Source organism: Haliotis cracherodii, unplaced genomic scaffold (assembly GCF_022045235.1).
Source record: "Haliotis cracherodii isolate W230 unplaced genomic scaffold, xgHalCrac1.p SCAF_7, whole genome shotgun sequence".
Classification (NCBI taxonomy): Eukaryota; Metazoa; Mollusca; class Gastropoda; order Lepetellida; family Haliotidae; genus Haliotis; species Haliotis cracherodii.
The window spans coordinates 54,780,387-54,924,565 of record NW_027266330.1 but is presented as its reverse complement, the minus strand read 5'-3'; the positions used below and the strand labels follow the sequence as shown (position 1 = coordinate 54,924,565).

Here is a 144,179-nt window from a genome sequence, read left to right as displayed (position 1 = left end):
ACACACACCTTTCATTCCCCCTCACCTGCGACGCGCTGTTTATGCATGAGTCATCCTATCCGATCACGTGGCTTGGATCAGCCAATCACCTTCCCTATTTTCCCTCAACCGCCCTCAACCAAAACTACCTTCTGCTCACTTAGACTATACTACTTTCATCGCCTTTTACTCACTGTTCAATATGACACGGGGGAATACGGATCGACATATTTAAAATTGTGTGATCTTTTGAGATTTGAGACAACACATACAAATATACATATAAACTACAAAGCATGAAATTCTTTTTAAATCTACATTTCAATATCTCCTTAAGTCACGTACCTCAAAATAGTTAAACTATATTTTATAGAAAAGGTACTTTGAAAAAAAACCGTCACGGGCTTTGGAACGCAAAATGGCGGACCCTTCGCAACCGACGCCTGGTCTTTGTCTTTTGGAGTTGGAATCCAGCATATGGTTTGGAGGAATTCGGTTGCACTTCAGGAACATCATGTGTTCGGTTGCACAAGATGAAGATGCAACCAATGCTGCCCGTAAGAGGCAACTAGATGGATCGGGTGGCCAGGCACTGTGACCTCAGACCCCGAGGCTAAGAGGGTATGTAAGTTCCATATCATTCGAAGTATATTTATGCATGCCAGACTTTTAAAACGTAGTAGTTTTGTCATTTTCATCTTTGGCTTAACTGGTAATCTATCGCCAGTGACTGAAGGGATGATATAAATCCTGCTGGGGTCCATGCAGGAAGCAAAGGCACTCTAAGTCCCCGTGGTCCCTAGTATGGTGATCAGGGCGGTCGGGTAGCCTAGTGGTTAAAGCGTTCGCTCCTCACGCCGAAGACCCTGGTTCGATTCCCGACATGGGTACAATGTGTGAAGCCCATTTCTGGTGTCCCCCGTCGTGATATTGCTGGAATATTGCTAAAAGCGGCGTAAAACCATACTCTCTCACTAGTATGGCGATCTCCCTATACTTACTGAAGATCACTAGCCCATTTTTATATTGTGTTGTTAAATCTTTCTGCTTTTAAATGTTCCTCAACTAGTTTTAAATCGACTCTGTGATATTCTAATAATGTACTGCCCTTCAATGACATGTTTTTATAAAGTCTACAAATATGTGTTATCAATTTATTACTTCTGTTCAAGATATGGTTGAAATGTTGCCGATGTGACGTTAAATATTACCTCACTCACTCACTCAGTCGTACCCATACGCCTTGGGACATTTCACATAATATCAATCACTGATTTGTCTTGTACATATTCGAATATTTATAGACCGTCGGCATATAGCTGAGGTATTGTTTGTGTGTTGTTTAACGCCGCACATATGGACCAGACAGTCCAGAGATTGACATCATGAGCATCAACCACAAATGGACATTTTGATTTCCTTGTTTCCCCTAGTTATTACACGCAACCCAATCTTTACGGCTCCACTGTACTTAATAAAATACAGAATTTAAAAATATATGTTTTACGAAAAAAACTTGCTATGTGGCTTTTATGTTGAGAATCTTACAATCAATACAATATATCATTGGTGGGGAATATGAGTATCTCAAGCTTGAGAAATGTTTTTTTATTTCTTAATGTGTGCTTAAAGTTTACACCTCTGTATGATGGTGGCTAAAATGAACTAAAAACAAGAAGTGGTTATTCGATGATGGTGCTTCAATACAGGTACAGTAAACTACATTTATAACGAACACGCTTATAACGAACTGAAGGATATAACGAACTTACTCTTTTGTCTCGACTGTTTGCTGTAGTTATGCTGTAGCTATGCTTATAACGAACTACGGTTATAACGAACTAAAATTAGTGGTCCCGTTGAGTTTGTTATAATCGTAGTTTACTGTATCAGAGTTATGTTTTGAACCTTAATTTTGGCTGCTGTTTTCAGCCTCATGACCTTTTGATAACGTTTGTAATTTCTTTGTCCAATCCAATTCTTAAGTGCCAACTTTCCTTTGCCAGTCAGTTCAGTTTATATTGGACGCTGATGTTGGCCATTGCTTGCGAAATAACAGTCCTTCAAAACGTCAATGCCAGTGATGTATGCACGTAGATAATGATAATGTAGAATACCATGCTTGAACATATAAAACTACATACTATGTTCCTTGATTCAAATCGACATCCGTCCCAAAACAAATAAGGCCATGCCACTTATCTTCTTTGCTTACATCAAAGAGTTCACATCAAGTTGTATGAGTAGAAAGGAAATAAATATAATGTACGCGAGATACCCAATACAATTCAAAGCTGTAAACTCTACAGGTGACATGGCTCTACATTGTAAGGACAATATGTTTATTGCCTTGTTTTCTCGTTGGCTGAAATTTTCTCCGCACATCACCTAAGTTCATTTAAAATATACCTGGTTGGCAGGAATGATTTCGATCTATTACAATATAAGAAAAGGTATAAAACGGGCCTTAGAGAAATTAACGTGATCCGAAATAGTGAAGTATAAATGTGTAATGCACCAATAAACGGGCACCTGCGTGGATTAGCTACGCTATGCAACGTACCTGCGAATATGTAGACGCCATAATAGACCTTGGATATTTGGAAGACATATCCTGGAAGATAGAAAGCAGGGTGTGATATAACTGGTGCGTGAATTTAGGAACGATGTTCCCCCTGTTTAAATATACAACGTCAACAGCAGAGGACTATCAGTCTCGATTATCTGCCAAAACAGATTCCACTGGGCGTAAACAGTATAAATTTGATCACTAAACAGTGATGACACCAGGTGTTCGCCAAAACAACAGCGCTATCATGTTCAATTGTCCAAAGTACAGCCCAGTTGCAAGTACACATGTACTTAACATTTCAAACTTTATTTTATAATTGCACTGATGTTTATCTACTATGTGCATGTTTTACATGACGTAAATGGAAGGTTTCACTGTTGCAATCATTGACATGACAGGGCAAATTACAGAGGGCGTGGCTGATTGTGTGTTATTGTGTCCGTATGATGCATATTGTTGCATATGCAATCAAGCACTGATTTACCGTACCAGATTCGATTATAAAATAAATAAATTTACACCACGATATAGCTGAAATATTGCTGACAGTGCATTAAAACAACACTCGTTCCTTCTTTGAAAGGCATTTAGAAGTTGGAGTACTAAGTAAGGATAAGAATTTATGGATGAACAACTTCTTTATTACAATTAGGTCACTAGCTTGATAACGGTGTTAGAACCTACACCGAAACCTCGCTCTTAATTGTAATAAAGACGTTGTTCATCCATAAATTCTTATCCTTACTTAACTCATTCCTCATTTATCAACTGGCTCGCAACCAATACCTGCTAAAGGCGGACCAATGAGAAATCCGAAGCCACAAGATCCCATTACAGCTCCAAAACCGGTTGCCACGTGATCCATTCCAAGAATTTCATATGTGATGGGATTAAACAGTGCCCAGCTGCTACCGGTGTAGAGTCCAAGGAAGAAGCCGTACACACACACTGTTGCTGAGGTTGATGTGAATAAGGGGATGAGGAACGATAACACCCCCATGAGGCCGTTCAGGGAAGCAAATATCAGTCCACTGCCAATGTTTGGATCTTGTGCTGCAAATCCCGTGAGAACACGCGAGACTACACCGCCTACACCCGAAGTTGCAACGCTGAAAGATGCTGCTTGAAGAGATATCCCTTGTTTCCGTAGAAAGTCTGGGAGGTACAGATAGATAGCTGATGAGCCCATGCCGAATGTACAACTACACATAAGAAAGAACAGAAACGATTTGTTCCTGAAAACTTTAGCATAACCAGAACAATCTCCACACAACGTCTTGACCAGCGTCAGACGTGTTGGTCTTCCACTGAATACCTTGGCGCGACGTTCTCTCTCGAATCTGGTCGGTTTCATGAGCATCCCACAGACACATGAATGGAATGCTATTGCTCCCACGATGAGGAATGCTTGGTGAAGCCCAAATGTATCTATGAGGAACTGGCATAATGGTGGATGGGCAAACAAACCAACAGCCATCCCACACACGACGATGCCGCAAGCCAGACTCATATTGTCTGAAAAATGGTATCCGAGGACAACTATGGCACCCGTGTGAGCCAGGCTGGTTCCAACTCCTGAAAAAACAACAACATATGCTTCAGGTCCTATATAAAATACATAATATAATATTTAACTGTAATGAGAGCTTTGCGACCAAAACAATTGTAACTCAATGAGGGAGTGAGTGAGTGAGTATGGTTTTACGCCGTTTTTAGCAATATTCCAGCAATATCACGGCGGGGGACACCAGAAATGGGCTTCACACATTGTACCCATGTCGGGAATCGAACCCGGATCTTCGGCGTTACGAGCGAAAGCTTTAACCACTAGGCTACCCGACCGCCCAGTAACTCAATGACTGTTCTGTTGATGTCGAGATACACGAGGTAATTCCAATGGGTCATCTTTCAAAGAAAGATTATTTCAGAACATTGTACTCTCGCTAAACGACAGCCTCAATGGTCCAGTGGTAGAGCGTCCGCCCGGAGAGCGGAAGGTCCGGGGTTCGATCCACGGGCGCATCATACCAAAATACGTTAAAAGGTTGTACTTGTTGTTACCCTGTATGGCGCTCGACATTAAGAGGTTAAAACAAGGCCTTGTCGGCTCGGAGTCAGTATACTATGTCTGATAGGGTTTTCATGTTACTGTGGCATTGTATCTCAGTGGACCGGCACTTTAAAATTCGCAATAGTCCGGTCCAGTACAAGTAGACACACACACTCACCCTCACACACACGTGCATACACATCGTCACCTAAGTGCAATGATATTGGACGCAAGGTTAAACCTCACCTCACCTCACGCTGAACCAACCTGCAAGAAGGGCATATGTTATGAATAGCCACTTGATATCGTCTACAAATAAATTAGCAGAGAAACCCACAAGGCCGAGGACTCCGGATATCACGACACAGGTGCGACAGTCTGTTACGTTGATGATGAAACTTGCAAGTGGACCTTTATAAACCAATAAATAAACATAAGAAAATAGAACATGTATCAAATGTTACAATCTCTCTCTCTCTCTCTCTCTCTCTCTCTCTCTCTCTCTCTCTCTCTCTCTCTCTCTCTCTCTCTCTCTCTCTCTCTCTCTCACAGTTTTTGTTGGTTTGTAAATCTTGATACACACAACCATCGTCATGCTCTGAATGTTCCGTCTATCCTGTAGTATGATATCGCATATGATTAGGGCTTCATGTTTCTATAATGAGCATTGTCAATGTTCTCATTGTTCAGTCATGGTTGAAAGATCACTGATAGTTGAGTTTAATCAGTCATGATTGTACCACTAATAGAAATAGATATCCAAAATTATGTCTGTAAATGTAAAAAATCAATTAAACATCTGCAACATCAAATGATTACCTCTGTTATGTAAATGCTAGAACGAACATTAGGCTTTGGTGCAATCACTCGCAGGGCACACACTGTTTATGCGCATACACACACGCGCACGCTCAAACGCACACATATACACACACACTCCGAGAGTATTAGTGAGTGAGTTTGGTTTAAGGCCGCTTTGAACAGTGTCCCTTGGGGGAGAAAAGCTCGAAGTGATGAAGGTCTCAGATGTTCACGGCTTTGGTGAAACCTCACGATCTGACAAACCAAAGACATAATCAGGGCGAACCTGGATTCGAACCCACAATCACAGGTTTCTGGCTTGCACAACGAATTGCAGCGCCGTAGACTAGGTCACCCGTTGCTTGTCGTGAGAGGCGTCTAACGGGATAGAGTGGTCCGACTGGCTGACTTTGTTGATGCATGTTATCGTATCCCAATTGCGTAGAGCGATGGTCATGGTGTCATCCACTGAACTGTCTCTTTCCGGCTCGATTATATACAGACCACCTTCATGTAGCTGGAATGTTATTGAGTGCGATGTTGACCGACAAATAAACAAACAAACAAATAACAGACAAACCTGCAAGACATGACATGCTAAAGAATAGAGACCCGAGCCAGACTGTCACATCAACGTCAGCGTGGTACGTCTCCAGTAACGCCACATGGAGCACACCCGAGGCGTAACTTAAACTTGCGTTGAAGAACAGCGTCAGGAACGACACTGTAATGACGATGACGAAATGCCAGTCATTTTTATGCACTTCAGCGTCCACCATCTTGAACACAACGCTCCCACCTGAAACATCAAACTGTCAAGTTGTGTATCAAAAGTATAAGACTAGATTACAATATGATCCAAACACTCTATTGAGTGTTGTAAAAAGGCAACAACATTGTCGTTCAGGGAAGGTGAAATGGTTGATTAAGTGTCATCCTTCTCTCTGCTTTTACTATACGCCGCCATGAACGTGTTGTTTGCAGTATACAACTCGCCACACTGAGTTCACTTGCCATGCAACTCTCCACATTGTATTAACTACACTCTGCTCGCCATTCCTCTCTTCATTCGCAAATAGAGTCTCCGTGGTGCCTTGACATCAGTGTATTCACCAAACAGCTCTCCGTGGTGCCCTCACATCAATTTATTCACCATTCAACTCTCCGTGGTGCCTTCACATCAATGTGTTCACCATTCAACTCTCCGTGGTGCCTTCACATCAAGTAATTCACCATACAGCTCTCCGTGGTGCCTTCACATCATTGTATTCACCATACAGCTCTCCGTGGTGCCTTCATATGAATGTATTCACCATACAGCTCTCCGTGGTGCCTTCACATGATTTTATTGGACAAACAGTGTAATTTCCTTGTTTTCTTAGCCCTGCAAACTCATAAAGTGTGTATAACTGTAGTCGCGATAGACTAACTCGTGGCGGGACAGCTATGTTACACACAGTGATGTGATGTATGGTAGCAAAGAGTTGTATTGTAACACAGTGAGATATTGTAACATTGTGAGATATTGTAACAAAGCGATGTATTATGACACAGTGATATATTGTGACAATGTGATGTATGGTTGCAAAGAGTTGTATTGTAACACAGTGATGTATTCCAACATTGTTAGATATTGAAACAAAGAGATGTATTGTGACACAGTGAACTCTTGCCACATAGTGAGATATTGTAACACGGTGATATATTGCAACATTGTTATATATTGAAACAAAGTGATGTATTGTGACACAGTGATATATTGTGACAATGTGATGTATGGTTGCAAAGAGTTGTATTGTAACACAATGATGTATTCCAACATTGTTAGATATTGAAACAAAGTGATGTATTGTGACACAGTGATATACAGTAAACTACGGTTAAAGCGAACTCAAAGGGACTACTAAGTTTAGTTCGTTATAACCGTAGTTCGTTATAAGTACATATACAGCATGACTACAGCAAGTAGTCGGGAACAAAAAGCAAGTTCGTAGTTTACTGTATTGTGGTTGGTTGGTTGGTTTGTTGTTTTACGCCGCACTCAGCAATACCCCAGCTACATGACGGCGGTCTGTAAATAAACGAATCTGGACCACACTATCCATGTTTAATATCATGAGCATCGATCCACGTAATTGGGATCGATGACATGCATCAACCAAGTCAGAGAGCCTGACCATCCGATCCCGTTAATCGCCTCTTACGACAAGCATAGTCGCCTTTTACGGGAAGCATGGGTTGCTGAAGACTTATTCCACCCCGGATCTTCACGGGTCTGATACATTGTGACACAGTGAGATATTGTAACAGTGATGTATTGTAACAGTATAAGATACCTATAGCAAAGTGATGTTTTGTAACACAGTGAGATATTGTGACAAAGCCATGCACTGTAACACGGTGTGGTGTTGTAACAAAGTGAGATATTGTCACACAGATACGTACGGGGGGCGTTCAATAAATTTTGCAACTTCAACATAAGACCAAATCGCAGAATATCTGTTGCACTTTTATTTTTCGATATAATCTCCAGTCACCTCAATATACTTATTCCATTTGTCCGTCAAGCTTTTATAGATATCCGCAGATTGGCTCTCTAACCTCGGGTCTCGGGCAGCCTTTATGTCCTCGTCATCCTGGAACAGGAAATAGTCACTGAGGGTTGTGGGCTGTAGGGTGGGTAATTTAACTGTTCGAATCCACATTCACATATGGCGGCCTGTTCAATTCTCGACTTGTGAACCGGAGTGTTGTCATGCAAAAGTAGAATACCACGTGTTAACATCCCCCGGCGTTTCTGGCGAATAGATTTCCGCAATTCTTTCATTACATTAGCATAATACTGTCAATTGATTGTAGGTTTTGGTGGCATGTGATCAATCAGTTATATGCCTCTTGCATCCCAACATATGGTGGTCTTTACCTTGCCAGCTGATGGTTGAGTCAGAAACTTCCTCGGAGGCGGAGAATTGGGGTGCTTCAATCGCACGGATATCAATTTATTTTCTGGGTCCCAGTGGTTGATCCATGTTTCATCACCTGTCACTAGACGAGAGAGAAATCCGGCTTCATCAGCAGTAAAGAGATCCAGGAGGTCTCGACAACTTTCAGTTCTCTAATGGCGATCTTGAGCTCTGAGGTTTCTAGGTACCAACAGTTCCAACTAATGTTTGGAATTCCCTAGAAAGTTCAGATACTTTCACTCGTCGGCCAGACAAAATTCTTCTTTCTGTAGCAGCAATGGTTTCCGGTTGGGTGGCATCTGCAGGCCTGCCTGACCTTGGGTCATCGTCTATGGACTCCTACCCCTTTTAAACTGCAGAGACCAACGGCAAACTGTGGAATAGTCAGGAGCATCCTTACCCATCACTTTACACATGCGATCATGCATTTCTTTTGCTTTGCATCCCTCCTTGGTAAGGAACTTATTACAGCGCATTGTTCATGTTGAGAAAATCCATGATTGTGACCACCCTTAGGTGAATGAAGCCATCACATCTAACGTATTGTTGTGTCTGGTACTTGTTATGACTAGTGTCACACCTGCCACAAGTTGACTTTGTTTGTGTAAAATACAAATGCCCAAGTTGCAAAACTTATTGAACGGCCATCGTATTATAACAAAGTGAGATATTATGACACAGTGAGGTATTGTACACACTGAGATAATGTAACACTGTGTAAATACCTGTATGAAGATGTTGCGGTTGTGATCGGTGTTGCTGGTCGCTGTTACTATAGGCTATTCTATATGAAGGTGACGACAGCTTGCACGCCGACCTTTGTAGCCGTTCATATCGAAAGCAGCGTCCTTGAAACAAACAGGTATCTCATGCGACTGTCTGCCTGCAAAATCTTCTTGATGTCGTTCAGAATAATGCTCGTATGTGGCGGCTAAAAACATAATGTAAGCAATAGTGCAGTTCCATACCGTGGATGTTCAAATGATAAGGATCAACCCACTAATGTATCAGTTGGCGATATGCATGTTCCACATCGGAAATCTATTAAATATGCAGGTGTATATATATCCTACTACAGATGAATAATCACTTTAAAGTACAAAATCTGCATGTGAACAATTACTTGACGCATCAACAGTAATCCTAATAGTGGACTGTTTTTTAGGTGGTCTGAATCCTATATCTGCAGCACGTATCTGGTAGGTGGTAATCGTATGATGTCGCATCTATGGATGTAGCGTATGGGGTACTCTTTCCCTTAATGAGTATGAACTCCTTGGAGCAGTACAACCCCAATTTTGTGAAAAGGGACAACTCTTGTGCACTATTTGATGCTATTGGTGTCATGCCACCACAGTATCACATAGATTGAAGAGCACTCTACTTCTTAGAAATGTTATGTAATGCAAAGTTTAACTGTTTTTAAAGTAATGTTTCAAGTTCGCCTGGGTCAATTTATGTTTCACTATGTCATCACTTGCTTGATAAAGGTGTTAGGATCTGTTTGGTTTGGTTTGTTGTTTTACGCCGCACTCAGCAATATTCCAGCTATATGACGGGGGTTTGTAAATAATCGAATCTGGACCAGACTATCCAGTGATTGACATCATGAGCATCGATCAGTGCAAATGGGATCGATGACATGCATCAACCAAGTCAGCGAGCCTGACCACCCGATCCCGTTAGTCGCCTTTTATGACAAGCATAGTCGCCTTTTACGGCAAGCATGGGTTGCTGAAGACCTATTCTAACACGGATCTTCACGGGTTCAATTTATGTGTACAGATAGTTTTACATGCAACACTTTGAGAAGACAGAAAATCTTCGAAATATGATATTCTGCAACGTGTACAGAAGTATAACCTAAATGATACACTTGTAAACTCTGTCAATTATTGTCGAATTATTATTAAGAAGTAGTCCAAGGCCGTAAATGATATTTTAAAATCTCATCCAGATGAGGTATTTTATGTCCATCGTAATTCAAAACTTAGTCTGCCAAGATATACTAAACATCAAGTCAACGTGATGCTGCAAGACAATTTTTACGTCCACAGAAACACCAGTTGGTGTTTATGGCAACGTTGGCAACAGACGAATGCAGTCAGAGACCATCCTCGGAGTGGCAGGACACGCGTAACCAATCATCGACAAGACAACTGGATTCGAACAACTCATCTACGAAATCAATTCCAGCCAGCAACAGTGACTGCAAGAAGCATCCCTGGCCTTCGACGAATATCTTCACAAACCGTACGTCGTCGCCTCAGATGTGCAGGGATTGTCACCAGAAGACCCGCCAGACGTCCCATTTTGACAGGAAACCTCCGTCAAGCACGCCTACAGCGGCGCAGACAGCGTCTACACTGAACGGCCATGCAGTGGGGACAAGTTCTATGCTCTGACAAGTCTCGTTTTCACCTCAGCCACAGCGATGGACGGATTCGAGTGTAACGACGTCGAGGTGAACGTTACGTCAATCATTGTGTCATTGAAGAAGACCGGTTCAGTGGCGGCAGCGTTATGGTATGGGGTGGTATTACAGCAAGACAGAGGACCCGTTTCATAGTGGTAGAGGGAAATCTCAATGGACAGCGCTACCGCGACGAGATCATCGCCCTGTTGTTCGACCGTTTTTGCGTCGTCATGGCCCAGGCATTACCTTTCAACATGACAACGCCCGGCCTCATATTGCTCGGCTTGTTCAGGATTCTCTTCAACAAAACAACGTGAATGTCATCCCCTGACCGGCTCGCTCCTCTGATTTCTCACCAATCGAGCACATGTGGGATGAGATGGATCGTCGCCTTCGACGTCAACCTCGTGCTCCACAGACACTCCAGGAACTTCGAAACATGCTCCAGCAGGATTTTGTCCGACGCCTGGTCCATTCCAGGAGATGAAGATGTGTTGCTTTCATCGCAACCAGAGGTGGACACACACGCTATTGATTTGTAAATTGACATTTTGGCATGTTCATGTGTTGTTTTTTTATGAAATCACGCATTTTCTGAAGTCAGTATGGCAAATTAAACCATTTGAACACTTACAGGAGTCTTTGATCTTTTGCAACCCGAAATAGTTTCAGATTTGGTAAAAAACATAACTTTGCATTAAATCTTATTCAGTGTCACAGGAACTTTTGTTGTTCAGTACATATAGTATAAGGTCAATGAACACTATATCTGGAATCTAGCCGTGGAGAAGTATGACTAGTCAACTAATATTGCTAGACTTGTGTTCTCTGGTTTAGCTGAAATTGTTTCTAGATACTGGTATTGTAAAACTGTTGCCAGTGATATTGTAAAACACATGTATATGTTTTGTACAAAAAATAAATGACCGAAATTTACTCTTCAACACCATATGTGATGTTCTGGATGTAAACATGTTTGTTAATATCTGGGAGAAAGATGATTACCCATTGGATGTCCAAAAGAATGTACTATGGAACTAGAAAGAGATATGTTGGCAGAAGTAATCATTAATGCAAGCCACAAACAAAATTGTATGTTTATGTACATGATTGAATATGCCACCAATTCATATTAAAAGTGTTACTTAATTACCTCTAGATATTGCCCTCTTTGTTCATTTAGAGAAAATACAGAATATCTATCTATCTCTATCTATAGATGTAATGACAGCTGGTACACCATATGTTTAGTAATCTACATAACGAATTAAAACGATATTTATTCGAATAATTGAATTTCAAAAATAGCATAATATTGATAACGGTTAGATATTTATGTATTTCATCAAATCACCATTAATAATTCTAAAACTTCGTTGACAAGCTTAGAATCGTTTACAATGTTTGGGAAAATACGCAATAGTGTACTTTCCGCCATATTGGATATAGTGTTAACAAAATCACATTTAACGTATGCCGGTTATGAGACGTCTTTTACGCTATTACGTCGGGTATATTTCAAACGTCAAACTCAGCTGCGATACATACATCCCTGAATTCTTCATACATTCTAGATTTTGGTTTGGTTTGGTTTGTTGTTTTACGCCGTACTCAGCAATATTCCAGCTATATGACGGGGGTCTGTAAATAATCGAGTCTGGATCAGACAATCCAGTGATTAATATCATGAGCATCAATCAACGCCATTTGGATCGATGACATGCATCAACCAAGTCAGCGAGCCTGACCACCCGATCCCGTTAGTCGCCTTTTAGTCCAGGCAAAATAAGGTTTCACTTGGAACAAATTGCAACAGAATTTATTTTACCTCAATGCATTTCTATAAGGTCCCAAGAACAACATACTAAAAGTCCCAAGCAATCCTAGTGTTGGAAATATGTCTATTTTGTATAATCCATAATAACCCCCAAATACCAAACAATCTTCCATTATTCAAAAGAGCTTCAATCTATTGATGAAACACGACTGTGTTTCATTGCAAAATAGCAATACTATGTTTCTAAAAAGATATTCAGCTATTTATACCCTACTAAATGTTTGACCTCTGCTGGTCGTATGAATTGTCTGATATGGATCGGGTAGTTCTGCTCGGTGAATTGGTTGATTGTGTGTCTTCACATCCAATCAGCGTGGGTCTTTGCTCATAATATTAACGAGTATCCACCGACCGCCGTAACAAAGCTTAAATATTGATTGTGGGGAAATAACAAGCAACATATATACAGTGTGGTATATGTAGTTTAAATTATCAATTACATAATTGATTTGCATTGTTTCATTGTGTTTTTTGACAAAATCAACTTTAGTTAAAAGTCGGAAGGGACAGACAGAATAATTTGACGTAAATACATACATGTATATTTGAACATTTAGTTTGTGCAAACAGTAAGCACATTTGTTCAAAAGTCATTGGTCAGTGTTTTTTTCGGAAATTTAATTTTTACTAAATTGGTTTCTTTTCTTGGCTAAATTTTAGAGGAAAATAGCACGACTCACTTTATCAAAAGCAAATTGTGAGGTAGTTTGACTTTTTTCTGGAAAAGGACATTTTTTAATTACTGTTAAATAAATGTTAGTTTGTTTGTGTAACGAAATACATTTCACGTACACTTTGCACAAATGACAACACATTAAATCGCAACACTACAAATATAAGGAGTAAGAAGAACTGATTTGATAGCCACAGTGTATCATATAGGGCGTAAAAACAACTGCTGAAACAGCCATGGTGAGACGCGAACATGTATATTGATTGAAATGACTCACTTCGCTGACTCTTGTGAATTATGTTTGTATGAGAAGAGCCCTCAGTACGCCTGGCCCGTCATTGCGACCAGTGTGTTGCCAACAGCTGCCAGGACATGCGGGTTAACGGTGTGTGACGAGAGCTGACCTATATCCCCGCAATGTGTATCACAACGAGTGTGCCACCGAATCTGTATCTGACCAGGGTAGGAGGACTTCTATGAGGGATGTGGAATATAGTATACCCAAATATACACCTCTGCAGACACTTCCATATTTTTTTTTTTTTTTTTTTTTTTCAAAACAGTTCCTGGTTTGATCGAGTAACAGAAGCTAGTAATGTATAGAAACGGTTGCCCATGGCGACGGAAACATCACCTCTTGAGGAATGCTTAACCCAGTTGCATACGAGCGTCGGGGCAAAGGTCGTCGCTCTTAATAATCCCACTCCCCCCCATCCCAAACATATACACACACCACCTTTGTGATTAGACACAGTTGGCAACCAGCCGTGCTTGACGCAGATCTTGTGATGGGAACTATTTATACTTCCACTATCTGACGTCCACAGTACACTGTATTGATTTACTTCCGCAAAACAAAACATATCTTTTGTGCGATGTTTTGATGATGATGTTTGTGTATGTAGGATTACTTTATGTATGGAGGGAAAAGTCTAGAAAAGAGAGAGATTTATTCCCACACTGTACTGTCTTTTAAATGTCAATATTTACCAAACGGACATGTCTATTGATGTGAATAACAGCGACAAAGCCGTTTCCATATTCAAACGACATGTCTGCCATTAGCAGAATCGATTCTATGATTCCGACACATGAACATGTGTTATGCAGCACTATCAAACTATTATACGCTGGTATTGTAATCTATCTAAAAAGGACACACCAAGAGGGGTATGTTTAACCACGTGACATGAATAATCCAGTTAACATTTTCTAAAAATTGTCAAAACTGTTTGAACGTCAAAACTCAAAGCAAATGCAAAATTGCTCTTTCTCATTTTTGTTTAAGTTGTCATGACCTGGAAATTGAGTGTGGGCGTCCCTTCAGTATACCTAGAAATTTAAGAAGATGTAAACTTTGTAACTTGAACGTTGAAAATGAATTCCAGTTTCTTTGAGTGTGTCCAGCATACTAGTCTGTCTTACAGACCCTGATACAAATATATCAAATACAGCCCATGCAAGTCTATAACGTTTGGCAAGTCCAGATTTCTCAGTATCTGAAAATGAAGAGAATCTCTGGGCTCCTTTTTATTACATTTTTATAAAGATAATTTAACAACTATTTTTTTCTGTACGATATGTTCATTTCAGAGACTAGGTGTTAGTCTACCAGCATACGTACAGTTTAGACAACTATACATTATCTTCATCCTAACATTCATAAATTGAACATGTTGATGTCATCCCCAAACTCGAACATCGTTACATATCTCGCAAAACATTTGTACATTGCACATATGGAAAGAAATGTACGGTGAACTGCAATTCCGCCTGTACCATAAGGTTCACAGACAAAGGCCTAAGGCCTAAAAGTACATACAATAACTGATTGATTGAACATGTCAGTGTGAACCTGTTAATCCAGAAACCTCTTCTGGGCTATTACTACGGTCATTATAAAGAAGGACATTAATCCGTACGCATTGATCTAGATATATGATAATTCTGACTCTGAAGATTAACGGCATTACTATTTGTCAAGGCTACAACGTAACATAAAAGAATCAAATATTATATCATAAAGGTAACCTCTCCTGTATACAATGGCGGTGTTACTTAAATAGTTGCAGCTCTTGATCAATTTAAAATATGAAGATAATTCAGTCATGTTTGAAATTATGGCGATACGAAAACATAAAATACCGATTCTGATTTCATTGAGATTTCGTAAACATACATCACGCCTGGCCTACTTTATTTGATTCCTCACGGGAAAGATGAAAGACATATTATTGAAAATTATTCATGTCATATTTTCGGAAGACAGGAGAGTATTGTGTTAGTTACCATCAGGAAATTCCACAAGAAGACCAGGAAGAAAGAATAGTTAACGTTAATATTCACCATCGAATAGATGATGGAGGTACGTCCTATATTTAGCACGAGCGAAGGAATTGATCACAAATAGAACTCCACGAGTGTAGGTCACAATGGCTCCATCAATCGGTAAGCTCTAGATCGCTACAGTACATACATGCGGGATCGAGGCAATGTTTAATGTTTTAAATCAGGTAGAAGAATGCCCACATAGCCTATCTACTCTTGTAAACAGGTGTGAGTACAGGTCACAGCATCAATTATCGAGAAACAATTGACTTCACCGGACCTATGCTGTTGCCATAGTAGCAAACGCGTCTTCTTCATTGCTATGATATATGTCACTCACATCTTCCATTCAGAAACTGACTCGCTTACCTTGAGCGCAGCTTTAAATCCACTGGCACGCTTCACATCGGAATGGATATGTCACGTGGTCACTATGAGTGAACGCTAATGTAGCGTGTCCCGTTCGCATCAGTGAATGAGGTGAGGGGAAGTTAGGTTTAGCGTCTCGTCCAAGGTTATTGTACTTATATAGTGACGTGCATGCACGTGTGTGTGTGTGTGTGTGTGGTGTGTGTGTGGGTGTGTGTGTTAGTGGCTTTTACTAGTCCGGACTGATGCCGGTTTGGTTTATAGTGCTAGCTCACTGAGATACCATGCCGCAGTTTAACACTAATACCCCACTCAGACACACTATACTGACTCCGAGCCGACCAGTCCTTGTTTTGGCCCCTTAATGCCGAGCGCCAGACATGGTAAGAACAAGTACCATCTTTTAACGTCTTTTGGAATGACGCGGCCGGGGATCGAACCCCGGACCTTCTGCTCTCCGGGCGGACGCTCTACCACTAGACCACGGAGACGGTCGAATGGGAAAGAACAATCAAGTTATGATTAACAACTTTAGCTACTGTATACAACTGTAGACACTGTTATGTGCGATACATCTACACATTGTAGGATCTATACACATTTAACTGTATTTACATTTGAGTCAAAGGTTTAGTTATAGTTGCCATGTTTGTTCAGGTGAACATTTGACTTGCCTTTGCGTGTGTTTGTGATTGATGCCACCAGTGGGGCAGAATACGTTCACTGTTTCGCGGACACCCGGTATCATCACTCTTTGATAGTGATTCATAAAAGATTGCCTATGATGCAGTCGGGTTTGTCCTAATTGGGTAAGGGTTTTGTCGCTTTTAAGTATATATACAGCAACCCATGCTTGTAAGAGGCGACTATGCTTGTCGTAAGAGGTGACTAACGGGATCGGGTGGTCAGGCTCGCTGACTTGGTTGATGCATGTCATCGATATCCAATAGCGTGGATCGATGCTCATGCTATTAATCACTGGGTTGTCTGGTCCAGACTCGATTATTTCGAGACCGCCGTCATATAGCTGGAATATTGCTGAGTGCGGCGTTAAACAACAAACAAACATCATCAAAGACAAGGTATGAACGCTTTTTAGCCAATGGGATATGCATAATTTAAGAAATGAGAAATTCATTTATAATGAATGTTTATCAGATGTGATCATGGGAATAAAAATTGGACTATTTCCCAAGGTGATAAGGTGTAGATGAAGTCAGTGAAAACATATGGCAAATAAATCGTCATGAATCGCGGATTCTATTTATATGTTCTCATTTAATGATGTATTTGATCATATCTAACACTTGCAAGTGTAAGGGGAATATAAGAATAGTTGTCAGCCAGTTCAGAATGTGACATTGCGAGTGGCCCACTCGTATCATCCTTCGAGTCAGACAATGGAGTAGACTGTGACTGTCCTTCCGTATTTGTAGGACAGTTCTTCTTTTGTGTGTACACACTTATCGCTGCATGTGACAATAAATTCAGCGCACGTTACATTTATATTTTTCTGTTTTCTCTGTCTATTTGTATTTATTTTAAACCAAAGACAATCAAGAAATCCATTCACGGACTGATGTCTGTGTGGTAAGTCACCGAGGTACGTACCATGCCTCAGTTTAACATGAAACCAAACTGATGCAGTATACTGATTCCGCTCAGACCAGTTCTCGCCCCCTTTTAGCCGAGCTCCAGGCAGGGCAAGAACGTGATCAATCTTTTAAGGTATGTTGGTATTACACGGCCGGGTTCGAAATAAAAATCAGTGATGACACAGGTGTTCGCCAACAATGTTTTTTTCTGTGTTTAAAGAACATGTACGGGTACTTAACACTGAGCAAAGTGTGGAAGCGGGAAGGAGCATCGTTGATGCTGGTACGATATACGACATTTCACCATATAAGATATTATCTTCTCCGGTTTTCTTTACATGGTTCACTACTTTTGCAATGCCAAGGAGTAGCGAGACCTATTTTAGTGTTCGCGATCACCTGGTGACTTTCATTGATCCATTCAAGAACATGGCGTTTTATATTTTATGAAGGGGTCAAAATAATGTATACTAGTGAGTGAGTTAGTTTGGTTTAACGCCGCTTTTAACAGTATTCCAGTTATATCGCGGCGTGTCAGCTAAATGTGGGAGGAAAGCCCGAAGTGATGCAGGTCTCAGACGTTTACCACTTCGGTGAAACCCACAAACACGGGTATGGTGCTGACAAACCTAGAAACATAATCAGGGCGAACCGGGATTCAAACCCACACTCATAGATGTCTGGCCTTCCCAAAGTACGCAACTCTGCACAGCGAATCGCGGCGCCTTAGACGACTGGGCCACCCGTGCCCCCTAATTTAATCTAAGTGGAGCCAACATCATAAAGTTCAGATGAAGTGTTATGAGACTGAATGTATGTAATCCCCATGTAAAGTAACTCTTAATCTTAACACCAGAACTTCAAATGAATGACAATAAAATCAAGAACGTTCAATCCAGCAAACATTTAGGAATTATTCTCAAACACGATTGCACTTCGAGTGAGCCACTGGTGAAGACGTTGACAAAGTTAGTCCTATGGTAAACTGTCTCAGAAGTTTTAAATATCATTTAAAGAGGAAAACATTGGAAGCTCAAGGTTAGAAACTAACAGTTTTTTGTCCACCAGTCCTTATAATAACATATAGCAAAACCCTTAAAATGGGCCAATTTCTACTGGTCCTTAGGATACCTTTGGTTTGGGCAGTTTGGTAAGGACTACAGGACTAGTGCCAATTTCTAACGCTGAAGCTATGTCCACATCGTTTGAACACTGCCACATGTTGACAACTGCTTCTTGAAAAACTAAATTTAGATACTCTTAGGCCTGTATGTAGGACAATCAGTGGCACTAATCACTGTCTAATATACACAGAAACAACTCTATGCCTCTTAGCGAAAGAGGGGCGGTCGGGTAGCCTAGTGGTAAAATCGTTCGCTCGTCACGCCGAAGACCCCGGTTCGATTCCCGACATGGGTACAATGTGTGAAGCCCATTTCTGGTGTCCCCCGCCGTGATATTGCTGGAATATTGCTAAAAGCGGCGTAAAACCATACTCACTCACTCACTCAACATTTGCGCCACTCACTTAGCGAAAGAAGACAATGAAACCAAATACCAAACTATTTTTTACAAAATATTCAAGAACCTTACACCTAGCTATCTCTCTGATCTCGTCCCGCCGGTGTCACGAAATATATTCGCCCCCAGAATAAACTCTCCCCCCGGCGAATTTATACCGGTACAGTTCCGCCCCTCTCGAAATAAACTCTCCCCCACCCTACGAAATAAAATCTCCCCCCAGAATATTTCCTCCCCCGGTCGTTTTATAAATGCTTGCCATGCAGTTCAATAGTTGATATTATTTTGGGTTAGGTAATGTAATCGATTTTTAGCCATTGATTCCATTACTTTGCATAAGTTTGAAGTTAGGGATATTGGTCTATATGAGTTAGCTTGATTAGCTGTTTTTTTAGGTTTAGGGATTGGTATGACCAGGTCCTGTTTCCAGGGAGTAGGAACCTGGCCGTTTAGGTAGATGAGATTGTATAGTTTGAGTAGTGCCTGGAGTGGGTTTTAGCGGGAGATTTTTAATTATTTGGTTAGAAGTTAGGTCAAATCCTGGGGCTGTGCCCTTTTTCCAGTTTAGGATTACGTAGAGGAGCTCCTCCATTGTGAAGGGTTGGTTTATTTCTAGATTGTTATTGTTTGGTTCTTTTGTGGGTTTGTTTTTTGTTTTAAGTTTATCTTGGAATTTTTGGCTGAAGTTGGTGTTACTGCTAACGGCTGAAAAGTGGTTGGCGAGATTATTTGCTTTTTGGGCGGGGTTGGTTGAGTTGTTAATGTTAGGGTTTTTTAAGTCGTTTTAAGCCTCTAATGGCATGGATTTTGCGCCAGACCGTTCTGGCATCTGTACGGTTATTTATACCTTCGCAGAATTTTTTCCAGTCTCTACTTTTGGCTAGTTGGACTAGTTTTTTAACCTGGTGGTTTAGTTCGTGGGCTATGTTTAGATGTTTGTTGTCGCGTTTTGCTTTATTGAAGGCTGATTTACGTTTTCGTCTAGTCTGTTCTATTTCCTCATTCCACCATGGTACCGTGGGTTTGCCTAGCCTGTCTTAGATGTTTTGAAGGGGATGGAGGTTTTGGCTGCGTGTATTATATAGTCTGTCTACAATAGGTTTCTGGATCATTTCTATTTCGTTTAAGTTAGCTTCGTTGCAGATATCTTGGAATTGGTCCCAGTTAGCTTTATTGTAATGGAATTTTGGTTCTTGGTTTTCTGTTTGGATTGGTACGTTTGTATTTCCTATGGTTATGTTTATGGGGGAAGTGGTCACTACCTAGCGGGACGTCGTGCACTTCCCATTGAGTACTTTGAGCTAGATCTGCGGTGCATATGGTTAGGTAGATAGCCGAAATTTTTTGGTGTATCTTATCGTACCTCGTGGGTTGGTTGTTATTTAGGAGTACTAGGTTTTTTGTTTCTATCCATTCGGAAATTAAGTTGCCATGATTATCTATTTTATCATCTATGCTCCATGTAGGATGGTGAGCGTTAAAGTCTCCTAGGAATATAGTAGATTTATCGCTTATTTTGAGTAGTTTGTTTAGATCCTCAGGTCCGACTTTTTATTCCGCCCAGTGGTATATATTTATGATGTTTATGTTTCGGTTATTTAATGTGATTTTAATGCCGTTGGCTTCTAGGTTTGGCGTGTCTATTTTTATTTCTACGTAATTTATATCTTCCCTGATAAATATGATTAGTCCTCCTGCGGCTCTTCTTGTTTTTGGTTTAGCTCTGTGAGTTCTAACTGAGTTGTAGTTAGGTAGTGTTAATTTGGATTTTTTTGAGAATTGGGTTTCCTTTTAGAAATATTCCATCAATATCACGGCGGGGGACACCAGAAATGGGCTTCACACATTGTACCCATGTCGGGAATCGAACCCGGGTCTTCGGCTGACTGACTAACTGACTGGTATAGAAGATTTAACGTGCGCTTTCCGACTGTAGCTTATTTCGCACACGGGCCTGGCCAGACCATTTAGTGTATTCCGAAAAGGGTGAAAGTGGTGTGTGCAACCCAAGAGGGGGCTTTTAGGGGTTGCTTAATTATATTGAATTTTTGGAATTTTTAAATTTGGAATAAATGCCGAGGTGGGTGGAGGAGGGAACTAAGGGAGCCGGGTGAGGTGGGTGTTTGTATGTTTATTGGATTTTGGATTGGTAGATTAATTAGTTTTTAGATGCGCTTAATTAGGTCTGTTTTGATTAGGAATACGCCTAGGGCCTTGAAGTTTTCTAGTTTATTTTGAGGGTTTAGTATTTCATCTAGAGTAGGAACCTTATTTAGATTGAGGGCGGTTTGTAGTGTGGTTCTGTGTGTTTGGTAGTGGGTGCAGTGGATGAGTGCGTGTTCTGTGGTTTCGAGTTGTTTGCAGTGGGGGCAGTTGCCTGTGGTGTGCCTTTTAAGTTTTTTTAGGTGGTTATTTAGGTTAGTGTGTCCTGTTTAGAGTTTTGTAATTAATCTGTCAACTTGTTTTGAGGGGTGTAGGATTTTAGGTTTGGCTAGTGGTTTTCTGAGCACTTTTTTGATTTGGCTATTTGAGTTTTGATATTGATTATGCCATTTTTTGGTTATTTTTTGTTTGTTTACACTTTTAATTTCTGATTTTGAGATGGGTAGGTTTAGGCTTATTTCTGGTATTTTGAGAGATAATTTAGCTGCTTTATCGGCGCTTTCGTTGCCGTAAATTCCTACGTGGGCGGGGATCCACAAGAAGGTTATTTGTTTGCCTGCTTGGAGCGTCTTCGGCGTGACGAGCGAACGCTTTAACCACTAGGCTACCCGACCGCCCCAGGACAGTTATTAACACGTGTCGTGTCAGCCCTATGGCATTCGCGATTGTCCACTTCCAGAAAACATCCTGTGTTGGTTTAACATGAATTAGTAAAGGTTAATTAGGGATGTCCAACACGTTAATTAATGTCAAAACACTGTCGTTTCCTGCCCAGGATATCACACCCCTACACGCTAAGGTCGGTGAGAAACATTCTCATCAAAGAAAACACACAGTCAAGACTGTAGATTCCCGTCGTCTAGCTACAAATCCTGTGATGTATTAAAGGTTGAAGAATTTTGAACTGAACTGTCCGAAAGTTTATATCTAAAATTTTGGAATTGGCTACAGTGATAAAGTCTTATATCAATATGTAGACTCATAAATATTGGTTTTATGTTTTAACGGAGATATGATGTTTTCTTATGAAATATCGCGTATAAGTGTAATTTGCATGCTTTACCATTCATTGTACCATTCTAAACCATGTGAATGTTGTAAGAGCCAATCGGGTGGGAAAACAGCCCAATCCTCGCTCTATAAAGGGGTATGTCAATCATTTTGCAAGTTTAAATGACCCCTGATACTTTATGAATACTTAATGACAGTTTATGGAGTCAAAATCAATGTTGATTATTCATAAACTTAATGCTTCGTACTATAGACCTGTGGCCTCTTCAGTGCTGAATAAAGATTGAAAATACATCAGTCAATCAAAGATGACGGTAACTTTATACATCAGGGTTCTTGAGAATTAGTTCATGTTTTGTTCTTAGACTTACATTTCAACCATCGATTGTGTTCACATGTAGACTCAAACTGGTATATTAAAAAAATGTATACAGACAACAAAAACTGTATTAGAAACAACAAACTCTGTAAACTTTTAAGCATAGTTTTTATATAGCCTGGTTTGTTTGCATTAAAATCAAAACAAAGGAATCTGTTATTAAAATGTGTAAGGTGAAAAAGCTTTTACATAAAAGAGCAAAATACATGGGGGAGAGTAAATATATAATTCTATATAACTTTTCTTGAATGGAGCACATTTCCTTTCGTTTTTCATAATCATATTTTTTTAAAGTTGTATATAACGTATGAATCCCTTCTCAGATTCACCGCCAGTCCGATTGTAACAATTACATGATCACTTTGCTTTGTCGATGCCGGTTGATGTTGTTCAATACAGGCTGATAGTGGGTGTTTTTGAATCTATTCTACATGCTAATCATTTCGGGAAGATGATACACATTTCTCTATACTTTGGGTTACTTTGCTTATATAATTTCCGATTATCATTCTTAGTTTTACTTTTTCTCTTCTGCTGCGGTGATTTAAAGATTATATATCTAAACGTACGCAGTCTTAAAGACAAAGTAGATTTTATCAGTGCTGAATTAGATAGTTATGATGTTGTATGTTTAACAGAAACCTGCTTGCACCATGATATTCTAGCCACTGATATTACACTGATACCATTTTCATATCGTAGCCGGTAATAAGAAATATATTTAGATCTAAAATCAGAGTATAACGGACAGGCTGAGCTGGAGGCGCGCGTGGATATATTGACAGTTTTTACGTAGTTTACGAATGTTTGCGAGGATTAATACGATTTCTGAATTCTGTTACAACAGTAACCGTACATGTATTTGTAACATTAAGTCATTTCATTCAAATTTGTTTGGTATGATTATGTCTTATAATTATTTTAGGATGGAAGGTACAATGTACTGTTACCAAATAAAATATGCTGAAATATCAATTCATTATGACCATATTTCATAATCTATTTTTTAAAGTAACCCTCCTTACATTAAAGATAACTATTTAAAGAATATAGTACTTAAAGACATTGCAACAAACCGAATAATCAGGGGGGAGACTTTATACTGAGGGGGGCGCGAAACATATCCGTCCGGGGGAGATTTTATTTCAGAACAGATTCTCCGGGGGAGAATCTGTACCGGTATAAAATTTCCGGGGGGAGAATTTGTACGGGGGAGAGTTCATACCGGGACACCGGCCTACCTCCAGAATACAGTATTACAAACTTTTCAAACACGTGACAATACCCTATGATGTAATTTGTAGTATTTTGTTGCCAGTCACACCGTCGAAACAAACAGGAGCTGAACGTACTGTGTTTTCAGTGTAGAGCTAGGTTACTTGCAGATTTAACCGCAGCTTAATTGAATTTGGAACCGAACGCGCGGCCTGGAGCAGTTTTCAGTTCACGCCATATCGGCTCATTCCTCGGATTGCGGAGTTGGACGAGTGTGCCAAATTGCATCGGGATCATTAGGCTAAAGTCGCGAGACACCATGCCTACCCGTAACCTTCGTGAGAGTCCGTCACCTATTCGACCCTTTTCGTTCAGTTCCGTAACGTCACAGGCATGACTAGGTCAATTTGCACATAGTTTCAAAGTGTAGACGGAGCTCAGTCGGTAAGCTGTCGGTCTAACAATACAAAGGTCGCGAGTTCGCGTCCGACGGAATCTCACACAAACTGGTTGCATGTCTGACATGTAACAGGGGCTGAGATCGTCATCACGAGAAGTTTTGGTACAGTAGTCTAAAGGTTCTCCTGTTTTAAAATAAATTCCGGGCGTGTAGATCAATATCTGGTGTCAAATCCTTCACAAGACGCTTGCTTTCAGGTGGGTTGTATAGAGCCCGTTTTTCATGGTAGATTTGCGTTCCTGTTAATGTGATAAGATGCTCGTGTCTGGTTGTCGTTTCCGTAGGCCTGCCACGCCCAGGTTTCATTGCAACCCCACCCGTTTGACGGTACTTGCCTCACCTTCCTCTATCGTACCCGTTCGATCTCCGGCCGCGTCATACCAAAAGATGGCACTTGTTGTTACCCTGTCTGGCGCTCGGCATTAAGGGGTTAAAACAAGGACTGGTCGGCTCGGAATCAGTATACTGTGTCTGAGTAGGGTATTCATGTTAAATTGCGTCATGGTATCTCAGTGGGCTAGCACTATAAATCGGTATCAGTCCGGACAAGTACAAGCAGCCACACAGACACACACACAGACACACACAGACACAGACACACACACACACACACACACACACACACACACACACATGTCGCTATGTTCATGCATGACGTGAAACTTGCAAAATTGATGTGTATTGTTACGACGATAGCTTCATTGTAATAATTAGTTCCCATATATTGGTCGTTTCTGTATACTAAAATCTGTTCAACATTTTATATCAACCTTTGGCAGATTTCCGACTTCTTTCGAATGCAAATTATCGTTTAAACTCTCATGCATTCAAAATTAGTATTACCCACCCTTGACTAGACATCCAAAGTGACCACATTGTATGACAACTCGAGCGGTAATAATTAAGAATTGACTTTCACTTTGTGTGTGTTTATTGGAGTATGAACCTTCACAGAGAGAGGGACAAACTGTATGAGTGAGTGAGTGAGTGAGTTGGGTTTAACGCCGCTTTTAGCAGTATTCCAGTTATATCACGGCGTGTCAGCTAAATGTGAAACCCACGAGCACGGGTATGGTGCTGACAAACCTAGAAACATAATCGGGGCGAACCGGGATTCGAAGCCACAATCATAGGTTTCTGGCGTGCCCAAGGGACGCAACTCTGCACAGCAAATCGCCGTGCCATACACGACTGGGCCACCCAAGAGAGACGACATGAACGTATGCATGCACACTTTGCTCTTCAGAAACATCTGACACAACACATGTATTTAAATAATATCACCAGTACATGAACAAGTTATGTTAAGAGTGAGCGAGTATGGTTTTACGCCGCTTTTAGCAATATTTCAGCAATATCACAGCGGTGGACACCAGAAATGGGCTTCACACAATGCACCCATGTCGGGAATTGAACCCGGGTCTTCAGCATGACGAGGGAACGCTTTAACCACTAGGCTACCCGACCGCACCGTATGCTAAGAACTACCCCAGTAATCCAGTCACAATGAAAGCGCGTCGTAATACATTAACATCAAGAACAAGACGTCAAAATGGCTGACACGGCACGTGACGGGAGAGATTTCCGAAGTTGTTAATGAACCTGCGGCGGTAACATGTTTTAGTCACCCTTGATGATCAATTGGCCCATCATTGGAAGGTGATTAAAGATGTGTCAAATACACACTAAGGTAAATTCATAAATTGATGTTGACTGTAATTGTCAGCCGAGACACGGGTCGGGTCGATACTACGATAGTTTGGTTGTGCATTTCTTCGTTTTGTTCACATCATGGGTCGCAGTGAGAATATTCGTGTACGATCATGCTGTCGAACTCTCTGACGTTTCTCAATGTATACTAGTGAGTGAGTTAGTTGGGTTTTAACGCCGCTTTTAACGGTATTCCAGTTATATCGTGGCGTGTCAGTTTAATGTGGGAGGAAAGTCCGAAGTGATGCAGGTCCCAGATGTTTACCACTAAGGTGAAACCCACGAGCACGGGTATGGTGCTGACAAACCTAGAAACATAATCGGGGCGAACCTGGATTCGAACCCACAATCATAGGTTTCTGGCGTGCCCCAGGGACGCAACTCTGCACAGCGAATCGCGGCGCCTTAGACGACTGGGCCACCCGTGCCCCCATATGTACACCAAAACGCTGAGTACAAGATTAAAGGGTTTAAAGGATCAGATCACTTCTGTATTCCAACGAGTTGCCCCCGTATGAACGTGAAACTGTGTCGTTCATGCACTTATGAACGTCACTTTTGCGGTCATGTGAGTGACCTCTCGTCCAATGGGAAAACCGTCTATCATGTGAACTTCAAATTAAAAAAATGTAATAAGTCTGTAATTGTTTACCCATCCAGGTTCACATATTCACATATTTTGTGAAGTAAATATGTTATCAAACATATCAAAGTTCAGATAACGTCCATACAAAATTGACATGCACTCATTTATTCTAAAAAATAAACACTATCACAATGATATTAATTCTAAAATGCACTTCATGCACTTTATAAAATTATGTTGAATATGCTCTAACAATAAATATGTAAATACATATTTCTCGATCTAAAATAAATTAATTTAACTGTGTATGGGGTTTATAAGCACTGACAGGTGAAACAATGGAAATAGCAAGGGGCAAATTAAAGCCAGCTAGGTAATAATCCCGACAAAGATCAAAACAATAAGTCATTCACCCGATGAAGAAGTAAGCATATACTCCGAAACCTTGTGTTCCTCATAATTAAGAAGTTGACATCCATATATTCTCTTCTTTATGTGTATCACTTCTAAATGCCTTTCAAAGACCTAAACCATAAGTTGTTATCCATAAAGTTGTACGATTTCTGCAGTCTTAAGAAGAAGAGAGGTACTGGGCTCCTTTTTGTAATATTTTATTAAGATAATTTAAGAACTGTTTTTTCTATGCAATGTTTCATTTCAGAGAATAGAAGTTAGTCTAGTAGCACAGGTCACTCGCTCAATGTGCATGCAAAAGTAAATATGTGTTGCCTGACGACGCTCATCAGTACTCAACAAACGATTAAAAGTTTATAAAAAATGTCGTTTCATTCGGCGGCCATTATGTACTCGTCACGCAGCTGCGCTCATTAAACTAGAACCTAGCAATAATTGAAAACGTGGTAACAGTTTTATGACTATTAGCTAGAGGTAACAATAGACGATAATATACTAGTATATGATCCAAAACCCAATTACCACTGATAATATTATTACTTAAACCAGAACAAATATACAAGCATACATTCATTTAGCTTAGCTATTGTATGACATAATAAAAAAATATCACTGTACAAGCAAACACAGCTGTCTCCATGACTGGCTAAGGACATGAAACTAAAGATACACGGTGCAGCAATATTAATGCCTCTCTGTAACTAGGGAATGTCAGTCGGTGTGATCTGAGATAGTACACATACACACACACACACACACACACACACAGACACGCACACACACAAACACACACACACAAACACACACACACACACATACTGACACACTCCCACACACATACACAAACACAGACACAAACACACACACAGACACACATACTGACACACGCCCACACACATACACAAACACAAACACACACACAGACACACATACTGACACACGCCCACACACATACACAAACACAGACACAAACACACACACATACTGACACACGCCCACACACATACACTCCCACACACATACACACACCCACTCTCTCTCATGCACTCTCTCTCTCTCACTCACACATACACACCCTCACACACATACATACACACACTCTCTCTCTCTCACACAGACACGCAGCCCGCCCCACACACACTGACATACTCTCACACACATACACACACTCTTTCGCTCACACACGCAGCCCCCCCCGCCCCCCCCACACACACACACACTCTCTCACACAGACACATACACACACGCTCTCTCTCTCACACCCACACACCCACTCTCTCTCTCTCACACACTCTCTCACTCACACATACATACCCTCACACACACGCACCCCCCCCCCCCCCCCCCCACACACACACACACACACTCTATCACACAGACACATACACACACAGACACACGCTTTCTCTCTCACACACACGTACTCTCTCTCTCTCTCTCTCTCTCTCTCTCTCTCTCACACTAACACACTAACACACACACACACTAACACTAACACACACACACTAAAGTGGGATGTGTAAAGCACATGAGTTCACGTACCTCATAAAGTGGGAACACTTCGTTGACTGTGGCCTCACACAAGGTCTCATATAAGTTAGGTGTCATGCATGGCGTATTGACAATAATATGTGAACGATAGTGTAAAGGCGTGTTCGCCTGTCCAAGTGACTAAGTTAACGAACAACAGCATACGACACGTTGAATATCATATTGCACGTAGAAATAACGACTTCTCTGCCTTTAATAGAAAATGGGCTTTGTTTACTCAAACTGCAAAATAACTTATTCACTTGATGCTCGCAACATAATTTGATGTACCATAAATACTGCATCTTCTTAATTGTGTACATAAATATGGCTTCATCTGTACCATGATGTGGATTATGCCATAGGCCTCCTCTGTACCACATCTTTTTGAGAAGTACCTGTATTCATAAAGCTGTACTATTTTTCGAGTGCATATGTATCCTGTGTATATGACTGAATAAAAAGTTATAAAAAAAACAAAACAACAGCATTCGATTGTTCTCATGCAGATTAACTCTGTATAAATTAGCTTAAATCGTAACATACCTTCAGCGACAAGTAGCCAACACGTTGATGTCTTCAGTGGGTTTTAAAACCTTCACCTTGATTACGTTATTAAGCGCGTGGATAATTATTGCTTTGGGGCTCGAAAACAGGTGAGCTCGAAAACATGTGACGCGGGGATACAGAGACGGACACATACATATGGAGATGCACAGGCGCATACACATATAGAGACATACAGAGACATGCACAGGCGCATACACATATAGAGACATACACAGAGATGCACTGGCACATACACAAATAGAGAGATACAGAGACATGCATAGGCACATACAACTTTGCCTTCGAACTCAAGAACACTCCGACTTTAAGAGTCAACTCGTAACTCACCTTTTCACCTCACCTCACCAGACACATACACGGACACACACAGACACATACACAGATACACATACATACACACACACACACACACACACACACACACACACACACACACACACACACACACACACACACACACACACACACATACAAACATTCACAAACACGTGCACAAACACATAAAAAAACGCAGACACACACAGACACATACATATTCACATATACATGTACACATACAAATACATATATACACACACATACACAGACACAAAAGGACACATACACAGACACATACATAGACACAGACAGAGACACAGACAGAGACACATACACAGGTACATACACAAACACAGAAACAGATACATACACATACACAGATACATACACAGACACAGAAACAGAAACAGAAACAGATACATACACATACACAGATACATACACATACAAAGACACATACACAGGTACATACACAGACATAGAAACAGAAACATACACGGACCCAAACAGACGCAGAAGCAGATACATACACAGACACATAAACATAAACAAACACAGAGAAACAGAAACATAAACGGGTACAGACATAAACAAACACAGCAAAAGAGACATACACAGATACATACACAGATACATACACAGAAACAGAAACAGAAGCAGACACAGATACATAAAGAGACACATACAAGCACACATACACAGACACTTACGCAGACACATACACAGACACAAACATAGACACATACAAAGACACATACACATACACAGACACTAACGCAGACACAGATACATAAACATAAACAGAAACAGAAGCAGAAGCAGATACATAAAGAGACACATACAAGCACACATACACAGACACTTACGCAGACACATACACAGACACAAACATAGACACATACAAAGACACATACACATACACAGACACTAACGCAGACACATACACAGACACTTACGCAGACACATACACAGACACAAACATAGACACATACAAAGACACATACACATACACAGACACTAACGCAGACACAGATACATACACATATACAGATACATACACTGACACTTACGCAAACACATGCACAGACACAGACATAGACATATACACCGACATATACGCAGACACATACACAGACACATACCTGGACACAAATACAAACAAGGACACATACACAGACACAGATACATACGCATATAGAATAAGCGGGAAAAGAAAGTATAGGTTGGCAATTTGTAATTTTCCTAAAAACAGCGATAACTAGTGGAAAGTGGATATTGGGAATATGACTGCCCAGGAACAGGTACAAAAAACACCTCACCCGAACGCGCCACCTTTGACGGCGCTCGTGCGGTGACAAAAAATGGCGAAACAGGTTTCCAGGTATAAATGCGTTTGTCTTCAGGGTATAACCACACGTGATGAAAGCACACAAAAGAAATGGCACGACTGTCACAGGAGCAGAGAGAGAGAGCCATCGGTATGGCCGAAATGGGGGCAACACGGGTCCAAATTGCCAGAAGATTTGGTTCTAAACCATTGGCAATAGCCAGGCTGATTCAACGGTACAAGCAGACAGGGAGGACACAGGACAGGCCTAGAACCGGACGACCCCGAGTGGCATCACCACTGGAAGACGGTCAGATACCGCTCATTCACCTGCGAAACAGATTCGTAACGGCGACGGCGAAGGCAGCAACAGCGTTGGGACATCCCATTAGCCAACGTACAGTACTATGACGACTTCGTGCTGCTGAAGTCTGGGCGTATCGTCCTTTCCGAGGAATGGTACTGACTGCTCAACATCGACGCCTGAGACCGCGATGGCGAGGCAGGTTTTGCCCTGGTCTGCCCACTCACCCGATATGAATCCTATTGAACATCTGTGGGACATCTTGACAGACAGATTAGACCACGCCATCAGCCTCCCGTCAACAGGCAAGAATTGCAGGAGGCCCTGAGAGACGAGTGGCAACGGATTCCAGTCCACGTCATCAAATGACTGACGTCATCGATGAGGCGGCGTATCACAGCATGCATTGAGGCAGCTGGAGGTCATACTCGCTATTGAAGGCAACTGTGTCGACAACGAACTTGTGGTGTGTCTGTCAATTTTTTGGTGACATTTCAGACAACTTTTGAAAATGAAATTTCTTACCCCACCATTGTTTGCCTTGAGCTTACATTACCTGTGATTGCACAATTTCATTCAAACTATGGTTGACAGTCACAGACACAGAAGCAGATACTTACACAGACACATACACAGACACAGTTACATGCTCATATTCATACACAGCAACATTCACAGACACATAGATAGATACATACACAAACACTTACGCAGACACAGACACAGACATAGACACAGATATTGACACATACATGGGCACATACACATACACGAAGCCATATACGGACACATACACAGACAGACACAGATAATACGCACATACATACACAAACACATACACATTGTGGATGGCGGTAATCGAACCCACAACCTCCCGATAAGTTGTCACATCCGGCTGTATAACCAGTAGATTTGATTGTTTGCTGTTTAACACCGCACTCAGCAATATTCCAGCTATATGACGGCGGTCTGTAAAATAATCGAGTCTGGACCAGACAATCCAGTGATTGACATCACGAGCATCGATCCACGCAATTGCGATCGATGACATGCATCAACCAAGTCAGCGAGCCTGACCACCCGATCCCGTTAGTCGCCTTTTACGGCAAGCATGGGTTGCTGAAGACTTATTTTACCCCGGATCTTCAAGGGTCGTATAACCATTAGACCACAGAACTGGTTGAAAAGGTGGGTAAAAACCAACGTTCCATGTTTATCGTATAGCCAGATATATTTTACGAGCGATTCTTTTGACTGGTGTAACACATTTTGTACACAATACTAAATAAATATTGATAGATTTAACCACACCCATCTACTAGTATTCCCCACCGACCACCACTGGAGATATATCGGTCAATCCACACTACCCACCCATACCACACCTACCTATGCACCACCGTCCCACACAATCCTCAACCACCTCTGTCGATATATCGCATTTGAAAGCCGCTCTAAACATGAAACACTTAGAGGTGAGGTGAGGTGAGGTGAAATGGGGTTTAACGTCGCGTCCAACATTATTGCACTTATAAAGCGACGTACATGCACCTGTGTGTTTTGAATTAAGGTGAGGTGAGGTGAAATTGGGTTTAACATCGCGTCCAAGATTATTGCACTTATATAGCGACGTGCATGCACGTGTATGTGTGTGTGGGGCTGCTTGTACTAGTCCGGACTGATGCCGATTTATAGTGCTAGCTCACTGAGATATCATGCCGCAGTTTAACACGAATACCCCACTCAGACACAGTATACTGACTCCGAGCCGACCAGTCCTTGTTTTAGCCCCTTAATGCCGAGGGCCAGACAGGGTAACAACAAGTACAATCTTTTAACGTCTTTTTGTATGACGCGGCCCGGGATCGAACCCTGGACCTTCCGCTCTCCGGGCGGACGCTCTACCACAAGACCACGGAGGCTTTGAATTAAGAATGTTAAGAGAAAGAAAAACAGACATTCCTCCCTTTATGAATATTATTGAATAAAATGTTGTGTTTCATTGAATTGATTGTTCAAATATAAAAATTCACTTGTGTATCCTATCCAAAGATAAATAAAACTAGCAATAAGTTAAATTATTCTAGTGTTATTTATGTTGATACTTGCCTTTTCATCATGTTTGGTTGGGGCGTGGGTCAAATTCACTAGGGAGTATCATCCCGACACCTGAGAATTTCATCCCCGGGATAAAAAATAGGGTAGGGTAATATTCACTCTTACACATGCACATGGCTATATAAGTGCAATAATGTTGGACGCGACGTTAAACCCCATTTCGCCTCACCACCAGTTGGTTGTATAAACAGACAACATCAGTGTCCATGACAAACATTCCGCTGTTCTGCTGAATCTCCCAGTGTGTTGTGTCAATTTTTGCCACGTGAATTTCGTGCAGCACGTGCACTACAGTCGCTCCGACTCACGGCGGACGAGAAGCCTGTGTTGTAGCGGCCTTGGCCTGGTTATAAGACTTAAACTAACTGTAGACAGGTGCTTCAGTCTGAGGTGGGTAAAACTGTCAAAAGCAACACACATATAGGTTGTCGGAGGCAACGGTGTGTCAATTTTCCAATATGATTGCGTCGCTATATGGCCGATTTTTGTTTGTTTGTTGTTTAACGCCGCACCAGCTGAACCAGCTATATAGGTAATTTTGTGTAAAACTGGAGTAAGAAATGAATGTGACCAATATGACCCAATATGACCCCAACCCTACCAAGTTTAAAATGTAAATGTTGTTCCGAAAATATAAAATTTATGGATTTTCAAAGATGTCGAAGATGTCCATTGGCAGATGTGTATTGTGGGGTAAAGAAGTCTTTGGTAACAACTTTAAATCAAATCATATTTTAAAATATAAAATCATGTAGAAGTATTCTTTGTGTGCTGACTAAGCACCCTTACAGTTTATTTCTTATGTAATATAGCTAACTTAAGATATTTTCAACTGGAAATCAACATGATACAATCAACTGAGAGGTAAAGTTTCTCAGTTTAGCAGAGAAAACTTGTCATGAACAACTGATTGCTAACTGAATGCAGGCTCGCTGATTTGGTTGATGCGTGTCATCGTGTCCCAATTTCGTGGACCGAAGCTCATGATATCGATCACTGGATTGTCTTGTCAGAATATTTACAGACCGCCGTCATATAGTTGGAATATTTCTGAATGCGGCGTTTAACAAAACAAATATGACAAACATGACTTAGTGAATGAACTGTTATCGAAAGACATAACTTTGTACAGTATAAATAGTAGAACTATTAAATGTATGTGTTGTGTTCTTGTGTCTGTAGGGGCGGGTGGTTAAAGCGTTCGCTCGTCACGCCGAAGACCCGGGTTCGATTCCCGACATGGGTACATTGTGTGAAGCCCATTTCTGCTGTCCCCCGCCGTATTTTTGCTGGAATATTGCAAAAACCTCACTCCCTCACTCACTCACATCTGCCTCAATACACAACGCTTGCCTCAATACAAAACGCTTGCCTCAATACAATACGCTTGCCTCACTATCATGGAAACCCTCACCTCACTACTAAATACCCGTCGCCTCAGGCTTGGGTGTAGTGATTTGAACGCTGACAAGATTCATAGACATATATGGAAACACTGTTCCTGGAAGTTCTTCACATATTGACATGGAAACACTATTCCTGGAAATTCTTCACATGTTGATATGGAAACACGGTACCTGCAAGTTCTTCACATGTTGATATGGTAACAATGTCCCTGAAAGTAATTCAAAATGTTGACATGGAAACACTGTTCCTGGAAGTTCTTCACATGGGCATATGGAAACACTGTTCCTGGAAGTTCTTCACATGTTGATAATAGTACAAAGAACAAGCCATAATAAAATGTGTTTATATTCTAGCCAAAAGAAGAACCAGGCTGCTTCTTCAATAAAAGCGACAGAGAGAAACTTCTTCACAAAGCAGACCATTATAAGAATTCGGTGAGGTGAGGTGAAATTGGGTTTAACGTCGAGTCCAAGATTATTGCACTTATATAGCGACGTGCATGCACGTGTGTCTGTGTGTGTGTGTGGCTGCTTGAACTAGTCCGGACTGATGCCGATTTATAGTGCTAGCCCAATGAGATACCATGCCGCAGTTTAACATGAATACCCCACTCAGACACAGTATACTGACTCCGAGCCGACCAGTCCTTGTTTTCGCCCCTTAATGCCGAGCGCCAGACAGGATCACAAGTACCATCTTTTAAAATCTTTTGGTATGACGCGGCCGGGGATCGAACCCCGGACGCTCTACCACAAGACCACGGAAGCAGTTTATAAGAATTTGACATAGGTTAACAAATTACTTACTTAAAATACATACATTCCTTTGAATTTGACAGTCACAAAGGAATTTTGTAGAGGACAGCCTAATATATTTTCTTGTGAAACCTCTGTGTGTTAGTTAGTTTTTATATTTGTTTATTTTCTCACGGCTCCCTCACTCACTCACTCCAGTTGTGTGATGGCGACCTGTAAACAATCGAGCCTCAACCAGACAAACCAGTGACTGAGCAACGCCTCACATCGTCAGGTTAGGGTGACATGTCAACGAACCTGACCACCCGATAACTGTGGTACACTTAATAGTTGGCAAGTGCATTATGCATACCTTATATATATAAGACAGGTAGGTTCAAAACCCAGGTTCGCACCACTCATGATCGTGGATCTGTCAGCACCACCTCTATGCCTGTGACCTCCCCCCTACACTGCGGCGAAACCCCGTCCATTAACTGCAACATTCTGATATTAATGCAATACTCTGATAAAAATGTTTGGATTATGTTACGTGTCGATTCCTTAATTGAAACAATATGTTAACCCAGGAATGTACGTAACAGTCCTTCGTGTGAAACCAACTAACAACCAACAACTGGTATACACCTAACAACTGTATTTCCCAATTTAACAAGGTTTACAAATCAATACCAATTACTGCACGACAATTGCTATGGCAGTACACAATAAAGTGGTAGTACACAATCCAATGGCAATATATGATGTCATTGTAGTGGTCAGTATCAAATACACAAATCCAGTGGTGATAGCAAAAGTCAGCGATAATAGTATATTCACTCAACTGCGACAGTGGTCAAACTTCCGAGATTGGGATAGGCGGGGAATCAGGGGTGATCTTCACACGAAAGCTGGTCTTTGATGTATTTTTAGATGTAAATGAGTGATGAAATGTTTGACTAGCTTCCAGAACTTTCTATACAGTGCTGTAAGGCTCCAAACAATGCTGGACGAGTCTCGAAGTTTCCACAAGTATCTACACCATACTAGCATCTAAATATAGTAACTTCCTGACGACTGCTTACATTAAGTAGTACTACATTCCTGACAACTAATCATTGTCCAAGTACAATGCAATCAGCGTCTACCGAATCTCAACATTTCAATCATTGTTCAACAATAAAGTAAACTGCCATATAACAAATGCAATACCTCGATATAACTGCATTAATCAGAAATAACTGCAATATCCTGAGATAATTGCATGAATCCTAAATAATCGCAATATCCTGCGGTATATGCAATAACCTTATACAACTATAGTAATTCTACATTTCCACTGATATGACTGCGATACTTTTCAAAGCTGCGTTCACCAAACCGGACAAAACAAATGTAAATGAATGCTTCCTCTCGTCGTCAGCTAGGAATACCCAAATAGTCATTAATAGTCCACCTGGAAAAAACAAATTAGCCTATCCACTTCAAAGCGGGGGACAATATGCGACCTTACACAATTTCTCAACAACAACGCTACAAATAAAGGCATAGTCATTTCACAGCGGAGTTGGAATGAATTACACTCGGGTCGGGTAGCCTAGTGGTTAAAGCGTTCGCTCGTAACTCCGAAGGCCCGGGTTCGATTCCCGACGTGGGTACAATGTGTGAAGCCCATTTCTGGTGTCCCCCGCCGTGATATTGCTGGAATAGTGCTTAATGCGGCGTAAAACCATACTCACTCACTCACTCACCATAAGTGCTGGCCCCTTGCTTGACGCAAGGTCTGCGCATTGTCATCACGTTTAAAACTATTTTGCTCGGCCACCCATCCATTCAAGTCTGTCAAAGTGCTCTCGGGTGCACCTTGCCTGCATACAGTCATGATGTGTTAATCTGCTTTTATAGAAGATATGGCTTTTGTTGGCGAAGGTTACATGTATGTGTGATTACTCGAGGAGCTGGGGACACGGGTGGCCCAGTCGTCTAAGGCGCCGCGATTCGCTGTGTAGAGTTGCGTCCCTTGGGCACGCCAGAAACCTATGATTGTGGGTTCGAATCCCGGTTCGCCCCGATTATGTTTCTAGGTTTGTCAGCACCATACCCATGCTCGTGGGTTTCACCGAAATGCTAAACGTCTGAGACCTGCATCACTTCGGGCTTTCCTCTCACATTAAGCTGACACGCTGTGATATAACTGGAATAATGTTAAAGGCGGCGTTAAACCCAACTCACTCACTCACTCACTCATTCATTCGAGGAGCTACCCTTTCATTAATGTGTTGATCTCGAGTAAAAAACAACGCCATTGTCAAAGAATAGAGGCCAGGTTAGGGCGTAGGTTTTTCAAAATTTCATTCTGCTCCGAGGAAACAGTGAGCTCTTCCTGATATGGAAACACATAACTTTCCCTTGTTCTGCTTTCATCGAAGGTCGAACGGCTATTTGGTTCGTTTCCAAAAAACAAGCGTCTCTTCCTTTTGTAGTCCTGACGCCATGCATAACTTCGTCTGTTAATGGGTTATCGTGCATATGTCATGAGCGCACACAGCAGCATACGGATGTAACAACAAAAGGTCCTACTTATGACCTTATGTCTATTTTTAGACTTGCATATGCAACAACACGTCCGGCCACATCTCGGTGAGGCGTCAAACAGGCAAGGGAGAGACACGTGTCAGCAATGGCACAGGTCGGAGACCAGCTCCTTGGCGAACACCCTACAGAACAAAAACAGGAACTGACTCTTAACCCTGGAGAACGGTTGACGGAAGCTGCCCACCAAGACAACGAGGATGTTCCCCAGTCCCCCGAGGGAGGGTGGGGCTGGGTGTGTGTCACCGCACGGGCTGTCATGATGGGCATCGTGTTCGGCATCATGTATGGGTTCGGAGTCGTCTATGTGGAGCTGGTAGATGTGTTTGAGACCTCCAGGACCGAGGCTGCGTGGGTGGGGTCTGTCGCTACCGGAGCTTTGCATTTTACAGGTAATTAACTCTTTGTATGCGGCGGCCATATTGGAAACCCTTACTTTGCAAGTATGTTGCTTCATTATAACAAAATGAATGAGTGAATTAAAATTAACGTCGAATCGTTGACTGCTACGTTATAAAGGATTGAGTGAGTGAGTATGGTTTTATGCCGCTTTTAGCAATATTCCAGCAATATCACGGCGGGGGACACTAGAAGTGGGCTTCACACATTGTACCCATGTCGGGAATAGAACCCGGGTCTTCGGCGTGGCTTGCGAACGCTTTAACCACTAGGCTACCCGACCGCCCCCGTTATAAAGGAAGCGAGAAGATACGTGGTACAGGGGTTGAAAAATACCATTGCACGACGCCCGTGCCAAGTAAGGTTTAAATGTCGGGCGAGTAATATACGTTTTCTAGCATGCCCGTGGACAAGTAGAGCATACAAAATGAACTGGATCAAGTTTCACAAGAATTTAATCATGTGATCATGTTACGATATTATATTGGCTAATATTTTACTAGTGTCACAAAATGGCAATCTAATTTGCATTCAGTTACACCAGTCAACCAATGGGATTAATACACTTCGATGTCAGGCAGGTCAACAACATGAGAACCAGGCTTGTTTCATTGATAAATCGTAGTAATACTTCCATATATGGCACATGCTTCTTGGAAATTGAATGATGGACAGTTGACTACATTACTAGGAATTTGTAATGCGAGGTAGGTCTAGTGCCGACTTTAGAAGAATCGCTCGGCCTAGCTTTGGTGAAATATTTTACAATGATCCCTCGCTACAAAGCTACCTTCGGGGTCCAAATAATTGATGAGCGTTATAGATGATCAACGGCTTAACGGAAGTCGAGTCGGAGGTGGTAGATGAAAATCAAAACAGTATGCATGCTCTGCCTACCTAACACGGTCTACGTTTAAAAAAAGATTAGAATAGGAGTTGTTTATGATTCAAAGTGTAAAAAAAGATTTATCGGGTATTAATATGCGCTTTCACAAAAACACATCGTATCCATGTTTTCTCGTAAACAAAGCCGGAAATACCAGTCAGCTGTGCACGCGTTTCCTCCCAATCTACCGGTGATTCAGTTAAAAAGTACCCAATGATACAACTTCAAAGAATTTTAATGCAATGGTCGGAAGAAATTGTATCTGGAATTATTATTTTTATCAGAAATTATATATTCATATGTCGTATTATTTTAGTTGCAGTTTCCAGTATATATATATATATATATATACTTAAAATTATAACATTCATAAGCTTAGCACTTTGGTACAGGTGGTATGAAGGATATTTTTTTACGTATGGAACAATTTGACCAGTCACCGTAGGGACTTCTTGCGCTACATGTATTTCGATTGGGAAAGCGTCATGTTGACATTGGATAGTCCAACTGCCTCAAATATGACTTTTATCGTGTCAGGGTACGGCATATGTGATATGTGTGTCCTTTCTCTTGCAACTAAAGTTCGTTTCAAGACGTCATTAGCGGTAAACTGACTGTGGTTACTGTAAATAATGAGTTGTGCGATCTACACTTCGCATACGATTTCGCCGAAATTATTGTAAACATTATTATAATTATTGAATTAAATTTTGAAAATAATTAATAAAACATATTGAAATCATTAGTCCAGATAAACAATGAACAATTTCTTTATGAACAGATTTGTATCATAAGAGATTTGTTGACTGGTATTTCCGGTGTTACGTGATAGCGGTGACCCGCTGATTATGTTTTCTGAGATGGGGGGAAAACATGGCGTCACTGGAAAACTTGAGTTTATTATAAATGTCAGTAAATTTTGGGCGCCATGCTTTGCCGCGCGCTATAACCGAGTTGGCGCTATATAGAGGAGCACAATAGTGAGGGAACACACAAGTCACGATCGTTCTCGATCGGGAAAACTTTGTTGACACCTACATGGATATATGTATCCATTCTCTGGCAACTTAAGTTCGTTTCAAGGCATAAAAGTGGATAATCTGACCGTTGTTGCTGTAAATGTGAGTATTGCGTGGCTTGCTCGAGGTGATCAGCTGATAATGTTTTTTTTGGTTGGGGGACAACATCATGTCAGTGTAAAACTTATGTTTATTAAATGTGCAAGTAAATTTTGGGAGCCATGCGCTGTAAGCGAGATAACGCTATATTGCGGGGCGCAATCTGTTATTCTCAGTTCTGTTGATGTAGAATTTTACTGAATTTTGGGCAAGTACATTTTAAAATATTTTTTGACGTTTACACGATATACGGTTTTTCCGTTGGACAAGGGGTCGGTCCATTAACCGCGAAATTGACGTTCACAAGTGTATGAACGACACAATTTGACGTTGATACGTTTTTCACGAGACCGTGTTCTTGAAATGACGTAAATACTGACGGACTACTTTCACATTCCTGGGAAAACCTCTGGGAATTCCCTAGCACGAAAACATACATAAGCATTATTTCTGATCATTTAGAACCTTTAATCTTGGTCTCAGCATTTCAGTATACATTGAGAAACGTAAGACAGCTTGACTGCATGATTGTTCACGAATTTCCTCGCTACGGCCCATCCTAATGAACAAACGAAAAAATGCACATCCAAACTATCGTCAGTATCGACTCGTTCTGTGTCTAGGCTGACAGTGACCATCTCCAGCAATCTATTAATTTACCTTGGTGTCTGTTTGACGCATCTTTAATCACCTTCAATAATCGGTCAGTTGATTAATAATGACTAACACATGTAACCACCACATGTTCATTAACAACTTCGGAAATCCTCCCGTCACGTTTATCGTGTCGGCCATTTTGACGTCTTGTACTTGATGTAAATGTATTACGACGCGCTACATTGTGACTGACTTACTGAGGTAGTTCTTTACAGACCTTTCTCATCTAATGGATATATTATTTGAACACACGTGTTGCGTAAGATGTTTCTGAAGAGCAAGTTGTTCATCCATACGCTCATGTCACCTCTCCTTTTGGGGAACTACTTTACTCCGCGATATAGCTGTTGTTGTTTGGCTGTCAGTGTAAACATGAAGTCACACGTACTAAATAAAATTGGTTTAGATCTTGGCCTACATCCTTTGAGGTAAGAAATTGTGATAAAAAATTATATGAAATGACTTTCACTTTGTGTGGGTTCATTGGAGTATGAACCTTCATAGAGTGAGGGCCAAACTGTATGAATTTTCATACCCCAATGAACTCACACAAAGTGGAGGTCAATTCTTAAATAAGGCAAGTAAGCTGTTGGTCATACTTGTCCTTGGTCAAGTAACATTTTTCATCATTTTTCAACCCCTGTTGGTATCTGCTTGGTGTGTTTGTTGACTGACATAAAAAGACTGTTTCTAACCCTGAATCCCCACGTGGTCTGCCTTTAAACCATGGTTTGACATCTCAAACTGTATTATATCAGCTATCGGTGATTTCAAGTTTGACCAAAGTATCATTATCGGTATCACAGGTTGTATATTTACTGATAGCAATTCCGTTGAATAGTATCAAGGTCAAGCTTTGATAATAAGTTTTTTTATTCCAATTCGTAACAAACACAAGGCTTGTCCATGGCATGTCCATTCTTGTACTTGATTCCGAACCTCCATAAAATCCGTACAAAGAAAAATAGATGTGTCCAGCAAATCCCTGTCTCACTGACTTGCAATAATCTTTGATACAATCAAAGATGGTTGTCATATATTCGCAAAAGTATACAAATGGGATTTATACCGTGTGGATCCTCAAAAACTCAAATGATTGGCTTTCATTTTCTATAATCCTGCAATAAGAGACCAGTGAAGATCCGGGGTAGAATAGGTCTTCAGCAATCCATGCTTGCCGTAAAAGGTGACTATACTTGTCGTAAGAGGCGACTAACAGGATTGGGTGGTCAGGCTCACTGATTTGGTTGATGCATGTCATTGTATCCCAATTGCGTGGATCGATACTCAAGATGTCATTCACTGAATTGTCTGGTCCAGACTCGATTATTTACAGACCGCTGAAATATTGCTGAGTGTGGCATTAAACAACAAACAAACAAACAAACATCCTGCAACAAACAAACGAGAACAGAATGTGGCGTTATTTTGGTCACTGATGCGTACAATTTGGAAATGTCCTCAACATGACTACCATGATACGTTTTGAATGATTTGTGGTAAGTTATTGTTGTTGGATCGACGTCTAACAATGCAAGACGACAGACTAAACATACATTCATTCATAACATGTTATTCAATATGGATAATATTTGTTTAATGTCTTTCACTCTAAGAAATTAAATGTTATTTCATTAAATGTTCCGGTTCGGTCGGGTAGCCAGGTGGTTAAAGCGTTCGCTCGTCACGCCGAAGACCCGGGTTCGATTCCCGACATGGGTACAATGTGTGAAGCCCATTTGTGGTGTCCCCCGCCGGGATATTTCTGGAATATTGCTGAAAGCGGCGTAAAACCCCACTCACTCATTAATGTTTTTCATTTGTTTTTTAATAATATTTTGTTCTTCTACATGCATATCATGTTACTCGTTATGTGTGTAATGGATGCCCTATCGTCAGGTGTTGGCCCGTGGGCTCATCAACGAATAATGTCAAAGTCATGTTTTTTTATAACAGAATGAAACGTTCAATGAATTCTAGACCACAACCATCCACTTCTACTCACATGGTCCACATCCATAGGTGCCTGTAGCTTTTTTCTATCTCTGTGTTTCCACATGTGGACCGCTATCCAGCCTGCTGATTGGTCGCTACGGCTGCCGTGTGACGTCGATCATCGCAGGGTGTGTGGCTTCGATTGGTTTCTTTGCCAGCTCCTTTGCTCCGAACTTGCACTTCCTCTACCTCAGTTTCGGGCTGGTGGGAGGTACGAGCTGTTTTCATACTTTAACGTTTTTGGATGAATGTTGTTTGTGACTGTACTTATATGATACTTGAGCCGTACGTTAATTTACTCACTGGAAACCAATGAAAATAATTCTTATATATACAGTATACTACGGTTATAACGAACTCATTAGGGGCTACTAATTGTAGTTCGTTGTAAGGATATTTATGAAGCAAATAGTCGTTAAAAAAACAACTGCGCCTCTCACGGTTTATTCTCCCTGCACGGGTGGCCCAGTCGTCTAAGGCGCCGCAATTCGCTGTGCAGAGTTGCGTCCCTTAGGCACGCCAGAAACCTATGATTGTGGGTTCGAATTCCGGTTCGCCCCAATTATGTTTCTAGGTTTGTCAGCACCATACCCGTGCTCATGGGTTTCACCAAAGAGGTAAACGTCAAAGACCTGCATCACTTCGGGCTTTCCTCCCACACTAAGCTGACACGCCGTGATATGACTGGAATACTGTTAAATGCGGTGTTAAACACAACTCACTCCCTATGCTCCCTGCAATGTTTTGTTGTACGATAAACAACTCCTGCTCCTCCATATTGTTTCTTAAATATCAGAGATGAAAAAACGTGTTGTGACTCTGTTATTGCAGGCACTGGTCTCGGTCTGGCCATGGTACCTGCCGTGGTGGCTGTGTCCAGCTACTTCCGGAAGAGGAGGGGGTTCGCCCTGTCCCTCTCCTCGGTTGGTGCTGGGGTGGGGACAATGTGCTTCCCCCAGCTGTTCAGGGTCCTGCTAGAGGCGTATGGGTGGCGGGGTCTTATGCTGGTGTTGTCAGGGGTAGCCCTGAACCTCGTCGTCTGTGGGGCACTCTTCAGGATGCCAGCTCAACTTAAAAAGAATTTGGAATCGAAAGGTTTGTAAACATTGTTAAGTTAATTTGATTGACTTAGCCATCACACACGTGTACAGTTGTCTCCCGACCAAGAAACTATGAAACTTTGCCCCATTTCGATCCATTTTCTGTCATCATCATGTCAATGACCTGCGTAATATACTCGTCACAGATAGAAACGCAAAAACAGATTTGTGTGAGGTAGGAAAATACATTTATACGAGTGACCGGTATTGAGCCAGAATGTTGTGGACAGAACACTTGGTGATTGTAGTCATCTCAAATATATAACATCAATACCGCGTATGTCACCCGTTGGAATCGATAGCGGCCTGATATTTAAAACATTACAACTGGGCTAGAGATCATCAGCAACCAAAGTTAGGCCACCATACTAGGAACCATGGGGACTGAGGGTACATCTGCTTCTTGCATGGTACCCCAGGAGGATTTACACCATCCCTCTTGCTACTGGTCATTGTCAGGAAGTTCAAGCCAAAGCATTTAAAACCAACAAGTATTCTACGATTAAAAGCACAGAGAGATGAAAAATACATTGAATGAAATGGGACTTACGTCATACAAAAGACGTTATGAGATGGTACTTGTTGTATCCCTGCCTGGTGCATGACATTGAGGGGATAAAACAAGGACTGGCCGCCTCGGAGTCGGTGTATTGTGTGTGAGTGGGGTATCCCATGTTAACCTGCCGCATGGTATCTTCGACTGCTAGCATAAACCCGGCATTAGTCCGGGCTAAGACGAGAAGCCACACACAGACACGAGCATGCACGTCGCTCTATAAGAGTAATAACCTTGAACGTTTAACTCCATTTCACCTCACGTCACCTCACTACACTTCAAGATGCGGTTGGTTAGCCTCGTGGTTAACGCGTTCGCTCGTCGCGCCGAAGACTCGAGTTCGATTCCCTACTTGGGTACAATACCTGGACCCCATTTTCCGGTGTCCCCCGCCGTGATATTGTTGGAATATTGCTAAAGGTGGCGTAAAACCATACTCACTTTGGGGCGGTCGGGTAGCCTTGTGGTTAAAGCGTTCGTTGTCACGCCGAAGACCCGGGTTCGATTCCCGACATAGATACAATGTGTGAAGCCCATTACTGGTGTCCCGCGCAGTGATATTGCTGGAATATTGCTTAAAGCGGCGTAAAACCAAACTCACTCACTCACTCACTCACGTCACCTTATACACTGCGTGGCTTCTTACAGAACATGTCCAGGAAGGCGGTTTTGGTTCCCGATTCACCCGACTATTCAAAGACTTCTTTACCGTCATACACAACGTCTCCTTCACCGTCACCCTCGCCATCATCACAACGACATACCTGGTGTACATCGTCCCCTTCGTCCACCTCCCCGACCTGGCTCGCCTCACGGGGGTAACCAAGGGCAACGCATCATTCCTTGTGTCCATCATGGGGATAGCTGGCATTGCAGGGAGGCTGGTCTTTGGTTTCGTCTCCACCTTTGACTGTGTCAGCATCTTATCATGTCACGCTTGTATGCTCCTTGTCTGTGGTGCAGCGACACTGCTGTGCACGTTGATAAAGACGTACACTTTGTTTGCCGTTTATGCAGCCGTGCATGGCGCTTTCATAGGTGAGTATTGTTTGTTTAAAAACTATTCTATCCCGGATATTCACGAGTCTCTGGATCAGGTAATCATATATGTATGTATAAGTATGTATTATGAGCAACGCTCATGGGGGTACGATGACAAGACGAATAGCGACTCGTGCCCCTCTCGTGGCCATTTTTGCGACTGGGTTCCGTCTTAGCGCAAACGGGCATACCTAAAACAATTGTCAACTCGTTGCGTAATGGTTCACTTATATTTCCCATATATTCTATATATTTCAATGCAATTTATGCGGAATTATACAGTATTGTTCAAAACATTTTACTTGGGTTTCTTGGGTATATTTTTAGGTGCAAGACATATGTAACTCAAAAATTATTTCTGAGGGATTATTTGATAAAGAACTCGAAATCATACGCGCATTCTGATTGGTTCGTCGTATTTCCGCGCATAACATTCATCGATAGGGGGACGAGTCTTCTTGCAGGTTACGGAAAGGGGCGAGTGGTGACGAATGAAGCCTGGCCCTCTGATCCATATGGCGGCCTCTTTATGGGGACCATCTCAATAACCTAATGGGAACGTTTTGTTCAAATAAATACTATACACACTGAACATCGTTATGAAGATGGCATGTCCATTCATGTCTTCCTCTCACGCTTGTTTGCATTAATATAGCAATCCAATTTTCTTGCTAATAGTAATTCATTTTTAGTTACCCGTGCCCAGTCAAAGATTTTAAAAAAACATGATTTTTTTTATGTGCATAGCATTTGATTTTGATACTGTGTTATTTCATAAGATGTAACTATACATACGAGCTCGTATTTATGTTATACCGATAAGAAAAGTGTGAACGAGATGCATTGACTTGGTCTTTTCACAAATGAACACATCGTACAAGTGCAGATTTATGTAGTCAAAGTTTATCCTCACCCGTGAAGATCCGGGGTAGAATAGGTCTTTAGGAACCCATGCTTGCCGTAAAAGTGACCATGCTTGTCGTAAGAGGCGACTAACGGGATCGGGTGGTCAGGCTTGGTTGATTCATGTCATCGATCCCAATTGCGTGGATCGATGCTCATAGATTCAGTCACTAAATTGTCTGGTCTAGACACGATTATTTACAGACCGCCGTCATATAGCTGGAATATTTCACAATATATACACAACAAACCAACCAACCTGATCCAGACTGGATTATTTACAGGAAGCAGTCATACAGCTGGCGATAAAATGGCGATAAATATAAAAAATTATAAAAACCAGGAAAATGACCATGTCGATGGTTGTGTAATAGTCATGCTGAAGATCATAAGGTTGTTACATTAGAGAATAATTACAGGTAGCTACACCGGTTTCATAGCGGTCGTCATAACGGAGATTGTTGGCCTGCATCAGACCGCAAATGCTCTTGGTATGCTGACCTTTCTCGGAGGAATTTTTATAATGCTGGCATCGCCTCTAGCTGGTAAGCAGACCTGGCAGTCTTGTACTTGATGTAAATGTGTTATGACGCGCTTTCATTGTGACTGACTTACTGGGGAAGTTCTCAGCATACGGGGCGGTTGGGTAGCCTAGTGGATAAAGAGTTCGCTCGTCACGCCGAAGATCCGGCTTCATTCCCGACATGGGTACAATGTGTGATGCCCATTTGTGGTGTCCCCCGCCGTGATATTGCTGGAATATTGCTAAAACCTGCGTAAAACCTCACTCACTCACTGGTAAGGAGACCGCATGAAGTGGCATGTTCGTTTCAACAAAATCAGTACATTCATTGGATTGTCTGGTCCATCACTTGATTGTCTGATCAAGACTTGATTGTTTACAGAAATGTTATTGCGAAGGAATCATAATGGGCTTCACATTGTACTCAAGTGTGGACTCGAACCCGGGCCTTCGGTGTGTCGAGCGGACGCTGTATTCTCTGGGTTACCCTACCGCATCCGGATAATGATTATTTTAATATTATATTGCAAAATGGCCACAAAAATTAAATTAATCTGTTCTGTGTATTTTGGCTTGAAATAATGAAACACAACACTGCCGTCGTACGGGTTCGAAATTTATTCGATGTGTTTGGTGATGGGCTTGAGCACAAAAGAAAGCTTTTCATCTGTTCTGATTTCGAGTTCAAGTTGAATATGCGTTTGCAAAGTGTTTCAGTATATAAACATGGAGTGATTCCCTATGTCTCAGGTGCCTCCCCCCCCTCCCCCCCCCCCCCCCCCCCACCCCCCCCACCCCCCTGCACGGGCATCTGTAACACGAACATCGTGGAAATGACAAATTATTTGAAATGGACTCAAATGTTACAATGGTGATTTTTTCGGATATTAATATAGCAAATTTGCCTTAAATTTCATTAAGACCCGCGAAGATCCGGTTTGGAAAAGGTCTTCAGCAACCCATGCTTGTCGTTATTGGCGACTAACGAATCCTGTGGTCAGGGTCGCTGATGCTCATGATGTCAATCACGGGATTGCTTGATTCTTTACGGACCGCTGTCATATAGCTGGACTATTGCTGACTGCAGCGTCAAACACCAAACAAACAAACAAACAAGCAATAATGTTTAGTGGCGATGTTTCAGGATTTCTGTACGACACAACCGGGAGTTACCTGACGTCTTTCTACTTCACTGGAGTCGTGTTTTTAATCTGTGGTCTTGTCTACGTTGGACTCATTCTACATCGGACACGTCGACGTATCTACCAGCAAGATTCTACACACATAGCGGACTAATGGGGACTAATGATTGGATTACCTTGTACCTGTGACATCAACGTACACAGGCATCTACAGCAAGATTCTACACCCATAGCGGACTAATGGGGACTAATGATTGGATCACCTTGTACCCGAGACCTCAACGTATACAGGCATCTACAGCAAAATTCTACACCCAAAGTGGACTAACGGGGTCTAATGATTGGATCACCTTGTACCTGTGACCTCAACGTATACAGGCATCTACAGCAAGATTCTACACCCATAGTGGACTAATGGGGACTAATGATTGGATCACCTTGTACCTGTGACCTCAACGTGTCAAGGCATCTACAGCAAGATTCTACACTCATACACCCTGTACACGTTGAGAACCAATGATTTGATATTGAAAAACGTCATATGTCTTCATTGTTTTCCCATTGCTGAATGGTCCTGAAAAGAACTTGTGAGCAAGAGTTCTGCAGATCCTCTTTACAAGTGTGTAAATCCTGTCTAGAACCCCACACCAACCTCTTAACAAGTGGGTAAATCCTGTCTAGAACCCCACACCAACCTCTTTACAAGTGTGTAAATCCTGTCTAGAAACCCACACCAACCTCTTTACAAGTGGGTAAATCCTGTCTGTAACTCCACACCAACCTCTTATAAGGTATAAGGTTTCAACGGCTTTTCACATTAGCATTTGGAATAAATGAGAGAGTTGACTTTTATGCTGCTTAAAAAAGTTATTTGACGGCGTGTCAACTCAGTGCTGGAGGGGTTGGGGGGAGGGGGGGGGGGGGGGGGGGGGGGGCAGGGTCAAGGTCACAGAGGTGATACAATTCTTTTGTGATCCCGAAAAAGCACAACTCTTGGAAGTGATACCTTTATCGGAATGAATAAGGGACGCAACTCTGCACTGTTTAAAGCCGACCAGGCCTTCCGTTTAATTATTTTTCTGATTTGTTTATCGAACCACAACACTGCGTGAATGAGAGAGTTGAGTTTAAAGTCGCTTTGAACATGTACATGTATGTCAGCCATATCACGTCTTGTTTTGTCAAATCACAATGTTTTGAACTTATACTGAATCTCAACTGAATCTTCGTAACATAATTACAGCATTGTTTCACAAAAGAACACTGCCATATGACAGCGATAAACGTACGGATGTGTTTATCATAACAGATAGCTCGGTAATGGGCTGCACTGTCGTCTAAGGCGCCGCCACTTGACCCATGCTTGCCGTAAAAGGCGACTATGCTTGTCGTAAGAGGCGACTAACGGGATTGGGTGATCAGGCACGCTAACTTAGTTGATGCATGTCATCAATCCCAATTGCTTAGATCGATGCTCATTATGTCAATCACTGGATTATTTGGTCCAGACTCGATTATTTACAGACCGCCGTCATATAGCTGGTATATTGCTGAGAGCGGCGTTAAACAACTAACAAATACACAAACAAACAAAGATTCGCCCTGATTCTAGGTTTGTTAGCAACAATTCCCATGTTCGTAGGTTTCACCAAACCAGTAAACGTCTTGTAATTCAGATCTGTATCAGTCGGGGCTATCCTCCCACTTTTATCCGACACGCTGTCCTGACATATGGACACAGACGTATAACGTTACAATAGTAGATCCTTACAACTCCTTCCTTCACGGACATCCAACAAGTCGAGACTACGTTGTGGGTCAACAAAACACAGTAATACGGAAGTGAGTTCAGATTCGTTTATTCTTTTAACTTTCCTGATAGAGTCAGCCGGAAGCATCGTCAGATCACTCCACCTACAAACAATAAACACATTTGGAAATTTGGACACCTGCCTTTACGTTTTCAAATACATATTTCTAATGGTTATATTTGCAATATACAAACGGACTGTTTGACTGTTATTCTCTCTTTCCTCATTGTATAACTCAATGCAATATAAACTGACATACAGTATAACGTATACATCAACTGTTACAACTGTAACGATGGATACAACAGTCATCATTCTGGCCAAGGAAAAACGACAAAACGTGATGTAACTTATATGACTGGATGAAAATGACGAAACATGTTGTAACCTCGAATATATGTCTGGACGACAATACACCAACACAGGCTCCGTAACCCGAAATCTATGATTGGACTACATTGCCCTAAGGTTCTATGAACAAGACTATATGGCTGGTCTACAATGACCCAAGGTTCTATAACCAGGAATATCTGACTGGACTACAATGACCCACGCTTAAGTAACCTATAATATGTCACTGGACTATAATCACCCAACCTGGACAATGTACTTACTGGTTTGATGAACGCAGTGAGGGAGAAAATTCGACAACCCCTCCTTTGGAAAGTGAACACCATTTCTGTAACAATAAACAGTGCACAAGTATATTACCCATGTAACACGTAGGCTATGTAATCCTACCCCAGACCCGGGAATATCTGGGGAAGAATAGGTCTTCAGCAACCCATGTTTGCCGTAAAAGGCGACTATGTTTGTCGTAAGATGCCACTAATCGGATCGGGTGATCAGGCTCGCTGACTTGGTTGAAGCATGTCATCGTTCCAAATTGCGTGGAGAATCGTTGGTCATGATATCAATCACTTGATTGTCTGGTCCAGACTCGATTATATACGGACCGCCTTCATATAGCTGGAATATTGCTGAGTGCGGCGTTAAACAACCAACCATCCAACCAACCAACCATGCTACACATGTAGTCGCACCTGTAATGTTTAGAATCATTGACGAAAACGTAACCATATCTGAATGTCAGCACTGCCTTTCGTAAAACGTCCTTGGACATGAAAAAATATCCCGTTACACACAAATCCCAAAACGAATCAAAATAATTTCGAAGAAAAAAACATATCCTCATATCAACTGTTTTCTTTCCTCAAGGCTAAAATGATGCGTAAAACAACATTCACTAAACCACATTTAGCTGACCACATCATATAGCTAGAATAGTGAAGACACTAACGTAAAGCAACATCCATTCAACAACAATTACCTGACCGCGTCATACAGCTGGAATGGTGCAGACATTAACGTAAAGCAACATTCATTCAACCACATTTACCTGACCATATCATATAGCTGAAATAGTGCAGACATCAACGTAAAACAACATTCATTCAACCACATTTACCTGACCGCGTCATACAGCTGGAATAGTGCAGACATCAACGTAAAACAACATTCATTCAACCACATTTACCTGACCGCGTCATACAGCTGGAATAGTGCAGACATCAACGTAAAACAACATTCATTCAACCATATTTACCTGACCGCGTCATACAGCTGGAATAGTGCAGACATCAACGTAAAACAACATTCATTCAACCACATTTACCTTACCGCGTCATACAGCTGGAATAGTGCAGACATCAACGTAAAACAACATTCACTCAATCACATTTACCTGACCGCGTCATATAGCTGGAATGGTGCTGACATCAACGTATACAAGCATTCAACCAACAACATTTACCTGACCGCGTCATATAGCTTGAAAAGTGCAGACATCAACATAAAACAACATTCATTCAACCACATTTACCTGGTCACGTTCTTTCTATTTACCTGGTGTGATATCCTCAGAATTGGGTATATCGGGTTCCATCCAGCTGACGTCCATAGCCTCTGGGTTCTTGTTGGCCTTGCAGTTGTTGTAACAGAGGCCGCCCCTGTTCTTGCCGTAGTGTAACCCTATCAGCTGACCAGCCTCCACGCTGATGCGGTCGCTGGCGCTGACGTTGACCACCTGTACCGCGTTGTCGATGGTCTTCACTATGTTCTGCCCAACAAGACTGAACCTGGAGCAAAAGGGAACGTGTTTGTAATTTGTTTATCACCGCACTCAGGAAAACTCCATCTATCTGACGGCGGTCAGGTAAATAATGGAGTCTGTACAAGCAAACCAGTGATTGATACCATGATCACTGTTCCAGGCCGTCGGAGTACTATGACACGCATCCCATGGTCAGCGAGCCTGGCCATTCGATCTATGAAATCGCCCCGAACTACAAGCAAAGTTTACACTGCGGAACTTATCTACAGCTTAAAACACACAGGGCGAAGAGAACCATTCATTTAAATAGTTAGCATCCAGTCTGACATTATCTTGTCAGTTTATTGTCTTTTGTCTGTACTGTATTATTACATTACATTATTATTTTTAACTGAACCACGTAAACGGTGTTATACGCCGAGCTCATTAGGCACTTGTAACTGTTTTTATCAGGCAAGAGTGAGTGAGTGAGTTGGGTTTAAGGCCGCTTTTAACACTATTCCAGTTATATCGCGGCGTGTCACCTTAATGTGGGAGGAAAGCCCGAAGTGATGCAGGTCTAAGACGTTTACCACTTCGGTGAAACCCACGAGCACGGGTATGGTGTTGACAAACCTAGAAACATAATCGGGGCGAATAGGGATTCGAACCCACAATCATAGGTTTCTGGCGTGTCCAAGGGACGCAACTCTGCACAGCGGCGCCTTAGACGACTGGGCCACCCGTGCCCCCTTATCAGGCAAGAAAAGAAACCATGTCAGAGAGAAAGGAGATATACCAAGGACTGTAGACATGGGATTGTCGTTGTTAAGGCTGCAACATTTGGCTGTTCAAATATAGGGGTGACTATTGGTCTGGAAATCACAATTACGATAACTATTGATATTGAAATAAACTATTGCGATAAATATCGACAGTTTTCAGTGTATCATTTTAGATGGATTTTAGAGTTGTATTAAACTTTGGAACTGAAGTTTCCTTTGAATGTGATAAACATAACAAATAAAAAGATATGACTGATTTGTTTTTTTTCTTTTCCCTAATGATTTAAGAAAACGAAACTTCCACATTACCATATGTAAATTACTACCACTTGTAGCTAAAATGGATAGAATTATCATTAAACTGCCCGCATGTTATCAGAAATGAGCGGGCCACTGTAACTTGATAATGCCCTCATATTGCTTGACGACGGGCCACAATCACGCCCGTTGTTAGGTGACGTCATAGGATAGGATAGGTGACGTCACGTTCAATAGTCAATTTTCCATTTTTGTAAAAGTGGGTCAGTGACATTCGTATTGATATATTGATAACCCGATATTGTTGTTTCCATTTATTTGATAGAAAAATCCATCCATTTTAGCTATAATAACGGTAACGCAATTTTTCAGGGCATTATCATTTGCAGAAGCCTTCGGTCTTTTCAACTGCCCTCCTTCGTCGGGCAGTTAATGGAAGACCTCGGGATACTGCAAATGATAATGCCCTGAAAAATAGCGTTACCCTTATATCATGATCAAAAGAAAAACAAATTTGAACAGTATTGCATGTATTTTATTGATATGGTAAATACAATCAAAACTATCTATATACCTAACTGATATCGATACTATTGATCGGAAACTGATTTAACAATCGATTTATTGACTTTAAGTGCTTACCAATAACAATATATCGATATTTCGATTGATCGTGACACCCCTTTTCAAATATTTCAAAACGAGAAACAGCTTCGCAGAACTGGATGATATATTCAACAGGACTCACTGATTTGTCCCCACTTCCCGCCACACTTGCAGCGCGATGTCTCCGACGAATTTGGAGAAGAACTTCCACTGGATGATCTCGCCATCATGCTGGATACGGAAGTTGGCGTTGATGCCGGAATACACATGCTTCTTGGAACCTACCTTCCCACGACTTATCAGTGGAAGCCAGTTGGTAGGGTACAGCTTGTATTTCCTTTCCTAAAGATTCAAGCATAAAAAATCATAGGTTCGTGTTAACATATTCCACATGAAAGGAGTCCATTGTATAGTGTTTGCCACTACTTCAGAATATCGACCAACCGGAAGTCGTAGCCGAAAGTTCGTTGAGATATGAAGTGGGATAATTTGATGGTTATTCGTATCTGATCCATCGGATCCAAATTCATTCTCCATTGTAAGTGAGTTATTATGGTGTCTTTAAACAGTATCCCTTTACTATCACGACGAACATAGGCTAAAATGACCCAGATCGACGACGTTTAACTATTTCGTTGGATTCGACTACTTGGCCCTGGCAGTGAGGTGTCGCACCTCCAAAGAAATGGTAAGACCAATATACTCAAAGAGAAAAGTATGTACCAGTGGATGTGGAAACTGTTCTAAATATACTTGCAGTTATTAACAGTAGCAGCAACTGATTTACCTGCTGGTAAAAATACTATTGGTGTCCTGACCAGATTTTAATTGCAGTTGGCAGCCTGGTTGTTTACATTAAGATAACAGTTCATTTGAGAAGAAACTAATGACACAGCTGACCTAAATCCATGGATAGGTCTAAATCCATCAAGAATAAAAAAAAACCTGATGGAAGAATGATCTAAGGCAGCAGTCCAAGAGGTACGTGTCACCTAGCACTATGTCACTACCATGGCTCTGTCACTTCTTTCACCAAACACAGGGGTGAAGGGTACTGGAAACTTAACACGTCGTTATTGAGGAATGGAGACTTTACTGCTATGGTTAGAAACCAAATAGGGATATACAAAGTCAAGATGAAATAAAACTAAATGATGATTCTAATTTAGAACTAAGTGTTAAGGATACTTTATTTCTGTGGACTTATGAAAGTTAGAGGTAAGACTTTTTCCTTTGCTACGTATCATAAAACAAATAGAAACAGGCAAATACATGAATTAGACACTAAAACAAACGAAATTGAAACTAACATCAACCCAAACTTCTAAAACATAAACGAGGAACCTTTAGCAGATCTTGTAGAGACAACACTATAAAAACTATACAAACTATAAAAGAGGAACAAATCAGAGGAAATTATATTAGAATAGGCATTCAATGATACGAAGAAGGTGAAAAGCCTCCCAAGTACTTTTGCCATCTTGAAATCAGATGTTACACAAGTAAAGTTGACTGCAGGATTCATGCCAGGTAAATAATAAGTGACAATATTAGACTGCGATGTTTTGTTTGAAAAGTAAGAAGCAAACCACAGGTAGAATACTGATTTTGAAAAGGCTTTTGACACTGCATCTGAAGAATTTATAATGATTGACAGAAAGGTAAAATCTGTTAAGAACTTGACCTGGACTGGAACTATGGCAATTTCCAAGTTTTCAGATTGCCCCTCCATACACCTGTACAAGATCTAGTTAATGAAATAGTTAATGGATTGCTGGCAAACTGAAAACATAGACATTTACTCCTATATTAAATTACCAGCGTTATAAACTCAAGTACACATAGAATCAGCTTTATCCAACCCACCTGACCAATATCTAAATAGAACATTTATTTTCGATAGGTTAAAATGATAAAAATCAAAGAACCAACTTGATAAAAAAGGTGGTCTAAGAATGATTGACCTAAAAGTCTTTATTGAGGCCCTACAACTGTCCCATCTTACAGGTTGTGTGTAATCTAAACACTTCAAAAGCCCAAGTGATTTTCAGAGACAAAATTCACATTAGGTGCAATTGTTGCTAAACACAGAATTTGCAGTTGTCCCTACTGGCAATATGATTTGAAGTCTTGATTACATAAATACAAGTAAAATATTCAAGATATTCTTTTCCAGCCACGTTGGATTATTAATCTTCTCCAAATAAGAATTTAAGAATACAAAAATACTATGACACAGACAAGGGGTGGATAAAGGATTACTGTGATGAACATGGTTTATTTAATCTGACGAATTTGAGAAAAAATATAATATTTAGAGGACATACTGTATGTGTTTTGATGGAAACAGCGATAATGATCTGTTTCAAAATATACGTTAACGTCTTTTACATTTGTTAAAAAAACAGTATATTGGATACACGCACATCATACTGCACTTATGACGACGGCATCAACGGAACAGCCACGTCAGAGACCACCTAACCATGACAACACCTCGCCAAGACCTATGGACCTGCGCATCACTCGAAGGTGTCTGGGATGAAATGGAAAGGAAACTCCTCCAAATCCGGAATAGATTCTCATATGGGTACAATACATGAAGTCTGGGGTCCCGGGAACTGGAATACTGCTAAAAGCAGTGTAAAGCCCTTCTCTCTCAACCGTCTCTTGGTCAAAGCAATTGTTCGTGATCCCTTAGTCCCAGGTTCTATTCTACAATGGTACAAAGGGTGAAGCCCCAATTCTGGTGTCCATAAAAGTGGCGTAAAACTCCACACATTCACTAACTCACTCAAACCGTGGTGCAAGATACTCACCGGTCCGACCATTGCTCTGAAGGACATGATGTAGCACTTGTTCCGGTCCGCCTGGTCGTATATCTCCCCACTTACAAAGTAGGAGGGCTTCTTCACTTTGGTGTTAATCCAGGACATCTGTGAAGCCTCAGGATGCTGGCTCGCACTGCACTCAGTGAAGGCTATCCCTGGGAGAGGGTCATAGTAGTAGATACCGATCAGATCTCCAGTCTTCACCTGGACACGCTCATACTCAGGGACGTCGAATGTGTCCACCTGTCCGGTCATCTTACTGTCCACCAGATTGTGGCCTATGAACTCGAATCTAGTCAGAAGATACGTAAAGATATCACTTGAAGTAGGCAGTGAACCCAGAATTGGAATCGAACAATAAACTTGAAAAAAAAAAACAGAAATAAGTCTTTTATAGACATTTAGAAGTTAAAAAACGTGAAGAACATTTAGGGATGACAACTTCTTTATTGTTTTGTAACGATGTTTCAAGGATATCTCTTGCAGCTTTATCATCAACCTGCAGCTGATGAAGGGGCAGGACATATCTTCTCCTTAAAGAGTACAATCCCAGGAAAACAGAGAGTCTTCAGTCTTGAACAGCGACATATTTAGTCCTGCCAACAATATACTCAACTTTGGCTTCTAGGTCGTTTTTCGCGAACACCTAGTATCATCAACATTTGATAGTGATTCATAAACACATGCTTATTATACTCGGAAACATACAATCAAATCTGGTTTGGCCAGAGGCTTGGAGTTCCATGAAAATGGAAAGGGTTTTGTCGCTTTTATTTTACATTTTCAAAATCTCTGGATTTGCCCAACTGGGCTTAAACCCCGATCAATTTCCATAACATTATACTATTGTCCTTCTGTGCATATACTGGATTAACAACCAATTACCGTATGTATACGTGTGGACCTGCTGTGGAAACTCGGCAAATAAAAAGAATTAAACATATAGTGGTTTAAACATGTAAGATCGACCTCAGACACTATTTAGTAACATTACTCATTGACATAAAGCCTATTGTTTATTCATTCAGACATGTTAATTATTCTTTTTGAATTATCACACGTTCATTTAGTCCCTTTGTTTGAACACAGGTACCATATTTGTCACATGATCAAGAAATAACAAAATGCATCGTGGTTTAAACATTTTAAACTGGTTCCTTAGCATCTATTTTGTAACAGTACTAATTCACTCAGAAATATAACTTATTCATTCCGCAATATACTTAATTCATTTAGTATTATGACGTGTTCAAATAGTCACTTTCGTTGGTAACAAGATATGTATGTGACGTATTTTCTAGAAAACTATGACATATATAGTTTGACGCCGAGCTCTGGCTCCAAGTGATCTAAGCATTCTGATTTTCACAAGTCCAGTAAGGTGTGTTGATAAAAAAAATGGCTTGTAGATGGAACAATGTACTTGATTGTGTCTCAAATCTGGGTATGGCCTCTCAAAAGAAAGAGTCAGTTACCGTCACGAATAACCGTGGTTGTAAATAATAAAAGACCACAGAATTGAGATTTCATTATGTTAAAAACCGTGGACCCAGTCCTTAATAATCTTTTTCACGAAATTTCTCTCGCATTATGTGTATTTTGAGTGGACCACTATTTCTAGCATTAAGTCTGTTTGTTGTATGCTCAAATCGAAGCTATGGCATAGACCAGGTCCAGGGTTTTTATCATAACAAAATAGAGAGTTCGAATAAAATATACAGAATAATCGAGGGTGATCGCAATTTGTAAAAGTTGTGATGGTAAGAATAGATATAAGATACAATGGAGTATTTGGAATAAAATGAGATCGGATAGTGAATCGGAAGTGGAAATGGACATAACACTAATTCAAATGTATGAACTGCAAACTTACTTTCGACTTCCGGCATCAGATCGTGGTCTCCAGACCTGCATGAGTGCTCTCCCTGATCTAGACGAGAAGAACTGCCACTGCACAACCTCGCCATCTCTGTTGATCCTCATCAGGTCGTTGTCGCCCACGTAGCTCCTGTACTGAATGCCGTCGGTCGGACGCGCTATCAGGTCCACGTTGCTACTGGGCGTTACTGATGTATCTTAAATAGAATTAATCGGAATTACATTGCTACATTGTGTGTGGAAGTGAGTGCGTTGTTTCGCATGAGGCAATGACAAGACAATGGATCATTATCTGAACGAATCTGGGATTCGAACCCGCGATCTTTATATCCTTACTTTGATGACCACTAAGATAATGCAAGCAGATCATTGACGCATTCTTGCAGGCCAAATATATATACAAAACATAAATAATCTGTTCCCTAAAATGCTGAATAAATACTTTATCATCCAAAACTAGCTTCCGCAGGAGATATTGCTTGGATACCTTTGCATCTTGCTTTGCTGTCCATTGGGTCGTCATTTGTAACCATTATAAAACAAATATTTGACTTCTACACTCACGACACTTGTTATTACTGAAATGGTTCGAAGAAGGTTGATTATGTGTGATACATAGAATCGTACCCCTGTGTCGTTTGCTTTTTTAAAATATGTCAGAACTCGTCGATAAAAGTTTAGCATTCCTCGGAAGCCCTAAAATCTTATAGCGTTTGATAAATAGGAAGTTCTGTATTTGCCCTTAGGTTTTATTAAAATATCGTTCAGTGGACATGCTGGATGTTCTGAAAAATAATGACTGTGAAATTATTTGACGCCTCATTTAAGAGAAATAAAATACATGTTGACTGAAAACCCCTAACTAATCTGCCTAAAACAAAACACCCAGATTACACACACACACGCACGCACATGTACACACACGCACACGCACGCACGCACACACACACACACACACGTATATGGATATTAACCTGCACAGATGAGTTCCTCGCCGTCCAGTTGACCACTCACAAGGCACTTCCTCTGCTCGTCACCGCTCAGTTGCTCATAGCCATCTTTGCACGCATACGTGACTATCGTATCAAACCCGACAGCGTTGATCGTAGTCTCCAAGATGGCGTTAGATGAGGCAGGAGGAACATCACACGTGACCACCTTCGTAAAAAAAACACACAGTGAGCGAATAGTGTCATCGGTCACAAAGCTAATATCGGAGCAAATATTGTCCCAGAAAAGACTTTAAAAAATAATTACGCTTTTGATGGAACCGATAAAGGAAATAAATCTGTTGCAAATTTTTAAGTTTATTTCTCTTATTCAGGCTCATAAAATCTGTTTTTTTCAGGTGAAGTCTTTGATTGGAATTTAGTTGGGAGAATATGAACACATGACACTTTTTAATGAACATCAAAGTCTTTCATTCTTTGTACGACATGTCAGAGCTTCTTCTTGCTCTTTGTGCAGTTTAAGCAATATCCAGTCTCCATACTAAATCCCGGGATGATTGTAATATTTAATCTATGACATTAAAACATAGTCTCAACTGGGCTGTATCTTTGAACGTGGATATCTCACAATATATTCAATCCCGGAATACTTACAGGGCCAACCCGGGCTCTGAAGGACATGATGTAGCACCTGTTCTGGTCTGCCTGCGTGTAGAGTTGGCCGGGGGTGAGGTAGTCCATGTCTGTAATTCTCGTATCGATCCACGACATGTTTGCTGCCTCGGGCGTCAGTTCGTTGTTGCATTCAGTGTAGGTAATACCTATCAGAGGGTTAAAGTAGTGGATGCCGATCACATCGCCGGGTTCAACAGGGATGCGGTCGCTGTCGGGGACATTCAGGACCTCCATACGTCCAGTTGTGTTGGTGTCCAGCAGGTTCTGACCAATGAACTCAAACCTACACACACGAATTACATGTGCTATGTAACACATATACCATATATCATCAAAGACATATTATTTAAGTGTTTCACGAACATAAGGGCGGGGGACACAACAATTGATCTTCAAACGTTGTACCTGGGGAGTGCGCGTGATGACCCCTTCGGTGAAACAAGTGACCACTTTCACCTTAACCATTTGGCTAACCCCATCCTCACAAACGCTACCCCCATCCTCCCATACGCTACCCCCATCCTCGCATACGCTACCCCCATCCTCGGATATGCTACTCCCATCCTCGCATATGCTACCCCCATCCTCACATACGCTACCCCCATCCTCGCATACACTACCCCCATCCTCGCCTACGCTACCCCCATCCTCGCATATGCTACCCCCATCCTCGCATATGCTACCCCCATCCTCACATACGCTACCCCCATCTTCACATACGCTACCCCAATCCTCACATACACTACCCCAATCCTCGCATACGCTACCCCCATCCTCACATACGCTACCCCCATTGGGCTTGTTATCTGGAGACAAATTGTTGGAATTGAAAAGATTCGGGTTGGGTTTACTTTCAAACAAGAACTCAAAATATGAATTGAATAATATAGAATTGCTAAGGTGGACTGGGTTTCAGTGATGTTTTCAGATGACCATAACTGTAACGAACAGTTTCCCTTTCAATAATGAGACCACCCCAAGGCTCTTTTCCACAAAGTTAATGGGAGTTATGATCTTCTTAGCATTAAGACTGCTTCGTTTAGGGCATTGTCTGAGCGACTGCGTAACCGCCTCTCATTGGGAAACTCTGAGCAAATAATGATAGTTTGTAAACAGCAATGAGGTGATACGGAGAGCAATGTTCCCTTGCATCGTTTGGACAATGTGTGAGATGCTGCTGTCGAATCAGCTGTAGGACATAGAAACAAAATACAGTTTTTAATTGTCTTACATCCTTTCTCCAGCGTCGCTTCTTGGCCGCCACACCTGGAGCATTGCCTTTCCTGCTGTTGTCGCATAATATTGCCAGTGCGTGATCTCTCCTTCTCTGGTGATCCTCATGTGTTCATTGTCGCCGAGGTAAGCCCAGTACATATTACCATATTTTAACCGGGCAACGAGGTCCACGTTGTTGCTGGGGGTTACCGACGCTGCAATAGCTGTAAATCCGATGTAACGGCGTTAAAGTGAAGTGCATAACACCTACACCTGAACATTTATTAAAGCACCATCCATATTCTCATGAATGAGTCAAGTTATTTGTGGCAAAGTTCAAAATGCGTTTGACATAACAGTATCCAATGATTTTACAGCTTACCAGAGTCATCAATTATGGAGAAAACAAGGGTTTGAATCGGTACAGTCACATTTACTCTGAAAGGTTGGCATTTTGCAGATATAATCACGAAGAAACAAAACAAAGTGGAAATTACTATTGTCGCACAATAAAAACTGAACTGAATGAAATCAGTCTGTATCAATGTAATCCTTAACCAATGTATACTTGGTGAAACGACTGCCACCAGACGCCTCCTCATTCCATAAATCAGATGCTGCACATGACGTCGAGGTGGTCTTGCTCATTCCACAGCATGCAAGTTCACGTACTTTTGGGACATATTGGTCTCTCTGTTGAACTAACTGCATAAGATGTTCCAAGATGTTCATTGGACTTACTGGTACAAGGCAGTGGCATGGATGACATTCTGAGGTAAGCATTCAAGAAGAACACTTGATCCCTGAGGTCTAGCATTATACTTCATGAAGACAGGTCTAGTGGCCAACGCATGATTGTCAAAATGGTGGATAACTGCCGTCTCCAGGATGTCATGCTGGAGGCCGTTCAGATTACTATTCACAGTAATCAAGTCAGGTTTACAAATGAATGAAACACATCCCCATACCATTACGGACACCCACTTGGATGGGTCTCTGCAATGTCGTGTGCAGCCATGGCTGTATTTGCCTCCAGAGATGAGTACGGCCATCTACCATGTACAGTAACCGTGTCTCTCAGACATGTTTCCATATTCCAGTTTTGACGTTGATTAGACCATACCAAACGGGCTGCTTTATGGGCCTCAGTTAAGAAGCGGCGTTGGGATGGTCTCGTGGCTGTGTAGCCTGTTGTTTTCAGCTGATTTCTGATAAGTCTGGTTGAAATCGCTGTATTTGGCAGCCAATGTGCAAAACTGTACTGTTGTCAAATAGAGTCTAACGAGCAATGCTAATACTGCATCTTCTCTCCTGGATATCTGCGAGGCTGACCTGGGTGGACCTGGTCTTCACTTCACTTTTTGTTCGGTGAAACTTAAACTACAGTATGGTTACGTCCAATTTCCTTATAAGACATTCTTGCAAATTGATTCCACTAATATGTCATCTTAACGCTTTTTAATTAGCATGCGGCCTGTTGTGGAAATGTGACCCTGCAATGTTCACGACCAATATGTATTTTTAGACGTGTCATGGCCACTGTGCTTCACCTGCAGTATGTGCAACATCAAGTCGTTGACAGTGGTATTGGCAAGGGTATGATGTTGGAAAAGGTGTATACGATCTAATATTAACAAACAACTCTTTTTTCAAAACTTATGTGTCATTTAGATTTTGTTTGTGTTTAATTAATTTCCAGGTGTATATACGTAAATAATGGGGTACAGTGGCCACTGATTTGGATCCTGCTATGGAAGAGGAATTCAAGAAGGTAATTGTGATGTCAAACATACATCGATTTTTCATCGATTCCCATCAATCAAGCACACGAACAAACACATCATATGTTTAGGGTTAATATAATTTAACCCAGCTACTCGGACAGAAGGGTGTTGGGATAGAGAGGGTACATGTTTTTGGCGAATTCGAGGCTTCGAAGATTTACTAAGAGGGAAATCAGAACTAGATGTTAGGCATCATGAACAGAAGAGAGGTGTTTCACAAATTTTCAAAAGACAGGTCCAATGACTTTGTGATATATTTGATGTTTGTGCCCCATCTCAGGAGGAAAGCAGTAAGCTATCGGTGCTAGATATGAACGACATCGTTGCAAATACCACAGTAGACACAATCCGAAAAAGTAGAACAATGTGGAGAAACACAGTTCAACGGGTTTGGAGAGGAACATTATATACACTTACAGTAAACAGGCTCTGTGCAACAAAGGGTCAGTATTTGTCAATAAGCTGCATCCATGTTGAGACACAAGACTGACAAAAGACTCATTTTGCACATGTCTGATGCTGCCAGAGATGGTCATGATAGGATTTTGATTCAAACAATTGATACCCGTGTCATTGTCCTGGCCATTGCAGAATAGATGCGTCTCACACCCGGATAGCCTTTGGAACTAGCAAACAATTCAGATATCTTGGCGGCTCATGTCCTTGGCGCATTCAATGGACCAGAGAAAACCTGTTCACTTCGCCATTCATTGGCTGTTACCAGACATCTCTCTGTGCGGGACAAGGCCAAAAACAAACAGTGTGGGAAACATGGAATGTGTATGATGAAGCAACAGAGGCTTTCAGTTTCATTGATGATGTGCCAACTGAACAGGATGTGAAGAACAGGATGCCAGTCATTCAGCGTCTTGTGGTCTTAATGAATGATTGGGCCAGTATTTGTATAAGAGTTAATGGCACGCACAGACTTATTCACTTACAACGGTAGATCAATTGAGATCTGGAGGCCGAAACAGACCTTTCCACACCGCCTGAGAGAGGATGGGTATCAGAATCACATGGCTGTGAGCCTCTGTGGACTACACTACAACAACATTCTCAGTCATGCGAAGACCTTTTGTGATGTAGTATTTGGTGAACAACTTTGTTAATGTGGTGGCAACAGTGATAACAATTAATTGTCCCTCACTAACCAAAACCATTCATCATTAACAGCATATTTAAATAATACAAAGTTTGTTCTTTAAATATGCTGTTGTTGTCATTGTATTCGCCATATGAGTATACAATATTGGTATTTTAATTGGCCTTCGTGAAGTATGTCTTAAAGATATGCCAAAAAAGAAAGAAATTAAATATATATATTCATTTTTTTACACTCTAGATTACCTAAATCCATTATGATAAAATCATGTACTTTACAGATGTAGTATTTGGTAAATATATTCCAAAATGTTCATATTTCTTTATATATTTAGCTTGCACAACTCACACTTGCACAATTGACCCCATTTCTGTCACGAAACGGCTCCACTAAGAAAAAACGGCTTGGGTGTAGACGTCAGTATTTATTTGAGTCATCCCGTGTTTCTAGTTAAGGCCTTGTAAGGGTCCTGGGACATTATCGAAAAAAAAAATTTCACCAAAAGGTTTGACAAATTAAAAAAATACGTTGTAGCAAGGTGTTTTTTCTTGGAGAAAAATATTTGGTTTTGTAGCTGTAGCTGACAAATGTCTTTCTCTAATGCCCCTAATCAGGTCTCACGAAGACGCTTCATATTTACTTCTCGCTCCTTATCAGGTATCACGAAGACAATTCAGGTCTGCTTCCTGCCCATTATTAAGTCTTATAATGACATTTTTATGTCTTTATCATGGTTTTATGTTCACGTACCTTCACACACATGGTCTTCCCCACTCAACTGACCACTAGCAAGACACGCCCTGTCTGGATGACCACTCTCTCGTATATGACCATCCTTACACCTGTACTGGACCACCTGGCCACGTGACACCTGGTCAGTAGCCGTCTCCAGGACGACGTTAGTCGTGGCTGCGGCTGCCAGACAGGTGAGTGCTGGAATAGAGATAGCGAGTTTAGTGAAGTACAGTGAAGTACAGTGAAGTATAGAGAAGACAATTCCTCTACCTTGTTACACTTTTATACTTCTTAATATAAATTGTCAATGCAGGCTTACAATCAGTTCTGACTATCCGCCGAAAAAATCTGCATCCGACCCAAAGGGACCTACACGAATGAACCACCGAGAGCCAGTGATGACACCAGGTGTTCGGGAACAGGGTAAACATGTCCTTCCCTACTGGTAGCATCCGCCGTATATAACCTTGTTGAGTGAGTGAGTGTCTTGTGGTTTAAGTTCCCAGCTCTATTCTGTATCATTGGCCTTGAATAACTCAATTAGTTGTATAAAAATAGTCACAAGTAAAATCTGCAAAGTGTTATGCATTCTGTGGGACGTGTAATGAGGCCTACAAGGTGTTAACTGATGTAACATCTCAACGAAATATGAACATGACCAGATGGTAGGTGCGGAATGCTGGTTGCACCCTAAGCAACATATATAAATAGTTAGAATTGGACACATTGTAGTTTCATTAATGCATTCATTTTTTGTCCCGGTAGAGTGTGAGTTAGTGAGTTTTTAACAGTATTCCAATTATATCACGGCGTGTCAGCTTAATGTGGGAGGAAAGCACCAAGGGATGCGAGTCTCAGACGTTTACCACTTCGGTGAAACCCACGAGCCCGGGTATGGTGCTGACAAATCTAGAAACATAATCGGGGCGAACCGGGATTCGAACCCAAAATCATAGGTTTCTGGCGTGCCCAAGGGACGCAACTCTGCACAGCGAATCGCGGCGCCTTAGACGACTTGGCCACCCGTGCCTCCCTGTCCCGGGAGAAAATAGTCAGATAAAAGTGTAGTTCTATACTGCAATGAACATTTGACATGAAACTAATTTAGACGTAAATAACACATACATGGTGAGGTGCTTTCTTCACAAACTCCACACGTTAGAGGGCACTGTTCCTCTGCAAACTGTTCATATTCCACACAAGCTTTAGGCGAAGCATCCAGGATTTTCTCACAGTCCTGTCTCCGGTCCACACAGATTGTACGATCTAAAGGCAACAACTTCACCAGTAGCAAACAACACAAATACTGAATACAGTGTTATGTAAACGATTTGATTGATCGCAAATCCCCTGAGGCGATTGTTCACCAGACTACGTTCTAATAACACAGACACAAAACTTTGACAAAGATACATATTGTGTAGATTATGTCTGATTTAAAAAAGGAATTGACCTCTCCTGAAAATTCTAAATGTATATTCAATCCTGTTCCGCTAGTTCGTATTGGTACACGATTAAAACAAGGTGTTATGTACTCACTGTCTTCTTTTGACCTTCTACAGACAAACGTAAGCTCAAATGTACAGTCTTGGTCATTCCACTGATACTGGTTAGTCTCATCATAGGATTCTATACAGTCCTGGATGGCGTAGTTGTTGGGTTGATCTGAACGGAAATAGTGGGTGGGAGAGTGAGAATTTAATTTAAGCAACGAAATCATTTCCATATTCATAAGAAATCTCCCCTGAAAGCAGAATCCATCGTACGATTCCGACTATATCATAAGCATGTGTTTATGAATCACTATCAAATAGTGTTCGTGAAAAGGTGAGTGTATCCTGCCCAATCGGTGGCACGCATCACAAACACATGCAAAGGCAAGTCAATTGTTCACCTGAAAAAAAAAACACGGAAACATATGGTCAAAATAGAGAATGGCATGAGACATTAAATTGCCAATGGTGCGTAAAATTTGGAAATGTCCTCAACATGGACACCATTTAAACATTTCAAGGCTTTGCTGAGGCCTTGAATGTTGTAACCTTGATCAAACAACTTCTGAGCAACAGTCGTAAGACGCTCTTGAAATCTTGGTAAAAAGGACATGGTTGATTGTACCTCAAAAGTTGTGAAATGTAAACACCAAGGGCTGGAGCTGCTGGAATATTGCTCGACATGAAGTGAAAGTTGACTACTGGAAAGTCGTACTTATCCCTCGTGTCATCCAGTCACGTGGAGAGTGTTTTGTCACTCTGAATCTTTAAGCATAGATCTAAGTATGACTTTGCCTTTTGCTTGTTTTACGCCGCACTCACCAGTACTCCAGCTGTATGAGGTCAGCCTGTAAATGATGTGTTGCTGAAGGCCAGTTATAACTCAAAATATTTTGATAATCCGTGTAGAAATTCCGAATCATATGCATAAAGAAACTGGTCAGCAAGAAGGGGAGCACAGTTGGTGCCCATGGGGATGCCTGCTTCTTGTCTAAATGTCTTACCCCCAAATTTTACATTTTCACATATTGTCTTCTCACTAAACTTCAGCTGACATTTGCTTTCATAGTTCACCAATTGTCCTGAACTCTTGAAGATAAATATGTTACTGTTCTATGGTTACCGTGCTTTGTAACGAATATGTGTCATTATTTGATATGGGACTTATACTAAAATTTTTAATCAATTAATCTAATTCTTACATATCATGTCGATGTTATTTGGAGCTTTGTCAGTGGGAGCAAGTACAACGTCTTCATGTTAGGCAGCCAGAATTTGGATAACAGTTGGCTGGGACAGATTTGATGTATTCCAATTCATTATTCCACCAATGACATCAGGCACTGACCTTATACAGTCTTAAAGGCATTCAACAGTTCCTCTTCTCCTAACGCCGCTTTGTACAGTATTTCAGTGATATCAAAACGTGTGATCTGATCAAGACAGGAGCTTAAATATTATGTTCATGATTTTGCAATGTACGCACTGAACATTATCCTTAAGATGGAGAAAGATCGATTGACATACCATTGCCCCAGTTTGTCCAGTTAAAGGGGGAACCATCAGACCATTTGAACGTCCCTTCAGTGTCAATGTCTGTACCACCAATCCAAATGTATTGCCCCTTTTCACTGAAACACACGTGCCATACCTGTTATATATGTGACGACAACATTTCATCAGTTGTATAGTTTCCTGTAGAAATGAATATTACCAGTGATTGCAACTCACACTTATTGCCAACTGAAGCTTGTTGGGTTTCGTGTTTACAATAATGGCGGCGATTACTTCACCGTTACTAGGTCGAGCAATGATAATCTCATGGCCAGGAAGTAATTTGACAGGAAAAGGCGATTGTTCCTTGTTTGGTTATGTGTTACTGACCTTCACGATATTTTTCTGAAACCCAAAGTGCCATTGAGGCAGACCGAGGTCGGATCCGGTATAATGTGGGTTATGACTCGAGTGAAACAACGCGTCATTCCTCTCGTGTGAGAGACACCGAGTATATGACCCGTGAAGATCCGGGGTAGAATAGGTCTTCAGCAACCCATGCTTGCCGTAAAAGGCGACTATGCTTGTCGTAAGAGGCGACTAACGGGATCGGGTGGTCAGGCTCGCTGACTTGGTGACGCATGTCATCGATCCCAATTGCGTGGATCGATGCTCATGATTTAATCACTGGATTGTCTGGTCCAGACTCGATTATTGACAGACCGCCGTCATATAGCTGGAATATTGCTGAGTGCGGCGTTAAACAACAAACCACCCAACCAACCAACATCGAGTTTATAAATACAGTAATGTTCCCACGACATACACAACACAGCACCACATTTGTCATCTACATTCTAAGGCATAATAGATCGTCAATAAATAGCGAAAATATCGTGATAACAATTGTATAGGTAATAGTCCATTTGATCAATCCTACAAGGCGTATGTACAAGGAAACACCATCATACCCATCAAAGGTCAATTCTTACCGAAAGGCTGATACAAAGTCTAGTTCCCCCACGTCCTTGGTGGGGGCAACTATAGCTCCCAGCGCCTGACAGTGGGACACGGCATCAGCATAGTTCTTCTCCACGTTGACGTACACGAAACAGTCGCCATTATAGTAAGACCATCCACTGGGACAACCTGGAGAAGTCAGTGAATGAGTGAGTGAAAGTTGGTGTTATGCTGCGCCTCCACAGTTAAAGGTTGTGGTGAAAATGATCAAAAGCAAATTATTTTTTCCACATGTTTGTTTTTTGAACGCCACACTAAGCAAATGTCCAGCGACATGAAGGCGATATGTTTATAGACCCGTGATTCCTATTTTCCCAGGGCCAACGCCACCAAGCATCCAACAAACCAATCGATCGTTCCGGTTATGTCTATTCAAACTACAGGATTTTATATTGTGGCGTGTCGATTTTTCTTAAAGGACAAGCAGTTTATGTCAAGTTGCAAAGACGACTTCTAGGATCGGGTGGCGTATTACGTGTTGTCGTACGTTGATGGTGTGGATAGTTGCTCATACCTGCAGTCAAGTACTGTTTGGCTCTTACTCGATTAAATACAGACCTCGTCATAAAGATGGAACAGTTCTGAGGTCGGCGTTAAGCAACAAAGAAAGGCCCAAATAAATCGAAACCCCTTATTGATTGATTGGTTGTTTTGGGGAGTTAATTTTCTGATCAAAAGAAAACGTTATAAGATCATATACCTACTCTGCCCAAACAATCACGCATATATCCATATGTACACACCAACTTCAGCTTACCTAACACTCGCAGTTGTTTCACCATGAGTGAGTGAGTATGGTTTTACGCCGCTTTTAGCAATATTCCAGCAATACCACGGCGGGGGACCCCAGAAATGGGCCTAACCCTTTGTACCCATGTCGGGAATCGAACCCGGATCTTCGGCGTGACGAGCGAACGCTTTAACCACTAGGCTACCCTACCGTCCCCTATTTCACTATGACATTACACTAAGCATAGTTGGCTGGCACACAGTTCTACTTACTTCCACACGCATATCCTCCGGGGGACCACGTCCCGTCTGTCAAACATGTCCTGGTCAGGGTGTCTGTACCAGATTTACATTTGAACGTGACGGTGTCCCCGAGATTGTAGCTGGAACTCAGTGTCGTCACAGGGTCAGCATCAGCAACAACGTCGGGTGCGGAGCACGTCGTTACTGTCAAGCAGATATTAGATATGACTGCCATCATCTGACCAGTCGTCTAAGGGTACACAATTCACATTTCATATTCAAGCATTTTTGCTAAACTTTGTGTACTTGTATTCTCAAGCATACTGTGTTTACTTGCATCCTCAAGGTATTTTATAAAAGCATCACGAATGAAAGATCTCTTTATCCGAAATAGAGGGTACTTGATTTTGTAATATATTTAACAATGATGCGTATTGAAAACAAGTGTCCAAAGTACATGATTTTGTTGCTGTGTAATATTTGTGTTGTTATATGGCAATATATATTATTGTTAAACAATGCTTGTAACAGCTTTACATAATTTCTGTTTTGATTCGGTAGCTCATTGCATTGTATTTGGACAATGATTAGTTGTCAGGAATGCAGTACCATTTAATGTAAGCAGTGGTGAGGAAGTTATAGTTACTATATTTAGGTGCTAGTGCGATGTGTAAACTTTCTGAATACCGTGGATTGAAAATGGGCTCTATAGAAAAACGTGGAATATTTTGTGGTGTGTTGAGACTGTGGAAATTTCCAGAATCTTGTTTGACTGCACATAAGGGGACAAGAGCGTGCCTCTCGTATCTCTGAAACATATTGTCACACATTTGATCTGACATTATCAAGATCAGCTTTCGTGTGAGGATCACACATCACCCTGGATTTCCTGCCTAGGCACACCTCGGAAGCTTGACCGCTGAATTATCACCACTGTATATTTATATGTCATACAGACCACTTCCATCATATCATATATTGCCATTGGTTATTGTACCGCCATTCTATTGTGAACTGCTAGTGTCATTGCTGTGCAGTAATTTCAGTTGATTTGTAAACTTAGTCAATTTGGTGATACATCTGTTTATTGTATACCATTTGTTGGTTGTATGTTGGTTTCACACTAAGTTCTTTTGACGCTTGTTCAGGTAAATATCTATGGACACATAGATGATTTGCATTAACAGATAAATATCAGCAGAGTATGGACATATAGATGATTTGCATTAACATATAAATATCAGTGGCGTACGGACACACAGGTGTGACGCATGTACAGGTAAATATTACCTGGGGTGACAGGTACACTGGGCGTGTCACACGTTCTGGCACAGCCGGCCCTCGCCTTCGTCAGATCCTTCTCACAGAAGCCTGCCTTTTTCAGTTCCACACAGTCAGGGTAGTTGTCGAACTTGCTCTCTGGGCGAGAATCACACTCGATATATCAATTTAATTAATCAGTTTTGATAGATTAATGATACAGGTGGGACATGATCCAGTATGAGATGGAGAACAGTATCATCAGAATACATTTACCTTAATTACACAGTTGGTGGACATGCTGTTGATGTAGAGTCACAGGTTCTGATATACAGTTTCTTGAGATCACTAAACACAGGACAGTATGATCTTATATATGTTTCTGAACAAGTCTTATCTTCCCTGTGTTCTGGGTGGTATCTTCCGGTTTCAATAGTGTCTGGGTGGATGGTCTGATCTTTCAGATACGTTTCCAAAATTCTTCTCGAATAGGTTTTCTCCATATCTATGTTTCAGCACGCGCAGCTATACAAACTAATGGTCTTCGGTATGTGTTTAGTAAGGCTTTGGTTCCGCATTTGCGCAGATACTAGTACCAACATCTGGCACACATCACACTGATGGACAGACACAGGGCACTCACCCAGCTGGCACACATCACACTGATGGACAGACACTGGACACTCACCCAGCTGACACACATCGCACTGATGGACAGACACTGGACACTCACCCAGCTGGCACACATCACACTGATGGACAGACACTGGACACTCACCCAGCTGACACACATCACACTGATGGACAGACACTGGACACTCACCCAGCTGACACACATCACACTGATGGACAGACACTGGATACTCACCCAGCTGGCACACATCACACTGATGGACAGACACTGGACATTCACCCAGCTGGAACACATCACACTGATGGACAGACACTGGACACTCACCCAGCTGACAGACATCACACTGATGGACAGACACTGGACACTCACCCAGCTGACACACATCACACTGATGGACAGACACTGGATACTCACCCAGCTGGCACACATCACACTGATGGACAGACACTGGATACTCACCCAGCTGGCACACATCACACTGATGGACAGACACTGGATACTCACCCAGCTGGCACACATCTCACTGATGGACAGACACTGGACACTCACCCAGCTGGCACACATCACACTGATGGACAGACACTGGATACTCACCCAGCTGGCACACATCACACTGATGGACAGACACTGGATACTCACCCAGCTGGCACACATCACACTGATGGACAGACACTGGACACTCACCCAGCTGGCACACATCACACTGATGGACAGACACTGGATACTCACCCAGCTGGCACACATCACACTGATGGACAGACACTGGATACTCACCCAGCTGGCACACATCACACTGATGGACAGACACTGGATACTCACCCAGCTGGCACACATCTCACTGATGGACAGACACTGGACACTCACCCAGCTGGCACACATCACACTGATGGACAGACACTGGATACTCACCCAGCTGGCACACATCACACTGATGGACAGACACTGGATACTCACCCAGCTGGCACACATCACACTGATGGACAGACACTGGACACTCACCCAGCTGGCACACATCACACTGATGGACAGACACTGGATACTCACCCAGCTGGCACACATCACACTGATGGACAGACACTGGATACTCACCCAGCTGGCACACATCACACTGATGGACAGACACTGGACACTCACCCAGCTGGCACACATCACACTGATGGGCAGACACTGGACACTCACCCAGCTGGCACACATCACAGTAGTCCCTGATGGACAGACACTGGACACTCACCCAGCTGGCACACATCACAGTAGTCCCTGTCGCACTGCCCCTCGTACACCCCCGTGTAGCACCACGGCCGGAACGTGTTGTCAGGGTTACGGCAATAGTTCTCTTCCAAATTGGCATCGAAGTCACTGACAAAATTATAATTATGATGATGATGATGATGATGATGATGATGATGATTATGATAATAACAATAACGAAAATGACGAAACTTATACTACTACCACCACTACCACATCTACCACTGCTAACAATATTACACAAATCTACGGATCAGTGTTCATATATATTCCATCGGGGTACCCATTAGCTGATTGTAGACAAAAGGCATTGTTGAACAAGGTGACTTGCCTAATGTGGATTTATTCAGCATGTTCTTGCTATATCAGAAATGGGGTCCACACACTGTACATAGCCACGTTAGCCATATTAAAAACGTCTTTTTGCCATCACTTTTTGCCGTCGTGACGAGCTGTACCTGACGAGTGCATACTTGACGTTTATTAAGTTGACTATGGTTTATAATAGTAAATCGTTGGTTGTGACTGCTAAAAATTTCATCTTCAGTTCAAGGAGAGCACCACGGCCGGAATGTGTTGTCCGATTTACGGCAATAGTTCTCTTAAAGCTTCCAAGTTGGCATCGAAGTCACTGACAAAATTATAATGATGATGATGATGATGATAACAACAACGAAAATGACGAAACTTCTACTACTACCACCACTACTATATATATTACTGCTGACGATATTACACAAATCTTCGGATCAGTGTATATTCCGTTCAGCAATATTCTAACTATATCCGAAATGGGCTTCAAACACTGTACATGTGTGAGAATCGAAGCCGTACCCAACGAGTGCACACTTTAGCCACTTGGTTCTTCTTGACTAAGGAGAGAATTGACTATGGTTAATCATCGTGAATCGTTGGTTGTGACTGTTAATATTTCAGTTCAAAGAGAGACTGCCCTGACAGTTTTACCTTGGATTAAACAGGTGATGAGGACACGTGGTGGTTTCACGCCAAGGAAGACAGATCTTGCGATCTCGCGTGAACGAGACATTCCCGTTGTACGTGACGCCATTGTCATCCATCTTGTAGCAGTGGTTTTCGGCTAAAGAATTAAAAGGAGGAATGCATGATACGAACGTTTGACCGGAAGACGCGAATGTCCTTGACATCGTTAGGTTTGATGGTGTTTCGGAAACTGTAAAGTTACTTTTCAACATATCTTGTATTTGCACTTCAATTATAGAAGCTAACTATTGAAATAGAGATTCCGTGCATGCATTAGGCAAATGTTTGTTTGGTGTTTAAGTAAGTGGGTGAGTCAGATGGGTTTAACACTCTTTTCAGCAATATTCCAGCAATACCCAGAGTGAGTGAGTGAGTGAGTGAGTGAGTTGGGGTTTAACGCCACTTTTAACAGTATTCCAGTTATATCATGGCGTGTCAGCTTAATGTGGGAGGAAAGCCCAAAGTGATGCAGGTCTCAGACGTTTACCACTTCGGTGAAACCCACGAGCACGGGTATGGTGCTGACAAACCTAGAAACATAATTGTGGCGAACCGGGATTCGAACCCACAATCATAGGTTTCTGGCGTGCCCAAGGGACGCAACTCTGCACAGCGAGCAATATCCAGAAATGGGCTTCACACATTGTACCAATGTGGGGAATCGAACGCTTTAACAACGAGGCTACTCCTTGTTGGATAAGCCCGCAGTAGATTATATTTAAGTTATATGACGACCTAGTGACTGATATCATGAACAACGTACCACACCGTCGGGGTATGATGACACAAAATGAAAGCCACCAAGCCACCAAGACAACGACGGTATGGCTTCTTTGCAAACAGAGTACAAGCCTGCCCATCTGAGGTCGCCTCTTACGACAAGCACAGGTTGCCGGGGACGTCTTAGAGCCCTGACTTCCCACGCGGATATTTACTAGTAAGTCAGTAACTTGGGTTTTACGCCGCTTTGAACAGATGTACTTCCTATGAGTTCCAGCATTTGTGACAAACGACATTCCACAATATTGTCTCCGTTACCAGAAAAAAACGATTCATCCATTATTTATTGTTCTACTGATTTTGTCATATTTTGTTGGGGCGGTCGGGTAGCCAAGTGGTTAAAGCGTTCGCTCGTCACGCCGAAGACCGGGGTTCGATTCCCGACATGAGTACAATGTGTGAAGCCCACTTCTAGTGTCCCTCGCCGTGATATTGCTGGAATATTGCTAAAAGCGGCGTAAAACCACACTCACTCACTCACATTTTGTTCTTAATGTGCGTGCCTCCGTTTAATGTCTTTGCAGATTAAAGAAACACAGTGTAGATGACGACGGAGACACGATCGTACGTGTCATGCTTCGCGGGGATTCCGGATGAGAATATAGGTCCCTGGCAACTTATGCTTGTCGTAGGATGTCGGTGATCAGACTCGCTGACTTGGTTGACTGGGTGTCATCGTTCATAGAGGGCGCCGGTCAATGGATCAGTTATCTAAAGGTCGCACTGATGTGTATGTAAAATTACCTTGTGCGCGTTCAACAAGCAAGCAAACAAACACATAAGCAAGCAAACAAACAAACAAACAAACAAACGTACGTGTGACCAGACTGATTTGGGCCTGGAAGCCCTTCCTCTGACCCTCTTGTGTTGTCCGCAGATTGAGAGACAGCCTGTTCCGCACAGTCCGGATAGTGCGGTGCAGGGACTCCCCACAGTATCTGTTGACGGAGGACGTGACAAGGTCATATATTCCTTTACAGTAATTACGGTACAGCACAGTATCTGTTGACGGAGGACGTGACAAGGTCATATATTCCTTTACAGTAATTACGGTACAGCACAGTATCTGTTGACGGAGGACGTGACAAGGTCATATATTCCTTTACAGTAATTACGGTACAGCACAGTATATGTTGACGGAGGACGTGACAAGGTCATATATTCCTTTACAGTAATTACGGTACAGCACAGTATCTGTTGACGGAGGACGTGACAATGTCATATATTCCTTTACAGTAATTACGGTACATCACAGAATCTGTAGATGAAGCTGGTGATGTGGATATAGTCGGGAACAGAGGAGACAAGGTACATATATTCCTTTACAGTAATTACGGTACATCACGGTATCTGCAGATGACTATATAACATAGATCCTTAATTATCAAACCTTAGGCACTGTTATTGAACCTAAATGTGATAAATACACAGAGAGTGTAAACTTATTGACGATGTTAGGTTGTTTATTTATCGAAAGAAGTCAAGTTGACTTTGTTTCCAGATCTTTTTCGACTTTTCACCAATAAGTTAGTTTGACGCTGCTTTCTGTAAATAATATTGAGTTATATCAGCGCGTGTCGGCTTAAGGTGGGAGGAAAACACAACTGATGACGTAGTTATTGCCACGTTGTGAGTGAGTGAGTGAGTTAGTGAGTTGGGTTTAACGCCGCTTTTAACAGTACTCAGTTACTTCACGGCGTGTCAGATTAATGTCGGAGGAAAGCCCGAAGTGGTGCAGGTCTCAGACGTTTACCGCTTCGGAGAAACCCACGAGCACGGGTATGGTGTTGACAAACCTAGAAACATAATCGGGGCGAACCGAGATTCAAACCCACAATCATAGGTTTCTTGCGTGCCCAAAGGACGCAACTCTGCACAGCGAATCGTGGCGCCTTAGACGACTGGGCCACCCGTGCCCCTGCCACTTTGTGAAATGAAAGGACAAATTACTTCCATAATCATAAGAAATCTCTAACCATTGAATAATATATAGCATATGTTTATGAATCAAGAACAAATAACGATGACACCAGGTGGGGAGTATGGTGCCCACAACAAGAATCATACTCAAGGAGAATCCGATCGTTGGCTCCTGGGGCCACCCATGCCCCCTATCGGCAAAACAATGAGGAACACACCCTCCAAGGAGTTCTGCAGTTTGTTGGTGATAATTAATGGCTGTATGACTTACGTGAAGGGGTTTTCGCCGAGCAGTACAGATCTAACACGAAGCTCATCCTCACATTCGGATGTTGATGAAGTAGCGATGTCGAAGTCATCAAAATTCAGCAAAATAGTTGAGTCATGTGGCGCCTGTTTAAATCAATCATCATCATGTGAATTATTTGCTCATTTGATGTCATCAGACTTCATTTAAAGGAGACAGCCTCCGTGGTCTAATGGTAGAGCGTCCGCCCGGAGAGCGGAAGGTCAGGGGTTCGATCCCCAGCCGCGTCATACCCAAAGACGTTAAAAGATGGTACTTGTTGTTACCCTGTCAGACGCTCGGCACTAAGGGGCTAAAACAAGGACTGGTCGGCTCGGAGTCAGTATACTGTGTCTGAGTGGGGTATTCATGTTAAACTGCGGCATGGTATCTCAGTGAGCTAGCACTATAAATCGGCATCAGTCCGGACTAGTACAAGCAGCCATACACATACACATACACGTGCATGCACGTCGCTACATAGGTGCAATAATCTTGGACGCGACGTTAACCCCCTATAATATATATGTCCTTCCTCTACAACCCTCGCTTTGAAGTCGAATAAAATTCAAAATACATCACCAACACAAATACACTTCACAGTTTTGAATAAGGTGGGAAATTTCCTGTTCTGTGATATCATCCACTGGCATTTTAGGCCAAGCAAAAGTACTGAAAATGACCTTTGAAAATTAGGTACATTGTAAATGTCGCCATTTTTTACACATTACTAAATCACCATTCACGGCGTTATTTACAGCATGTTTTGAAATCTATATTTAGGATATTTACTCGGAGAAATGAATTTCAAAAATAGCATATTAGTGATCACGGGTATCTGTCTTTTATGAAATCACCAATTATCATTCCAAAACGTCTCCGATAACCCGAGAATCGTTTCGAATGTTTTGGAAAAGACGCAAACACGAACGCCGAAGTGAACTTTCCGCCATGTTGGATAGTGTTTACAAAATCACGTTTCAGGTACACCGGTTATGAGACGCCTGTAACATCGCGTATATTTCAAACTTAGCTGCCATACACACATCCTTGAATTCCTCATACATTTTAGAATCATATGAACAATGGTCTTTGTCACCAATATAAAGTGGCTGGATGAAATCAAGCAAAATATGTTAGGTGTGAAAACGAACGCTGTGCTCGAAAAACTGCACATGTTTGAAATGTAAACAAAGCAAAATACAGATTTTACACAGTGTAGCATTTTCTCCTATTTTGAGCTATCCATTCGTCTATTCTTTCAAGACATTGGCTCAACATTTTCAGAATATACACGGGAAGGGAATAGTAGGAAAAAATATGGAATTTAAAATAGATACACTGCAATGATTTGATATTTTCAAGAGAAATAGTCAAAGTTACCGTCATGTGTGACGCCATGACTGACGCAAAATCACGCACAACGACAACGGTATTTATCGGAATTTCTGCCTATTTCGGTTCTTTTCAATGAAAATTATAACAGCAAATAACAGTACATAGATTGCCAGAATGTTTCTGATTACTTACATGTCACATTTATGTATATGCGATCCCTGAATCAACAAAAGTCCTCTCGTAAAATCCCGCGTACTGTTGACAGTGAACACGCCATTTTGTAAAAGTCGGTCACAGGTAGTGATGTCATACGTCAACATTGTTGTACATATTTGGTAATTTCTTTGAGGTGAAGGTCCTTGAATGAGAGTATTGTATCATGCTGTTTACAGTTTCAGTTATGATGTAGATTTTGCATATGTTTTATACATTTTGTCACACAATTAATTTCCCTTTGGATATTTGTCAATGTTCAAAATGATATCATACGCAAATATAAGCCACAACATGTATGAACGAACCTTTGATAATCTCCTGTTTGTTTGAACATTGTTTACATAACAATTGATAGCTTTTTAGTGTCGAATACGATATTTCTTTCCTTTGGACAAGTGTTACAAGATGAAGCGTAAAGGTAACTGCAGCTTGTACGTATTTCTTGGGATGTGTAATAGTCAATATCATAAGTTCATATAACCAATGTCTTTGAATAGCTGTTTCATTTTATTTTATAACTAAAACTGAATAGATCTATATTACTTTAACAAAATGGATAATATGTTTCGTAAAAAGATATGCACACATTTCTGAAAGAATTGTCTTGGTCTTGGAATTGTTTTTGGGTTTTTTTCTTGTTTTTTTTGTCTTTTGATACACAGAGCCGTGATATCTAACGATTCGCCAGGTGCGTGTTAGCCACAAATAATTTACGAATTATTCCTCTCGTTTTGCATCATATAATCAATGGGTTCATTCTTTTTTTAATATTGTTATCACAGGATATTAAACTGTTCACTTCATTTCTCCAGGAATTGTAAAATGTATAAAAATAAAACCCATGCCAAGTACCCTACCTAGTTGTTGGTTCAACCGTATACGATTATCCTGACAATTCTATACCAATAGAGCTTTCTTCGCATCTTTTAGTGTGTAATTCTGAGACGAGATGTAGAGAAATAATAACAATATTTGTCCAATATTGAATATAATTTGGTTGTTTTGAAATATTCTTTTGGGTATTTCATTACGTAAATTGATGCCAAACAGGTGCGTGCCTTGTCCAATTAAGACACACGATAAACTAGCTAAGTGTTTACATATTCAAGACATTATTTTATTGTTGAAAGCAGTCATTTTATGTTGTGCCGAAAAAGCGTCAAATTCCGTTTTACACATTGAGATTTTCCACATCATGAACGAAAATTAGGGGAGATATATATTAATCAAAATACCAGAGACATCTTTCTCCGACGTTATGAAAGACATAAAACCAGCCATGACGTCAAATAGAACAGTGTTATTTTTTAGGGTATTTCATTACATTTGATGATAAGGCTAGTGCTCCATTAATAATGAAGCAACATTAGTCAAATTACACTTACACATTCAGGAGAATGTCGGAATCTAAGGACTAAGTTATAGGTTATATAGGGCCATCCATTTCTCTATTACCTCTTTTTTATGAAGCAAGATTTCATCATTTCTTATAGTTTTTTTTTAAAACTAAACGTATACAGTTTCTTTATCGATATTTGTGTTGAAATAGTTTGGTTCCTCGTGAACAAAACACCACGAAAATATATTATCCTTACCCACAGCTAATTCTCACCAAGTGACCTGAGTTACAATAAACTAGTGCTAAGCTTAGCGGAGTTATGCCCCCTTTTCTTTGTACGTGTGTAACCTCTCTGTCGCCTTTTGACGTCATAGAGAAAAATCAGTTTTCGTCATTTACGGCAAGCTATTTTTGGCATTGCATGTTTGTCGTTATACATACGCATATAACTGCATTTGGTATATAGTTATGTCGTTCAGTTATTAGGCAGTAATTCGTTCGCTCACAGATTCCGTAAAGCTTGTAAATAAAAAAAATCGTCGCACAGTACTTTTATGGGTATACGATAAAAAGCGGAGAAATTCACTGTTTTTCAAGGCAGAAAAAATTCTCGGGCAACACTTAGAAGTGTATTTTTTTTAAACCGGTTTAATACTTGCAGTTAACTTTACACAATCAAATAGGGAATTTAATATTCTCCACCTCTGCGTAATTTTATAGCCAGAGGTAGATCCAGTGCCGCGTGAGCGCAATTCTCGCACAACCTTCACTTTTCCGATCTTAGGAAAATGTGCGTCAGAAAAAAAACTCGGCATCCAGAGGGTTGCTCCATTTCACCTCACCTCACCTCATTTGGTGCCACGGGACCATATATGGTCCCTCACTTTTCACACCCGCATAGTGCCAGGGGACCATATATGGTCCCGAGAAAATGCCCCTTTTAAACTGTGAATTTTGATATTCAACACTGAGTGCGCTAAGTCAAAACTATAACCATCATCACCCAAATCATCTTAGCTTTAACATCGTGTAACTCGTACTTTATACAGTGCTACGGATTGCGAAATATGGCGAGATTAGTAAAGTGGCTACCGCTCTTCTCGGCCTTTTTCTGCCATGTTTGAACACCAAGCGAATGACGGCGAATTTTGATTATGCACCCATGTCACATACACGTAAATATTTTCAGACAAAATCCTTGTTCATAAGAAAAAATATGACCTGAGTGATCAGAAAGACATATTTTTCCCAACTGTATACTTATTCACGTAAATACAATTCTGTTCACTCCTTATGAACAAGTTTATTTACACGTTTTGTATACTTTTATCGACTATCGGTAATGGCGGAATGGTCGGTACACATGAGAAAACGACAGTGTATATTTCCATTACATTTATGACGTACATTGAATGAATTTATAACCATCATCACCCTAATCATCTCAACTTTAATATCGTGTAACTCATATTTTATTCAGTGCTACGGATTGCGAAATATGGCGAGATTAGTAATGTGGTTACCGCGCTTCTCGGTCTTTTTCTGCCATGTTTGAACACCAAGCGAATGAAGGCAATGTTTATTATGCACCCATGTCACATACACGTAACTATTATTATATCAGACAGCCAATTTGAAAAAGAAATCTGATCGTGCTGATCAGAAATGATTTACTTGTCCCCACTGTACAGTTATCGGCGTAAGAGTACTAACGTTTAGTCGGCCACGGTAGTTTTTTGTTCCAAGTATTGCATATGTTTATCGACTGTGTGTCATGGCGATTTAGCACGGCGCTACATACCAACCGACAGTGCAGATTGTCTTTTTATTTATGATGCTGAATTACAGAAAATATTCAAATCAAAGATATGGAAAGATAGCTAAAATCGTTAATATTAAGTTGGTATTGTGTATATTTATGGGCAGGAGGTTCATGATCAAAACCTAAACATTGACTGGCCAAGCCCGAAGTGATCGACAGGGCACGCATATCTGTGCCGCGATTTCTTGTTTACAGGTTGTCCTACATACTTGCCCGTTCAGACAAATAACTGCTACTTTTTTCATATGAAATGACTAAGAGTCATGTGTGATTGCTCAAACTACCTGACCGTGTGAGTGACTTGCCCTAACTGTTTCACTATTGTGTCGCAAATGGAGATTTCAGAAGTGTGGCCACGACATCTAACGTGAGTCGACGGCATATTGTAAACAAATTGTGTCAAGGTCGGTTTCACATGTGGTAGCTCAGGCCCCGTTTCTGTCGATGGTACACGCGATACAAACATAATGCAACTACTGAAAACATCAACATAACTTCTACAATGATGACATCAATACCTTTTTGTATTTGGATTAACCGCTTATGGATACGCTGTGCTTTTAAGTTCAATTTCGATTTGTTTTTCCTCTCATTGAAACTGTGATAATGGCGGTGTGATTGGTTTGCTGAAATAGTATTTTCCATGAGTCTAATGTACATAGTACATGTTGTGATTGTAGAAGATAATTGATAACCAATTGTGTATGCATATATATCATCAAATACACATTACTAATCTCTTCAGAAAATGGAATATATTATAGCTCGTTTTCAAACATTCTGCTATGGATATTAGATCAAAAAATGATATTAGATTTACAAATTATTTATGTACACTGTACTCTCGATTAACGTATGATAATCTATTGGAAGTCTTCAACTCTTATTTGATATGTCATCTGAAATGTCAGCAATGAGTACAATTAATTTTATTTCGTTACAATCTGCAATTTTATTCAAATAGGCTAAAGACTGTCGGTGATTTCCCTCCGCTGTGAATTTGTCGTCTGGACAGGTGCGCGTGATTTGACCTCGCGTGTTGTGACGTGGATGACGTCACTTGAAACAGCTGATCTAATGTTGTGGTAGTATAATGGATACACGTGGTTTCATTTTCCAAATAACAATATTCTCTTTGACTGAACTAGAAAGCATATCTAGTACATCACGATTGGAAAATGTCTACGGCGACCGAATAGAATATTTAGAATATTTGGCGCAGTTTTCTAATTTTGGTATGTTGACATGTGCTTTTCATATGTGTTTGAAGGCTTAAATTGATATTCCAAAAAAATAATATGCATTTAGTTGAGTACAGTGAGAAAGCTGTCAAAATGGATCCAATATTAAACCACCTAGATTTTAAAATATTTTAGCTTCATCTATTGGAATCTCGAATGGTTCAATTTATAACATAAACAGTAAAAGTAATTAGATCTTCTCACAATATATAGATAATCAATTTCTGAAAGACAAAAAGTTTTTAGTGTAAATGTGACTTCGTTTTGATGTTTTATATAGTTATATGTATGTCTTTTTTCACTCTGCATTATCTAAATTACCAAATACTTCGACCAGTGACATATAGTAGTAATTAGATTCTACTTTGTTTTTTATCCTAGGTATGAAATAGATTTTCTTTTTAAATAAATATTTGTCTAAGAGCAAAATCAATACATTCTTGTGGGTTTTTTTCACCATTTTAATTTGTATATCTTCCCTCCAAGCTGTGGTTTAGCTAGGCCAAAATTAAGAAAAAAAAGGAAAGACATAATAAACCATTTTTATGTAAGATTTTGCTGGTTAAATTTTCGGAGTTCAATACCAAGAATATATTTTTCCTTTTATGACAAATAATTCCATTACTTTCATTGACCTACGATCATTATCTATTTCAAACTTTTCCTTCAGTAGAATGGGATGGAATGGGAAACTAGTGGAAATAAACTATCACGTATGTCCTTTAATGTACATGTACATACCTAGCTATAGGTGTAAATACACTTCTAAAGTCGTATTTATAAATCAAATGAATAAATGAAAGAAAAAGTGGTATTTCATGGACTGGCCATACAAGTATATTTTGAGCAAAGGTCTAAGTTAGGCAGCCAAGTGCGAAATACGAGCTGATACGAGGATGTATGTTTTCTGGTGTTCATAGTGAAACAATGACATATGGCGCCCGAGTTGCGAGTGATCGAAAATAGGTTTGTTGAATAGATTTGCTGCCCATGAAAAACGTTTCAACAATTTTGATTGAATCTACATGTACTTACTCTTGGGTGGTATTACGTTAGTATAATCTTGTTAATTATTAAGAAATAACAATGATGCCCGATATTGAGCGATGTCAATTTGAGTATTGTCAGGGCTGTTTAGCGATCTTTCACATTTTGTCCTTTGAAAATGTACGATGTCAATTACCCGGAAGTTGATTTTATCACTAATAAAAGAGCACGGTCATTGAAACATACATGGACGTAACCGGGATTTCTTCACGATATACATTCCAAACTGTCATTCGTTTTGTGACATAATCTTTGAAACAGTCTGCGTATGAATTAATCACTACCACTTCCGTCAATTTTGTTTTGACGTCAAAAACACGCACAATTTCATCGGGTTTTTTTATCGGTAAATATAACTCACGGAAAATTCTCAGTGAATGTGTACTTCAACATAAATATCATATGTCTATCACTGTTAGGACATGTACTTGCCAATGATATGAATTATTGGTCATTTAGATTTCAAACAAGGGCGCTTACTTGACTTTGCTTGCCATATTCGGGAGCGTCCATATTACGATTAATGTGGAAAAGTAGGAAACTTATAATACCAGCACATTTATCGATGGCTGGGCAGTGCATAGATCTTTTGGATTTGGTGACTTTAGATACTGTTGGAAAGACAATCAACTCGAGTTGCATGTTATACAATTTGGTTACATTGTGTGAATAAATAAAGACGTTGCAACACTTTTGATACAATGTATACGTTTTTGTAACCGCGACGTCAGCATAGTGCGGCACTGAGCGGTTTGCAGGCTGACTGACGTCCAGGCACCATGAGGGTTAAATTAAAGCCCCATCTGCGGTAGTAACTACCGCACTCTAGTGGGCGGAGCTTATACAAGTGATCTGACAGGTCGATATGACGTCATGATAACACACACATTTCATTGGTTATTGCGTAAACGGGTGACGTCATGTAAACACCCACCCACGTGGGTCGTTTGACAACAAGGACGTAAGTTTTAATGGTAATATAAATATCTATCAAACGATTCCAAGACTTTTCAACAAACGCGTACGTCTTTGGTTTCAAAACCTACCTGCCATGTCGTCTTCACATCTTCATAAAATGATACAGTGGAATGTCCACGATTTATCCAAAACAGTCTAACACACAAATTATATTTCTAGATCTCTGGACGAGAACGAAATACGTTTGTCGTGATGCATATGAGCAGTGTAAATGAACAAGAAACATAATATGTGTTGGGGCACCAATCGTTATCCTGTGGTGTACGGTATATCTGCAGTTTATAAATAGCATTTCTCACAATATATAAGGCAATCGGTGATTTCAACAATGTTTTTCTTCGTTGTGTTAGTCTTGCCTCATCTGGAATCTGGATGACAACGATCGTGTAGAAAACCCTGGTAATGGTCAAACATATTTTCAAGTGATCAAAGTAGTTTTTTGTCGTTTCCGTGACATTTTTTAATTGCCAAGTAGATCTAGCAATGTATTTTGGCAAAGTCACACTTGTCCGATGAAGCCCTTATGCTGAAGTAACTCGATCCGTGAAACATGGCGGGTCCCAGTGACCCAGATCCCTCTTGATTGGCATGCCAAGTGTCATTTGCATAAGGCCATCCATATTTTTTGTATGTGTTTCTCCCCTCAAGCCTAAACTAACCAGAGAGCGGCCGGACGAGACAAAATATATATTATTTATCAAAAATGTCTTTTAATAATTGTGTAAGTTATTTTAAGACATTTAAAAAAAACGTTAAAACACTTGTTACTAGAATCTAGTCTATGAATTTGTTTAATATGTAGATCGATTCGCTTTGCGTCGGAAGCGAATTTTTAGTAAACAACGGAACAAAGATAAAGTTGATCTGGTTCTTTTATAAAGTTGAGCTAGTAGTATTTCTTTTAATAGATCGGTGCGCAATTTTCCACAGCGGCAGCAAAATTAAGACACGAAAACATTATATTATTTCACGTCGCAATGGAAATAAGAATATCAAAATACGGACAGCCTCACAGACTTCGAAACGATGTTTAAATAAATATTTGTTCACATTAATTCTGTCATGTGCGAGAAAATGGATTTCAACATTATTTTCATCAAGCTTATAGTAGAGTCATATCCCTGGAATCCGTGACCACTTTATTCCTACCTTTTTTTTATGATGGATTCGTTTAACTGACATGTTTAACTAAAAAAATAGCCCCCATGACCCTCTGGAAAATGACGGCTAACTCTGCCAGAACGCAAAATTCAAAATGGCCGTCGACGCCATTTTGAATAGCATGAAATAGTATATCTATGGAAGAATATCAGCCACAGACACATATAAGGTGTCTAATTCCACTAATTTGAACGTGATAAATCCATTGGAATTGTTATTTTTTACATTAGAAGCAATTATGACCTTGAATTCCAAGATGGCTGCCGGCTGCCATCTTGAAAAACAGAAAATATCATATCTCGAATACTAGATGGGCTACAAGAACAAATGAGGTGTCTTATCTAACTAATTTTAACATGATAAAACTATTGGAATGGTTAATTATATCCTTGGGATCATATTTATCTCAATATTCAAAATGGTCACCAACATTGTAGCATATAAGGTATACTCATCTACAAAAGAAACGCACATGCCGGATAATTTTGAAGGGTTATACCTTGGAAACTATATGAGCTAGAAAGATATTTTTTGTAGGTGATTACAGCTAAAATGTTGAATTTAACAAATCTATTAGTAACGACCAAAATTGATCATGCTAAAGTATTTAACATTAAATTTGCGTGTTTTTGAGTTATGCGTTTCTTTACCAGTTGGGTGTAGTATTGTCATACCTTAAGAAATGATAAACCGATTGTAATGATCTTGGTATGAATTTTAATGTAAATAGTTGTATGTGCCCTATCTAACTGTCATCTTCATCCAATGCCAGTGTAATGTGATATTGGTCAATATCTAAGGATTGAGGGGGAAATTGTCTGTTTGACCTCAACAATTTGTTTGAAGCACAACATCAACAACCTAAAACTGATTTTGAATGTTAAAGCAAATAACTTAATGCTAAGGTAGTTATTATAAATTCTGCAAAGGATATATTATTTTCAGATGCCAAGGAAATCATTTTGCTATATTTAATTCGGTATCAGGTGCCTATTAGTCACTGCATTGTAGTAATAGATCTAAATAAAGCTTCTGTAGTGGTAACAGTGATCACGAAGATCTTCCTCTTCCATATTCTTTAAAATGGCGGAGGCAGAGGATGGACCTAGCAGACGTTATGATGGTGCTCCATTAAAGCGGAAACAAAAATCATTCTTCTGTATGCTATGTGAGAATGCCTGTCCAGAAGGTGACAACATTGACAATATGACTCCTGCTAAATGGAATACCATGAAAGAAAAGGCCACAAAATGGGAAGGACTTGACAAATTTGGAAATGTTTGTGGCACAGTAGACTGGGCGAAAGGGCCGACAGGGCACAACATGCATAATTCTTGTTATGTGACATTATCCAGTGGCAGCAAGCTCTTGCAATCTCAGAACCGCTTGTCAAAATCTAAGCAAAGCATGTGCAGAGTGGAAGACTCAGATGATCTAGTCCCACAGGCACCAAAAAAACTACGTTCCAGTATTGGTTGCCTTCATAACAAGGAACGCTGCATTTGGTGCATGAAAGAAGCCAACCCAAAACAGAAGGATCGTGACAAGCAGCTAATTCTGCTTTCAACAAAAGATGCCTGGAGAAGGTTTAAGCTTCACACCATCCATCTGGATGATGTTACCATGAGAGAGAGACTCAACACTTTAATAGATTCTATCCCAGATGCTGAAACAGCATTTGGAATTGAAATACGGTATCATCGTGGATGCTGGCGAAAGTATCTCAGTGACCATAAGGATATCACTGATGAAAGCGCTCAGCATCTTCAGCGGGTGAACCTCCGAGAAGCACAGAGTATTTTCGTCAATCATGTTCATCAAGTAATTTTCAAAGATCATGAATTCCGTACCGTACAAAGTCTCCTGAATGATTACAAGCGCATCATCTCAAATTTTGGGCATAATTCAATAGTTAAATCTAGCTACTTAAAAGAACTTCTGATCAAAGAATTTAGTGAAAGCATCGGATTTCATGAACGCAATAAGAAGAATCAGAGTGAACTGGTCTATGATACCACAGCAGGAGGAACATATGTTGAGGCTGCAATATATTCACTTGGTGTCAGCAATGATCAGCTAGCTATGAATGTTGCAGCACGACTCAAGGAGCAAGTCATGAGCATTAACACTGTCCCCTGGCCTCCATACATCCATGAATTGGAGAGAGAAGAAGAACTGAGTGAACTTCTATTGAAGCTGATCACCTGGATGAAGCATCCAACGATGGCTGTCATTGATGATTGTCCAACTGTCCGTTCAATTGCTTCTGTCATCACAAATTACATCACCGGAAAACACACTGCATTTGAGACGAATATGTCAGTCATGCTATATGGACTGACAAAAAGTAGGGAGATCATTGATGTAATGCACAAAGATGGTTTGGGCATCAGCTACAATGATGTTCTTATGCTGCGGGATTTCTGGGTATCGACTGACCTAAAACATTCATTGAATTGTCCGTTCGAGCTTGCTGAAGGCAAACCTGCTGTGGCTATAGTAGACAATGATGACTTCAAGAGTGACACACTCACTGGTGCTGATCAACCACACCGCACTAACGTGATGTTTGTTCAACCAGAATCTTTTGATTCGGAACCGTTGGAGAGTCATGAAACTCGTCCAGTTCCCAGTGCAAAACATGCCTCATCTCTCTCTGCCTCTCTCAAGGAACTTGGAAGTGAAATGCAGAAGATTGATCCATACAAGACAGTTAAGCGTGGGGAGCCACCCATCAGGACAGAGACAGAAAACAACAGTATTCTTTTGGACACATCTACTCAGAGGACACGTGGTGTTATTCATGCACTGTCCAGGGCCCAAGATGACCTCTCAAGACCAAAGCCAGAAGAACAGCAAGTGCCTGGTTATAAAGGGTTTCATGCTAACATGTCACAACCACAAGAGAAGAGCCGTGCAATATACTACATGACATATTCTGACCCGCCTAGTAAGACCATCCTCTATGATGTGATGTGCAAACTTGCTAAGTCAATTAATGAAAAAAAGATGCCTTTCGCAATCATTGTAGGTGATTATCCGGTCTACTTGCTCTTGCTGGAGTTAAAAAACGAGAAGGCGGTTCAGTTCAGCAAAATTTTGCCGTTCATGGGACCCTTCCACATCCAAATGTCATTCATCTATGCCATTTACAAGAGGTTTAAGGGTTCAGGTATTTCTGATGTGTTAGTGGCAGCAGGTGTAATTGCAGAAGGGTCGGTAGATCAAGCACTCCGAGGAAAACATTTCAAGCGTGGTGTACGATGTCTGTACCTCTTCTATGAAACAATGGTCCATCATGCACTAAACAGGCGTTTGGAAGGTACAGCTCTATCTGATGAAGTCAAGGCTTCTATTTCCCAGCTTAGACAGCAGACTGATGCAAAAGATGAGGAACTTGCGGAAGCGTATAGCAAACTGGAAAGCAATGCAGAGCTGAAACACCTTGTTGATACTCTCTTCGAAGAATATCATGATGCACCACAAGCACAGTACTGGATATCTTTTATGGAAATAGTGGAAGTTCTCACCCAAAACATCCATGCTCTACGAACAAGGAACTGGACTGAGTTCAAATCTTCACTGAAGCTCATGCTGCCATGGATGGTGGCTTATGACAACACCAAGTATGGTCGACATCTCCCTGATTTTAGTGCAGTACTTGACAACCTTCCTGACGAACAGGCTTCTTTCATGGAGACTGGGTTTTTCGCTCAGTCAATGACAGGCAAGCCATATTCCTCTCTGGCTCTAGACATCTGGATCGCGTCTACAATGAATAAGGGTTCAAAGCTAAAGTCTGGCTGGATGGTCATCTTGAACAATGAAAAGCAGCTCCTGTCAAATACACGGAATGTGAATAACATCAATCGAGTCAGGGCAAGTGTCCATCGCCATGCTGATATGAAGAAACAGCAGAGACCGAAGCATGCAGATGCTTCATCAAGTCGAATGAAGAAGGATGAAAAAGCCGTCCAGGACATCAGTGCATGTTTCACAGAGTTTGACTGTGATCCCTTTGATCACACAAACCAAACCCTTCGTTCTCTGCAGTCAGGAATGCAGGCTTCAGAAAAGCTGGCTGATGATTTGAAATCAGCAAAGGAAGATGGTGAACATAAGGTGAAAGACTTCATGAAAGAGAGAGTGTATTCTAAAAAGAAATCTCTGAATGACCGTATCCCCCTCAACAAGCACCAAAACTTTGCAAATCAAGAACTGAAGACAGTAAATGGAGATAACTTCAAAGAGAAAACTGGAGAAATGGAATCTAAAGCATTGGCCTCTGTCCTTGGGCTTGTTGAAAACAGTGGTGCCCTCAAACTTGAAGATGTGTTGCAGCATCGTGTTACATCTGAGTGCCTTCCAATCTTCAATGTTAATGGAACCATGCGAAAGGTCCAGAAAAGTAAACTCCAGGAGAAACTTACTATGACCCCTGTTCCCGAACCTGATGTGTATACCTCTATTGTTGATATGGGTCTCATCTGGCACCTGGCTACTCCAACCACTGAAGACAGAGAAAAGGGTGATGGCACAAAGTACAGATGGGGAGACTATGCGGATAAGGTTGTGCACACTGTTTTTACAAGGCACAAGCATGCTGAGCGGATCATTTGCATCAATGACAAATATGATCAGAATTCAATCAAAGACAGTGAGCGTATCCTGCGCCAAAATGCCAAACCAGTCAGCAATGTGTTCATGAAGTCTGAGGAAAAATTTCCTTCAAAGAAACATTTCCACTCTATCTTGTATAATCCTAGCAACAAGATCCGCTTGCAGGTATTTTTGCAAACTGCATTCCAGAAAGCTGCTGCTTCAACTCATGTGGAAATCATTTACTGTGTAGTAGGTGGCAGTCCAAAGAATCTAACCACAGGTAAGCTTATGCCAGAGTTAACATGTTTCCAAGCAGAGGCAGACACAGCCATATTTACCACATATAGTATGCTTCGGTCTGAGGGCTACACAGAGGCTGTTGTCGTTGACACTGAAGATACTGACAACTATGTACAGGCTGCATATGTTGCTAAAAAAACACCAGGCCTGATGTGTATCAAAAAGAAACACCAACTGATCTCTGCTAGATGCTTGTGTGACGAGGAAATGGCAGAATGCATTATACCAATTCATGTGCTTACTGGATGTGACCATAACTCTGGTTTCTATGGGATTGGCAAGAAGAGTATTGCACATCGCACCCAGCATTCTGAAGAAGCACAGAACCTGTTAACAAGTTGTGGTAGAGAACTTCCAGTCACACAAGAAGTCATAGAGGACTTGGAACGATTTGTAATTCGTTATGTCTATTGTGATTCCAAAAGTTCAAGTTTGGGAGAAGTCAGGGCATCCAAGTGGAGAGCACAAAAGAAAAAAAGCACCATCAGACTTGCACCTGATTCGGACAGTCTCCGTCATCACTTGGAACGGGCAAACTACTTGGCATATTTGCAAAAGCATTTTGATCTCCAGAGTCACCCCTCTCCAATAGGTCATGGTTGGCATTGTGATGCCGGCCTTTACCTGCCTGATCGTTACACACAGCCTGCTTTACCTTCAACAATTACCTTACCTGCAATCTCACCAGCAGACGATAATGACAGTGATCTTTCTAGTGATTCTGATGACGGCAGTGATGAGAGCTCATGCAATGACTCATGCAGTGAATAATTGTAAAGAGTTTCCAAAGCATCTTTTTAGTTGCGTTCTGTAGTTCTTAGTACAGTATTACCTCCTCATATAATTATAAGAATTTCAAACACCCAAATAATTTCATATATGGTGTCCATTTTGAATATTGAGATAAATATGATCCCAAGGATATAATTAACCATTCCAATAGTTTTATCATGTTAAAATTAGTTAGATAAGACACCTCATTTGTTCTTGTAGCCCATCTAGTATTCGAGATATGATATTTTCTGTTTTTCAAGATGGCAGCCGGCAGCCATCTTGGAATTCAAGGTCATAATTGCTTCTAATGTAAAAAATAACAATTCCAATGGATTTATCACGTTCAAATTAGTGGAATTAGACACCTTATATGTGTCTGTGGCTGATATTCTTCCATAGATATACTATTTCATGCTATTCAAAATGGCGTCGACGGCCATTTTGAATTTTGCGTTCTGGCAGAGTTAGCCGTCATTTTCCAGAGGGTCATGGGGGCTATTTTTTTAGTTAAACATGTCAGTTAAACGAATCCATCATAAAAAAAAGGTAGGAATAAAGTGGTCACGGATTCCAGGGATATGACTCTACTATTATTCAGGTCGCTGGCTGCACAGCTCATCCTCTCTTGTAAACTACTTCGGCATGAACACATGTTTTGTCGCGAAGCTCAAAGCAACAATGTTTCTCTCAGATACATTTTTTTCTCCATCCATGACGAGCATCTGTCATAATGTGCCTCAACAACCTTCCTGGTCAGTTGAATTCAACAATGTTATACACACGGCCTCATTCACGGCTTCATCACAAGATTCCTTCCAAATACCCACCACGTGATCAGGGTTACGACCTTGGGATGAATTAATAAATTAATTTGCGCTTTTAGAAAAGATTTTTTTTTCGTGAATATTATTATTCAAAAATATCCTGTACATGGTACTTTGGGATTGCACTGCGGATTTCTTTTATTACTTTATAAAACTTTTTGTTTTCCCCTTTCTGACCTCGCGATCTCCTAGCAACCACGCCCCATGAGTGCATCGAGTTGCTGCTTACAACTGACAAGAACTTTGCAATTTCGCTGGTCTTCAATATGAGCAACAAAACATTTTCATGTAAATCCTAATTTGACGAAGAGTTATTCGAGATAATCAGGAAGCCTTTGGTCATTTCGATTGTGACATTGGTGACTTTATCGTGGAGAAAGTTCCAATTCAAGATGACTTCATTCCGATTCACAACTCGAATCGACAAGATGGCGCCTCTCTTCCCGCCCTTGCAAGTGCAACAGAAACTTTGACAAATTCAGTGCCGATTCTTGGGAGTAGTGAATCAGTGTCACAGCGAGATTTCATTGTGGAACCAGATGAAGCCGAATATGTATGTTCACACTTCTTTTGTCAATCATGCGTGACACGGCACAGACAATCGCAGTTAGGGAATGGTGCGGCCAGCATGTTGCAGAAATTCGTCGATTCGAACACAGTGTTTCTGGACTGAGCTAAATAAACGAAGTGTTTGGAGAGATCGTAGATACTTGGACTTGAAGAAACGGAATTATACGTTGCAGCAAATGAAGGATTGGTGTGGACAAAACGGGAAAGGGATCCCAGATTGTATTTTAAAACTTGTGCGCGAAGTACCCCGAACAAAAAATACATGTAACAAGTGTGGATCTAATGATCAAACTCAGTTTTGTGTGTGAAAATTCTGTGAAAGAAAAGGAAATTCATAATTAAAGTTGTCTTGGACTATGTGTATTGGAGTTTTCGTTTATCGTAAGTACAATATTATCCGGATACGCCTTCTGTAGGCCAAAACATCAAGTATATTCAGTTACTTTTTTACCAGTTGCTTATGTGCATTGTTATGTTGAAACACGTAACATATGCATCTATTGTAGTCAAGCTGAGAAATATTGGCGCAACTTCTGGTGCTTCAAATTAGGCCCCTTCCTAAACACTAGTTGAAAAATCTCTGTAATAATTTACGTTTTATGAATATAAACTGATTATTGTGTGGCACAAATCTAACAAATCTTGCAAATGACCAAAACTAAACAAATATCTGTAATTTTCGGATTGAACTGAAAGAATCGCGTCGTAAATTTCGTATTTAAGTATCGTTACTGTTACATTAACTGAAACTGATGTTCTGCTGCTGTTCTGCCGTAAAAATATACAACACAATACACTTTGACCACAAATGCATTAAATGTGCCACATGTACACATGACCATGTGCTTTGCTATTTATAGCGCAAACGTAAATAAGCTCCGCCCACTGTGATCGATGCAGACGCCAAACACGATCGATTCGATTTTTTAGGATAAAACTACAGAAAATTTATTGACTTATATCTTGATGTGGAGCCATTTGTTGTATCCATGGTTTGTCATTCAAGTTGATACGAAGTTTGACGGTCAATGGTGATCTGGTTCCCGTATGGTTTTCAAAAAACGTCTCCCGACACTCCGTTGTGTTTACATTGTCAGTCATTGTTCGAAACTGAAACACCGCCACCTTGCGGGCTATTTATAGTCAGGGTGGGGCTTTAAAGGAACAGGAACCCCGTACAGTCAAATACCATTACCCTACAAACTAGTTACAACAAACCGATCTGGTTGGAGTGGGGGGAAAGCCTGGAGTGAAGAAGCTTTGAGACGTTTACCAATTTTGTGAAACCAACGAGTACGAGAATAGCGCCGACAATCCCAGAAACTTAATCAGAGCGAACTGGGATTCGCATCCACGATGTAAACGTTTAGGGCCAAAGTGAAATAATCTGATGGACATTTTAAACATTTGACGGTGAACCAGAATATTGTTGTATTATCTCTCTTTTAGCTACTTTTGTATTTGAGTGAGTGGGCGGTTGAGTGAGTGAGTGAGTGAGTGAGTGATCGAGTGAGTGAGTGAGGGAGTGACGGTTACAAACAGTATTATATTTATATCACGGCGTCGGTTGTTTCTTACCGTAAAAATCCAGAAACAGTCGAGGTTGTTTGGGTACAAGCTGGGATAGCCAGGAGATGTGATTGTCTGTGTGGGATTCTCTTTAGTCAAGGCATACAGGCCACCACAAGCTGTGGAGTAGTGGAGAAAGGTATGTATATCCGCGAACACAATCATACTTAGTCCCTCAATACCGTGAGAATTCAAGGTTAGTGAAAGATATTCACTCTTTATGGATTGAGAAATACGATTCAGAGCGGAGAGGAGAAAACTCACAGTCAAAGAGTACAATTTAGTCGTTATCGAAAGTTTAATGAAAGAATATTACCGACCTTTTTCAGCAGGCACATAGTAGCAGTAAATGAACTTCTTTGCCAGCAAGCTAGGGTTGTAGGCTGCATGACCTTCGTCGTCATCGTCAAAGTTCAGGAACTCGGGAAAGGCCAACATCCCTGCGGGAGAGATAGCGTCGGTTCACCATTGAATGTGAACCATATAGTTTTAAGAAAACATTCATATTTTTCTAATTTGTTAATTTGTTATTATGAAAAACGGAAAAAGCTTTGACGGTGTACTCTGTCAAAATACAAATATTGACGGTACTATATTTCTTTTTATTGAAGGTCTTCATTTTCATGCTCATTTCAGTGAATATGATACATGGTAAAGCATTTTATTGGTAGTTGGAAAAAACTGTAGGGTTATTTGCACACGACGGTTTTGAATATTAGTTCTGACAACAGATATAACATTGACAACAACACAAAACGCCCTGTTGCAGAATTTATGACATAATTAAATCTAAACAAACCCTAACCTTTCTTAACCAAGGTGGAACGTGTTGTCATGGAAATTGTAAAAAAGAAGAGATTGCCACTGATGTGACCAAGTCTCCTGCCCAGCAAATGAAGTGTATATTATGTCAACAATAGTGAAATTTGATCACACAAACACAAACATTTAAAAATATACAAAATGTTGTAAGGTGTAAAAGGCAGCAGAGGAGCATCTACTTGATGTAAATGCAAAATATCCCGAAGAAAAAAAATAAAATGCTGCAAATCACAATTTCTATGAAGGTTAAGAAGAAAATGAAACCTTCTCTACAAAAAAAACATGATGGAAGTACAAACTGACAAAACCAGTTACTACATTTACTACTGGATTCATTAGGGTGGGAGAAAGAAAAAACATTACAAGTCATGTTACCGGCACTCACTGCGAGGAAGTAGGCTGCCATGAGCGCCACACACATTTTATGTCGTGGCTTTTTAACAATGTGGTCATACCATGTTATATGGTATGGTGAAAAAAACAAACAAGACAATATCATAAATGACAATGTTAAAACTCTACAGCACAAAAGTCTTCATATCAACATCTTATCGCACACTCATCTCTGTCATAATCAATACAGAAGTACCTGACAAACCTGCAAAGTTTCATGAAAAAATATTGAACGGTTTCTGAGTTATGCTCCAGAAACGAACCCGACCCTCACGGAACCTAAGTCCATCTTGTTCCCATGGAAACGTAAAAAATATATAATTCTAAAATTTCTAAATAGCATAAGGCACCACTTCAGCACGTACCTGACAGACATGCAAAGTTTCATGAAGAAATATTGAACGATTTCTGAGTTATGCTCCGGAAACGAAACATGACGGAAGGACGGACGGACGGAGCCCGTTTCTATATATATTGGATAATACGTTACATAAATAAGAAGGCTGACAGGCAGCAAATGGAAATAATTAAGCATAAAGATAGATAAAACATATATTCAAATGTGGAAAGTGAAGTAATTGTTAAATGCAGTTAATTTATGAAAAGAAGAGGAAAAATGGTAGTGCTGTTCCGTGCATATTTCTTCGACACAGGCTGGCATTTGTTTTATACAGCTGCTGCAAGCTGTATCTGTTTCAAAGGAACCCCTTAATGACGATATTGAATATATTACGGTATCAAATTACAAATGTACCCGGTTCTTCACATTGATGTCCCATTGCCTTCAAAGAACATAGCACATACTGCGTCATTGTCCTTGTAGACTGGTTCCGGGCTTCCCGTGAGCTGCAACATCTTTGCTTTATGTATAGACTGATCCTACTTGCAAACGTGTCCGACCTTTGGCGGAAGTAAGATTAATGGCCACAAAAAATAATCGGATATTTCAATACTGATCCAGTGACGTGACAGCTCCATCAATCACGAACATATGACGCAAAGAAACTCGTAAAGATGAATCAGAAACCGTCTTACCATCAACTTCTTGACAGGTCTCGGCTTCTCCATTGTGAAGGAACAGGATGAAGGGTTCGGTGTTGGGGAGTTTGAGTGGGACAATAGGGAAGCCGTCGTCACGGCAACAGAAATCGAAACGAGTGTCTGCATCGTAAACGCCGTCGGGTAGGGATCCAGATGCATTTGTTGCGGTTCCCGCAAGGTTGTCGTATTTGACGTATCCGCTTTCAAAACCTGGAACAGGAATTGTGGAAGCGAGTTTTTTATCATACATGGGATAAAACCAATTGAGCGTGAGTGAGTGAGTGAGTGAGTGAGTGGTTTAACGCCACTTTGAGCAGCATTTCAGTGATATCACGGCGTGTCAGCATGACGTGGGGAGGAAAGCCTGAAGTGATGCAGGACTCAGATGGTTACCACTTTGCTGAAACCCACGAGCACGGGTATGATTCCGACAAACCTGTTGATAAACCCAATATTACATTATAATGAGTCCGTAGAATATACATATTAGCTTATATTTTAAGATTATATACTGACGGAAATTAATAAGGGAACACTTCGTTTTAGACACAGTAAAATTATATTCTATCAAAGGTTGCCAGCCTTCAAATGACATGTGTTGAATTTTTATGCGTGATTTTTCAAATGTACTGACAATTAAACTTATTTCCCTATATTTTTCATTTTCCCTTATTCTTTTTCACCAGCGTATAACTATCAATATATACTACTCAAAAGAAGTTGGGGATCACCCGATTTTCTCATGTTGCTATAGTTTATCTGTTATGCCATGACAGATTAACTATGGCAGATTAACCACAGTAGTATGACACAATCGGGTGGTCTTAAACTTCTGAGTAGAATATTTACAGACGCCACTTTTCATCAGACATTTATTTATTCACAATACCCATGCTGAATTTTAACAGTGTATGAAATAAGTAATAAACCAGGTGTTGAAACTGATGAACATTGCGCAACGGTGAGGTGAGGTGAAATTGGGTTTAACGTCGCGTCCAAGGTTATTGCACTTATACAGCATGCATGTGTCTGTTGGCGGCTGCTGGTACTAGTCCGGACTGATGCCGATTTATAGTGCTAGCCCTCTGAGATACCATGCCGCAGTTTAACATGAACACCCTACTCAGACACAGTATACTGACTCCGAGCCGACCAGTCCTTGTTTTAACCCCTTAATGCCGAGCGCCAGACAGGGTAACAACAAGTACCATCTATTAAGTCTTTTGGTATGACGCTGCCAGGGATCGAACCTTCCGCTCTCCGGACGGAGGCGGTCCATTGCGCAAAGAGACACGTGTGATTTTCTCTTATAGGCGTCCGTGGACATGTCGAGATAGCACACATACATAACCTCCTTTCAAATAAATCGGACGTGGTAACGTCATTTATTTTTTTTCAAAATCAAAGCAAAAACATCGCTGTCAGATTACAGATTGCACTACACAACTCAAACACATTATACTGACCCCAAGGCCAGCGTCAGGCAGGGTAACAACAAGTGCAATCTTTTAACGTTGGTACTACGCGGTCATGGATCGAAACTAGATCGAAATACTGTTATCACATGGAACGGTATAGGGGCGGAGGGTACATAGTTCATGATCCAGACCTCGTTAGAGTGTCTGACGTGTTTCTGTGTTGTACACCGCTTCTGCTTTATGACTGCGTGTCTGCTTAATGTGAGAGGAAATCCCGAAGAAACGCCGATTCGCTGTGCACGCCAGAAACCTATGATTATGGGTTCGTATACCGGTTCGCCCCGATTTTGTTTCTAGGTTTGTCAGCACCATACCCGTGCTCGTGGGTTTCACCGAAGTGGTAAACGTCTGAGACCTGCATCACTTCGGGCTTTCCTCCCACATTAAGCTGACACGCCATGATATAACTGTAATACTGTTAAAAGCGGTGTTAAATCCAACTCACTCACTTACTCACTCACCGAAGAAACGCAGACCTTTGACGTTTTACCACTTTGGCAGAACCCTTGAGCATGGATGTTGTCCTTGTAAATCTAGAAACCTAAGCAAGGGGATGAGACCCTATGATCACAGGGTCCTGAGTCGCCATGCATACTCCAGATGTCTGTATTGTGTATTACAAGTACACATGTAGATATATACGTCACACTTACCAGTAGGACAATCTCCTTTCTTGAGTATGCAGTATCTACCGGGGCCCCATTCTGCTGTGTCAGCGTCATCACTGGTGGAACTGTCCTTTACACAGAAGTGGTACGTGTAGCTGCTGGGTGTGAACTCCCCCTTGACGTGCACGGTGGCGCTTTGTGTGCTGCCCCCATCACTGGTGTGTTGTACAAAGCCGTCTAGGAATACGTCACCGGGACATCCGTCAGTAGGGGACGGCATGGCGTACGTCCCTACAGGCCATTTAGTGGGAGCGGGCACTACAAGGGGGAGAGACAGCGTGGTAATAATTCCATAAAAAAACACTTACTCCCTAATCCCCTACTTACCCTGTTTTATGACGTCACAGCAAACACCCTCGATCCCCTACTCACGTTTTGTGACGTCATAGCAGCCCTTGATCTCCCACTAACTGTTTTATGACGTCATAGCAGCACTCTATCCCCAACTCGCCTGTTCTTTGACGTCATAGCTGCTCTTGGTTTTCTACTAACTGCTTTATGACGACCTAGCAGCACTCTATCCCTAACTCATCTGTTCTTTGACGTCATAGGAGGCCTTGCCTTTCTATTCACCCTGTCTTATGACGTCACAGCAAAACCCCTCGATTCCAACTAACTGTTTTTTGACGTCATTGCAGAACATGCTTCCAATCTCACTGTCGTATGACGTCATAGCAGCTCTTGGTTTCCTACTAACTGCTTTATGACGACCTAGCAGCACTCTATCCCCAACTTACCTGTTCTTTGACGTTATAGCAGGCCTTGCTTTTCTTCACACACTGTCTTATGACGTCACAGCAAAACCCCTCGATCCCCACTAACTGTTTTATGACGTCATAGCAGCCCTTGATTTCCTACTCACTGTTTTATGACGTCATAGCAGCACTTGTTTCCCTACTCACTGTTTTATATCGTCACATCAGCCTTCAATCCTCTTCTTACCCTGTCTTATGACGTCACAGCAAAACCCCTCGATCCCCACTAGCTATGTTATGACGTCATAGCAGCTCTTGCTCCTCTACTCATCGTTTTATGACGTCAAATCAGCCCTTGATTTCCTACTCGCTGTTTTATGACGTCATAGCAGCACTTGTTTCCCTACTCACTGTTTTATGACGTCACATAAGCCTTCAATCCTCTACTCACCCTGTTTTATGACGTCAGAGCAGCCCGTGGCTGGATCCAGTCCTGGTGGGCAGATACATGCGCACGTGCTGTCGTCGATGTAGGAGACGAAGCCGTCGTTGACGCACGTCACAGCTGCCCCACTTGGACACTTCTCCTCTGAAAATAGAACACAAATAGAACACAGTACACAAGGCATCTAAATGTTTTTTTTTGAATACTCATATTACAGAGGCATCATCTCGGCCATCGCATGCATTGCATTGTTGGAGGCAGAATATATTTTCAGTCAGCGCTTCAAAACATACACAATTTGTTTACAGAAACCGAAATTAAATTATCTGTATTTTCAGGTACAGATGTCTTTTTCAAAATATTACCAGCCGTCTTCAGCTCACTAGCTGGTGCCGATCATGACCTGGAACCCCATGGGGTCTTGTGTGGACGTACCCGTGCAGCTGTAGGCGTGGGCCAGGGTGTGCCAGGAGTAGTAGACGTTGCCCCTGTTCTCCAGCATAGGCTGCAGGTCTCGGAACAACACTGTCTGCGTGTACCAGCCATTCTTGGAGAAACCCTGAAAGAATCGTAGAAGAACTGCCTGGAACTATTGGTCTATGTTCTACAAAAATATGTGGACACCAGCATCTAGGACATGACAGTGTTGGCAAAAGGAAGCAACCATGTGTTAATAGCTTATCGATCAATGTCCCTGTATTGGTCAAATATAGCAACCATGTGTTACTGGATTACCGATCTATGTGCCTGTATTGGTTAAAGGAAGCAGCCACGTGTTACTGGATTACCGATCTATGCCCCTATATTGGTTCAAGGAACCAATCATGTGTTACTAGATTACCGATCTATGCCCTTGTATTGGTTAAATGTGGCAACCATGTGTTACTGGATTACTGATCTATGCCCTTGTGTTGGTTAAAGAAAGCAACCATTCGTAACTGGATTACCGATCTCTGCCCCAAAATTGGTCAAAGAAAGCAACCAGGTGTTACTAGACTACCGATCTATGCCCTTGTATTGGTTCAAGGAAGCATCCACGAGTTACTGGATTACCGGTCAATGTGATTATGGTTACGCCGCTTTTAGCAGAACTCCAGCAATATCACCGCGTGGGACTTCACACATTGTACCAAGGTGGAGAATCGAACCCAGGTCTTTGGCGCTTTAACCACAAGGTTACCACACCGCTCCGCATTGTAGGAAGAAGAGTGAGTGAGTATGTTTTTACGCCGCTTTTAGCAATATTCCAGCAATATCACGGCGGGAGACACCAGAAATGGGCTTTACACATTGTACCCATGTCCTGAATCGAACTCGGGTCTTCGGCGTGATGAGCGAACGCTTTAACCACTAGGCTACCCGATCGCCCTTTGTAGGAAGAGGAATAGAGTAGAGTACACATACTGTATCGTCATAATGCATGTGGCTGGTCATGTCAAATCTCAGGTCTTCATATTTGCTCGGACTTTTCTTTATGTATATTCCCCAGTTTGCTGTGGAAACCAACAAAAACAAAATCTCAACATAAATCAAGTGACGTGTAAAACATTGCTATTGCATCGTGATGTCACAGATAGGTAAGAAACACAAATCGTAGAATGCATGGACGTTGCGAAATAGATTGCTTTAAAAAATCAGTGAGTTGGGTTTAACGCCGCTTTTAACAATATTCCAGATATAATACAGCGTGTCAGCTTAATCTGGGAGGAAAGCCCGAAGTGATGCAGGTCTCAGACGTTTACCACTTCGGTGAACACCACGAGCACGGGTACGGTGCTGATATTCTTAGAAATATAATCGGGACGAACCGGGATTCGAACTCGGAATATATTTTAGTTGGTGATACAGGTGGAAGAGTGTGGTGTCAAACAAGATTAACTCACTCCTCAATGACCTCGCCTGGGGGGAAGGTGGACTTCATATAGCAATCTGATCCACTCGCTACAGTGACTATCACATTACAACACTCTGGCGTCAGAGGGGAACTTTTCACTAATGTTGTACGACAGCAATACGTGTGCCCAATGTATGCCCGGACTACTTGCGGAAGGGACCCGTGAAGATCCGGGGTAGAATAGGTCTTCAGCTTCAGCAACCCATACTTGCCGTAAAAGGCGACTTTAAGAGGATTGAGTGGATCGATGCTCATGATGTCAATCACTGGATTGTCTGGTCCAGAAACGATTATTTACACAGACCGCCGTCATATAGCTGGAATATTGCTGAGTGCGGCGTTAAACAACAAACAAACAAACAAACAAATACTTCCGGAAGGCGTGTAATTAAACAATAAGCAGATGGACCAGAATTCCAATCCATTGTAACATGCTCCGTGTGTACTCCTTCAAACTTCATTATTTCGCATATCACTTAAATTACTCACACGAATCAACGTTTTGGAAATTGGGACGGACATATCCAACTCGCTTTGGGCTGATGTGCTCGTGAGGAAATCCAAGAGCGTGGCCCACCTCGTGCGTGCAGTAGTGCTGGAAAGGAAGAGAGATGTGCACACTTCAGAACAGACGGTTTATGTTCAATCTCATTAAAATCAGATCTAAGTTCTCGCTGCCGCTAAACAAAGATCTGAGGACATCCGATTACGGGTCACGTCAGAGCAACCTTTCTCGAACTTTGACCGATCACTGAAACGACTAACAAGAAGTCGACATCAGCCAATTAGAAAGCAGCTTGCTCAAGCTTTACGGCACTCGTTTCAACCTGGCGACTTCCATTTCAGACTATGCTTGAAAAATATGTCGACACAGTTCTCGATTAAAATATCAAAAACTGACCAAACGAACATTCCAAAATTTCTAATTTATGGTTGCGATTGTATGGCAGTGCTTCCCACGTACTGTGCAACGCCTCCTACGTTTAAAAGCTAGAGATAGACGATAATTTTGCTGGAATCAGTCGTACGGGTCGTAACTGTCGTTCGGAATACCCCTTGTTAACGTTTCCGAGGTTGCATGATTAGAAAAAAATTCCGACTATCACTTTCATGATCTGGTAAGCGACGCGTTGATTGGTCGGATGAAAAGTCGTCCTGACGTGACCCGTAATGGGATGTTCTTAGATCTTTGTTTCCCGAGAGCGAGAACTAAGATCTGATTTTAATTAAATTGGTTCATTTTATTCCTCTTGCATTTTATCTGATTTGAGTCACTACCCTTTCCGATATGACCGTCATTTTGAGGACAAATTGTTGGCATATTTTGCGGCATATACCGATGTGAAAAAAAACGTAACACAAAATAGTGGCGGGGTCATGAGAAACCACGTAATCAACAAAGTCAGCCAGAATGACCACCATCCGATCCATGAGTGAGTGAGTATAGTTTTACGCCGCTTTTAGCAATATTCCAGCAATATCACATGCACGTGCATGCACATGTGTGTTTGTGTGGCTGCTTGTACTTGTCCGGACTGATGCCGATTTATAGTGCTAGCCCACTGAGATACCATGCCGTAGTTTGACATGAATACCTCACTTCGACACACTATACTGACTCCAAGCCGACCAGTCCTTGTTTTAGCCTCTAAATGCCGAGCGCCAGACAGGGTAACAACAAGTACCATCTTTTAACGTCTTTTGGTATGACGCGGTCGGGGATCGAACCCCGGACCTTCTGCTCTCATGGCGGACGCTCTACCACTAGACCACGGAGGCGGTCTCCGATCCATGAGGTACCCCCATGACAATCAAAGGACGCTTGGACCTTCTCTAATCCGAAATCCGAAAGTGTGGAGGCCCATACCCTGGAGCAGCAAGCGATGTTCCTGCCACCCTCGCTGGGCCCGAACCCGATATTGGACCAGCAACTGAAGCAATGAACGAAGAAAATGTGGACCTTCTATATTTTTTCATTGTTTACAGATTTTCTTCTGACAAAAAATGCACTGAAAGAAATTTGGCACAATTTTGATATGCCTGGTTTGAAGAAAATATATGTCGGAGTAGAGTATTATAAGAGTATATATCTGAGTGTGATATTTATAATACCACGTACATTTATATACGTCTGTTCGAGAAGGCTTGTTCTCACTAAACATGTGTGTAGAGACAATAGTATACACTACTATAACCAATGCATGTGATCCAACTATTTTATTTGCCTCTTATTATTCGCCAAATCAATGAGGGAGCAATCGGAAAACAAACTATTTCCGTAAAGAGAAAATTGAAAAAAGTCTGATGCCCTGATCTGATTTAAATCGGTTCACCTAAGTGGTAAACGTCTGAGACCTACATCACTTCGGGCTTTCCTCCCACATTAAGCTGACACGCCGTGATATAACTGGAATACTGTTAAAAGCGGCGTTAAACCCAACTCACTCACTCACAAAAATAAACCATGCATGCTGGAACAATGAGAAAATCTGCTTGGCTCCATCACACAGAGTAACCACTCCATGTTTTAAATTGCTACCTGGACAGATATTTCGTCCCAAACAAAACTCCTAGTACCCCTCAAGGAAATATTAACGGTCGTCCTAAAGTAACGCTTCGTTTGACAGGATGGGTAACGCTTGTCAGCAACTCAGTGGCTACAATGTATAGTGAGTGAGTGAGTTGGGTTTTAAAAGTATTCCAGTTATATCACGGCTTGTCAGCTTAATGTGGGAGGAAAGCCCGAAGTGATGCAGGTCTCAGACGTTTACCACTTCGGAGACACCCACTAGCACGGGTGTGGTGCTGACAAACCTAGAAACATAATCGGGGGGAACCGGGATTCGAACCCACAATCATAGGTTTCTGGCGTGCCCAAGGGACGCCACTCTGCACAGCGAATTGCGGCGCCTTAGACGACTGGGTCACCCGTGCCCCCCTGCATTGCATAGGACTGAGTGTGATGAATGCATTGATACAAGTTGTATTGATACAAGTTATTGGGGTGAATATTCAACACAATTTTAGTTTCGGTTACTTTTGCGGATCACAAATATAACAACGTGGTAGATGTCGTACCCGGGGTCATTGACGTAGTTCAGATGACCCTCGTGTGAAAGGTCATACGTTGCCATGGTGACGTTCTTGACCCACGGTACAAACCGGATGCAGGTGTACTTCTCGATCCGCTTGTGGGTAATGGAGATTTCATAGCGGGCGTCGTCGCCTTCAACAAAACACAATCTGTGAAATTATCACATTCTATACTGACCTCGTGACCCTAGACATCTGATGCCAATTAGGCTCAGAGTGAATACGTCATTGCAGTGGCCGAAAAATATTTTGTCCCCAAATCAGTAACCCAAATACCGATACATATTATCAAATTATTATGAACATAATGTCTCTGAGGAGTATTGCTTTCTTGATCAGCCATTGGGCGATTGACAAAGTCGTTTACTTAGCCTGATGACCCGTAATGATCTGGGGTAGAATAGGTCTTCAGCAACACATGCTTTCCGTAAAAGGTGACTATGCTTATCGTAAAAGGCGACTAACGGGATCGGGTGGTCAGGCGTTAAACAACAAACAAGCAAACAACGTTAACAAACTTGAAACTTGAAACCTGAAACGTTCAAGTCTAGCCCCAGTGATTTTCATGTTTGCCACATTTTACTTCATTTCATTCTACCAATGTCACGTACACCAGTCAACACACCGAACTCGTTGGTTTGTCAGGATGTGATCGAGGGCAAGGTCAAAACGTTTCATTGCTGTAACGTCATTGCATAGTAACGTCAAAACGGGACGTCACCTTAAGAGTGTAGCGTCACATGGCACATCGCTAAAGATGCTATTTCTTGACAGATTAGTAAACAGTGAGCGTCCTGGAATCTTGCTCAAAAACATCCAAGGCCTCATCAAAGCTTTCAAAATTTTTGTTTGTTTTTGTTTGTTGTTTAACGCCGCAATATTCCAGCTATATGACGGCGGTCTGTAAATAATCGAGTTTGGGCCAGACAATCCAGTGTTTGGCATCATGAGCATCCATCCACGCAGTTGGGACACGATGACATTCATCAACCAAGTCAGCGAGCCTGACCACCCGATCTGACAAAACGTATGCCCGATACAATTCCCTGTTTTGACTTGTACCATATGCTTCGTGTTTTTTTCGGTTGAACAATTGTCTTGCCTTTGCATGTGTTTGTGGTGGGTGCCACCAGTGGGACAGGATACACGCCCACCCTCTTTGACGAACACCTGATATAATCACTATTTGATAAAAATTCATGAACATATGGTGAGGGTTTTGCTGATTTTAGTTATTTGAAGAAAGGTATTTCGTTCAAATCTGGGCTTTGAATTTAGTAAGCGGCAAAGAGAATATTTTTGTGGGATTTTTGTAGGTGGGATTTTTTGGTACAGACATGTTACTAAAATAGCTAGGCCGTAACATTTTTAATGAATCTGAGGAAGTGCAATTTGCCTATTTTGAGCGAGGTGACAAGTTTTTATGTTCTAAATATGTTCTCGGGATCCTTACATAACTAAAGAAAAGAACTCTACACATCGATTACTTTCATACCATACTATTAATTGTTACAATAATCACTTTATTGTGACACGGATATGTAGGAAAACGTTTAGAAGTGTATATATGACATGCCTTTAAGCTTTCAATATTTCAGGATCCTTACATTACTAAGGGAAACAACTCTACACAGAGAATTCTGACACATTATTCTATTAATTATGACAATATCCACCTTATTGTAACATTGAGTAGCATATATATTTATCGCTGTAAGTAAGGAATCAACATTGTCTCACACGGACCAAGGCTTTCTGATGATAATATATTCCGTGAATGGATGTCATTCTCGTGCCGGCGTTACATACCTAGGTCATCCATGAAGATGTACGGGACGATGCCCTTTGGCCAATGATCGTCTTCGTCCTTGGATATAAGTCGACGTGACCTTGAACCGTTGCTGGATCCGGCGCCTCCACTTTCTCCCTGTAGTAAATCAACCCCAACACGGTCACGTTCAACGGTGAGTGAGTGAGTGATGTTTTACGCCACAGCCAACCATGCTTCAATCCCGAGTAGTGAGTGAGTGTGTGAGTGAGTGAGTTGGGTTCAACGCCGCTTTTAACCGTATTCCAGTTATATCACGGCGTGTCAGCTCAATGTGGGGGGAAAATCCGAAGTGATGTAGGTCCCATACCCACGAGCACGGGAATGGTGCCGACAAACCTAGAAACATAATCGGGGTGAACCGGATTCGAACCCACAATCATAGGTTTCTGGCGTGCCCAAAGGACGCAACTTTGCACAGCGAATCGCGGCGCCTTAGACGACTGGGCCACCCGTGCCCCCTTCAATCCCGAGTAATAGATGTTTGTTGTAAGAGTTTGCTGCATGGACTTGTTTACGCGTCATCGTAACCCTACCGGTACGACCCTTATGTTGCTCATAATATCAATCACTGTTTTTTCTGGTAAAAAAATGTATTTTTTACAGGTCGCCTTCATATATTATAGTGCGGCGTTAACCAACAAAGCAACTCTTGAAATCGAGTTAAGGTTGACCAGGCACAAGAGGCTACGATTTACACCATCGGGTATGCTAACAGAGTGAGTGAGTTGGGTTTAACGCCGCTTTTAACAGTACTCCAGGTACATCGCGGCGTGTCAGCTTAATGTGGGAGGAAAGCCCGAAGTGATGCAGGTCTCAGACGTTTACCACTAAGGTGAAACCAACGAGCATGGGTATGGTGCTGACAAACCTAGAAACATAATCGCCCGAACCGGGATTCGAACCCACACTCATAGGTTTCTGGCGTGCCCAAGGCCACCCGTGCCCTCGTATGCTAATAGAACCAGGATGACTATCTGATCTCAACTGGCAGATGTTAGAGGTGGGAGCCACTTTTACAGGACTGACCAGACTGTATCATGCGAAGGTTTACATTCGAGGACATTATAGAAAAGTTAACACAGTATGTACGAGACATACGCCTCTTTGTAAACATTATTTTATCAGAATCACACGCATTTTCCCAAATCGGGAATCGATCCTTGGTCTCCGTTGTGGATTTAAATCACTCACAACGGCAGGTTAAGCATCCTCGCAGACTAAACTGACACTTACGTTGTCAGGGACTGATGAACGAACGTCGAAATACTAACCTTTTCTGAGTTCGTGTTATTGAAATGGGATGCATCCTCCGTTTCCCCACTGGCCTCATCCGAGTTGCCTGATCTGTCGTTGTTGACGACGCCGTTATTAACAACGACTGTGGCTGAAGACGCACTCTGGAATGAGAAACAGACTCAGGAGATGTGAAGGCCGATGCACTCAGCATAGTTTGTTTGTTTGTTTGTTTGTTTGTTTGTTTGTTGTTTAACGCCGCACTCAGCAATATTCCAGCTAAATTACGACAGTCTGTAAATAATAGAGTCTGGCCCAGACAATCCAGTGATTGATGTTATGAGCATCGATCCACGCAATTGGGATACGATGACATGCATCAACCAAGTCAGCGACCCTGACCACCCTATCCCGTTAGTCGCCTCTTACGTTGCTTAAGACCTATTCTACACCAGATCTTCACGGTTGGCAATCAGCATATGCATATGTCGCTAAATACTGTTTTCTCAAGCCCAACAATAACGTTTATTCTTTTTGAATTATAAGCATGAAAACAGGGACACGTCAGCCATACATGGACATGATGACGTCATGAGTCTGTGTTTGTTTGTTGTTTTTCGCCGCAATCGGCCATATTCCAGGTATATGAAGACAAACCGCCGGCGTCCAACGACACACAGTAAACAACGTCACTGAACAGACCACGTCATCCATTGAGTTGTCTCTAACGACCAGCATAGGTTAATTGGGACCTTTTCAACCCGCAGTATGCGTTTCTGAATCACTATCAAATGCGTATCTTGCCTCACCAGTGGCACCCGTCACAAACCCATGCAAAGTCAAGTCAAGTTTTCACCTAAAAACACGGGAACATATGGTACGAGTCAAAACAGGGTTGGTTGGTTGGTTCGTTTGTTGTTTAACGCCGCATTCAGCAATATCTCAGCTATGAGATGGCAGTCTGTAAATAATCGAGACTGGAACAGACAATCCAGTGATTAACATTATGAGCATCGATCCACGCAATTTGGATACGATGACATGCATCAACCAAGTCAGCGAGCCTGACCACCCGATCCCGTTCGTCGCCTTTTACGACAAGCATAGTCACCTTTTACGGCAAGCATGGGTTGCTGAAGACCTATTCTACCCCGAATCTTCACGGGTCGTCAAAATAGGAAATTGAATTGGTCATCATATGTGTCACTGTTGCGTCAAGTATCGAAATGTACTTCACATGTCGACCATAAAACATTTTACAGAGGCCTTGACTGATGTAACCTTGGTGAAACAACTTCTGAGCATAAACTGCCTGGACACACACGGTGTTACTTACCGAGTAGAACGTCCCCCACGGTGTTACTTACCGAGTAGAACGTCCCCTACGATGTCATTTGCGGAGTAGAAGATCCCCCACGGTGTTACTTGCCGAGTAGATCGACCCCCACGGTGTTACATACCGAGTAGAACGTCCCCGACAGTGTTTCTTACCGAGTAGAGCACCCCCACGGTGTTACTTACCGATTAGAAGGTCCCCCATAGTGTTACTTACTGAGTAGAACGCCGTCCACAATGTTACTTACCGAGTAGAACGTCCCCCACGCTGTTACTTACCGAGTAGGACGTCCCCCATGCCATAAACACTGCTAACACCAGCCATGTCCGCATCATCGTCTGTAGCCGTGTACAGACATAGTTTAGAAAAATGTAAAATTATAATATTACAAAATAATACAGTGTTGCAAAGTTTACAGATCCGTGTTAAAGTTGCTACGTGATGTATGTATAGCATTTTGTTGGGTTATTAAAAAATGTATTTAGTTATGTCAAATTAAATTGACACTTATCTGAGCCTAAATATTTCATATGTATTCCCTTATATACGTGTGTGTTGACACTAACACAACTTAACTAACTCAAGTAAGCTAGTTTCTGCGGCTACTTCTACGCTATGGTTTACATCTTGGTCGGGTCATGCCAAAAGACGTTAAAAGACGGTACTTGTTAGTTATCCTGTCTGGTGCTCGGCATGAAGGGGCTAAAACAAGGACTGGTCGGCTCGGAGTCAGTATACTGAGTCTGAGTGGGGTATTCATGTTAAACTGCGTCATGGTATCTCAGTGAGCTAGCACTATAAATTGGCATCAGTCTGGACTAGTACAAGCAGCCACACACACACACACACACACACACACAGACACACGTGCATGCACCTTGGACGCGACGTTAAACCCAATTTCACCTCATCTGGGTCGGTCATAGTCTTGGTCTGATCTCTTCGCCATGCTAAATATGTGAGCCACCACAAGCATTGATGTATAAATTATTTTGCTGGCAGAGTATTAAATGGTGTTATATTATATGCCATGTCCGCCATTACTAATAACGCATATGACCCGAGAAGATCCGGGGTAGAATAGAATAGATATTCTTCAACCCCTGCCTGTCCCGTGAAGATTCCGGGATAGAATAGGTCTTCAGCAACCCAAGCTTGCCGTAAAAGGCGACTATGCTTGTCGTAAGAGGCGACGAACGGGATCAGGTGGTCAGGCTCGCTGACTTGGTTGATGCATGTCATCGTATTTCAATTGCGTGGATCGATGCTCATGATGTCAATCACTGGATTGTCTGTTCCAGACTCGATTATTTACAGACGCCGTCATATAGCTGGAATATTGCTGAGAGCGGCATTAAACAACAAACATAACTGATGTTTAATTATACTGTATAGTTCATTGGGCAAGTTCCTTTGATGATCATGTTACATATTGTACCTATACATGTTGTATTTATGTTATTTAGTGGTTTCAGCATTGTTGTAAGTATTTGGCTGGTATAGTGCTATAGTGTTGTATGGTCTACCTGTGGCTACAACAAAACGTAATACCTCCATATATAATAACCATTGCTCACCAGGGCCATATGTGGAGCTACAACAACATGCGATAGCGCCATCCGTGTCATTCAAGCAGCAAGTAGATCGATGTGTATATGGCCATTGCTCATTAGAGCCTGGTGCTATTAATGACAACCGCCTCGACAGATACCCAGTGATTGAGTGGTAGTACATTATCCGTTGATAAATCCCGCCACCCGCCCGTCCCAAACACGCCCGACAACAACGCGAGGTGAAACTGGGTATGTTTCACAGAATATTCATATTCCGATTATTTGCTGTTGTATGTTTTCTGTTTGACTTCCTTGAAATTCCCTGAATAAATCCCTGTATTTACGGACTGCCATTTGATCACGTGGAGAACAATTATATTGCTTTGCGTTTTTTATAAGAAGTCAACTGAGGCGCGATCTAAAAAAGAATGCTAAAGCCTGTGTACACCTAAAACATAAAGTATTGTTCATCTTTTAATCATATTAGAGAAGTGTTTTTGTGTTAGAACAGCTTCAGGCGTCCCGTGTTCTCACATATTCCTGACATAGCCTTCTTCCACTCACAGAAACAACATTTGCCAATTAGTTTACTGTGATAGAATATGATCTACGTCACCATCATAGAATTTTTATTATTTTCGTTATGGATTGATGACTACATAGTCTCGAGGCCTCTCGCTCTCGTAAGATATTCGAGACAACACAATGGAAACCTCAAGAAGTCGGCAAAAATTGGTAATTTCTTAACTGTTTGTAAACTGTGAGTGAGTGAGTGAGTGAGTGAGTGAGTGACATACCGTTTCCAAGAAGGCAGCTTTGTGAAGTCAACGACCTATAGTGCAGTACTTACATCAAGTAATCAACATGAACAGATGTTATTGTCCGTGTGTTCAGACAATTAAATAATTGAAAGGTAGACGCACTTTCGAGACAAAGAGAAATTGGAAATAAACAGGCGCAGCTCACTTACCTTGAAGCACAGCAAGCCCAATACAGTTAGCAAACCAAAGTACAAAGCTATATATAGCCGGTCCTTATCCTCATATCAGTTCTCTTTCCTGTGTGAACAGATCCAAATAAATAATACCGGTTTCACGGGACAGATGGTATCAGAGGACATAATATATACAGCACAAGATGAATCCCATACCAGATAGATACGCTCTATTAGTTCAGACACTCTGGACATTTCTATTCAATGGTCCCGCGTTATACACTAATTACCTCTAATAGCTTCCCCTTCCTTTCACAGTCGCATTACTTTTGTTTGATATCACAATCGTCCATGTACAATGTCTTTATTAGTATGGAGTGTTGGCTGTATTGCCGTTGTACGAAGCACTTGATTTGCAGTAACTGACCACACTAAATAAAATAAAAAACGGCATTAATTTTCATTGCATCCACAGCAGCACATTATACATATGTTTCTTGTTAATCACCGATCTAAAGTCTTTCAATGTTTAATCAACTTTTACTGCGCCTTATAGTGCACATCTTCCCGAGGCAAGGGAGTTAACTGATTTTTAAAGTCCAGTTTCCACCATTGCCGAACTAGGCTGGAGTTCCTGGGCTCTATCGTAGCGCCACCAGTGGCTATTACGAGTTATGTCCCTTCTAAGCCTCTCCGCTGGACCAATCAGATTCCACCTCTCGTATCATTTGCATTTGTTTCAAACAAGCCCTGTCAAGACGATCTGATTGACAATCAAGATCTATATTGTGATAAAAAGAGTCTTGCTTCGCGAAGTGCATCCAATCACGTGAGCACCTTGATTAAAAACATGAAAAGATTTGGAAACTATCTGTTAGCAACGAGCTGGTGGTGCACATGCTTTGCAAATCTTGAAATCGACCGAAATCTGCATAAACGTTTAGGACCCGGATTTCGATTTCGTTGCGCGATTGTGATTGGACTATGTATATACTCGTTAGTCCAGCCAAAATGTAATTCCATAATACCAGCCTAGTTCGGCAAGGATGGAAACTGGACTTTTATAGCCAGTTGACTCTCTTGCCTCGGGAAGATGCAGAGTGCATTGAGTCATACTGTTTCCCAAAATAAATAAAGCATTTCCATTAACATAATTAATATCCAACTATATCATCATATGCATTTGTTTACGCATTATTATCAAATAGTGATGATACTATGTGTTCGGAAAAGGGTCAGCGTGTCCTGCCCAACTGGTCACAAACACATGCAAAGGGAAGTCAATTGTTTACCTGCAAACACACAGGAACATATGTTTCAAGCGAAAATATCACAATCTCTTCTGATCTGTATGATAGCCTATATCAATCAGGATTGGTTGTCAGATATCATACTCTTTATTGGATCACAGTTACTTGTTTTTGTGTATACATTTATCACTCATGTTCCACTGAAAAATTATGTAATATTCATATCAAATCTGCTCCCGTAAACCAAATCGTGCTGTGAATAAATGACATATTTAACATATAATGTGGGAGGAAAATCCGAAATGATGCAGGTCTGAGAAGTTTACCACTTCAGTGAAACCCACGAGCACGGGTATGGTGCTGACAAACCTAGAAACATAACCGGGGTGAACCGGGACTCGAACCCAGAATCATAGGTTTCTGGAGTGCCCAAGGGACGCAACACTGCACAGCGAATCGCTGCGCCTTTGACGACTGGGCCACCAGTGCACCCCAGAACAAACAGTGACGAATGCTTCCTCTGGTTGTTGGCGCCTCTCAGTTAATATTCCACTTGAATCCGTGTTTAAAGCCGCACTCAGCAATATTCCAGCTACATGGCGGCTCTCTGTAAACAATCGAGTCTGGACCAGACAATCAAGTGACTGACATTACGATCAGCACAGTTGGGATTCGATGACAGCGCAGCAACCAAGTCTGGCCCCCCGATCCTGTTAGTTGCCTCTCACGACAGTCATCGGTTGCTGAAAACCACTGTTATACCTCTATTAATAGTCTTGAAATCCAATTGGTTAAGCCGTACCATGTGTCGAAACAATGCATTTGAAAGTAGACTGACACTGACCTCGAATATTGACAGTTTAATTCCTATAATGTCATGATCAGTATTGACCTGTCACGAAATATTGACTCGTCTGCTGGAAAACAAGATTGCGTCTGGTAGTAGTGAGTGAGTCGGGTTTAACGCCGCTTTTAACAGTATTCTAGTTATATCACGGCGTGTCAGCTTAATGTGGGAGGAAAGCCCGAAGTGATGCAGGTCTCAGGCGTTTACCACTTCGGTGAAACCCACGAGCATGGGTATGGTGCTGACAAACCTAGAAACGTAATCTTCGAAACCACATTCATCGGTTTCTGGTGTGCTCAAGGGACGCAACTCTGCACAGCGAATTTCGGCGCCTTAGTCGACTGGGCCATCCGTGCCCTCTGTGCCCTCCGTTTTGTAGTTACATTTCACGGTTATCTTGTTACTTGGATGAACAAACAGTTTAGAGGCTTCTTAAACTTTAAAATGAACTCCGGTACAACAAAAGGAATGACTGCACCTGACGAGGTCAACAAGGGCCATTGGACTTGCCCCCTCAGGGGTCGGATCCTGGACAAGATTTATTATTTGTATAATATTCAGCCGGATATCCATTGGGGGAAATGTTTTAATGAACCGCGGGTATTGGTCAATTATTTTGATAACTGGTACAAATACCCACTTGTTCCAGCTCGATATGATTATCAGTAATCTAATCACTGATCGGTCGCGCGACATATGTGTTGTAGCAGAGCATGTGCATTGTTATCGGCGATTAAATACTGATCGGCTATACGGGGCCTATTTCCGTTATATTTACCAATGAGCGATGCCTAGATTCGTGGAATGCATACTGATTCATTATAAACTGGGCGGCAAAAGAAAGTACAGGTCGAGTTCCATGATCGATATAAAAAAATAACAAGAAGAGGTTTTGTTGTGAATTATAATATAATCTAGGGAGGGGTAACAAATAATTAATCAACCACAGTTTGAATGAAATTGTGCAATCACAGGTAATGTAAGCTCAATGTAAACAATGGTGGGGTAAGAAAATTCATTTTCAAAAGTTGTCTGAAATGTCACCTAAAAATTGTCAGACGCACTACAAGTTCATTGTCGAGACAGTTGCCTTCAATAGCGAGTATGACCTCCCGCTGCCTCAATACCTGCTGTGATACGCCGCCTCATCGATGACGTCAGTCTTCTGATGACGTGGACTGGAATCCTTTGCCACTCGTCTCTCAGGGCCTCCTGCAATTCTTGTCTGTTGACGGGAGGCTGATGGCGTGCTCTAATCTGTCTGTCAAGATGTCCCACAGATGTTCAATAGGATTCATATCGGGTGAGTGGGCAGGCCAGGGCAAAAAGTCAACGCTCTGCTGGTTTAGAAATTTCCGAGTCAGTCTTGCAGTATGGGGCCTGGCATTGTCGTGTTGAAACAATGTCCCCTGCTGTTGGTTTTGTAAGAACAGAAGCACAACTGGCTGCAACACTTGGTCTCTGTACTGCACAGCGTTCAGGTTTCCCTGTATAATCACCAAATCCGTCTTCTGATCTCCACAAATACCGCCCCACACCATGACACTTCCCCCGCCGAATGGATGGACCTCCCGAATACACGCCAGAGCAAAACGTTCCCCTCTGCGTCGATAAACTCTTTCTCTGCCGTCAATTCGAAACAAGTTAAACCGACTTTTATCAGTAAACAGCAGTCTACGCCTATTTCTCACTTGCCAGCGTCGAACCTGCCTCGCCCATCGCAGTCTCATGCGTCGATGTTGAGCAGTCAGTACCATTCCTCGGAAAGGAAGATACGCTCGGATTCCTGCAGCACGAAGTCGTCGAAATACTGTTCGGTGGCTAATGGGGTGTCCCAACGCTGTTGCTGCCGTCGCCGTTGCCGTTAAGAATCTGTTTCGCGGGTGAATGAGCCGTATCTGACTGTCTTCCAGTGGTGTTGTCACTCGGGGTCGTCCGGTTCTAGGCCTGTCCTGTGTCCTCCCTGTCTGCCTGTACCGTTGAATCAGCCTGGCTACTGTCACTGGTGTACAACCAAACCTTCTGGTAAAATGGACCTGTGTTGCCCCCATTTCGGCCATACCGAAGGCTCTCTCTCTCTCTGCTCCTGGGACAGTCGTGGCATTTCTTTTGTGTGCTTTCATCACGTGTGGTTATACCCTGAAGACGAACGCATTGATACAGCTAACATGCACGTGCAGTTTATGCCACAGGCGGGAAACCTGTTTCACCATTTTTTTGTCACCGCACGAGCGCCGTCAAAGGTGGCGCGTTCGGGTGAGGTGTTTTTTGGTACCTGTTTCTGGCGACAATCCCTGCACATCTGAGGCGACGACGTACGGTTTGTGAAGATATTCCTCGAAGGCCAGGGATGCTTCTTGAAGTCACTGTTGCTGGCTGGAATCGATTTCGTAGGTGTGTTGTTCGAATCCAGATGTCTTGTCGATTGTCAAATGGTGTTTCTGTGGACGTTAAAATGTCTTGCAACATCACATTGACTCGATCCTGCTTCAGGCATACCAATGGCTCGCAGACGCTCATCTTCGGACAGGTGTGGCATTTCGTAATGTTGACTTATTGCGTAATTCTGTTGCTTTTCTGGGTGGTTGTTGTCAGCACGGTGCTAAACAATGCACATGGAATCCCGTTAGCACACATGTTTTTCTATCCATTCTTGGGTTGTGAAATGCATTTGGCTTGCATAAAGTCAACTTTCGCATGGAATGCATGCTTTTCTGTAGCAGTTGCGTTTTTGTGACTTAAATCCATTCATGTACTACAGTATTGAAAACCAAACTTTACTTGTTTGAAAAATACACTAAAATATTGGTGTCACGGGAACTTTTGTTGTTGAGTATAGTTATGAAAAAGATGTTGACTCTTCTATTATTATCAAAATAGTTTGGCAAAGTTAAAAAAGGAATCATGCATTTATACTTTATCTTCACAGGTTTAAGTTTGTGTGAATTTAGTTGTGATATTTAGTTCATGCATTCTACAAATGGCGCCATCACGCACTCACATATTAAGACAATCAACAGGTCCCCTTCTCTGTGGTCCATTGTGTGGCATATGCATCCATAATGATTGTAAAGTTGTCATCCAAATTGGTAGGAGGCTGCCGACGATATTTTTGATTCATATCTGAATAACTGACGAAAGTTGTTATCGTCAGTAATAGAGAAGACACATGTTCTAATATGACCTACAGGTTGGTATTTGATGAGAGTTGGCAGTCCAGTTCTTCAACACGTTTCTATAACTCAACAACCAGGCTGAGTTCGTATAGGAACATGAAATTGTTGGTGGTTCCTAAAATTTGAAATATTGTGGGACATTTTGGGAAACTGTTTTTCTGCTTGGAATGTTACTTACGTTTAAGGCATCAATTCCCTTGTTTGCAAATTTCAAATTCAAGAACTATTTATTCTTTGATTTAGTGGTGACTGTTGATGGTTTGGTCAAACGTTATGAATATGAGTACCAAAGCAATATCAAGAATTATACTCTCAAATCGAGAATTGATTCGCCTGTGCCTTTGAATATGTAAATATATGTGATAATGCAGTTTGTACCAATCAAAACTGCGATGAGTGAGTGAGTGAGTGAGTGAGTGAGTGAGTGATTATTACTTAACTCCGCATCAACAATAATGCCGCTATGCACAGACTTAGTCCTTAACAAAGGGTGTCCATGAATGTCTAGAAGAATACCGAAACACAGTGTGAAGGTATATAATACAAAATCTTAAATGTCTTTGATTACAATAGGCATGGGTCTTAAAGAGCAGACAGGATAACAACAAGTACCCTCTTTTAACGTCTTTTAATATGACGCGGGGGGGTCAAACCCCTGACCTTCCGCTCTTCGGGCGGACGCTCTACCACTAGACCACTTTCACGAAGAAAAGTTCTGGGGGGTATGCGGCGAAACCTGTTTCGGCGGATTATCGAAACTGGCTATCCTCTGACGCTGACCTTTTTATTTACCTCCATTTGAACCTTAGACAAATATCAAGAAGAGGCATGTGAAACAATATGGATGTACACGTATCTCTGAAATAACCAACCTCAAATAAACGCCGGTTCCTTCTCAAACAATTACATGCAAGGCGCTTATTTGAGGAAGTACGGTAGATTCAACATGCATCAACCCAACAGCTGACAGATTAGATGTAGTTAACTACCAGTATACATCTACCTGCTCCCATGCACTTATGCGGTATAACGGCGATGGTCATTTCATTTCAAACACGGCCGAGTTCCCACATTACCGTTGGTAACAGCCTGAGGAAATGAAGCATTAATTCCATTTACGTATATTTTAACCCAAAAGTATAAAGATAAAAACTTCCTGTTTGTTCGTAATAGCGTTTCAAGGCTACTTATTGACTCAGTAATAGAAGTACAGTAAACTACGGTTATAACGAACTCAAATGGACCACTAATTTTAGTTCGTTATTACCGTAGTTCGTTATAAGCATATATACAACATCTATACAGCAAGTGGAGGGACGAAAATGAAGTTCGTTATATCCGTCAGTTCGTTATAAACGTATTTTACTGTAGTGTCTTGTGTTCTTGACATGTCTACATTGATTGGTGTTTCAGTTAGGTGGCGTCATGGGGCGACTACTCAAGGGTTAATACTACGTTCAGACTACAATAGGGTTAATGCTACGTTTAGGGATGCATACACAGGGAGACCCAGCAGGCTGTAGCAGGCTGTAGCAGATACCAAGTACAGGTTAGTATTGTGTATCATGAATGATTTACAGTAAACTACGGTTATAACGAACTCGAATGGACCACAAATTGTAGTTCGTTATAACCGTAGTCCCTATTTCAGCCCCTTTATGCCGAGCGCCAGGCAGGGTAACAACAAGTACCATCCTTTAACGTCTTTGGTATGACTCGGCCAGGGATCGAACCCCGGACCTTCCGCTCTCCGGGCGGACGCTCTACCACAACACCACGGAGACGGCTATGATAATAGGAGGTATTAATGTTTAACTGTATTTGACGATGTATTTGACCTTCTACTGTCATTTAACTGTGAGTGAGTGAGTGAGTGAGTGAGTGAGTGTCAGCAATCGCCTCCCCGGGGGCGCCTGGGTAAAATGTATCCACACACGCTGTTGACAGTAGTAACTTGGCATTCCGGGGGAATTCCGGGTTAGAACAGTTCCCTAGCAACGTATGCTGGTCGTTAGAGACCTCTTAAAGGAGCGGCTGGTCAGCTTGCTTGATGGCGTGTCCATGTGCACCCTGGATCGTTGTTCACAACATCAATCAGTGGATTGTCTGGTCCAGGAGTGATTATTTGCCGACCAGGCTCCACACAGCTGAAATATTGCCAACTGTGTGGATCGGTGCTCATGATATCAATCAGTAGATTTTAGGTCCAGACTCGATTACTTACAGACCGCCGTCATATAGCTTGAATATTGCGGAGTGCGTTAAACAACAAACAAAACAAAAACTTTACGCGGGTTTGTCAAAAAGTTCTAAGTCTGACTAACTTCCAAACAAAGTAAAAACTAGTCAATGTAGTACATTGTTTGAGTTGTTCATTGCAAGTGCATTTGGTCTGTTGAAGTTGTGTGTATATTACTGGCAGCCCATGGACGTGATAGAGGTCCAAATGGACACGAGTACCGAGCAGTCATCAACTTTTTACTTTAGAGAAAAGTACTCCCAAAGAATGTCATGACCGCATGTCACAAGTGTATGGGGATAAGTGCCCTAGTTATTCCACTGTTAAACGTTGGGTAGCTATGTTTAAGGCTGGGAGAACAAGCCTTGATAATGACCCTCGGTCTGGACGTCCCTCAACTTCCATCAGTGAAGATTCAATCAAGGAGAAAGAAGAAAAAAATATACTGACAGACGTATTACAATTGCTGAACTTGAGGAAGATACAGGTCTGAACCATGGATCCATTGAGTGAGTGAGTGAGTGAGTGAGTGAGTGAGTGAACGAGTGAGTGAGTGAGTGAGTGAGTGAGTGAGTGAGTGAGTGAGAGTATGGTTTTACGCCGCGTTTAGCAATATTCCAGCAATATCAAGGCGGGGGACACCAGAAATCGGCTTTTCACATTGTACCCATTTGGGTCAGACTTGCTCTTATCATGGCCCTTGTGAACTGGTAAGATCTTACTTGATAAGAATATGGTAAGCATTCATATTAAATTGTTGCATAGAACATTTTACATTTGTATTTCGGCAGGTTGAACTCAGTAGCAGCTGTTCAAATACTGTTAGAGTTATCTTGCCATGTGCGTTATCTGAAGGCAGTGTTTGGGGGCAACGTACTGGCAGAAAGTTTGAATTGCTGGAAATACCACAGCGCTACTTCAGTGAAAAAGAACATAGCTTACATCAAGCCAAGTTGTATAAGATAGTCCATATCTTATTAGCATTCAGGCATAAACAAGTTCTGCTCTTGTTTGGAAAACACCTGTGAAGAACCAGGATAGAATTGGTCTTCAGCATCATGCTTGTCATAAGAGGCGATACACGTTTGTTTGTTTGTTTGTTTGTCATTTAACGCTGCACTCAGCAATATTTTAGCTTTATGATAGCGGTCTGTAAATGATCGAGTCTGGATCAGACAATACAGTGATTGACATCATGAGCATCAATCCACGCAATTGATATATGATGACATGAATCAACCAAGTCAGCGAGCCTGACCATCTGATCCCGTTAGTCGCCTCTTACGACAAGCATAGTCGCCTGGTACGAATAACGGGATCAGGTGGTCAGGCTCGCAGACTTTGTTGAACCAAATGAGAGAACAGCTTTGCCGGTAATAATCCAGTGATGACATGCATACACTGCACACAAGTTGATGGTGATGCACATTATCAACATCTAACCGCTCATAATTCGGTATAATTTTGCCAGGAACACACCAGAAGTAGCGAAACAGTCGTTGTGGACTTAAGGTTAATAAACCTTGACCTTTACAAACGATGCTGTCTAAATCCGTGGAAAATGAAAAGTAAGTGAATTGGTTAAATTTATTCATTAACACGCACTTTACTAGGTTCATCTGTATACGCAAATGGCGAAGGAGTTTGATATGTATGTACAAGTCCTTCTAAAGCAGTTATACATAAGGATAGATACCTGTATACATGACTCACATTTAAATCTAAGCCGAGATCTAACGAATAAAGGTATAAATGAATTGATCTTAATTTTCTAAAAGAAAGTGAGTGAGTGAGTGAGTTTGGTTTTACGACGCTTTTAACAATATTCCAGCAATATCACGGCGGGGGACACCAGAAATGGGCTTCACACATTGTACCCATGTCGGTATTCCAACCCGGGTCTTCGGCGTGACGAGCGAACGCTTTAACCAATAGGCTACCCGACCGCCCCTCTAAAAGAAAGACTGAAAGGTTTCTAACCTCGGCATGGAACACGATCCATGCATTCCGTCAGTTTACAACAGTTTAATTATTACACAACGTTTCACAAATATGCGAGTCTGGACCAGACAATCCAGTGATTAATATCATGAGCACAGATCCTCGCAACATGTATCAACCAAGTCAGCGAGCCTGACGACCAGATCCCGTTAGTCGCCTCTCACGACAAGCATAGTCGCTTTTTACAGCAAGCATCGGTTGCTGAAGACCTATTCTACCCCGGATCTTCTAGGGTCAGATATGTGTATACATGTTATACAATCCCTGTGCATTCATAAGTCTTATAAGAAACAGGTGTACAGCATTACAGGAAAAATAACCATTATTTCCACAATAGCCAGGGGCGATGGTGTGGCCCAGTGGTGAGAGCATTCACTCGTCAGACCACTGACCCTGGTTCGATTCCACACATACATGGGTAAAATCATGGAAGTAAATTTCTGGTGTTTCCTTGTGTGATTTTGCGGAAATGTTGTTTCAAGACGCGTAAAACTACACTTGCAGACACATCAGTAATCATTGAAGCATTGTTAAACTATGTTCGGGTGTTTCCTCCGTGGAAGCGAATGCAAGGAAACAAAGTCTCACTCTCACTGTTGTTCCTAAATACATGCATTGAATACAACATATTTCATATCAAACAAAAAAGACCTCACTCAATTACCCGTAGTTCAAAATTATCAACGCCAAAGGCTCTAAATACACATGGTGTGGCACTGTTGAGTGGCACTATTTTCAGTGAGAGTGAGTGAGTATGGTTTTACGCTGCAATATTCCAGCAATATCACGGAGGGGGGACACCGGAAATAGGAGTAACACATTGTACCCATGTGGGGAATCGAACCTGGGTCTTCAGCGTCACAAGCAAACACATTTATCACTAGGCTACCCCACCGCCCCACTATTTTCAGAACTTCTATAAATAATCACTTGTATCAATTATAATTCCAAGTTATATCATTTACTGAGTTTATTTTATTAAGTTTAATAACTATCATTAAAACAACAACTCCTTGACATTGACAATGTGTTCATAATCACCATCCTTGTCACCATGACCACAGTGCCTTGACAATTATTGTCACCATGACGACAGTGCCTTGACAATCATTGTAACCATCACGACAGAGCTTTGACAGTCAGTGTCACCATCACGACAGTGCCTTGGCAATCATTGTCACCATCACGACAGTGCCTTGACAATCATTGTCACCATCACGACAGTGCCTTGACAATCATTGCTTTCTTCTCCTCTGTCATGTTGATGTCGCTGCCCACTACAAGTGTCATGCTGACAGTGAAGCAACGTGGGTTATACACCCCGAACATCGGCCACAGTGGCTGCCTGGAGTCTACATTGTTTAACGTCGATATCACTCTATTCTCCTTCACATCCATGAAGACAATCTTCTTCCTGGCGTCATCATAGACGACACCGTAATGTAGTGTGTGTGATGCCCCTGCTGTGTTGGGGAGAGTGTCAGGCAGATGCAGTACACACTTCCTCTCCTTCCATGTCTTCCTGCATATCCCGCTGTGTGTAGGACAGTGGGAGACGGTCATGCTGTAGGAGCCGGGACGTCGACCTATCCAATCCCACCTGTCCCTCTGCTCCTCCTGGCACACACCAACCTCCAGGATGAGCCAGCCCCACGGGAGTTTTTCATCCAGGCTGACCCTAGATTTCATCTCCCAGTACTGGGGACAGCCAGCCCGGGGGAGGGGGGCAGTGCTACATGTGCCACTGTACCACTTCAGTCTCCCCTCCCCCGCAGGTCTGGTGTCCGACTTCCTGTTGACCAGGTCTCCTTCTGTGTTGATGTGGACTTCGGCGAGATTGGCTCTGTCTTTGTCATACTTTAGGTGTAAACCTACAAAATATGAATGTAGTTTACATGCGAATAAACATGAGCCAAATATAGTGACAGTTTGGGTCTATAATGATATTTACATGCTCGGAATTCACAGATAAGTACGCTGTCCTGATATATATAAATAGTGTTATATAATCACATTGCAGTTGTACGAAAATAAAACCTTATGTGTGTTATATTTGGATCAATGATTTGTGTTTATATTGGACTAACTGACAATACTTTTAACCTGAATGTAAATGTAGTTCTTAATGGGTCTGGTGTATTCTTGTTTGTTTGTTTGTTGTTTAACGCCTCACTCCACAATATTGCAGCTGTATGACGGTGGTCTGTAAAAAAATCGATTCCGGGCCAGACAATCCACTGATTGACATCATGAGCATCAATCCACGCAATTGCGATTTGATGATATGCATCAATCAAGTCAGAGAGCCTGACCACCAAGTCGCCTCTCACGACAAGCATAGTCGCCTTTTACAGCAAGCATGGATGTGTTGCTGAAGACCTATTCTTCCCCGAGATGTAGTGAATGGTTCGTAAGTTATTAAATAAATCAGAGCGGTAGACACAAGACATCAACATTCAGTGATCAGACTTGATATAAATCTGAAAAAAAAAATAATAAAAAAACGGGGACAAACAGACACGATAAACATTCAGAGGTCGAATAATCGCAATCACAGGCGTATACCGTCTTATACGAGTCAACGTGGTATAACGAGGGACATGTAGATTGCATGTCAAACAATGATAAGATCACAGTGTCACGTGACCTGGTGTCGCAATGTCGGGGCTTGTGTACCCACGTGTCTCGGCGGGTTGACGTAGGGAGATAGTAGACAGGCAGCATTATCAGTACAGGACACAAACCATAACACAATAAACAAGGGACATTCTGTTAATTATGAGGAAGATCACCTCTACACTAAAATGAAAACAATGGCATCGCTCATCCCCGCCATAGGCCACAACAGAATTTTGTTTGTTCAGACAGTAGTAGTGAATATTAAGCATAAGAAGACACATAAAGCCTAAAGAAGACAGAGCCACTTAAGCCGCTTTATGTCATCAGAAACATGAATTAAATGTGAAATTAATATACGCAAAAGACCCCTCCTCTAGAAAAAATAACTCGGCCAGCACATATGTCTTGTACTTTACTGTTTTCTTATTCAGCCGAATTTTCTCCATGAGTTGAACTTTCGTTTCATTTGTTCTGAAGTCGACAATGTCATATATTCCTGTATGGTCCCCTCCACTACTCATGGTTCCGGGACAGTATCTAATTCCTGGACGTTATATTAACTGGCGTTATCTATGACAATGACACTGACGTTGTTTAAAATGGGCAATAGCTGAAGATCCAACCAGTCTATGAACACATCACCTCCTATAATTTCCGTATGAAAATCACCAGTTTTCTTTTTCGACTCGAAAACTAGCACACATCCATCAATAAGCACCATATCATGGGTTGCAGCGTGCAAAACAATGACACGATTAACTTTACCTGATGGTACCATGAGTGCTTTTTGTCCATCTGCCGATAGCCACATGTAGTCAGTGGAATGATTCATCAAGGTAAAATATCTTGACGCCCTGACTGTGATAGTTATGAATAGTTCGGAGATAATGTGACCTCATAGACAGGATGGAATATTTTCCCTTGAAAACTGCCTTGTCATCGCTGCGCGCAGTGTATCAAAATCCCATCCCTTGAATAGTAATAGTTAGTGCAGTCCGGGAAAGATTTATTATTTCTTTATTAAAATATTAAAATATGTACATAAGAAAATAAGACACTAAGTAATATAGCCACGAGTAAAAACATATAGAAAGTTAATCACTATCAATGTGACGACAAGTAATGGTATTTTATATTATTTGTATTTACATGTATATCACAGAAAAAAGGAAACTTTGAAAAAAGGGATAATGACAGGATAAGATTTGTGTTCAGCGAATTGTTTAACAGTATTGAACAGATAATCATTTAAAAGACTAATGCTGGCATGAATGATTTCCGGGTCCTGTTTGTTTTCACCATCGGCATGCGCAGTCGACAGCCAGAAGGTAGAAACTGATATTCGGAATGAAGTATGCTGAACCGCAAAAGAAACGTCACCCCAACTAACATTGCATGAAAAGTTGTCATTTAAATATCTGGGTAAATTTGGTCAAAGTTTCTAAAATTTGACTTTACTTTTTCCGGAAAAATGAAATTTTAAAAAACAAAGCAGATGACAATAAAACCGATCGCCCAAACCACCACAGCAACGGCCATGGTAACCCGATGCACGTAACTCGCCCCATTTCCACCAAGATCGGATAACATTCATTCGTTTTTAAATTGCTACCACATGTCAAGATTGACAAGAAATCAGCAACACCAAGCCCTTAGACGATTGCAAGGTGGACAAACCGCCCGGCAAGCAGCCAATGCATTTCAAGTCCACGTAGGGACCATATACAGGCTCCAGCAACGGTACCAGACCACAAACACTACAGATGACCGCCCACGTGTTGGAAGATCAAGGGTCACCACCCGATTGTGCAACAGCATCTTAAGATCGCTTTGTTACTGCTGCGGAAACTGCCCGACAGACCATGGAGACATACCAGCGACACATTAGTGAGGACACCGTGCGTCGACGATTGACGAGCAGATACGTCCACTGTTACAGGCAACACCGAGTACCCATTCTGACACCACGTCATCGCCGGGACCGTCTAGCGACGCCATGGGGGACGTTATTCGGATGCATATGTTGTTGAGAGAGACTCGTGGGGTTGTCCGAGCATCATGGTGTGGGGTGGAATTGGTCTTGCACAGAGGGTTGGCCCTGTGGTCTTCCAGAACATCGGTCCAGGGAGAGGCAATGGTGTCACAGCAGCTCGGTACATCTTGAGATCACACGCCATACCTCATTTGGCACGTCGCCGCAACCACGAGTTTCAACATGATAACGCCCGTGCCCACGCTGCGAGAGCAACGAGAGTCTTCCTCCAGCAGAATGACATCAGAACCATGCACTGGACTGGCCTCGGTCCCGATTTAAATCGGCTTCTGTGGGACGAGAATTCAAAGACGTCTGAATGACGTCCGGCCAATGCCCACTACTGCAGCTGAACTGCGTAAGCCGTTCCTCAGAGTGTGGGCTCAAGTGCCTATGGCCTTTATCAACCGCCTCATCCATTCCTTGTATCCAAGTTGCACGGCAGTCATCAATGCACATGGCGGACACACAAGATACTGATTTGTGATGCCATTTTCTCAGAGACTAGAGTTGTGTTTCACTTTAAGAACATTTGACACTTTCATTTCAACATTGATGATCAGTCTTGCCAAGTCTCTTCTTTTTTATATGTCTCAAAATTTGTTTACAGAGTTTTGTCAAATAAGGTTTCTCATAATATGTCTATCATGGTGACGTTTCATTTGCGGTTCAGCATATATGACTGCTGTGTCATTTAGTATCTTACGTGTGTGAAACTCGGATCCGATGTGCTCATGTCATGAGGTGGAAAAAAAGTTTTGTTCGATTTCTATTTTGTCAATGAGAACATCAACAAGCTGTAGCATGTCCAGTCGTGATCCCGCATGTATCCTCAGTTATTCCAACTCACTTTGCAGTGTCACTGGTTTCGGCATAATGTTTTTTTATATTAATAGTATTGAATTTAATAATTAAGAAATGTTTTGAACAGTCCCTACCAATGGCATCTTCGTGAGGCAAGGGAGTTAACTGATTGAAAAGTCCAGTTTCCACCCTTGCAGAACCAGGCTGGAATCTCTGGGCCTGATGTAGCGCCCGTCTATGTCCCTCCTATGACCAATCGGATTCCACCTCTCATAGCACTTACATTTGCTTCAAACAAAATGGCGGCGCCCAGTCAAGACCAACAGATTGATAATCAAGATCTATATTGTAATAAAACAGCTGTTATTTTTTTTCAAATCACGTGTGCACCTTGATTAAAGACTTTAAAGATTTGGAAAATTTCTGTTGACGGCAAGTTGACGGTACACATGTTTTGCCAATCCTGCAATCGATAGAAATCTGCACTGCAGTATGGGAACTGGATGTCGATTTTGTTACGCGATTTTGATTGGACGATGCATAGACTCGTTAGTCCAGCTATTTTGTAAGTCCATAATTCCTGTCTTGTTCGGCAAGGATGGAAACTGGACTTATAATAGTCCGCCATCTCCCTTGCATCGAGAAGATGAAGCAAACAAGAAATAGCTAAACATAATCATTAAATACTTACAAATAACACTATGCACTGTTGTTTCATGACATGCACAGGCTATGAATATTGAAGAAGTGATAAAATATTAAGCGGTCGCGAGAGAAGATTTTTAGTAAGAAATCAAAGAAATACTGTACATTAAATCTGGTCCTCACATATTCCGCCCCACACCATGAGACCACGACCTTTTTGGGAATCTTGTATACAGCCAGGAGTCATTGTTTCTCCCCTTCGGCGACAAATACGAAATAGGTTGAACCTTCTCTCATCGGTAAAGAAGACACGTTGCCATTCAAGCCGCTGCCAACGTTTTAGACGTCGGTCCGACCGTAGTCAATCTTGGCGATGTTGTGGACCCAACACCATCCCAGGCAGCGGTCTGTATGAGTGGTTTTTGTTCATGTGATTGTGTCTGACACTTTCGGTCGACCTTTATACAGGTACCTGCACGGATGCTCAATGCAGAACCGAAAAACCTGTTTTTTTTGTAGCAGCACGTGCATCGACAGCTGCATGGTTTGGGTTCTTTGGGAGCGAGTGTGCTGCGTTTGGGGCAATTGTTTACATCATGTTACAAACATTTGACTGCATGCATTTTGGGGGGTTATTCAACATTTTCTTTTGTGAACTTTCTTTTGATCTTCAGTTTAGGTACTCACAATGCAGGACCATGCGTCTGTCTTCTACACCTGTCTTCAGCAGATGAACACAGCCTTCAGTTGCGAATCCTGCAAGACAACAACAGCTTAGAGTTAGTGGAATTGTCCTTGTGTGTAGGCTCGGTACAGGGGTCACATACCAGGTCACATATATCTTCCCGAGGCAAGGGTGGAAACTGGACTTTTTACATTCATTTAACTCCCTTGCCTCGGAAAGATGGGTCACATACTGCTGGGTCCTTTTACTTGGAGCGAAAGATATAACTGGTATATTTAGGCAATTGTCTAAAGTGTGCGTCATAATGTTCCATAGACAGGAAGTCAAACAAGACTATATCAAGCATAAGACCACAAACAGGGTGTGAAAACAGAACCACTACCAGGAACAAACCACAGACAGAAAGTGAAAACACGACCAGAACCTGGAACAGACCACAGACAGGAAGTGAAAACAGGACCAGCACCAGGAACAGACCACAGACAGGAAGTGAAAACAGGGCCAGTACAAGGAACAGACCACATACAGGAAGTGAAAACAAGAACAGTATCAGGAACAAACCAAAGACAGAAAGTGAAAACCGAACCAGTACCAGGAACAGAGAGGCCACAGACAGGGAGTGAAAACAGGACCAGTACCTGGAACAGACCACAGACAAAAAGTGTAAACAGGACCATTACGAGAAACATAAAGGCCACAGACAGGAAGTTGAAACAGGACCAGTACCAAGAACAGATCACAGATTGGAAGTTAAAACAGGACCAGGACCAGGAACAGACAACAGACAGGAAGTGAAAACCGAACCAGTACCAGGAACAGACAGGCCACAGACAGGGAGTGAAAACAGGACCAGTACCTGGAACAGACCACAGACAACAAGTGAAAACAGGACCATTACCAGGAAAAGACAGACCACAGACAGGGAGTGAAAACAGGACCAGTACCAGGAACAGGCCACAAACAAAAAGTGTAAACAGGACCATTACCAGAAACATAAAAGCCACAGCCGGGAACTTGAAACAGGACCAGTACCAGGAACAGGCCACAGACAGGAGGCGAAAACAGGACCAGTGCCAGGAACAGACAGGCCACAGAGAGGCAGTGAAAACAGAACCAGCACCAGGAACGGATCACAGACAGGAAGTGAAAACAGGACCAGTACCAGGAACAGACCACAGACAGGAAGTGAAAACAGGACCAGTGCCAGAAACAGACCACAGACAGGAAGTGAAAACAGGACCAGTGCCAGGAACAGACAGGCCACAGAGAGGCAGTGAAAACAGAACCAGCACCAGGAACGGATCACAGACAGGAAGTGAAAACAGGACCAGTACCAGGAACAGACCACAGACAGGAAGTGAAAACAGGACCAGTACCAGAAACAGACCACAGACAGGAAGTGAAAAAAAGACCAGGACCAGGAACAGACTACACACAGGAAGTGAAAACAAGACCAGTACCTTCGAACAGACCACAGACAGGAAATGAAAACAGGACCAGTACCAGGAACAGACCACAGACAGGAAGTGAAAACAGGACCAGAAACAGACCACATACAGGAAGTGAAAACCGGACCATAACCCGGAACAGACCACAGACAGGAAATGAAAACAGGACCAGTACCAGAAACAGACCACAGACAGGAAGTGAAAACAGACCACAAACAGGAAGTAAAAACAGGACCATAACCTGGAACAGACCACAGACAGTGTACATACCAATCAGGGTTTGTAGACGATCAATGGTTTCTAAGGCGTCCTGGCAGCTTTTGTCTTTCTCAGCTAGCATCTACAAATAAGTAAAGGGGATAGCTGCTCATGAAATAAATATAGACCAAATAAGATTGTTTATTTGTAGTAAGGATACATGCAAAATAGTTGTGTTGACGCTGCAAACTTCTTCAACTTGTGACAGGACCTTCAACAATATCAAGTCTGGACAAGACAAGCAATAGGGTAATAGCTGGTAAATGTCTTTATGATGTATTTAAACCAATCCCTTCTCTATCTATTCCTTCTCTATCTGACAAATCTAAAGTATCAACAACTATATAATCTCACCATTCTCTCCTCAATGAGTGTGACAAAATGATATACAAACCAATTTCATGTTGTTTGCTTCGGTATTCAGCTTGTCTGTTAGCTGCTGAAGTTGTTCAGTACTTTCATTGTGTGAAGCAATATTTGACTCCAGCTTTGCAAGCTCCTGAAAGGTAAAATATATTTTACCTTTGGGTCGGAGTTGGAGGCTGTACATGAACTCTTATTAATCAAACAGTATCAATATATACTATCAATCATATCATTATTGTGTGACCAAGATACATTAGTTGAGTGGACCTGCAAAGTTTTTGTGGTACTATACTTTGATCAGTTCAGTTGTTCTAATATTGACTTCTTAGATATTTAAACAATATGAATTTAATATAAAACAATTGATGGGGTAAATGACTGAGGTCCGATGCCTCCGTGTATCCCTATATAATTAGACTTACCATTTCGTGTTTCTGTTCAAGGTCCCCCAAATAGCCATCATCAGTTTGTGTGTGCTTGTCTGTAATTGTAGAAGCAAATTGTGAATCCCGAGTGACAGAACACTGCTTTAATTAAAATAACACCACGAAACACATGGATTAGGTTTACTAGAATTTGGGCACATATCATCAATAAAGCACAATAACTGTTCTGATATGCATACCCTCGGGTGTTCCCCCTTCTGAATCTTCTTTCAAGGCAGTGATGTTACCAAATCCAGACATATCTGATTTCAGTTTGGACAAGCCATTGGTGTTAAAGACAGCTTCAGGTACATCATGTGTTTCAGGCGAAGCAGTTTCTAGGCAGGTCCGAGTCATCCCTTCAACAGTGGTCTCCAGCTGCAGGAGGACTGATGTTGAAGCATAGAGAAAACATTTCCGAATGTAACCTGAAATGTCGGTGCATCTTGCATGATGATCTTCGCATGAGGTTTCAAGAGCATGTAGGGTTGCCTTGGTTTCCCTCGTCTGTCTTTCAAGATCAATCAGGAGTTCCTTCTCCCTTTGGTCAAGTTGTGATCTTAAAGACCCGAAAGTATGTTCTATTGTCTTCCTCAATGTGTCCTGTGTCCTGTTGGTCAACTGTGTTTCTTGTCTGATACTCTGAAGGTGTGTTTGCTGACGAGACAGTAACGCCGACAGATCTTTCCTGTGTTGTTCAATCCGCTGTGTAACTCCTTCAGCAGCTTCATCCAGGTAATCAGCCTCGTGATCCGCGTGCTCTCCTCTCCTACATTGGCAACATATACACATGTTGCAGCTTTTGTCAAACAAATCAAGTGGATACCGTTCGTGAATACTGCAATTAGTTTCATGTTCAAGGTTTTGTGGGGTTATATCCCGTAAGTTGTGCAGAGCATGATTTCTGGAAAGTTTGACGCTGCTGTGCATGTTCTGGCAGTATTCACAGAGGAACTCTTCACACTCCTGACACCAACACAAAGCCTGGTTCCCGTCATCGTCATTTGTACAGAGGAGCTCTGTGGGGCGATGTTTGACGGTCAGGTAGAATATTTCCTTCTGTCTGACTGCATCCTTCTGGAGACTTGTGTCTGTGAGGTTGACCTCCCTCTGACATGTAGAGCATGATATCACACCGCCAGCCGCAGATGTCACACACTTCTCACACAGAGCGTGTAGACAGGGCAGTAAGTAGGGGACTGGACCTTTTAGTGTAAACTCCTGATGACAGACGGAACACTTCGGGAAGGTGTCCATTCTGAAAGACACAAAAAATACTGAGATACATATGTCAATTGCATGTGTGTAAGATGCATAACCATGCGACGTTTGTATAGTGAAGCATTCAGTTGAGTGTCTCTGAATATGTAGTATTTTTATCGAATTGGCTAAAAACATGTTTTTCTGAGACCATCTGTGCAATACAAGGAACAATATATAAATTATATGGCCACTTGATGTGTTGATCTGGAAGGCAAGCATGTTGGTTCTGTTGAGCTATTCATCCTCACCCTAGTAGAGTCGTTTCTCTATAATCTATAGACACTTTTATTATTGATGAAAACACAAACTGTTTCCTGAAAACATCTACTTTTTAAATGTCACCTATCACAATCAACCCAAATCATATCAATCCTATGTCACATATAATTAGGGGCACGGGTGGCCGCGATTCGTTGTGAAAAGTTGCGTCCCTTGGGCACGGCAGAAACCTATGATTGTGGGTTCGAATCCCTGTTCGCGCCGATTATGTTTCAAGGTTTGTCAGCACCATACCCATGCTCGTGGGTTTCACCGTAGAGGTAAACGTCTAAGACCTCCATCACTTCGGGCTTTCCTCCCACATTAATCTGACACGCCGCCATATAACTTAAATACTGTTAAAAGCGGCGTTAAACCAAACTCACTCACTTACAAATAATTAAGGCCAGTTAAAATACCTATCGTTTTTCAAAACAAACAGGAAGGGATTTTAAGATTGTCTTTTTTATTAGCTTACAAATATAAAACAAATATGAACTTGATTGATAAATGCTTTAGTTATAATGCGTGGGTAAACAGTGCGAATATGTTTCAAATTTGAGTTTAGAAAGGTTCTCCTTAACAGTGATTAGAAAATAACGGTCACATACTAGTGGGGGCGGGTCAATAAAAATAATCTCTTTTAAACGTCTTATCTACACTGGGTTGGTGATATAGTCTTGTGGTTAAAGCGTTCGCTAATGACGTTGGGTTCATGACCCGGGTTCGATTTCCAACATGGATACACTGTGTGAAGTCAACTCATCTACACAATATTGATGAAAACGACACATAGGACAAATGTTTTAATGTAGAACACAACCCATTTGATCTGTGTCGAGTGTGACATTAAACCCACATAATGATCATGCGTCCATGGAACAATGTGTGTATACTAACAGGTGTTATGAAATGGTTATCCCTGACTACAAACTCGACGATTTAACACGTACATTCAATACAAATATCCACAAAATAAAACAACCAAAATCCAAATACATCAAACATCGCACTATTTTACGCAGCATATTTACATATTCTTGATCTACTGCTTAATAAGCACTTATTCACCTTATAAAACCCATTAATGCACACAAGCCCACATGGTGTGCACAGGTCCAGAAACATTCCCCATACATGTACATTCCGATACAACCTACAACCAATAATCCAGTTGTTGTGAAATGGTTGCTCGGCGATTTAACAACTACATTTAAATTACACTACAAATATCCACAAAATCAAACAACCGAAATCCAAATACATCAAACATCGCAGTATATTACGCAGCATATTTGACACATTCTTGATCTACTGCTCAATGAACACCTATTCACCGATTCACCTTAAGGAACCCATTAATGCACACAAGCCAAGAAACATGTACTCCTGATAAAGCAGCACTAATTCTGTCAGCATGCATTTGTGATCACAATAATAAAGCCATATTTCATTATCAACATCGCAGGATTTTATACAATATATTTCACTATGTAGAACATAAAGTTAGGACCGCCTCCGCCCTGGAGGCGGAAGGTCGGGGTTCTATTCCCAGTCTTGTCATATGTTAAGAGATGGTACTTGTTATTACCCTGCCTGGCGCTCGGCATGAAGGGACAAATCAATTAGTCGGCTCGGGGCCAGTATACTCCAAGTTGGGTATTCATGTTAAACTGCGCCATGGTCTCTCAGTTGGCTAGGATTATTAAACCGGCATTTGTTCGGACCAGTACAAGCACCCCCCCCACACACACACACACGTCGTTATATAAGTGCAATCATCTTGAACGCACGCACGCACGCACACACACACACACACGTCGTTATATAAGTGTGCGATTATGCTTGTCGTAAGAGGCGACTAACGGGATCGGGTAGTCAGGCACGCTGACTTGGTTGATGCACGTCATCGATGCATATGGTGTCAGTCCCTGGATTGTCTGGTCCAGACTTGATTATTTACAGACCACGTTAAACGCTGGAATATTGCTAAACAACAAACCAAGAAAGAAACACAATAACAAAATGACAAAAAGACCCCAGACTTGATAGTTTACAGACCGCCGTCATATAGCTGGAATACTGCTGAGTGCGGCGTTATACACCAGCAGAAAAACACAAAAACAAACAAACAAATTTATCGTTGTGGTGTGAGCAAGTACATGTCTGCACGTACTCTACCTCTATTACACACGGCGACACGACCGAGCGATTTCTATACACTACTCATGACAGAAAAAGCGTTTTAGGACTTGTATGAATAAAGCCCGACCTCGTTGGAAAACGAAAATAGGAATGTGTGTCAGTCAGCTAACACTTATATCATGTCTATAACTTGTAGAATAAAGGTACAGGTACAACCTTCAGCATCCTGGTAGCATCTTGACATATACATGTACGTTTTGACCTGAATATCAAACAGTTTTCTGTGTGTAGAAGGACAGAGAGAGTGAGAGAGACGAGAGACAACACACCCACCTGGACTGTAGACTTCCATCACTGTTGACACGCAGGGCACTTCCGGGCGATGACGTTGGGAAACTCTTTTATTACAAGCGTGTTAGAACTGAAATAAATATTTACGTTCACAATAATAATGACAGTGTCCATTTCGTTTACTTGTGATTACTGTGCATGTAGTAACGTCGGGAAAATGTACAAAGTTTATAAATGTTTTTCACGTTACACGCCACATATTAAGGACTGGAAATTGTAAAATAAATATAGAATACTAAACTCGCTCCCGTGTAATGCCAATTTTTTTAAACCCAGTGAATAGTTATCATATCTGACCTATTCACGAATTCATAAGATTGGTCTGAGCGAGTTTAGTATTTTATTTATTATCTTCGCTTATATCTCGTTATTTAAATTTCACAGTTGTTTGTGAATAAGCAGACATCATCGCGTTACCAAATCATATTGTTTGTTTGTTGTTTAACGCCGCACCCAGCAATATACCAGCTACATATGACGGCGGTCTGCAAATAATCGAATCTGGACCAGACAATCCAGTGATTGACATAAGCATCGATCCACGCAATTGGGATACGATGACATGCATCAACCAAGTCAGTAAGCTTGACCACCCGATCCTGTTAGTCGCCTCGTACGACAAGCATAATCGCCTTTTACGGCAAGCATGGGTTGCTGAAGACCTATTCCACCCCGGATCTTCACGGGGCTCGTGAGTAAGTGAGAAAGCCATTACCCAAAGGGAAATCAAGAATAGCTTCTTGCTCTATCTTTGAACTGATCGCGATCCTGATGGAAAGACATAAACCCCATTACACGTTGAAGCTTGACTGTATGATCAATAGATTAAATATTCTTATCGTTTTCAGACTGTATTGATTGCAGACTGTATTGGTATTTCAGAGAACAGATTTGACCAGCACGACTTCGCGTTTTGATCTCGTTTAATCACTGTAGTAGCCTTGGCAGAAGCGAAATGTTTACAATCATTACTACTAGTAGTAATAAGGCTACAGTTGTAATGCAACCGTTGTATTCAGATAAACACACACTAGCATGTACCAACACGCACCTGCATTTCGCCTCAACCCCAGTGTAGTCATCTGCTTCGCGAAAGAGGAGGTCAACGTCATGCCATGTCGTGAAGGAGATGGTGGGAAGGGATGCTGTGGACAAAGGGAGACAATTCAGTAAAGTAACCAGCCTCCCTGGTTTTGTGTGAGTGAGATTGTTACGCAGCTTTCAGCAGTATATCGGTTATATAAGGGCGTTTCAGCTTAATGTTTGGAAACGCTCAATGTAATGCACGTCTTATATTTACTACTTTGGTGAAACCCCCAAACAGGGTATATGCTGACAAACCAAGGATCATAACTGCAGCGAAAGTTGCGATTCGAACCCACCATTGGTATAAAGGTGCAACTCTACATAGAGAATCGCGGCGCCTTAGACGATTTGGAAGGGGGCACGGCTGGCCCAGTCGTCTCAGGCGCTGCGTTTCGTTGTGCAGAGTTGCGTCCCTTGGGCCAGAAAACCAATGATTGTGGGTTCGAATCCCGATTCGCTCGATTATGTTTCTAGGTTTGTCAGCACAAAGTTTACGAAGTGGTAAACGTCTGAGACCTGTATCACTTCGGTCTTTCCTCCCACATTAAGATGACACGCCGCGATAGAACTGGAATATTGTTAAAAGCTGCGTAAAACCCAACTCACTCACTCACTAGACGACTTGGCCTCCTCCGTGGACCAGCTGTTTTAGTGCTCTTCAGTCAGGACTTTAATAAAACAAAAAGAAAACTTATAATAGTGCTCCTATCGGTAGTGGAGATGGTGGCGTTGTTTCCACGTTAAACAAGATCACGATCACACCTTCACTGACTTTGTGTGATCAGCTTCTGGCACATAATTCTTATTCTTGTTGCAAGTCGGGCTGAAGAAATACAGGAAATAGAGAGAATCACTTTGATCAAAGTTAGATTTATTTAGAATAAAGGTGAATAATTCCACTCCATGTGTAGGATAAAGCATGTCCGAGGATGTTTATGATATTTAAAACCTGCTTCCGTGGGATAAAACAGAGAGGCGTCAGGATAAGGGTTTTAAAAATGTCAATAACATGATGTCAATCGACTATCTTTTGATCACTGTCATGAAGCTGGGATATTGCTGAGTGCGTCGATAAACAACAAACAAACAAACAAATCCTACCCAACCATCACGAGTACCCAACCCAGAGTTGTACCTGTGTTGTGCCTGTGTTGTAGGTGTATGGTACCTGTGTTGTACGTGTGTTTTACCTGTGTTGTACCTGTGTTGTACCTGTGTTGTACGTGTGGTGTACCTGTGTGGTGTACCTGTGTGGTGTACCTGTGTTGTACCTGTGTTGTACCTGTGTTGTATCTGTGTTGTACCTGTGTTGTATCTGTGTTGTATCTATGTTGTGCCTGTGCTGTACCTGTATTGTACGTGTGTTGTATCTGTGTTGTTTCGGTGTTGTATCTGTGTTGTGCCTGTGTTGTAACTGTATTGTACGTGTGTTGTACCTGTGTTGTATCTATGTTGTGCGTGTGTTGTACCTGGGTTGTACCTGTGTTGTACGTGTGTTGTAACTGTATTGTACGTGTGTTGTACCTGTGTTGTATCTATGCTGTACCTGTGTTGTACCTGTGTCGTACCTGTGTTGTACGTGTGTTCTACCTGTGTTGTACCTGTGTTGTACCTGTGTTGTACCTGTCTGGTACGTGTGTTGTACCTGTGTTGTACGTGTGTTGTGCCTGTGTTGTACATGTGTTGTACGTGTGTTCTACCTGTGTTGCATCTGTGTTTTACCTGTGTTGTACACGTCTTGTACGTGTGGTGTACCTGTGTGGTGTACCTGTGTTCTACCTGTGTTGTACCTGTGTTGTATCTGTGTTGTACCTGTGTTGTATATGTGTTGTATCTATGTTGTGCCTGTGCTGTACCTGTATTGTACGTGTGTTGTACCTGTGTTGTACGTGTGTTGTACCTGTGTTGTATCTATGTTGTACCTGTGTTGTACCTGTGTTGTACGTGTTTTCTACCTGTGTTGCATCTGTGTTTTACCTGTGTTGTACTTGTGTTGTACGTGTGGTGTACCTGTGTGGTGTACCTGTGTGGTACCTGTGTTGTACGTGTGTTGTACCTGTGTTGTATCTGTATTGTACCTGTGTTGTATCTGTGTTGTATCTATGTTGTGCCTATGTTGTATCTGTATTGTACGTGTGTTGTATCTGTATTGTATCTATGTTGTGCCTATGTTGTACCTGTGTTGTACGTGTGTTGTACCTGTGTTGTATCTATATTTTGCCTGTGTTGTACCTGTGTTGTACCTGTTTTGTATCTGTGTTGTATCTGTGTTGTACCTGTGCTGTACCTGAAATGACTGGCAACACAAGTTATGTAACTACACCTGACTCGGGTATGTGTCTGTGTGTTCAGATTGGTTGACAGATTACCGTAGTTACCTGAAATGATTCAACCCACAATGCCTAGAAACAACAGGTTGTTGGTGCAGATTGTGTTCGTTGTCCTATACAACTGGTGCTGTAAACATGTAAGCAAATAAAGTCACACCATCCTACTCTCATATCCCCCAATGATGCAGGGAGCCGCGAATCGTTGTCACTCTTTTCCTGACTGACGGATCAGACGAAAGTTTAGCTGAAAGAGTACGGTAGATACTGTTGTTGACAAAACTGTCGTTATTCCTGGTAGAGGGGTTGCGATAAGTCAGGTAGGTGTATCTCAGAAATAGTTCCTTATTGAGTAATACATGCACTTCATTCTGACGTTTTATACACTGGTGAATCTGCACACCCTACCCCATCCCACTCGACTTCACACCACCCCGCCCCACGCAACTCCATTTCAATCCACCCCACCCCATTCATAACCACCCCACACCACACCACATCACACCATACCACATCACATCATACCACACCACACCACACCACAACATTTCACTCCACTCCACTCCACACCACACCACACCACACCACACCACACCACACCACACCACACCACACCACACCACACCACACCACACCACACTACAACATTTCACCACACCAAACACCACACCACACCATTTCACTCAACTCCACTCCACATCACACCACAACACAACACAACACAACACACTACAACATTTCACCACACCATTTCACTCCTCCGCAACCCACCACACACCACACCACACCACACCACACCACACCACACCAGACCACACCACACCACACCACACCACACCACACCACACCACACCACACCACAACATTTCACAACACCACACCACACCACAACATTTCACCACACCACACCACACCACACCACACCACACCACACCACACCACACCACACCACACCACACCACACCACACCACACCACACACCACACCACACCACAGCACACAACACCACACCACCACACCATTTCACTCCTCCTCACACCACACCACGGCATTTCACCCCACCCCAACTTGCTTTCACTCGTAGGATACGTTTTGAAACAACTCGTTCCAAGATCAATGGAATGTGACAGACACCCCTGTGGTAATCTCTATAGGACAAATAGGATTATAAATTAAAGCTCATACAGTATTATAAATTTAACATCTTTTTATGCACACACAAAAGCGCGACATTCACACAAACAGAATTAGAGTATCATTTCCATGTTGTATTAATAAAAAATCTTTATGGAATGTAACGTGATAACACATTTGTAAACTCTGTACATTTTCCCCACGTTAACACATGCACAGTAATCACAAGTAAAACAAATGGACACTGTCATTATTATTGTGAACATAAATATTTATATCAGTTCTAACACGCTTGTAATAAGTGAGTTTTCCAGCCTTATCGCCCGGAAGTGACCTGCGTGTCAACAGTGATTGAAGTCTACAGGCCAGGTGGGTGTGTTGTCTCTCGTCTCTCTCACTCTCTCTGTCCTTCTACACACAGAAAACTGTTTGATATCCAGGTCAAAACGTACATGTATATGTCAAGATACTACCAGGATGCTGAAGGTTGTACCTGTACCTTTATTCTACAAGTTATAGACATGATATTAGTGTTAGCTGACTGACACACATTCCTATTTTCGTTTTACATTGGCGAATCTGGAGAGGGTGCAGGGAATGCACACCCTACCCCATCCCACTCGACTTCACCAAACCCCATCCCACGCCACCCAATTTCAATCCACACCAGCCCACTCAAAACCACCCCACACCACCCTATTTCACTCAACCCAATCCCAACCCACCCAACCCCACCCTACTACACACCACATTATTTCACTCAACACAACCCCACACCACACCACACCATCTCATTCCACACCACCCCACCCCACACCCAGCACACCACACCATTTCACTCCACACCACCAACACCATCCCACACCATCCCATACCATACCATACCATACCACACCACACCACACCACCCCACAATACACCACACCACACCACGCAATCTTACGCCACCCCTTTTCAATCCACCCCACCCCACCCGACACCACACCACACCACACCATTTCACTCAACACCATAACACCCCACCCAACACCACATCATTTCATTACACCCCACCACACCCCTCCCCACACAACACCACCCCATTTTATACCACCCCACACCATACCACACCACACCACACCATTTCACTCCACACCACACCTACCCATCCCATTTAACTCCAACCCACACCACACAACAAAACACTTCTTTACACCACAACACACCACAACACACCACACCATTTCACTCAACACAACCCGACCCCGCCCAACAGCACATCATTTCAATACACTGCACCCCTCCCCACCCCACCCCACACTACACCACCCCATTTCACTCCACCTCACCCCACACCACTCTACACCATCCCATTTTACACCACCCCAAAATACACCATACCAGACCACGCCATCCCAGGCCACCCGACACTCCAACCAAACCACACCACACAAAAAACCACCCAACACCACACCACACTATTTCACTCCACACCATCCCACAACACAAAACATCTTTTCACTCTACACCAAACCACACCACGCCACGCCACGCCACGCCACCCCACACCGCACCACACCATTTCACTCGACACACCCTACTCCACACCACACCATTTCACTCGACCCACCCTACCCCACACCACCCCACACAACACCACACTATTTCACTCCACACCACACCACACCACCCCATTTAACTTCAACCAACACGACCCCATCCCACACCACACCACACCACACCACCACACCCCACACTACACCATTTCAATTCACCCCACCCCATCCCAACACACCCTACACCACCCTACTCCACCCAACACCACACTACACCACACTTCTTTACACCACACCACACCACACCACACCACACCACACCACAACACAACACACCACACCATTTTACTCAACACCACCCGACCCCACCCAACAACACACCATTTCACTACACCGCATCCCTTCCCACCCCACCCCACCCCACACCACAAAACACCATTTCACTCCACCTCACCCAAAACCACACTACACAGCACCATACCACACAATTTCACTCCACACCACCCCAAACTACAACGCACCACACCATTTCACTCCACACAACACGACTCCACACCACTTCACACCATTTCAACCACACCACACTACACCACACCACACCACACCACACCATACCACACCATACCACACCACACCACACCATTTCACTCAACACCATAAGACCCGACCCAACACCACACCATTTCATTACACATCACCACACACCCCCACACACAACCCCACACCACACCACCCCATTTTACACCACCCCACACCACTCCTCCCCACACAACGCAACACTATTTCACTCCACACCACACCTACCCATCCCATTTAACTCCAACCCACACCACACAACACCACACTTCTTTACACTACACCACACCACACTTCTTTACACCACACCACACCACACCACACCACACCACACCACACCACACTACACCACACCACACTACACCACACCACCTCATTTCACTCCATCTCACACCACACCACACCACACCACTTCACTCAACCCCACCTCACACCACCCGACACCACACCATCCCATTTTACTCCACACTACACCACACCATACCACACCATTTTAGTCCACACCACCCCACAATACACCACACCACCCAACACCACACCACACCATTTCACTCCACACCAGCCCACACCACACCACACCACACCACACCATTTCACTCTACACCACCCAACACCACACTGCACCATTTCACTCCAGACCACCCCACCCTACCCCACATCACACCACACCACACCATTTCACTCCACACCACACCACATCAGACCATTTCACTCTACACCACCCCACACCACCAAACAACACACCACACCATTTCACTTCACACCACACATCACCACAACACAACACAACACAAACACCTGAACATACTGTGTGAGGTAGGAGTAAGGTATTTTTGTCACCTGTTATCGTGAGTCATGGAGTTGTGATGCTTATCAAGAGGACACTTACTGGTGTAGTGTTGCTGCTGATTGTACAGGTATAGTGATCTCTCAGTGGTAGGGTAGGGTTACTGTATGTAATTAATGGCCGGTGCACTGTATAAATTGTCGTTGTTTATCCAGTGTGTGTGTGTGTGTGTGTGTGTGTGTGTGTGTGTGTGTGTGTGTGTGTGTGTGTGTGTGTGTGTGTGTGTGTGTGTGTGTGTGTGTGTGTGTGTGTGTGTGTGTGTGTGTGTGTGTGTGTGCTTGTACTAATGCCGATTTTATAGTTCTGGCCAACTGAGATACCATGCTACGAATACACCACTTAGGAACAATATACTGACTCCGAGACTAATTGTTTTGGCCCCTTAATAACGAGCGCCAGGCAGGGTAACAAGAAATACCATTTTTAACGCCTTTTGGTATGAATGACAGGAATGAAACCCACGACCTTCCGCCCCCGGAGCTGACGCTCTACCACAAGACCACAGAGGCCACTACACAGGAATATGTTGTATCTGAATGTACATGTATAGTGAGGGTTTCTGGAACTGTACATCGCCTCCGTGGTCTAGTGGTAGAGCGTCCGCCCGGAGAGCGAAAGATCCGGGGTTCGATCCCCGGCCAGGTCATACCAAAAGACGTTAAAAGATGGTACTTGTTGCTACCCTGTCTGGCACTCGGCATTAAGGGGTTCAAGCAAGGAGCGGTCGGCTCGGAGTCAGTATACTGTGTCTGAGTGGGGTATTCATGTCAAACTACGGCATAGTATCTCAGTGTGCTAGCACTATAAATAGGCATCAGTTTGGACTAGTACAAGCAGACACACACACACACACACGTGGATGCACGTCGCTATATAAGTGCAGTAATCTTGGACGCGACGTTTAACCAAATTTCATCTCACCTGGCTTGTACGCATTTCTTGTGAGTAGGAGTTTATTGAACAGTAGATCAAGAGTATGTCAAATATGCTACGTACAATAGTGCGATGTTTGATGTAGTTGGAATTTTTGGGATACTTGTATTGGATATAAATGTTCGTGTTAAATCGTCGAGTATGTAGTCAGGGGTAACCATTTAGTATACAGACATTGTTCTATGGACGCATGATCATTAAGTGGGTTAAATTCTACGCTTGACACGGATCAAAGTAGTTGTGTGTTACATTTAACATTTGTCCTACGTGACGTCATCTTATGCGAGAAGGGGCGTAGGAGTAGCCTAGTGGTTAAATCGTTGGCTCGTCACGCCGAAGACCCAGTACAATCTGTGAAGCCCATTTTCCAGTGTCCCCCGCCTTGATATTGTTCATATTCATTGTTCACTCAATTCAAATTAACTTAAGCATTTATCAATCAAGTTCATATTTGCTTTATATGTGTAATCTGATAAGAAAGAAAATAACATCTTAAAATCCCTTTCCTGTTCGTTTTGAAAAACGATATGTATTTTCACTGGCCTTAATTATGTGTAATATTGGATTGATAGGAAGATGTGATTTGGGTTGATTGTGAAAGGAGAAATTTCATTAAAAAGTAGATGTTTTTATTTA

The 144,179-nt window shown here is 41.8% G+C and overlaps 4 protein-coding genes across 4 annotated transcripts in view; 1 reads left to right on the top strand and 3 right to left on the bottom strand.

The window, feature by feature from the left end:
* The window catches only part of LOC139449014 (monocarboxylate transporter 12-like), a 9,488-nt gene extending 797 nt beyond the window's left edge, over positions 1-8,691 (bottom strand). Inside the window, exons 1-5 of the mRNA XM_071230500.1 lie at positions 8,682-8,691; positions 5,983-6,201; positions 4,869-5,012; positions 3,338-4,126; positions 2,543-2,593 (exon numbers count right to left, since the gene is read on the bottom strand). Of these exons, the coding sequence (XP_071086601.1) occupies positions 2,543-2,593; positions 3,338-4,126; positions 4,869-5,012; positions 5,983-6,201; positions 8,682-8,691 (1,213 nt within the window). The remainder of the gene's footprint in view (positions 1-2,542; positions 2,594-3,337; positions 4,127-4,868; positions 5,013-5,982; positions 6,202-8,681) is intronic.
* Positions 8,692-38,017: 29,326 nt separating this feature from the next.
* Positions 38,018-48,756, top strand: LOC139448493 (monocarboxylate transporter 14-like). The gene is made up of 5 exons (XM_071230039.1): positions 38,018-38,334; positions 43,829-44,092; positions 45,302-45,691; positions 47,017-47,142; positions 48,265-48,756. Exons 1-5 carry the CDS (start codon positions 38,031-38,033, stop codon positions 48,414-48,416), a joined length of 1,236 nt encoding a protein of 411 aa, XP_071086140.1. The 5' UTR covers positions 38,018-38,030; the 3' UTR covers positions 48,417-48,756.
* Positions 48,757-50,167: 1,411 nt separating this feature from the next.
* On the bottom strand, positions 50,168-112,368 carry LOC139449013 (uncharacterized). The gene is made up of 34 exons (XM_071230499.1): positions 112,330-112,368; positions 110,085-110,144; positions 108,509-108,634; positions 107,216-107,333; positions 105,392-105,539; positions 104,181-104,244; positions 102,803-102,908; positions 101,824-101,912; positions 100,855-100,978; positions 100,426-100,563; positions 99,265-99,537; positions 97,128-97,343; positions 95,198-95,317; positions 94,887-94,996; positions 77,082-77,203; positions 75,707-75,828; positions 74,075-74,207; positions 73,092-73,216; positions 71,257-71,385; positions 69,997-70,170; positions 68,967-69,123; positions 68,008-68,111; positions 66,527-66,652; positions 66,113-66,253; positions 65,003-65,185; positions 61,380-61,587; positions 60,128-60,431; positions 59,498-59,681; positions 58,519-58,720; positions 56,634-56,937; positions 53,957-54,156; positions 51,979-52,211; positions 50,688-50,752; positions 50,168-50,176 (listed from the first exon to the last, which is right to left on the bottom strand). Exons 2-34 carry the CDS (start codon positions 110,139-110,141, stop codon positions 50,168-50,170), a joined length of 4,914 nt encoding a protein of 1,637 aa, XP_071086600.1. The 5' UTR covers positions 110,142-110,144; positions 112,330-112,368.
* A 9,041-nt stretch (positions 112,369-121,409) lies between these two features.
* On the bottom strand, positions 121,410-135,137 carry LOC139448015 (E3 ubiquitin-protein ligase TRIM33-like). The gene is made up of 7 exons (XM_071229520.1): positions 135,088-135,137; positions 131,289-132,346; positions 131,086-131,144; positions 130,692-130,796; positions 130,310-130,379; positions 128,594-128,662; positions 121,410-123,677 (listed from the first exon to the last, which is right to left on the bottom strand). The coding sequence occupies exons 2-7, from the start codon at positions 132,343-132,345 to the stop codon at positions 123,022-123,024; spliced, it is 2,016 nt and encodes a 671-aa protein (XP_071085621.1). The 5' UTR covers position 132,346; positions 135,088-135,137; the 3' UTR covers positions 121,410-123,021.
* Positions 135,138-144,179: the final 9,042 nt, after the last annotated feature.

Bases quoted from the DNA above. Each gene is read 5' to 3' on its own strand.
- LOC139448493 (XM_071230039.1), top strand. From the start codon at position 38,031: ATGGCACAGGTCGGAGACCAGCTCCTTGGCGAACACCCTACAGAACAA. The intron at 38,335-43,828 runs GTAATTAACTCT...CTGTTATTGCAG, and splicing joins CGGAGCTTTGCATTTTACAG to GCACTGGTCTCGGTCTGGCC. The intron at 47,143-48,264 runs GTAAGCAGACCT...GCGATGTTTCAG, and splicing joins GCTGGCATCGCCTCTAGCTG to GATTTCTGTACGACACAACC.
- LOC139448015 (XM_071229520.1), bottom strand. From the start codon at position 132,345: ATGGACACCTTCCCGAAGTGTTCCGTCTGTCATCAGGAGTTTACACTA. The intron at 130,380-130,691 runs GTTTGTATATCA...ACTTATTTGTAG, and splicing joins AAGCAAACAACATGAAATTG to ATGCTAGCTGAGAAAGACAA. The intron at 128,663-130,309 runs GTATGTACACTG...GTTGTCTTGCAG, and splicing joins TCGTCTACAAACCCTGATTG to GATTCGCAACTGAAGGCTGT.
- LOC139449013 (XM_071230499.1), bottom strand. From the start codon at position 110,141: ATGATGCGGACATGGCTGGTGTTAGCAGTGTTTATGGCATGGGGGACG. The intron at 100,564-100,854 runs GTACGTCCACAC...TTCTATTTTCAG, and splicing joins CCACGCCTACAGCTGCACGG to AGGAGAAGTGTCCAAGTGGG. The intron at 94,997-95,197 runs GTCGGTAATATT...ACTACTCCACAG, and splicing joins CTATGTGCCTGCTGAAAAAG to CTTGTGGTGGCCTGTATGCC.